Genomic DNA, 142,943 nt, shown 5'->3' with positions numbered 1-142,943 from the left:
CAAATTGTGGGTCAGGTTAAGTAAAATAATTTGTTCTTTAAAAAGAATCATTTTATATAATTCATCACATTTCAGCATTTAATAAGCATTTGCACGCTATGGTTCACCTGTAGTAGTGTTAGAAATGGAAATAGTAACCGGGATTGTTGGGGCAGAAGATGTTGATTGCACCTCAACCTACCAGTAAACACATCAGGTCAAACAGCAGCAGTGTTTTTACTGCATCAGTTCTCTGATAAAGTCTTCTATGCTGCAGAGCCGACAGAAAGCAGAAAGTGCTACTACCATCATCATCAGAGATATTAGAGAACTGTGTTTAAGACGAGGTGAATGCAGGAGGGATGAGAAGCCAGGCAGCTCCATTTACAGTCTCATTACTGGGAGTGAGTGTTAGGCTTCTCAGAGATGGCTGGGAAATGGCTCCCAGCCTCTCTGCACTCACTATGCACTGGAGCACGACGGAGCAGCCGACTTGCCAGCGCCGGGATGCGTTGACGCAGACAAATCACGCCGCGCGTGTGAAGTTTTTGTGCCACACAACTAGAGGGAAGAGGAGGGAGTTTATGAGAGCTAAAGGGGCTTACAAAGCAAAGCTGAGGCTGGGCCAGGTTGTTTCCTGCGCTGTTAATGATCAGTAACGGTATTGTGCTGCTGAAAGAAAAGAGGAGTAGAAGGGGGGAGGAAAGGGGAGGAAGGGGGTGAGACAGCCACCACAAATCAATGAGAAAAGCAGATGAATAGATTTCCAGTTCAAACACACTCCCACGGTAGCTCGGCTAATGACCTGGAGGGCTGTAATCCAAGGTGTCGGACATGGGAATGCACTCACAGGGGCGGGCGCCATGATCAAATCATAGCCCAGATGTCCTCCTCTCTCACTCCGCTCACATTCTTCAGAAACATTTTAAACAGCCATTAATCTCCATCTCCACTCCTTATATGCCTGTTTCTTCTTTACCCTCACTCCCTCTGCTTATAGCAATAACTGCCTTTGTTTTACAAACTATGTTTCTTTTTGTTTTTGTTTTTTTTTGTTTTTTTTTTTTAATCCTCTGCATAAGGTTATATCCATGAAAAGGAAACAAATGTTTCTCTGAGGAAGCTATGTCTCAACCGCCCGACCCAGAATGTCACACTTAATGCTTCGGAACAAAACACCGCGGTGAATTTAATCAAGGAAGCAATTCATTAAAACATGTACCAGGTAATGCAATTGTGCAAACTTGTAGCTCTGTTGTAGTGTCCATTGAGAAAAAATATATCTGGTTCTTTAGCTGCTTAATGTTCCATTTTAGTCACCAGCTAGTGGCTAACTGTGTCTGTCTGCTTGTTTGGTGTTGAGCAGGTAGAGCACATTAGGTCTATCAGAGCTTTATCAGTGAAAACAGCTGCCTGCTGCTGCTGCTGCTGCTGGAAAAGAACCAAAGACTGAACCAAACAGTGGTTTGGAAAATCGAAACCGTCAGCTAAAACCGTAGCTCCGTAAAGCCGAGAGCGACGGCAAAACGTGTGATCATTCTGGGTGGGTTCATCACTGCAAGCCACACCTTTCACATTACACAGTCTCCTGAGACACTGAAAGTACTGATTGGTGCAGCTTTGACATAATAAAAATAGGGGCTACTAGACAGAAAAAGAGCTTGCGGCTCAGGTTGATGCCATCCACCACCATTTCCCAGCTGCCTTGCCTGTTACTCCAGTAAGCTGGGAGCATATCTGAGTTGAGGAAGGTATCCAACAACAATTCTCTAGTGAAAGAGGTGCTGTGGAGCTTACTGATTCAGTAACAAGTGGTGGACTGAATGATCCAGAGGAGCTCCAGAGGAACCTCTGCCTGTACTTCTTGAAACCTGTTCAATAAAAGTTGTGGCTCACCAGTAACTGGACTGGTGTTAGTGAGCCAAACCCTCAACGCCTTCACAGTGTCCCATCCTCTGCAGGATGGATTTAGGCCTATAGTTAAACATCCTCGAACAACCAAGGTTGAATACAGATCTATAGGAGAGAAGCAGTCTAAAGATAAATCAGATGTTCCAGTCAATTCTGAGGTTACTCTACTGGACAATACATCTGTGCCAGTTATGGGAAGGACTCTAACAGTTACAGTTTTATTTGTAAAGAAGCTTATGAAGTTGTGGCTGCAGTGCTGGCTGCAGTGCTGAAGAGGAAAATGATCTCATTGTCTTCTATTAATCATTAATACCAGGAGGTTCTGGTTTCACAGAAGTCTTTTTCAGAGGGGCAACAGTCATCAACAAGACTGTCAACTTGTGTGGGACTAAACTTGAGGAAACTGTCCTCCATTGTATTGAATTTCCATGAAATTGGTTACAGCATTTTCCGATGTAATAAACCTACAGTCATGGAATTTTCCCCCAAATGCCGTTTAGTCCATTATTGTCAATGGTGAGACAAAAGAGAGCTTTAAGGAAACATTATTAAATGTTCAGTGTCTCAGCCATATGTCAGCACAAGATGGAGGGTGTGATTAAAACAGTGAGTGGGTTCATTTACATTTTCAGAAAAGCCAGTTGAGTCTAATTGCAACAGGGCTAAGGCTGTCGCTGTCAACATCTATGTGAATGTTGAAATCACCCACTGTAATGACTTTATCTGCACCGAGCACTATGTCACATAAAAATGAAGAAAGTAAGGTGCAGGTGGACGATGTAACTTGAAAAACTGTTTCTTTTTTGTGTGTGTTTTCTAACTTGGGTGTGAGAGAATAAGAATGAAGCTTTCAAATGAGTTCTAACTAAGTTTGGGTCTGGGGTTGATTAATAAGCTGGAGTGAAAAATCACTGTGACCCCTCCTCCTCCTCCTCCTCGGCCTGTGCTTCGAGGAGTGGGAGAATCAATACGGGGGGGGCTGCAGATTCCTGTTGTAACCAGGTTTCAGTAAGACACAGTAACTCAGCACAATGATCAGTTATCCTATCTTTTTTTATCTGAAACAACCCATCATGTGTAATTCCTCTGTAGTTTTACAGTGCTCCCTGCACACAGTAGCTTTCATAGAAACAGAATGAGAGCCGGTTGATTTTCCATCTTGCTAAGCCTCCTTTGCAACCCTGGAGTCTGAGAAAAGATGCTGCGGAGAAGAAAGCCACGGCAGCCAGCTCCTCCTGTCTCTCAGCACGATTCCACAATACCTTCTACCCCCTTTTTTTGTTCCCTCACTCGATCCTCTCCTGACTTTCTTTCTTTTTTTTTGCCATCTGTCTGCCGTTGCTCCTGGCCAGCCTTCTCAGACAGACTCCTCTACCTGGTTATCAGCCCTCTGCTCTCCAGACCATTGCATTGTTCAGAACAAGCAGAGAGCAAGGAGCTCAAGATGTGTGTGTGCGTGTGTGTGGGAACAGGGAAACTGAATTATCTAGAGTCTGTAGTCTCTGCACACAGCACTCTTTATAGTTTATTAATGAAGAGGAAACACACAAGCTCAAAAGGAGGAAAAAAAAAATACAGAGGTTCTTTTTCTGCATAAATGAGCTTTGCTGGTGCGTTTCGGTTTTTATTGTTCTCGACTTTTTAAAAATGACGTTCGATAAAACCTTTAATAATTCATCTGAGCGGTTTGAGTTTTTCCACATGCTTTGGGTGTGATTGGTGTTAGTTTGACTTGTAAAAGCGTCAACATCATCAAATCATCAAAGGAGGACAGAGTTAATTATTAAGACCATATTTTGTTGTGAAATTTTTAAATGCTGTTGTTTATATGTGACTGTCCCGATGTAACTTCCTTGCACGGCAACCAAGACACCTAGATGTCTTCTGACTCATTTGAAATGACCAAACCTGTGCTTCAGTGTAGTTTAACAGTACTGTGTAGATAAAGATTTGTTGTCTCACAATAAAATATTTTTATGGTTTATTACAATTTGGATTTTGTTTTCATCAATTTAGCCGTCGTTTCTATTGGTTAACATAGAAACACCAAGTGCACAAAGTTAACTGAAACACTCTAAGTTTGAAATAGGCCTGAAAGAGGCAGGTGCTCAGCCCTGTGCTCTTAAGTAACACAAGCTGAGGACCTCTGAGGTCTCTGTGAATACATGAGGAGACCGTGGGCTGTACTTCTATCAGTTTGACTTCCAGAGGCCTGCTGTGGCAGAACGAGTCCTCCGGGCCAGTGTTATATTTCATTCATGCATTCTATCAATCCATGAAAGGTTGGCTGGTACTCGTACATAATCCACAGGCCCCTGCATCTATGCAGCCAAGTTCAAGAGAAACAGGAGCAGTCAGATGGTCAGACAGGTCGCAAAGAAGAATGGAGTGCAGTAAAGGTGGTGTCACATCTTGCACTTGAGTCAGGTCATGCTTTTTTGTTTCCCCTCGTTTCATTTTATCTTATGTTCCTATTTTATTTTGAAAGCTCTAACCTCCTGTTTCTGTCCAGAGTCGCTTCCTGCGCTCCTGTGTTTCCCGCCTGTGTGATTACCTGCCCTGCCCTAATGTGTTGCACCTGTGCCCAATTGTCTTTGCACATTGAAGACAGTGAGTAATAAAAAGTAGTGGATAGCAGTGCTGAAAGCAAAAATGACTCTTAAACTTTTATATTTTTAACTTTACATTTGAGAATAGTGATTTAAGCTTGACTTTATGAAAAGCTACTTTGATGATGCACAGGTAATCATGCAGCTAAAACTTTTAATATTAATAGGTTAGTATGTCACATTTCTGGCAAGCAAAGGTTTACTGTTGATTTAGCACACCTGCACATAGTGTGACATTTACTATTTATGCAGAATACAATCATTGTTTGCCAAGAAGCAATCCCTTGAGTATTATTAAATTGGCCCTGGGTAGCATGGCATATTTATTCCCTCAGAGGTGGTGAAGGCTGTCACAGGTAGGGGTAATTTAGGTTAGGATTTAAAGGTGTCCCAGGCTCATTGCCACTGACAGCGCTGAACGTGTGAAAAGCCCCACCACTGACGCAAAAGCACAAGGAAACAAAGCATCAAAAACAGGTGAAGCGTCCTGCTCCGTTTGGCAAAGGATGAAACACCGGTGCTCTGGCAACCTTGACCTTTTTACTGACACCCTTCTAATTTGGCCTGAAAGGTAATTGGGTGGATGATGGATGTCTTGCTCTTTTATTATGTTGATTCATTCACCGGATTGCAAACTTGTCCAGATTTCTTTTTATAAGACTCCATCATGGGCGCTTCCAGCAGTAACAAACTTTCTTAATGGTTTTAATCGATGACTGGGAGAAGCTGCCGAAGTCGTATTGTTGTAGACATCGTACGTCCTGTGATATTTATCACTGGACTGTGACTATACAGTGCCTTTAAAAGGAATTCATCGCTCTTGGAAGCTTTTGTGTTTTATTGTTTCACAAAGTAGAATCAAAGGACTATTTGATATGTATTTTCCACACTGATGAACAGACTTTGCCATATTCAGCCCCTTTAATAGGGCACACCTTAATCACGATTGGTGCAGCCAGCTGGTATTAGCAGTCACATAATTAGTTAAATGGAGATCACCTGTGTGTCATTTTTGAGTTGGTATCGTAACAAAGCCTACACCATAAAGACAAAGGGCCCATTTACACTGTCATTTCAAACATCTCGTATCCAGATTCAGCTGAGGTTTAAGACATTTACACTTAGCCACATATGTATGTCTCTGTTGGGCAGATCACAAATCTGATCACAGCTTGTCTTTTGGTCTCACAGCTATATGTTGCTCACATGCTCATATTCCCACACTATTCCCTCATCCATTCAGATCAATGCTCTCACACCCACGCAGGTCATTCAGCGGCTGAACTGATCAGGGACTGGAAAAATGCTACAACAGCAGATCAGAAATCTCTCTTTACAGCTGAATCAATGTCTTTTAAGGCCGTCCTTAAAAAACCTGAGCGAGCGAGCGAACCTGAACAAGAAATGAAGGGTCAGTAATGAAGGCCACCAAGACCCATGACAGCTCTGAAGGATTTCTAAGCTTGAGAGGCTCAGACTGGAGAGACCTTGAAGGCAGCAACACTTGGACAGGTGCTTCACCATTTAGCAGCTTTATGGGAGAGTGGCAAAGAGAATACAGAGACTCTAAGGTCAGATGGAAGGTGGTTCTGTGGTCTGATCAGACCAAACTGAGTCCAGATCTCAATACAACTGAGAATTTGTGACTGGACTTGAAAAGGGTTGTTTGCTTACTGTCCTCAAGCAGCCTGACAGAGCTCCAGCAGCTTTGTAAAGCAAATGGAGAATGTGCAATCAGGCGGCCTATAGAGGTCTATCAACACAGGCTCCAAGTTGTAACATACTCGGACAGGGTAAACGCCACATTAATTCAACTTTGATTTACTGTTGTAAGATAATAACACATGAAAACCTTGGGTGGGTTGAGTTAGTTGTTACAGGCAATTTGCATCGAAATAACGCGTGGAATCAAAACGGATGAATGAGAGGTTTCATTTGCTAGCAGCACATCTTCGGGTGTGGCTCACTGACCCATCTCAGGCCACTGTAATCCTGACAAGCACTGCATTCAATTACATACAGAGATAGGCTCTGCAGCCCTGAAGCTCAGTAACAGATGACAGTGTCCAGTTTCCAGCAGTGTGGAAAATGGAGGATGCCTGTGGAAGTGAGAGAAATCGGCTGGTTGTCCCCTGACCATGCTGAGCCGGGCGGGGAGGTTAGTGTCGCTGTGGCAATCTGATAGCCACGGCTGCATTAGCATAGCAACAGGTTCCTCTCAGGGTCTGCCTTTCTGTCCGTCTCCTCTGCGTTTGTCAGTCTGTCCTCTGGGACAGCAGGTCCAGGCCTTCCCACGAGGCTGGACATGAGAAGATGGAACTGACAGACATGACTCCACTGGAGGGGCGGAAGTTTTTTTTTTCTTTTTTTTTTTTTTTTCCCAGGTTCCTGAAATGTCACCAAGATGCATGGTCCTGTCAGCTGCTATGATTGAGGGTGGAACCCATCTCTGCCTTTCTGTGTAAATGAGCTGAATTTATTTCTTTCCCAGTCTGACTTGTGTGTCATTTCAAAGATGGACAGGCAAGTGACCCCCTGCATAAACTCTCCAAAGAGGAGGGAGGGCAGTGTCACTTGAGGGGAGGGAGAGCACAGTCAAGGTCAAACACTCCCTTTCATCTTGTCTGGCAGAGTTCAGGCGCATTATGTTTTTTTTTCTACCCTAATAGGTCTGGAATGGCTCGAGTGTCCTTCTTGCATGGTGGGCTCAAAGACTCACATGAGCAGGAGGAGGACTAATAGGTGGCTGTTTAGTGTAAGTACAGTGACACTGCTTGCAGTGTGCTTCTTCCTCCCTGACATATAACTCAACAGGACAGCAGATAGGAAGGATTGATCGTGGCACCAGAGGCCCAGGTGGTCTGGGGGCTCCTGGGCCAGGGTGTCTTTTTTGAAGTGACTGTCAACATTTCTTGTTGGAAAGTTGGGGGCTGTTTACATGTCTCATAATCTGTCCATGGGATGAATTGCGCATAAAGAATCCTCGTTGTTGCCTCAGCATATGATGCTCGGACTTCTTTCATAATCAGTGACAATGGAACCGGACGGGAACAGATCGGTGAATCTACCCTCCACCCATCTGCCACTTCCACTTGCCTGGCCCCTGCAGTACACTCCCCACTGGTTCCACTGTGTCAATCAAACCCAAATGTGAAGTCAGAGAATCTAGCTTTCCATATACTTACAAACCCAACCCTGTCCCCCAGATGCCTAATTACAACAGTTTTCATTAACATATGGCTCTGTCAGGATGGAGTTTCTCCAATATCTGTTCTCCACTTGTACTAGTGCAGAACAGTGTTTCTCTGCCAGACCAGATGCCCACATTGCATCTTTATGCAGGTGTGAACCAGGCTTTTCCCGATACTGAAGAGAAACTCTCTCATTTTCATGGAATCCAGCCAAGTCTCAGCACTGTAAGGTGAAAGCAAGGTCAGGTGGGTCAGTTATTCAGTCACTGACACGTACAACATGTAGTTCATTTGTTAGCAGTGCTCTGTCCCTTTGCAACCCGCTCTCCAGCAATTTATGTTCATCTACTAGTTTTCAGCACCAGCACTTTGGAGCAATGTTTTTTTTAGAAGTGGCTGCCTTTTTTTGTTTTGTTTGTGTCATGCATCCTCAATTCACATCCCGCCGTCAGTTTCCCTCCATTCCACTGTCTGACAATCGGTGGTGGTAACGCACCAACAAACATAGCAACGCGCCAAGAGAGGCAGTAAAGAAGAACACGGCAAGCTAGTTAACATGGATGTAAACCACACTCAGTACACCAAAGTTTAGTAGCAATCCATGCTGTAGTTGTTGAGGTGTTAACTTCAGTCTGGAGCAGTGGTCCTCACTGTTTTTTTCATGAGGGGCCACACTGGCAGGCAGGCAGTCAGTAGCACCAAAAATCACACAGTTCTGGGTGTGTGGTTTGGAAATGGCTCCAAGTTATTCCAACTCTTTGCTTTTCTCACTTACCACACTGCTTTGCAACTTTGTTTGATTAGAAATCAATCCAGTTTTATTGTTTGCAAACTACATGTGAGCTAGCATATTAGCTGAAATAATAAGGAGAGGACCACGTCCTTTTTTTAAAATGCTTTTATCTGATTACAGGTCACAGACTTATAAATCGAGCTTAGAAGGCTTTGGTAAGATTCTTGTTACAGGCCACAGAACGGAATCACTCTGATTGATCATTTAATGCCACAGGGAAGGTGCCTTTGATTAGACCATTGTCCTCAGTCTGGGCAGGAATAAATCAAACATTTCCTGTCATGAGCAATAAATATTCCAACAAAACAAAAACAAAAAGTGAGTGAAAGGCAGGGTTAAGGGAAAAAAAACAAGCACACATCTAAAATTCAGGGATAAGGGGCTGTATTTGAGCTTGAAGACAGACGTACCAGAGACACTTCACTTTCCACACCGTCAGTTTAGCCTCATAATATCTTTAAAAATTGAATTAACACCTCTATATGCATTCATCCTGCCAGCCAGTTCTGAATGGACAAAGTATCCTGCTTGGCATTTACATCAGAATATGAAGAAGTGAAGTCAGTACGTCTTATCGACTCTTCAGGCCTGTGCCAAATGGACCATCAGTTGTAGTGGCAGCAGCCCAGCGCTCTCAGACACCCCAGCCTGTTCACTGTCCACACACACACACACACTTCCTGCTAAAGATATTGCACACTTCAGCTGGCTGACTAATGAGGGAGCACTCTGACTGGCTTGGCCAGCAGAGATGTGCGGAGTGTGAGACAGGAGGAGGTCTGATATTTGAGGGTTTCGCTGTAGTTTTTCCAGCCAGACACAATGGGCCTGCAAACCCATTTGTTCAGTCGTTTAAGGCGACATGGTGCATTCACTGGTTTTCTCTTATTTGGAGTCTTTCACTTCAGCATGAACAAAATTTTCAAGTAGTCTGGAGCTGTGGTATCAGTTATGTACAAATAGTCTTCCTTCTTTCCTTCCTTCCCTCCTTTCTTCCTTCCTTCCTTCCTTCCTCCTCTTGATTTAAAGCTGCATTTATCAGTATTTTCACATAAACAATCAAATGACTGGGGGGTTATTTGAAACCGGTTGCTCATCTTGATAAACCCACAGAGAATGAATGCACAACTCTATTGTTTTTGATTTAATCTCACTGCTCTCATCACCCCTACACTCTTCCACAGCAGACAGCTCTTTCTCAGCCAAAAGAAAAACCCTGATAAACCCACCATAAGCCAGGCTACCTGCCCAGCACCAAACAGCAGAGAAAATGAGTGACTTAGTGGTGAACACAGTGGAGCATTTTGCAGCTAAAGAGCCAGATCATTTTCTCAGGAGCTGGTGAAGAATGAGACGGAGTTTAAAAAGCAGAGGAAATACTGGATTTAGATTTGTCAGCTAACAGGGAACATGACTCCAAATGAATGCTAATGATGCTCTGTGTCTGCTGGATGTGCATTTTTAAGCACTGTGCAAGGCACACATTAGCCTTAGCAACTTGTGTGGTAATATTTCAGATGATGTGTTTGCAGCTTGGTCTGCTACGTAAAAAAATACAGCTTTAATAATGATGACATTAATAATAAGCATTATTTATGTAGCTTTTAGATGCCAGAGAGGGATGTGTGTGGTGGTGTTGGTGGTGGGGGGGCTTCAGACAGTGTATTTGAAGCATACTGATACCATCGTAAGTAATACAAATGCCCCTGCATGAGGCCCAGCACCTTACTATTGTAGACATCGCCACAAATCCAAGCAATGCCCAGTCCTGTTGTTTCTCTATGTGGATGCCCCACAGCCAGCCCTCTTCATTCTGTTCCCCCCTCTTTATCTCAGCTGAAGAGCTGCATTGGCATGAATATTCCACAAACACTTCTAAAGCACTGAGATCTTTACATTTAGATCCCTTTCCTTCTTCCACCTCTCAGGCACAGTATCAGTGTCAGAGATGCCACCCCCTCCTCCTCCTCTTCCTCCTCCTCCTCTTCTTCTTCCTCTCTATTAGTGGTGTTAATGGCATGTTGTCTGCTGCTACTTGGGCAGTCTCATTCCGTAGACAATCAACACTTGACCAGATGGACATGAGGAGTGGCCACTTCATCACTACAGATTGGACACATAATGGACCACGGCAAAGGGTGAAATGAAGAACTCCGCTGTCATCTTATTTGTATTCAGATGCCGTCGCTGCTTTCTATATACATTTCATTTGCTACCTGTGGGAAATACAGCCTCCTGACATGTTGTGATCATTAGTCTTACTGATGTGTAAAGAAAGACAAAGGTGGAAAGAATCCAGCTTGACGGCACTTCCGTGGCAGTTTGCCGTATTGAAGTAAATAAGAGTACCTTGCAGGCAATTTGCATTCCACTCTTCGAGTAATGAATCATACCCCGAAAGATTCTTCTTCTTCTTTTTTTTTTTTTGTCAATAGCCTTTGAGATATGACTATAGGGTGTGAGAATGTTATTTATTCCTGTGGTATTGTCAGTGTCTCTCCTCTCCACTGATCTCCAGCTGAATGGGGCTTGTAAGAAAAGCTTTTTCAGGCAGAACAAAGCGGGGCATTAATCATTCAGAAACGGCTTGTGCTGTCCTCGGGGATCTGACGGGGCTCAATGCAAAATCTGTTAAAAGAAATAGTTTTGGAGACTCCGCCAAAGGTCAAGTAGATGGATTAAGTGATAAAAGTCTGATGAGATAGAAGTCAACTACACAAAAGCAATATACCTGGGGTGGAGGCCCCGTCTCCTCGCGACCTTTTCGGAATCCCTCAAGAGGACAGACAGGCGCCCAAAATGAGCGCAATCCAGAGTGACCTTAACCAAAGTATTCTGCTACTCTGAGCTTATCAGTGGCAAACTAGATAATCTCATAGGTCAACTGATAAGACATTTGATTCTGTGAGGAGGTTGAAAGCATCGACGAATAACAATCGTCTTCATGGTGTCCTCCGTGAAGGACCGAGTGAGGCTGCAGGGGAGGAGCAGGAACACTGTGAACTGTGATTCTGAAGATCTGGCCTCTTACCGCTGAGATCAAGAGTTTGTTAAAAGCTTCATCTGTCAAGAGTGCACGTAAAGCATGTCAAGTTGCCAATTAGAACATATTTTTACTTGGTGGAGCCAGTTTTTTTTTTTTTTTTTTGGTGAAAGTGGTTTTGCTGGTTCTAAATGTGGCACAAAATGTGCAGCACACAGGGGTCATGGAAAAATGTCATCTCTTTATTTGCTGCGCAAAGATCATCAGTCTCCTAAAGAGTCTTCATTTTGGAGCTTTACCCAAGCGACAAAAAGTAAACTAAAGAAGAAACTAACCCTTTTAACCAACTCATAGTCATTTTACTTTGTATATAAAACAAGCTTCCACTAATTTTTAAAATTTGGATTATGTTTTTGTAGTTTTGGGTGTCATTCCTATCAGTAATTACACTGATAGTAGCTACTAGGATCTGAGGATGGAGCGATATTGCCAACATGAAGTCAGACAAGATAAAAAACACATAAGAGCCAACTTATTTGAGAGAGTAAACCAAGATGAATGGCAAAATGATTACCGAAACTGATAAACTGAAAGCCTCCTAGTTTACTTTGTTGTGCACACACACTGTTCCTGTGCAATGGAGCATTATTAGCAAGAGTTCAAGTGTTCGCACTTTCAGTTTTGTTTTCAAAGAGAATGTTTTAGCTGTCCTCTGCATGGCAATTGTTGGAATCATCGGTTAAGGAGCACTCAAGCAGTGTTTGGAACTGTATCAATTTTGCATCCACCCTGCACTGCAGTAGAGACTGGGTCCAGACAGGCTGGCTTTGTGTAGGGGCTGGACGTGTGTTGAGGCAGGTAGTTTCTGCAAAATTGAAGAAATACAGCTGTTGTGTTCTTACTCACTGTGAGGACTTGAACCTCTGGAGTGCTGCGTCCAGTCATCGTGGCTAAGCTAGCTAAGCTGTTGATGGTCAGTCATATATATAATAGATCCGAATCATCTCGGTGGCTATCTGCTTTACAAACTTCATTGTCTTTCTATTTCCATGTGATGTTAGAGAGTTTGGAGTTTAAGGCACCTTCGACGGAGGTGGTCTAAGTAACAAAAAGTAATTTAACAAGTAACTAATTAGCTTTTTGCTGATGTGCAGTTAATAATGCAATTACTTTCTCAAAGAGTGATAAGTAAGTAATTAGAGATTGATTACATTTTTCGGGAAACTTGCCCAACACTGCAAACAAGTCAAACTTTAGGTTGTCAGTCAAAGATATTCTTCTGCTGCATCACTGCACAAAACCAAAGCTTCTAAATGTTGTTGAAAATAAGACGCAAGTTGCAATAAAACATTTTTTTAAAAAAAAGAATCTTTTAATGGAGGGAACGCCAGAAATCATGCTGCGTTTTGTTTTTTTTTTGTCCCACTTTTGTTGACTTGTTGTGATTTATTGGCTCAATACAACAAGTTGAGGCACATTTTCTGTGAAAAAAAACAAACACAGTTATCAAGGCAATCCTCCAGTGACCTGCCCTACATGTTTCCTTGCCTTTCAACCAGTGCATGCTGGGAGAAGCTCTACGCAGATCTTACAGAATCCATAGCACAGATATTTCTCCTTATATCACCTTTGAATCTTACTGTTTGTAGCAGGATTATAGATCTGAATTCTACACAACACTCCCAGGCTCATTTTCAGTGTGCATGTACCAGCGTGCACGAGTGTGTGGGCGTGGACGTGTGCACGTTCTCTCCCTCAGCGTTTCCTCTGTCCCACTCTCGTCTGCTAATGAATATCGGTGGAATGCGAGGCGCTAATGGAATTACACTTTAATGATGTTTGCTGTTTTTAACGATAGTAATTAATTAGATCAACGTAATCTCCTCCCAAAAATCTTCCCACACACAAAAAACCGCGAGTGCTGAGCGGCAACCCGCTGCCCTCCAGCACCATCATCAACAGCAGTAATGGCGTACTCCCTGGACAAAGCTCTCTTTCTAAAGGCAGAGCAGAATATCTGACCGGCTGCTCGCAGACCAATTACCTGATGTCTACATATGCATTTTAATTCCAATCCTCTACCCAGAGCTGCTCTTGAGTTTGGGCAATACACACAAATCCACATTCAAATGATGTCTCATTAAGCTTTAATTGCAGCTACATGTCGTATATTGTTCACAGCTATAAACCTTCTATGAAAGACCCCTGAATTTATTATTTATTTAAAAATGCATGGATAGTAGTGGGAAAGGAAGCAGCGGTTGACTTACTGGATATCTGCAGATTAAAAGGAGGGTTAGATGACAGGTAACAAGGTCTGTAAGCTGTGACAATATTAATAAAGTGCGTTGGAGTGTGAAATCAGGCCTAACGGTCGAAAATTCTCAATAACACATATTTGGACAAACCTTAAGGCAGTGGTTCTTTAAACTTTTTTTTTCCCGGCATGTTCCTCTTCAAAAGCCAAAATGGGAATAAGTTTAAAATTATTTGAAGAAAATGTAGATTTCTAACAATGATGATGCTGATTTTCCAAGTAACTATAAGTAACTATGGCCGTCCAATAACTTTAATGGGAGAAAAACAATATTTCCCTCAGAAATGTCGTGAAAATACATAAATTGGAAATACTCACAAGATGAATTTGACTTGTTCTGAATGGTCGCCTCATCTGATAGCACAGAATAAATATGATAAAAGGATTGACATAGCAGCTTTCTTGGCACTGACACAGATAGCGACTGCAGTCGTCCATACAGCGTGAATATATATGCATACTGATTCACCCTCTCCTGTTTTCAATTTGCATTTACAATGCAGCCGTTGAGTAGATGGTCACCCCGTGAAAGTGAAATATCTGCCCCCCCCCTCGTTGGTGCAGCTGACATTGCGAGCACAGCGCCAAGGCTAGTGGAAACAAACACCAGCAAATGAGTCGGTCACGTGGTAAGAACGACCTTGCTTTATGACTTAAGTGCTTCCCACCTTTTCCTGTCTGATCTGCCACTTCCATCTATCAATCTAATGATGTGGCAAAGGGCCAGGTTAATCAAGCACAATTACTTTTGCTTTCATTTATGACTGACAGCGATGCAGCAGCGTCCCAGCTGCAGGCAGGTTCAGGTTTGGACGAGCCTCGGTGCGGAGATGTTGGGCAAACGTGTGCGACAGACAGAAATGTTTGTAGGGTTACTTCTCTCTTCCGGAGGGTTTTCTTTGTTCTGCCCATGAAAACAAATGGCTGCACCGTACCAAAAGATAGGCTAGTTGAAAGGATTGTTTTCCTATTATCTGGTTTCTGAAGCCCTTCAGCTGTCATCACTCATCTGCTGTGGGAGAACTTTTCATGTTACCGTGCTTATTTTTTTTACTCCACTACATTTATCTGACAGGTGAAATTACCAGTTACTTTTCAAATTATTATTTTCTTTACATTTGACACATGATAAACGTTTAAAGTGCAAAACACCTTAGAAAAAGTGGGAACCCCTTGGGGCCCATTGTCTCAGCTTTCAGATGTCTATGAGTTGTTATCTGTTATGTTATGGGGTTTGTGTTGTGCATATGGGGGTTTAGCTGTTTGTTGTGCTTGTGCTTTGGTGTTTGTTCCCTCTGCCTTCTGTGGGAGGTTCCTTCCTATTAGAGTGGAGAGGCATGGTGTCCTGCTGGCTGGAGATGGCACACCTGCACCTCATTTTCTGGTCTTCACTCCTTTTAAGCCGGAGCTGGGCTTCACTTCGATGCTGGATCGTCCTACCCTCAGTGGTAACTCTCTCGCTGCCGAGTAAACTATTTATTTATTTATTATTATTATTTTTTTTTTTAAATATCCTCTCCCATTATTCACCTCACGGCCTCTCAGATTTATCTTGTGACCTTTTGGACCAAATGACCTAAATGTGTATGAAGAGGTTAAATCCAGCTGCACCTGGAGCAGCTACAACACTTAAATGCTGCTTATGCATTGATGCATTAATACTAATACCTTTACTTTTACTTTTGATAGTTTAAATACATTTTCAACACTTCCATACATTGTCTCAAGTAAGTGTCTAAAGTCAGCACTGTACTGTTAAATAAACAGTCCTGTGGACAGCTCTCAGTTAACAAACTTTAATAAGGACCAGGTTGTTCCGGGCTAATAGCACTACAAGAGGTCTAAAACTCCACAGGCAAGTAGTAAACATTTTAAAACTCACAAACTCATGATTCTTTTTCCGTCACATCATTTTACAATATTTTTCTTGAGAGCAGTTCCCAGCCTTTTTCAAATCTAACAAGGTGATTAAGGCAGCCGTCCCTAAAGAACCTGACAGCAGCTCATTTCACTGGTGGAGATTCACTTCCATGATCTTCTTCCGTCTTTGTCAGCTCCTTGCTGAAGATCCCAGACATTTTGCTAGTTTAAAATAACTTCCCTTCTTTTACATTACAACGGTGGTTGCAGCTGTATTTTTTAAATAAATCAAGACCAGTGTGATTGATTGGTTACCTTGGTTATCTATTCTTCTTATTCTTTTTCAATCACCTAACACCCAACGCTTCCTCTGATGTCTTTATTCTTCTGCTTTCACCTTTTCATCCGTCCTCTCTCTTTTGTTCTCCTTCCATTGTCCCCGGCCTCATTAGCTAACTCGTGACCCTCCTAATTTGCGATTGGCTGCTACAGTCTGCAAGGAGAGCGCACCCTGAGGCCCCTATCATTTGGCCAGATCATTAGTGAGAGACTCCTGCCTTCCTGCCCGTACACATCAAAACATCTCTGCCTCTGTCCTTGAGCAAGGTGAGACAAGGGGAACATAAGGCTCAATAAATATTGCATTGCACTCTGGACCTACCTTGGAACAGAAACACATTGAGCTGTGAGCACCAGTGGGGGTTAACAGATGTTAAAGTTGTACTTCCGGCACAGGAAACACGAGTGGTTCTTATTGTATTTATTTGTCTATTATCCCCTTTATTTTGGGGATTGGGGGGGAGTCTTCATCTTTTTCAAACCACTTTTGTTGCTAGAAACATAAAATCCATCATTTCTGTTTTGGATTTTAAATTTAGCAGAGCAGACAGGAGATTTATACCAGACTTCTTTCCCCATCCAGTCCTGGATTCGGACAGGACATAGGACGGATCAAGTTCAACCAAAGGCAGTTTATTTTAAAAGAAAGAACAGCCTTTGACATTGGAGCAGCAACGCAGGTAGCCCAGAACTGGGTCAGTTTACAGAACCAGGAAGACTGGAAGAGAGACAGAGAGCAGGCTGGATGAGTAAATCTGCAGGAGAAGGAGGCACAGAGCAAAGTGAGGAAATTGGCTCCAGCTACACTTTTACTGGAAGCAAATGAGAGTATCAATCCTCTAATTTCACTCTCAGGGAAAAAAGAAGAACACTTACATTTCTTGAAATTGTGGCCACACTGTCCTAAAAACGAGCATATAGGCTGAAACAAATGGAGGCACAAAGTAAAATGACATTACTTCCATTCTCTAAAAAGTTCGGCCTTAACCTAAAAGAAACTTGTGTTTAACTACAGCCAATTAACTGTTCATAAAGTGTCAGAAAGGTCTCAAAGTGGCAGAGCACCACATCCATCAGGCTGCAGAGGTTAGAAGATTGTTGCTTCCAAAGCCATTAGCATCGGCTGAGGTACTCGGTGCTCCTCCCATTCTACTGGCTGCATATTTCTGCTAATTAGCATTAATGAAGTGACCCACGGATCCACCACCTGCACCACCAACATTTAACAAATAAACCACATGACATGTGCTTGAGAGTTTTTGTTTGTTTTTTTTCGTGGAAAGAAAAAGTGTTGTTGTAACTTTCAGTTTGATCAGGTCTCTGGTTCTATCTTTCATTCCCAACCTTTTGGCTTCTGTCTGGTTACATTACTGTGTAGTTTTCCCTCTTTAAATTCTAAATGTGATGTGGGTGATTTTATGCCCTGCATGGTTAGATGCCATTGAAAACACAGGTGTAAGTATAACCACAGATTTGTTGTTGTGTTCACTGGGGGAAACGTCTTCATTACAGTGCTGCCTGCCTGTGCCTCATTTCCGGGATGGGGTCAGAAATGATTTCATGCTTATTTTGGCTAAGCCCCTGTTCCCACAATTATTTGAAATCCATCAAGCTAAGCCTCTTCCAATAGGAAAAAAAAAACAAAAACACGGCTGTTGAAATGTTTAAGCGGTTGTAACAAAAATAAATGATGTTCATTAAAAATGGAAAGCGTGCAGAGGATTAGCGAGGTAGAGCTGCTCGGCGCTGGTGGGACTTCTCCGCGCAAAACCCTGCTGCTCAGGATCAACACACAAAATGGTGTCAATGCTGTTAATTGCCCTCAAGTCTCTGTCCCCACAGCGTGGCTCTCAGCTGCCTCTCAGCTCTCTGACTAATCTGCACACGCTGTTAATCAATGCCGCTGCGTTTTCCATAACAAGGCAAACTGCTCTGTAACTATGTTTACAAAGAGGATTTTACATTCCCCCCTAATTTCTTCATTCACTGGCTGAAAGCCTGCTGATGCATATTTGCTGTAGCTTTAGAGGAACAGTTGTTCTATCTTGTCAGTAAGAAACCTAAATGAAGTAAATCCAGAGTTGTTTTGGGACCACAGTTGGTGAAAATATACCCTTCCAAGAGAGAAACAGGCCTGTAATCCACTCCAGGTTCGGGATAATCTTTTTTTTTTTTTAAAGAAGCGATTCTATATTTTGGGGAAATGTACTTGTTTCTGGATCTTACATAAAATCAGATGAGAAGATTGGTATCAGTTTCATGCCATGCCTGTGCATCTAATGCAGGGATAGATCTGGGATGCGTTAACCTAAACACTGGAATCAGAGGGAATCTACAGCCTTAGCTTCATAAAAAGGAGAATATATCTTCCAACAACTCTACAGCTGCCGAAAGCTATACATTACAGCCAGTGCTGTTCAGCTCATTTTCAAATGAAGAAATCCTGCTGTGTGCTGCATGTGTGAAAGGTCAACTGTAGACATTGTCCAGAGAATCAGGTCTGGGAGTGAGTTCACGTGTGACAGTGTGTGATTGTATGAATGGAGACAGGTGTGCTGCAGACCAGAGCAGATCTCCACCAGCTGCATCTCATCCTGCAATCAGGACTTCTACGGATACCCAGCTCTGCCTCTGTCCCCCTTTCACAACCATTGTACCTGCTCAGTCAAGCTGTGTTCACACAGTTTAAAGACATACAGGCTTGTTGCTTGTTAGTACTTGACTAACCTGTTCACCTTACATTGCCTTTTCACAGCAGGGAGCCACAGCCCCACGGTGGTGACCTGCTTATACAGGCAGGGAGACGTGAGGTCCTTCAGCCTCGGCAGGAATCCTGACATAGGAGTTTAGGAAAGTTCTGAATGTTCTCATCTCGGTGACGATCAATAAACTTAATCACAATCACAAAGTGTTAATGTTAAGATCAGATCAGTTGAATAGATACTGCATTAATGGCTTGGCCTGCATCCAGCAGCTGCCTCAGACCGAAAACAAACATCCTGTATGATTCAAAAATATCAGTGCGTTACATTCATGAATCATATTAAAGATAACAAGGCACATTCTGAACATTCGGAACATCACAAAAATAACTTCTCTCTGTACTGGACTCGAAGTTATGAAACTCATATAAATCCAATTTGTTTGTGGAGCAGAAAGTTCCATACACACACTGATCTTAATTTATAGATTTCTTTAAATTAGTAACGAATAAATCCAAAGAGTTTATTGTAGCACTGTTCCTTGTACTCTTAAAATCAGCCTGTGGGTTTGCTCATCATTTGCTCCGGCTCGGTACCACGGGGGCCAGAGGAGAACAGATGCGCTTGTCATCATATTATCAAGCAGGAGAAAAGGCATGACGAGGCCGCCCGTCGGAAAAGGGAAAGCTGCTGCAATATTCCAAAAGTCAAATGATTCATCCGATGTGGCCCGAGCCCATTTGTCTGTGTCAGAGTTTATGCGATGCTTCCAAACACTTTGCCTGGCCCCCCAACTTTCCTGTCTCCCATCCTTGAAAGCCAAATCAATCAAGCTTCCCCATGCAGGAAAGTGCTGAAATAAAGAGACAATGAAGTGGAATGAGCGAAAGCAGGATTGATAGCATTAAGAGGATTTGGGACAGCTTGTGAGGAATTTTCTGGCCTGCAGTTTTTTTTGTTTTTTTTTTTTTTAGAGAGGAGCATACTCCAATCCACACTGCTGAATAGGAGCTATGCAGATAAATGGAGTCAAAGCAATGTAATCATATATTCAGGCCCTGGGAAGCAGTCGCTGGCACTGCTCTGATGGATGATTGCCTATCTTCATTTCTAGAAGCTAGAAAGACAAAGGTCTGCTGCATAACATAATCGATCATTTTTCCTCTGTGTGCTTTCAGGGCAGGATGGAGGCCCTGACAAACTCAGAATACAGATCGTCCAACATTTATTTATTTTTTTAATCACACTCGGGGTGAAGATTACTTGAACTGACTTGTTCAATCTCTTCATTTGCGGACAGAGAAATATTGGATGGGATGTTGTCATAAACTGGCTTTCATCTTGGCCATACCTTGTTATATCTCACTAAAAAGCCAAACAAAGATACAATATTTGATTTGATATGATTTTTGATGGGGTCAGCTCGTGCCCTCACAGCACTCGCACAATGAGGAACATGCTGCTGCTGCCGCTGCTGCTGGTATTTTATTCAAGCTAACTACAGATGCCTCCCCCCTCCACACACACTTCTGACAAATGACATGTTCTGCTCATTCGAGCAGAAGAAAAAAGAGAGGACATCCACCTTGAAGGGCACGCTCTTTTTTATTCACAGAGAGCCGCGGCGCATTAGAAAATCCGAGTGCTTTCTTGGCCAGCTTTGTCAATGGTCGCGGCAGTCCTTGAACACCATTTGATAGACTTGGACATCTGGACCAATGTCAAAGAGTACTTGGCAAAGCAGATACTTTATCGCCCAGAGGTGAAAAGGGACATTTCTGGCTGTTGTTCAGGCTTTTAATTTCCAGGAGAAACACAAGCATCTGTTGTCAAGTTCATTTTTCAAATTGGTAGAAGCTGATAAGCACTTTTTTTTTTTTTTACAGAGAGCTGGTGCAGGCAAAGCTCCGTGGGGGATGCAGGGATGCTCTGTCAGGCTTTGAGATTTTGGCCAAGATTTGTTTCAGTAATGTTAATAATTACTTTTGATGCTAATCAGAAAGGAGGGAGCAACCTGACTTTGAAGTAGAAGGCGGGTGAGAAATCAAACCATTCACACCGTTTTCTCCACTTTAATGCACAATCTGGGTTTCCGACAAAATCAAAGCTCCGCCGTCGTCTGTCTCCTTCCCTGCACTAATCGACTTTTATCTGCAGGACTTTTGCCTTTGATCTCAGACAGTTAGCAGCAGACTGCTCCTCAACGTGAGCCTCTGACAAAATGGGTGAAGCATATGGCAACGCAGTGGGATTCTGGGTAATTTAGCCCCCTTCACAACGATCGCTCTGCATGAGGATGAAGCCTTGACAGAAGAGGTGAGGGAACAGGGCTGAATATAAACTGTTACTCAAACATGGCCGTCACTGACGGACACTGTGGCCTCTGACAAAGCCAGCTTGAGTCCTACAACACTGAGGACATCTGTAAACTCATTACTCTGTGCTAATAAAATCATTATCATCTCATGTGGGTATATTAATTCTATAGTATAGTCTAATTCTAGATTATGTCATAAACAATAATATTCTGTTCATTCACAGTCCATGAAATTAAATGAATTGGTCCAGATGTTCATGTTCCCCACAGGATGAACTGCAGTAACTTTAATGATCCCTTAACTTTCTATTCAGCGCCATCATCAGGTCAAAGGACAGTGTATTTTAGGTTCTCCCCCATGCTGCAGTACAAGGGTCGGCTGTGCTCATACCCTGAATTTTGGATTTGTACGGATGATTACAGATGAAATTTCAGCAATGTTAGAAATTACAATTCACTGCTTCTCATTAGCGGTCACAAACAAAAACACTGAGCAGAGACAAGGAACGCCCAGGAGATAGTGAATCTGAACACAGTCGGCCTGTGGATGTTCAGTGGCCTGTGAATGGAGCAGGTGGGCACTGTCACACACTGAGCGGACAGCTTGACTCAGTTCTCAGTACTGGGCAAGTGTCACCAGGTCTGCACCAAAAAAAAAAAAAAAAAACAACTTTCCCAATGTCATCGGCCCCATTTAACCAGAGAGCCATCTGGAGACATTCACACGGTGATGAATCCTGCTTTCAATAATGGATCAAACTCCAGTGACACAAGGAAATAAATGGGCTAAATGTGATTCCAGTCAAAATGCATAGATTTTGATCTTTAACTAAGGACATGAGTGAAAAGACCTGATAGTCTAAATGTTTAAATGGGGAGATTCTGCAAAACTCAGGCTTTTACTGATGAATCCACATTCATCAATCAAAGCATGAGTCTTTGAAGCTTTAAAATACAAAGCACGATGCTGCAGCAACAATCGCAGAGGGAGAGTGACAGTATTCAGAACTAACTACATGAGAAACTCAGTCAGTTCCTCTGTGGAGTAACTCAGTTTGAGATACTTGTACTATTTGAAATATTGTACTTTTTCATCCACTGCTTATAAAATGTTCTGACTGAGCCATTAGCCTTATATGAAAGTACAGGACATCAGAGCATAGATACCAAACAGTCTTCATTTCCACCTTTGATCATACCAGGCCCTGCCCTGTCCTGTGTTCCTGGTTTGGCCTTAACTAAATGCAGCACAAGCTTTAGCTGGTCCTGCTCCCCTACAGAGTGCAGATAATTAAATATGGAGGTACTAATGTCAGGTCAGGGCTACTGTGGCTTTGCTAATGAATGTCAAGCTTCTGCTGGAGAGGATCCCGCTCTTTTTTTCCAAGCTCATCTTACAGCAACCACAGCGAGGCATTTATCGCCACTGCCAATCGATGGGTGATGAAGATGTGATGGTCCAGCCAGGCTCTGAAAGAAGGTGCTCAGGACTCCAGGTACAGGTCATTCATCTCTGAGAAGATGCTCCCATACTGGCCCTCTCCCTGGGCCATTAGAGTTTGAGGGATCAATGTGAGCAGCCTGGGAGGAGTCCATCCATCATGTCACCCACACGGCGCCATGCTCCAACCCCAGCGGAGCTGGCTTCCTGAACCTCACCCAACCCCACACCACAAAGATAATTACACTCACTGTTACACTGTTCCAGCCTCCTTAAACTAAACTGACCCCGAGGACGTCCTCATCTCTCAGCCGACAGAGCTCAGAGCGTGTTCACAGGTTGCATCCACAAGGACAAATGAAGGAGAGATGAAATCAAATGTGTTCATTTGAATTGATTTTAAATTGGATGTAACTTTTAGCTAACAATTTCAACAATGCATCCAGTAGCTTTCTATATCACTGGGTGGGACCACCAGCGTGTGTGTAGATACACTCACTGAGCACTAGGAGCTCCATTAATATGCTCCTTTTTTTTTTTACAAAAGCAAATATGTTTTACAGAAACCATGTTGGCACCCAGATTTTCCTTTTATTCAGCATAATGAGGAACATACTCAAGCATGACAAAACTTTGTTTGTGGTTGTTTAGGCCTCAAAACACTGAGGTTAGAGAAAGATTGTGACTTAAGATTTCAGTCCTGGTTGACACACAGTCAACACACGTGGTTAGTGGTGTTAACAGGTGCTGATTAATTCTAAAGAAAACATTAAGCAGCTATTTTGTCAGAAATATTAGAGCGAAGCAGCTGGTGCATCGGTTTATAGTTGCAACAAATTCAGGTTATTTAAGAAGTCAGTCAGTGGTAACTGCAACTGTGATTTGATTTCATGCTGCACACGGTGAGAGTAGTTTCCCCACACAACAGTACAAGCACAATGTGTTTCCTATGACTGTTTCACAGTAAGAAGTGATTTAAATGATTTAACTGATGCTGCAATCCTCAGTTCCAGAGCAGAGGGACCCTGACTGCAAAGGCTAGAAGGGTCCTGTCTAAAGATCTGAGGCTTTGCTCCAACTAATAATTTAATCAGACATTCATTTCATGAAAATTTTAAGGATTTTAACTTATTAAGTATGGCACAGGATATATTCACTTCATAACCAAACCCACAACCTTTCCCAGACCTGTGCCAAAGTGCTTTTGTTGCCTCAACCTAACCACACACCTGCAAAGTCCTGCATTTTCTTTGCCCACCAGCCCCCATGACTCCTCTATGAACTGCATGTGTTAGAGAAATCTAGTCTTTCTTGAACTGAGAAAATGTTGCTGCTGTCACAACTGAATAAGGATTGAACCTAAATGCATGACTTGAGGACAGAGCTCCAAAAAGAACAGTCTTTATTCCAAAGTGCAAAATGAAAATCACTCTGAGCGAGGCAAAATACTACTCTATGAAACAAAAACAAAGTAGCAACAAATCTAAAAAAAAAGATTCAATGAGAATTCAGTGTGCAAAACCTGACAAGACGAGAATGGTGCTGGTTCTGCTGACATGAGACAGGACTAACTGGCAAAGAACAAAGGGAGACTCAGACAATGTACACACACTAGGTAATAGGGAACAGGTGGAAACAATCAGGGCGGGGAAGACAATCAGACTGGCAGGAATACAAGAGGAAGGGCAAGCTACCTGAAACACAAAGGGAGAACAGATTACAAAATAAAAGCTGAAATCACAAGACAAAATAAGCACAGGACAAAACATAAGGCACTATTTACTCACTGTGACAGCTGAACATAATAATTGCTTCACAATCACAATCCACATTCTTCCAGTGGTCTCAACAAATGCAGCAGGATCAGCAGTACCAGCTCAGTACTACGAATCTGACATGGTTGAAATGGTTAGGACTTCCTGATTGTGTATACAGAGGAGTTGTATGTCATTCTAATGGCTTTAGAGTGGGTGAAGAAAAGTGTATAATATATGAAATAATGGTAACACATTGACAGGTAGTAAGGCAGCGACCTGAAGTGACATTCATGAGGGTTCCAGATCATACAGGCATTGTAGGCTGTGGGAGGGTAGATATGGGTATTGAACTCTCTAAGTCAGACATATGTTCTATTCAGATAAAAACAGGTACAGGTCAAATGTATGGGAAGCAATAGAAGGGAGGAGGTTGTTATGGCAAGGCTAAGAATAGGTCACAGTTACCTGAACAGCACAGTGTGTGATGTGTGTCACCAAACAGTCTGGGCTTGGCTGTCACACACCAACCAGACGACTAGACCACTTAACTATTTGGTCTAAGGACTTCCTCTGTTTTAAAGTTGTCTGACTGTACCACGACAATAAAGACATTTTTGTAGTGAGAACTGATCTGTCAAGGAGAATCTGAGGACTTTCAGATGTCGTTCAATCCAGTAGGTGGCAGTAATGCAACTCAAAGTGAAGTTAAAATGTTACTAAAACACACTTTTATGAGAAAATGTCCTTTGACTTGAAGGCATCAGTTACAGAATGATGCATAGCTTGTGTTGTGTATGGAAAAATAACCTGTGAGTGCAGAGTGAGTTGAATAAAATGGAAATACAAGTACCTCTAAAAAGTATTTAAGTGCAGGACTTGAGTAAATGTTGCTTTGCACTCCTGTTTGGTGGTTGCCGGGTTGCCTGTGCAGAGATGTAAATGAAGTAGTAGTGGCTTCAAATGTCAGCAGCTCTTTTAAAATGGCAAACAAACAAACAAGCAATTCGTTATGTTGATGGCACAGAAACACCGCGGATCTCAACATCAGGACAGTTTCACTGTCTCTCACAGAGCTTTTAAGATACACAGGTGTGTTTGGTACAGTTTTGAATTAAAGCTTGTATTCGACATTGCTCCAAACGCGCTCCGGCATTCTCCATATACACTGGGATTTAATCACAGTCAATCATCCAACAGTCAATCCGCCGACGTGAGGAGGAGAAGCGCGTCCTGAGTCTTGACATGTCTCTGTGAATGAGAGAATTAACTCTGTGCTCATAAATGTGTTGGCTGCGAAAGGAATTACCAAACCCGTTCTAGGAAGCCTGTCTTTTCAATATCCCTCTTTTCTCTATGCAAACAAGAGCAATTCATTTGAATAATTCTCACTAAACCTGTCTCATCCACTTGTTTTTCCCTCTGAGAGGCAATCACCCGTTGTCTGCTTGTAATTTATGGCCATGGGCAAATTTGCCGTGGTTTTACAGGGTTGCATTAGAACACTCTCTTGTTATTGGGAAGCGTTATGGCAAATGGGGAAAAATACGCTTTTTAATGGAAAAAGACAGGTGCTTTCCGAGGTGGAGCCTCAGCCTTATGTGTATCTGAGACACTAAAAGGAAGATGGATTATTTTGCACTGCTACTTATTCATTATCCAAATTATGCAAATAGTTTATCTCTGTGAAATGTTTTTTTTTTTTTTTTTTTTTTAAAGCTTTTGAACGTTGTAGTGCAGCCTCTCCACGGAATTAAGATGTGTCAGGGCTCGTGTTTGTTCTACGGTGGCTTTATGAACAACTCGATTATCAGCGTGTGAGCTCACAGTGCTGCATGTGGTGAGCTGTGTAACATAATGAGGCCTACAGCAACAATCACTTTCAGCATGTCTGAATAAGTACCAGGCCTGAATTATTACTGAGTAGTGTCTGCCATCGCGTATGGAGAGAGAGCAGCTTCCTGCCACTCGAGTGTAGAAAAGGAGGCAGTTTTATTTTGAAAGGAACATTTTCTTACAGCTTTATTTGCAGACAGGCTTAAAACAGAGACACCTCTGTAGAGGAATTCACCATTAATAAAGACATACATGGGTATTAAATCTCATTTAAATCCAATTCTATTTTCTGGGTGTAGCACAGGCTACGAGGCTGTGATGGATCTATTCACTGATATCTCTCTCTGAAATGTACTCGATAGATAAATCTTAACCTGACTCTTCTAACTATCATAATAGTATATATAATGTCTGCTCTGTATGTGACTGGACATTACTATTCAGTTGGCATGAATGAGCCACTCATTTCCCATTCGCTTCCACTGAAACGCACAAATTTCCTTCAACTTCCAGGTTGGATTTATGACTGGAAAAGTATTTTTTTGCTATAATCTGGAATATATCCAACTTAATCTGCTCTTAGTAATATGAAAGTGCCTGGAAACCAAATAAACATGGACGCCAGACATCAGCAATGTAACTAAACCTAAAATTTAATGGATACTCATATCCTCACTGCACTTCATCTTCAAAAAACCAGTTATGTAATCTCACAACTGACATGATGACATGAACATGCGCAGGTTCACAAGCTGTTATCAGGGAAGCTTCCCATCTCAACTGTCAGTCCCACATGATATGGATGGCGGCATCGGCCCTGACCCCTGTGAGACCTTACATCACCTGTGACATCACCATAACACTGGCCTGACTTGGTTATCACATTCTGCTTAATGCTTAAAGGTCTACTGTCTCTGAGACAATAACAGCAAAATCATTTGGAACAGTTTATTATGTTTCTACAGTGCACAGTCAAATTGTCTCCATCTGTTGGACTGAACTGGTGGAGCTGGAAACGGTACAGCCAGATGTCAAAAGGAAGAAGATAAATAAAGTTAGAGCTACCACAATGTGTCCCCTGTTGTATTTATAACACAAATATTAGACCAGATTTATTGCCTTTTTAAAGAGAGTTTTTTTTAAATAAAGCTACTAAAAATCTGTGCTCCTCTATTAATAAGCTACAGTTACTGACAGAAATAGTCTTGACCAGCTCCCTAGCCAGTCACTCATGAATCTCCTTGTTTTTTTGTTTTTTTTTATTAATCTTGCTGCCAAGTTTTCCTTACACATTTCTTTTGGTTTGCAGAAACTACTTTTACTATATAAAAAAATACCAGGGACTGAATGGAAGGTCTGTTTTTGCATACAAATTTTTCACTTTGCATCAAGAGGACAAAAAAACAAACAAACAAAAAAAAAAAAAAAAAAAAAAAAAAAAGAAAAGAAAGCCTCAGATACTTTCTGAATGTTCGCATTCAGAAACTGTTTTGGTGCAGTGTGTGGCCTTTGCTCCTCAGCTCATCTGCTAACATCTTAGACAGTGCAAGTCTAGACATGTGGTGTTTGAACGCTGCTGGACTATCTCTGCAGATCACAGAGGAACTGGAAATAGATGACTTTTCTTTGATGCACACCTTCTTTTTCCGGAGATCCAGGAGATCAGTTCTGACGGCCTGTTTGGGAACTTCCTCAGACATAAAAGTCTATAAAAGCAGACATAGAGGTTCACTTATGTCTCTTATAATAACAACTCTGCAACTCTACAACACTCAGCTTACGAACTGAAAGCTATCATGAGAATTATCCTTTGGGTCACAGCTTCCTGTTACCACTCTCAGGTTTCACCTGACTCATACTCCTCTCTGACAGAGACAGAGGCAGAGGAAATGCTCATGAAGAATTTTATTTGCAGATACACACACACAAAAAACAAAAAACAAAAAAACATTTCACCATAAAACGTTAAACTGTCTCTGACTCCAGGTGAGTTTTCTGGCTTCCAGGAGGAGGACATGAGATATGGGAGTCAGCAGGAGAGTGTCAGCACCACTGTGTGGCCAAGTTGGGAAGTTGAGACAGTCTGACAAACTTGTCTGTGACTACAGGTACAGTTAGTTTTTCAAGAAAATTGCGATGACACAATTATATTTTTTTTTGTCACAAATCATGCATTTGTCTCAGGGGGCCTTAAAATCTGTAAGCTATACAACAACAACAAAAAAAAAAAAATAATGAGAAAAAAATAGAAATCTAGGGAAGAGCAACAGGATAGGAATCTGTCTTCCAGGACAGATGGACATGCAATAGATGTCCTATACATGGAATAGACAGAGATAACACAGGGACAAGAGGTGGTGAGAGGAATAAACAGTTAAACAACACATAATGTGAAAATGCTGGAGTGTCAGAGAAGACAGAGAGAGAAACACACAGCTCAGTCTAACAAAGGGTTAGGACTGATCATGACATACCTCTCAAAACACAGGTTTTAAGAACCGCAGCTAAAATAAAATGACACAACACAGACCATACTAAATATAATTCATTTAATTACGTTACAAATAAAAAGGATAATTATGTTAAAATACAGTATGATTACATATAAACACTGGCTTGGTTATAATGTACAATTAACAGGATTTTTGTTCGTGACACTAAAAACCATCATACAAAAATCACAGGAGTGAGAGATTTCCATCCACCTGCTTCAACCATTTCAGTAAACCTGTCAGGTGTCTGATAAGATGTGCTGAGGGCAGTTCTAACAGAATCCTGTACAAAAAAACAAAAACAAGAGGAGGGATTAAGTTCAGTCATCGAGTCATTACACTGCAGGTCCCCATGTGAGTAAGACTAACAAGAAGAATGCATTTAACTAAATGTACTCTATCACAAAGGCAGACAGGTGTGACTGCATTGTGGCTTAGCTGCCATGAGCAGACTAGATGATTTAGGAAAAAAAAAAGAAAAAGAAAAATTCTGTGCACTTAAAATAGTAACTTGTGCTACATCTGAACAGAACATAATGTTAAACAGAGTTCAAAGTATGTTGAAGGGATGTCAAAGATAATACAACTATGTTTAATGGGGAAAAAATCTGAAGCATGTCCCTGTATCTCCAACCTAAATCAAAGCTGAACTGCATTAGTCTGCATCACACTGACATCAGGCCACACAGTGGTGAGCATGCAGCTAACTGATAAAGTGTTAAAGGTGAATATACTAAATGCCATAACCTGACACTATTAATAGATAAGGAATGAAGTTAGTGTTTGTATGCATCTTCTAACACACTGCTAACACTTTGGCCGCGGCTCCCACTCTGACCAGAGAAGGTCAGCTAGAAGAAGAGAAAATCTACTGTGCTTTTGTTTTGATTTTGGATGGAGTGTATTTTTCTTAATTTTTAAAAATAATCTTTGATATCCCTTGAAGTTTCTTTAATCCATATTTCATATTAACAATGGAAAAATGTGGAATTACTGCACGTAATGAGAAGAGGGTCACTTATGGAGATGAACTCGTGGAGAGTTATGGACTTTAGGACTCTATGACAGACTTTAGCTCATTTTCTTTTTTTTATGGCCCGCACAGGTAGTGACAAAGTGGTGAAAAAAGAACAACATTTAGCAGTTATAGGAGTTGGGTAATTCTCTCAGGAGTTGGTGGAGCCAAAACAAAGCAGCAAAGGACACAAACTGCACTCCAAATGATTGCTAATGTTTGATGGATGTGAAAATAAGCTGCTGTATACTAATGCGTAGGCCACATCACCTTCACAGGGTAAAAAAAAAAAAAAAAAATCTAATAAAGCTATTCTCTGGTTATTTGTGTGCATTCATTTGTGATTATTTTTTTGATACACCTGCAGGGCTCCATACAAACCTGACCATGTGAGCTGAGATGACAGCACCTGCCGCTCACTCGGTCTCGCCCCTCGAAGACACAAACCAAAAACAGACCGAGCTCGTAGGTGAACATTGCTCACATCCTGTCTGTGATAGCTCCCGGTAATAGCTCGGCATGTCGCCTTTGGAAACAATGCGTGCTATGCTGCGTGCAAAAAGAACTGGTTCGTCCAGATGGACAGACTCCGGCTTTTCATCTGGGCTGAAAGAGTGCGCTCTACGAGTTAGGCTGAACTCGCATATATGCCTGTCTGAAAGTGCATTCAGTTGTCACACAAGGCAGGACCAGCTCGTGTCGCAAACCAGCTGCTGCTGCGTTGAAAAGCTTCCTCGCTGTGTGTCAGCTACAGTCATATCAAACGTTTTACATCCTTCATTCGACTGCAGGGAGTGGGATTTTAAATTAGGTTCGAATCTGTGAATCCAGAAAATCATCTGTGTCAGTTTGTGTTTATATTCAAGTGAGTTTGATTTTGTTTCGGTGCTTAGAGTTTTTCTTCTTTCCATTCCCTTCTTTCCACATGTCACAGCCCGGTCAGTGTGTGCTAATAACGGCTGGCGTCGTCATACGAGGTCACATCCAGGTCAAAGTAGTCCTCCAGCTTCCACTGCAGGGTCTCGAACGTGGGCCGTTCCTGTTCATTCTCCTTCCAGCATTCTATCATAATGTCATACATGACTTTGGGGCAGTTGGGGGGGCACGGCATCCGGTAACCAGTGGGAACTCTCTGGACCACCTGGAAGTTGGTCATGGCTGGAACAATCACAGAGGGACATGATCACAGATTTGACAGGAGAGATTTCTGCACTCAAATCATCACACTTTTGGCGGAACATATATTTATATATATTTTTTTTTTAATCTCTGTGTTCAGACAATCATTTATGACAGCGTTGGTTAAGGTGTTACCTGGATAAGGCATCTGGCCAAATGTCATGATTTCATACAGCAAAATCCCAAAGGACCAAACATCAGATTTAATGGTGAACTTGTTGTCATGGATGGCCTCTGGGGCGGTCCATTTCACAGGAAACTTGGTGCCTTCTTTGGCTTCGTACACATTTTCATTCTCTTTCTGATAACAAAGCAAAAAAAGACAGGGTACAGGTTGTTCCTTTCATTTTGGAGGGACATGTGATACAGCTGGGAGTCACTGCTGTTGGTGCTGCTGATGTGATAATACCTAAAGTGAAGCAAACTTTGTGGCCTGGGTTGTGGAGTTTTTAAATCAGGCTGCGTAATGCATGCAAGTAAATGTACATTTAGATTTTTTTGTGATGAGTGAGAGCAACCCGTGGAACCCACCATGAAGACCCTGGCGAGGCCGAAGTCGGCGACCTTGCAGATGTTGTTCTCCCCGACCAGGACGTTCCTGGCTGCCAGGTCTCTGTGGATGTAGTTCTGTAACTCCAGGAAAGCCATGCCTGACGCCACCTGCGCTGCCATCTCAATCTGGTCAGAGATCCCCAGCGTGGCACCCTTATCCTCTGTTATCAAGGCAGAGAGCCACGAAATGTGTCACAGTCCTTCCATGAATCAAGTATCACTTTGAATTATCCAACCTATTTATTTTACTCTGGAGACATTTAACTGTGAAACAATATATTTGTATAAATTATTGGCTTAGAAAAACATGTACCAAAGATTGATTTCAAGTTTTTACTATAGGTGAAAACTGAAGGCAGCCACCGTTTGCTCCAACATGCACATATGACAAATCAACACTTCACCGTGTTAAATAAGAATCAGATTAAAACAATACAATTCCAATGAAAATAAAGTTTTTAATTAAGCTATAACTCACATTATAACCTTAACAAAATAAAAGCAGTGAAATAATACATGTCATGGCAGGAATAGCACTGATTTTCAACTGTACTTAATGTTTTTAACTTTATACTTGTGTGACTTTGAACATGTCCTCGCCATGATATGCTCCACTCCCAGGGTGGGTGTGGGGTGAATTATGGCTGATGTGGGTCACCACACAGACTGTCTCAGGGGCTTCACAACCATCAGTTCCACATGAGCGCTCCTCAGAGTGACCGACACTCTGAATGGAAGTGACACTACATCTCTCACACTACGGCTTCAGCTCGCCCAGCTACGAGGTGAACGCAACGCACACCACAGCGAGTGCTAAAGGTCACATGTGAAGGAAATGAACGGTCTTTAGTCGAAGTGCACATTTGGGCTCCACATTAGCTAAGCCACAAAACAGACCTGAGCAGGACCAGGCCAGCCTGGAGGGATACGTCTCCATGGTAACTGTAGGTCAGACTTGTTTAACCTCCTTTATCACACAAAGTTTCCTGATTAATTGAATTAACTCTGACCTAATGGGTACAAATGATTTATCAAACAGCTGAGACCCAACACAGCTGGAAACTCTACCATGTCCATTGAGTGACACCTGTAACATCATCTCCTCACCCTGTTTCTCTACATCGTGGCAAATTAGCACCAGTAACATTATGCTGAATTAGCTATTAACAGCTCCTTTTAGCAACGTACCCCCGGCTGTACAGACAGCTCTCACTGCATTACCCTGATACTGAAGAAAACTTAAAAATGTGACGAATCTCAGGCAAGGTCTGGAGTTAAGTGTTTTTTTTTTTCCTGTGAGGTCTTGGTGGATTTATGAACCTTTATTCACAATCTACTGCAAGTCACACTATAAAAACCTGTGTTCAGACCTGACTGACTCCTCGCTTACAGTTTGAAAACCTCTGATCTTTGTTGCCAAAACTGTCCAATTAAAGCAGAGGTATCCAAACTGTTCCACAAAGGGCCGTGTGGCTGCTGGTTTTTGTTCCAACCAAGCAGCAGCACACCAGACTTGACTCATGTAATCGACTGATCTCAGTCTTCAGACAGCTGATTGGTGCTTTACACACCTTGGTTTGGACAGTTTATTTTGTTCTTCCTGGCAGATTCTCTCAATCTTGGTGAGATTGGATGGAAAGTGATTGGTTTTTGTCTTGAGACACAGGTGTGTCCTCTGTACATTATGTCCATTTTCCAATTCAGTTTGCCACATGTGGACTCCAGTCAAGTTCTAGACACTTCTCAAGGATAATTAGAGCAAACAGGATGCACCTGACCACAGAGTGGAGTGACACAGCAGATAGTCTGAACACAGAGATACTGAGAGATCTCAGTTTTTCATTTTTAAAACACATTTTCAAAAAGTTCTAAAAACATGTTTTCACCTTGTCATTATGGATTACTGAGGTTAGATTCATGGGCAATTTTATCCATGTAAAACTAAATCTACAACACAGTGAAGTATGTAGGGGTCACTCATACTAGTCAGCTGTAAATGAAAGCAAGTGAAGTCACTCTCTTCCTCAGTATGATCTCAGTGTCATACCATGTTGGCTCGTTGCTGAGAGATAAAGTGAGGGAAGTGTTAGTACATGTCCTTATCTTTTTTTTTTTTTTTTTTTTACATCAGAGCAGAACCAGCCAACCCTGGACTCCTGCAGTCAGCAGTAAGATCTCAGTCAGGCTCAGAGTTTAATCTGTCGTACTCTTTCTTTAACACTTATTTAAGCGGAGCAGAATTAAAGTCTGTTTTCCACTGGTCTGCTCTGCACTGCAGTCTGACCTTTGCCACAGACAGGGAGAGCAGTAACACTGGACTCTGACCCTCGATCATAATGAAGCAGTGTCTCATAATGAAAACAAAGCCGTCTTACTCTGCAGGTACTCCAGCAGGCTGCCGTTCTTCATCAGCTCTGTGATGATGTAGATGGGCTCCTCCATGGTGCAGACGGCGTACAGCTGGATCAGTTTGGCGTGCCGCAGCCTCTTCATGATCTGAGCCTCTCTCAGGAAGTCCTCAGGATCCATGGTACCTGAGGAAGGTGTTCAGGGAGTTTGAGGTCTGTCAGACTTGTGCCTGTTACTGCAACTCTACTGCAATTGATGAGGACTGTGAGATGTGGTAGAAAGCTCTGGCAAGCTACAGAAGCAGAATAAATGTGATTATTTTGGTGTACCAGGTTTGAGGGTCTTCACCGCGACCGCTGTGGTATCGTTCCACAGGCCCTCGAAGACTTCGCCGAACTGACCGGCTCCCAGCTTCTTCAGCAGCTTGATGGAGTTGCGGTCGATCTCCCATTGGTCCACTGTGTTATAGGACAGACCAAAAGTCTGTGGGGCCTCCATCTACAAGCACAGGAAGAGTCACTGCTTAATGAACGGCAAGAATGGAATTTAGAAGGATAAGCCAGGTGTGTTTAGTTCATGTTGTACTATATTGTGTGTTTTACCTTCTTGCATGGTTCACCCAGACGCACACAGAGGCCATCAGCCTGCCTGGAGTAATGTTCCACCAACTGCTTCAGCGTTGGGAAGGATCTCGTCCTTGACACAAAGTACTGACCGTTATCTGTTTTCTTCAGCTTGTAGTGCTTCACCCTCCCACAGTCCAGCACTGAAAGACAAGTCGGAGTCTGGTGACTGACTCATGAATCTTTTTTTTTTTTTTTTGTTGAACAGCCAAACAGCTATCTGAGCTACAGCTAGAAACTAGACTGAAGCGAGTGGTGAGACTGAGCCAAAAAGCTGTGGTTGAACGTAAAACCAAAACCTGACGGGGAAAGTTGTTTAACTTAGCAACTTTAGGCATTTTTACCTAAAGTTAAAATATGAATATGAGGTATTTTACAATTGTGTTGTTGTGATAGAACATGTCTTCTCATCCCTCTTTTCCAGATCAACTCGTGTTGACCTGATTCACGCACAAAATCAGCAAATTAACCCTCGTTTTGGTGGCTGTGAAATGAACTGTTAGCGACTGGCTGTAATGAACTAGAATGGAAAGAATCCAGCTGTAATGGAAAGAGCAAGGCCGGTGAAAAGACAGATTAGAACCAGGAGAGATAAAGTTATCACACTTGCTTTTATGGGAGTGGAGATCTTTATTTATTTAACTTGATGACCTTCACACCATCAATCATTTGAGTGAACCGAGGAAACAAATGAATCACCGAACAATGCTCGGGCATGAAATGTGGGTTCTGTGGCAGAGAATATGCTGACCCACACGATTTCATGTGAGAAAGATACGATAAGAGGATATTAGGCCTATTAAAAGGTTGTAAAGGAATATGTTGCATCAAAGGTATTGACAGAAAGACTGAAACTTGTTGGCAATGTGATGCACTTCTTCAGTCATAAAATTATTGACATAGTGACACGATCCCGCTTTAACGTTCATATCAACGATGTCACTTCTTATCTGAGCTCACCTGAGAGGGAGAGCTCTCCCTTCTGACTTTCACAGTTTCTGATGAGGAAGGCACCGTCCTGGTTCCCTTCGGCCAGCAGCATCTTCTCCGCATCCAGCCGTTTGGTGTCGAGGAAATACCATCTAGAAAAATCAGAATTTAAGCAAAAAACAAAACAATTTAATAATAAATAAAGCATCAGCTGTCAGCTAGAGCAAAGGTTCGGTTTTTATAATTATCCAATCAAATATGTTTTAACATCTTGTGTTAAAGGAGGAGTCAAAAAAATCCCCTGAAAACCCCAAAACAACCATGAATGTATCTCACTATCAAGCATTGTGTGCGTATCCACAGCCGGATAAACCTTGCTCCTCTGAGCTCCATTAATGTCCATAAACTATTAACAACACATCAGTAAGCCACAGTGTTGCACTGTGAGACACGTTCCTTTATTACCATGGAAACACACACTGTAGTTTTATTTTGACTTCGTCCCATATAAACCGTCCTGTTGCTGGAAAAAGGCCTAAATGGGAATTAATCCGCTACAGAAAATAGTCCCGAACAAATGAAGTATTTCCCTGTGTTTCTGTAGGATTTGCTTTAAACTGCAGTGCACAGCTGTTTTAAGAGATGATTTCTTTTTTGTTTTTAAATGAAAGTATATACTCATGACTCATTTTTACAGATTGACACCTTCAGTGAGAACCAGTGGGAACCAGTGAGCTTGGGGCTGAGAGCCACAGATGGGCTTGGAAAGTTGGACGGAAAATATCCCTTAAAGCCTTTCTCATTTCCTTCTATATTGATCTTACATGTTGCATTACTCTAAACAATTTCATGCTTAATCAAATGACCACAAACAACACATCTATACCCACATTAGGAGGGGGGTCAATAAGGGGCCCCTGGCAGGTTAATCTGGCACAGAAACCTATGACATCTAACCTGAAACTAATTCCACAAGCCCAGAGTATTTACCTGGTAATTACTTATGCCTAACTACCTGTCAGACATGAGTCAACACAAGTATGGAAACATGATGCACTGATGTGTCAGGAAATAACCAGTGTTACATTCTCACTGGAGGTAAAATGGAAAGGTAAAGCCCTAACGCTGACCCGACCTTTAACGTTACAGTCGTCTCTGACTGATAAAGCCAGTTGTCAGATCTGTATGTGATATGCACGCACAGTATCACACTGTGTCAGTGTGTTATGAAACAAATTCCTCTCTTTATAGTTTCATATCGTGTCCATCAAGTTCATGACTCAATGAAACTACGACATAGGTGATGCCCGAATGAATCATGGGAATAAAAACTATTCATCCTTGTAAACAAAAACAGGAAAAATCAGAACAGAAACAGGTTTTGCTGGGATGCCAAGTAGGCGGAGAAGGCACCGCAAATATGGAACTTTTCCATGACACTGCTTTTTCCAAGCAGATCAGCTACACATGACATTAAGATTTTTATTACATATATATTTACACACACACATATATATGTATATATAGTGAATACAATGTCTGGGAAGGTAACAGTAATTGTTATTGAATTAATTCCAATTATACATGCTTTTTACAGACTGTACCTGCTACCTGCGGCTGAATTGAGTTTTGTTGCAAAACCGGTTTGTTTCTCTGTTTACAGAGATGCAGTCATAGTCATTAAATAGCCCAGAGCCTGCAACTGTCCAAGAAATGCCACCAAAGGCATTTTAGTGCTCTGTTTATGAACTTGTGTTTTTTTTTTTTTTTTTTTTTTTTTTTTGAGCCCCACCTTCCTGGAATGATTAACCTGTAATCTTAGACTTCCTGGTCAGAGAGAATTATTAACTAGTTTAACCCAAAACTGAATCCATTTTCCAGCACTGTAGATGGAAATATGAGGTTTAATATATCTGTGAAATGACATCATAATGATGGTTCTTAAATGATTTTTGTATTTGTATATATATGAATAAAATACAACACATTGTAAAAATGATCATAATCAAAAATGCTTACGGTTCTGCATCAATACTCTCCACAGGGGCCACATAATTGGCAGGGATGTACCCCTGTTTGGAGGCTGAACGGCCGGTGAGGGCTTTGGCATACCACCAATCACCGGTACTTTTGTCCAGAGCCTCTAAAGTGTCCCCAGCGTTGAAGCCCAGGTCCTGCTCGGTGCGGGCGGAGTAGTCATACAGGGCGATGTAATAGTCCCCCGCTTTCTCCACTGGCAGCGGGGGTAAAGACCGTGACACATTAAAGCCCGGCTCTGTGATTTTATCAGCACTACGGTTTTCGAAAACGGTTCCCTGGTTATCATCGCGCTTGGTGACACCTCCGGACTGGCTCGGTTTTTTAAAACATGCCCGAAAACTCTCCCAACACGCGGAAAACCTCTTCTGGATCTCCATGGCGCGTCCGCGTCAATCACGGCGAGTCATTCTGTGGCAGGGATCAGGACAGGAAACAGTCTGAGGGAATCCCTTCACCTCGCCCAGGACCCGCATCTCGTCAAATGAGGACTCATGTCAAATAATCCCAGAGTCAGACAGCGAGCGGCTGCTCTTTGACCTCAGCACACACCCAGCTCACCGAACAACCTGCGGGAAGTGACGGACACCCGCATGTCAAGTTTCCGGGAGGAGAACTGGGTCCGATACTCCTGATCACCCGCACCTGTTCAGGAATGGGAGGAAGGCGACCCACGTGAGATGACGTCATGTGCCCTCTGGCGGCGTTATTGGGCAACAGGACCTGTGAGCTACAGCCAACAGGTGGGAGAACATCTGATTACTGCCCCGGGATGGGTTGGGTTTGGGAGAAATGAGTCATAATTTTCTGTTATGATTTTATTTTTAGTTTTTTATTATCTTTTTTTTCTGGTTACTTTGAGATCATTATGGAAGCCAGCAACAAAACAAGATATATAAAATAATAAAATAATGGCAATAATGGTAAGTCACAGTTATGAGATAATTAATTAAAGTTATGACTTATTAAGTGAAAATCATGGCTTGATTCAGGTACTGTAAAGCCCTAGAGCCAAACATAGGGGCCACAGAATATGATAGACTAACAAGGCATGACCTGTTGTGGTGGATGTTTCATGCAAATACTCCAACACATATGTGATTACTCAAATGACAAAAAAAAAAAGAAAAAAAAAAGAAAAAAAAAGAAAAAAAAAAGAAAAAAAAAAAGAAAACGAAAAGAAAAAGTGATAGTGATAACCAAGGGGGGGGGGGGGGTTATAGGTTTCAGCAGTGAGGACCACTTCCGCGTTCAAAAAGCTGCAGTTCCTCGGCTGCCGCTGGGGGCTGGCTCTGGAAGTGAGCAATTCTCCATTGAGCCCCATGTTAAAATTGCCAACTTTACAACCTAAAAAAAAACATATTTACAGCCATTTTTTGTTTTTTTATCTCTATTGATAGTTTCCACCTCCGTGAACACTGTGGGGGGTTAGGGCGTGGTTACGTTGAGTGACAGCCCCATGGACAGACACAGGCAGTTAGCTCTTTGCTAAAGCATCTGCTGGGCTAGGCGGCTACATCCAGAGGCCTCCGGCTACCTCCAGAGGTTGACAGGGGCTGCTGTCCGTGTTTGTTTGCCAACGTTCGGATAAGTTTTTGTGACAATATGGCTTGTTGTAGTGTAGACTGTACTAACCGACCGTCGAAGGACGTTTTTTCGGTAAGTAAATTTCTCACTATTTTACCTGGATGTTTGCAGTAATTAGCATGTATTAGCATGTTTTGCCGCTGGCTTATGTCTTAACTGCCGATTTATGGTCGCTGCTGATACATATAGAGGATGTTAGGAACGCTGTTGCGGTGTGTTCCGTGCTCTCAGAGTCCGTTTATTGGGGGAATACTAGGCTACAATTTTATTTCATCTCATTTTTCTGTTTAAAAAGTCCGACATTGCATGGACAGGGCAGCTCCGTCAGTAAGCGGCTGCTGTTGTTTGTGCACTGCTGTAACTATAACTGTAACTGTAAGTGGATAGTGGGTGGAGGCACCGGTGAAAGCCGGTATGGTGGATGTAGCTGCGTGTAACTGCCTCTTACCTTGTTAGCCTAGCTGATTAGCCTTAGGCTAGCTCGTTGCTCCGAGCTAAGTGGCCGGGTTCTCGGCCAGCTGAGGGAGGAAATCTCCACATTTGAGAAAGTGGAACAAGGAAACTGCATGAAACTTGTGTTTTGAATACTAATGCTATTCCAGGCCAATTCACTGCTGTGGAGCTATTTGTAAAGAAAGAAAAGACAGGAAGTGTTGCAGTGTGTAGAGACTGTGACGTGCAAGCACACAGTAAAATAACATGAAAAGTTCTCCTGTGTCCAGTGCTTCTTTTAAGTGACTTATTACAAATGGACCTGCAATCAGTTTTCTGTCGGTCAACCAATCAATTAATCGCCCAGTTTCAGTTGTACTTGTTTATACTGTTGGGCCTTTCAAATTATAATGTAGATTGATAGACACTGCCTGTGATTAATTGGTGTAAAAGCACTGAGTTACTAAAGCTGACTTTCCAAAATTAAACGCGCTTTCCAAACTGCTTCTGCGCACGTAGACCGTGGATTACGGTTTCCTCCCACACCCGGAAGCTTTGCACGCTCGAGTCTCGCACTCGCCTGCCGCCTCTCTGTCGCCTTCTTCTGGCTCTCTGGAGTTTAGCCTCTGCCTCCATTTAGGCAACTTATTGGTGGTATTAACCGACCAGCGCTTATCGAGTCTGGTTTTGAGGAAAGCGGTCTCGGAGAATTCGTTTCCGTGAGCGAGAACTGAGAAGAGTGTCTACGGAGCGCAGCCCCATCTCCGCCGTCACTCAGTGACATTGACACATTGTTGTGCTGCCGCGCACAAGTTCATGTGTGTACACTAACGCTGAGCTCCGGAGCGCTTTCCCCCGCATTTCCCTTAGCTTCAGCTACAATGAGCGAATACTTCAGCCTGTCGGACTGTGATGTGATCGGCTTCGACCTGGACCACACGCTCTGCCGCTACCATCTGAAGGAGACCTCCAGGGTGAGTGTCTGTGTGTCTGTGTGTGTAGCGCGGGCAGCTAGCTCATATAAGCGTACGCTGACCGTGACGCTTCGGTCCGCAACACATCTGGATTATAAATAGCTCGGAGGTGTCAGTACGGTGACCCGTCAGTCCGGAACTAGTCCAGTATGAATAAAGACCGGTGAAAATGCGCGTTAGCGGTGTCGGTGGCGTGAAGGATGATGGTCCTGATGCTGCAGTCACTCTGCGTGACTCACAGGTTGAACGTCGGCGGTGATGCTCATACATGACTTTAAATCCCCCCTCCCCTCTCTGAGGCCTATTGGCAGCCAGCAGTTTCTTCATATCATCAAGCATTTGCTATTATTAGGAGCCACATTCGCCACAGACTCACAGGGCACAGCTGGATTATGTGACATTGAGTGATAATGAAATGACTGAATTCCATCTAATCATTATGGTCTGTTTCTATCAGACCTGGAGTTCATTTATGCTCTCATATGTCCCATGTATGTCACCTTTATGTCTACTAACCCTGTCAATGCTTCAGCACGGGGTAGGGAACCCCAAAATAATTGCCCAATAGAGACATTCTTAGCTAACTACTGCTGATACCATTTATTTGATTGATTGATTGATTGATGTAACTGAAAAAAAGGTCACTGTGCAGACACACCCACTTGTCTTTACTGACATGTAGCTTAGTATGACAATTCATCTCACATCCTAGGTGCAGCTAATGCAAACCAAATCACCTCCACACATTAGTATCTGAGGATCAGCTGCTGTGCCAGAACACTGGCAACCTTTGTCTTCCAACGAGAGAACTTTGTACTGCACTAACAACAGGTGGCATCACAACATGAACCACTGTTGTCTTTAATTTGTTTACAGTATTTAGCACAACACATTCCATTACAACAACAGCAGCAACAACAAAACCCTGCATTTCTTTACTGCATGAATCGCTAACTTTCGGTAGTTGTCACAAAAATGAACTGCAACATGAATCCATGCATATTCACTACACATATACATACTCGTAGAGGGTAGCTGCAGATATAAAGATGTACAACAGTGCTGGTCAACCCTGTCTTCTGCATTTGGCCTCAGGTTCGCATCCACATCATCACGTCACACCTTCTGTCCTCTCTTCAATACATGTGAGAAAGAATCTTTCAGCAGCCTGATCCATCATTCAGTGCATCCAGCAGAGATCTGATTGTGTGGATGGCGGTCATAAACCTTCCACCTCCACGAGCCAAAGAATTTCCCTCTAATTCCCTGCATTTCCTCCAGAGCTGTTATATTCTACATTCTTGGCATTCAGCAGGATGTGGCTGCATTCCGTTGCTGGCGTTGTTTGTGTTGTGACTGTGAGTGAGTGATGTTGTTTTCTCCTTTGTTTTTTTTGCAGCTCATCTACGAGAGCTTTGCCAGGTATCTGGTGGAACATAAAGGCTATGACAAGGACCTGCTGAACCTAACCCCTGCCACCTGGGATTTCTGGTGAGTCAGCAGCAGCAGTTTCACCAGCCTAGAGGTTCGCTATAACATAAACAGCTATGGTGAATACTTGTTTCACTTTCGGGCATATTAAGACTATACTCGCCTTATACCTATGGCTAAAACAACACAATCCTTTGATTATGTTGCACTCCCATCACAGAGCTTTGTTGTAAAGCTTTTATTGTTATTACTGAGCAGATTGGATATAGGCTGTATGCACACATAAAACGCACCATACACATCCTCAGGACCACGATAAACAGATCGAAGTCTCTCTTTTTTTTTTGTAGGTATAAGGAAACGAGAAAATAAAGAAATAATGAGGGAACAAGGACGAATCGTCAAACAAGTATAATAGAAAAACTGGTCGTGACTCAGTGGGTCTAATATACAAAAATACATACAACAGTATAAGAAGAGTGAAACATTTCCCCTTTGAGGTTTTCATTTTAATCAGACTTAATGTTATTATTATAGCCAGTGCTGGTGCTGCTATTTGGGAGTTTAAAGCTGTGTTGTGTCTTGTTTTTTTTTTCTTTCATGGTGAGAATAATATACACTGAACAGGACTACAGACTAAAAATGAACTTGTACTGTTTCTAAATCACCTAAAACCTGCTTTCAGTTCTGTATTTTCTTGTCACTTATACACCAGTTGATACATATACACTGACACAGATATATAAAAGAACTTTGAGTTGTTTTGGAGGCTTTTTCCCCACTTGCTTTTTCCCCCCAGCTGCATGTTCACTTGCTGTTTCCCTATGCTTTCAGTTTCAGCTAGGCTGCATACATATATAACTTGCTTTTATGGTCCAGTGGTTCCTGACCTTTTTGCCTTGTGACCCTTTAAAGTTCAACCAAAGACCAATTTGTTCTTCTTAGGTTGTTTAATTTGAATGATTTTTAAAGGCAAAGGGGTGAAGGTATAAAAACTTTGTGTCACTTGACTACTGTTGAGGATCCTTTTTTGTATGTGTACATTTGATTTGGACATAGCTGTCAAGGCTCATCATCATCATCTGTAATGATTGTTGTCCTTGCTGAGTGCAGGACAGTTGTGATGATCTGGGCTCTTGCCTTTATTCTGTATTTTATAACATGCTGAATTTTGTGTCCAGTTTTAAAGGACTAGTGGTGGATCTGGAGGATGGAAACCTCCTGAAGCTGGCTGAAGATGGAACTGTCCTGCGGTACGCTTTGATCTGCCTCCCAGAGCACCTCTCCGGTCTTTTTGTTAATACCTTTGAAGTGGGATAACAGCAAAGTTTTATTTCTTGTTTGATTAGAGCGACACATGGAACCAATGACCTCAGCACAGAAGAGATCATCAAACATTATGGTCCTAAAAGGGAGTGGAAGCACTTCAACAGCCTCAATACCTCCTTCACAAGATCTGGTATGATATTCATATCCATCTTTAATACCTGTAGATGTATGCTGTTGGCTCTTACCTTGGCTAATGTGCATCATCTGGGACTTTTTTCTTTTTACTTCGCCTGTCAGTAGATTTCATTGATTTACTGATCTTTTGTTCTGGTCTTTACAGCAAATTACTATTTCTATGACAACTACTTTGATCTACCCGGGGCTCTGCTCTGTGGAAGAGTTGTGGATATGTTGCATAAGGTACTATTTGATGAGAGATTTAATATGTAGCTTCATATTAATGCTCAATATTTTCACCTGAAAAAAAAACACTGAAATGTAACTTTCTGTTTGTGTGAACAGCGAGGAAATGAGGTCAATTCTGACTTTTGGAAAGACATGCTTGCCGCCATCGACCACAATTACAACACATCTGCATTCAAAGGTATGTTTTTCATCTCAAAGCTGCATGCAGTTTAGGCTATCGCTCATTTCTGATGTCTTCTTGTCAAGGACCAATACCGTAAGGAAGAACAACACACAGCACACAGAGGCTATTTTTCTTTTTCAGACTAGAACTTTTATTCTGTGTTTTGGTCAGTAAGTGGTACATAACTTAACACATCCAATGGGACATAGTTGTTTTGAAAAAAAAAAGCAGTTTGAATTTCTCATTCTGTGTTTCGTTTTGCTGGTCACAGTGCTTGTGAGAATGTGCTGATCTCTAATAACATATAGTACAACAGTTTTGCGTGTCTTTTGTATGTATATTACAGGAAAATTCTTAAACAACAGACATTAATAAAAACAAACACAAATAAAAGACGTGCTGTAAATGTTACAGGCAGTTGTAGAGCACCACTTAAAAGAACTTCCAATGTTGTTTCGTGTTTCTTAAAATTGCCAAGGCACACACAAGACAAAGAAGGGGGACGGGATCAGTTTGAACCAAATATCTGAACATTTTAATCCGCCTTAATACAAAGAATTCGTTAACGATTTGAAGAGCTCTGAATGAGGCAGTTAAACTTGTAAAAATTACAGCCATATTTTTCTTTAATCTCCAATCTCAATTTTGGAATTTTGTAAACGCATATGTTTCTCTGAGTAGTTCAATGTTTGTAAGGTTTTGAGGTTTTTTTTGGATTTGTGAAATCACGTTGAGGCAATCAGGAACCCAGAGAAAACGCAGTGAACATTATCTGCTGCAAATATACCATTACTCTCCTCATCAGGGACCTGGACAAAGACTCTGTCACCGGCTTGCAGCATAAGCACGGCACTGCCTGACATCTGATCCAGGAAGCCCTTGTTGTACTCATCATAGGTGAAAAGAACTGGTTCCTCGTTTCTGTAGAGGGCAACCAAAGCATTGGCACCATTGACATGAAAATGATAGCTGAAATAGTAGAGGCCTGGGATCTGGCAGGTGAAAACACCACTGTGGATGTCGTAATGATGTTCCCCATTGTACAGAACCTGGTTAAAGTGAATAGGAGTTCCAGCTGGGGGGTAGGCCGTGGTCAGCACAGCACTGAAGGCAGACATGGGGGCCTTCATCATCTCATGGGACATCAGAACCTCGTGGGATTTGATTGGCATACTCTTCTCATGGTGGTGGTAGACCATCTCTCCTGGTGGGCCAGGTGGACCAGGAGGACCGGCAGGGCCTGGGAGACCGTCATGACCTCTTGCACCTGGAATTCCAGGTGGACCCATGGGACCAGTAATACCTTTAGCTGTTAAGCCAGCTGGGCCTGGTGGGCCTGGAAGACCTGGGTGGCCTTTAAGTCCAGCAGGACCTGATGGACCAGGGGGCCCAACTGGTCCCATGGGTCCTGGCCTTCCGCTCTCACCACTTTTTCCTGGTGCTCCTGGGGAACCTGTGTGTCCTTTTAGTCCTGGGGCGCCATTCGCACCTGGGAGTCCTGGTGAACCAGCATGGCCTTGTGTACCCTTTGGACCCTGAGCGCCGTTATGACCTGGAATTCCTGGAGGACCTACTGCCCCAGGGGTACCTGGTTTTCCACTGAAACCTTGAGCTCCTTGTTCACCTTTGGTTCCCCTTGGGCCTGGTGCACCCACCATACCTATGTCACCTTTGGGTCCTGCTGGGCCTGCCTCACCCTGGAATCCCCTTGCACCCTGTGGGCCAGCTGGGCCTATAGGACCAGGAGCACCTGGCTGACCAGTAAAACCAGTTGGGCCTGGCTCTCCTTTCTGACCAGTGGTTCCTGGAGTACCAGGAGCTCCTCTGCCGCCTGGTATACCAGGTTCACCTGTTTTGCCAACACCTGGCATGCCAGGGGAACCTGGCTGACCAGCTGGACCCTGTGGACCTTTAGCCCCCATAGGTCCAGGCATACCTGGGGTACCATTCTGGCCTGGTTTTCCTGGTGCTCCTGTACCTGGAGCCCCAGTGTGACCCTTTGCCCCTGTTGGACCCATTGGCCCAGGAGTACCATCTCTTCCTGGAATGCCAGCCTTGCCAGGTTCTCCAGGATAGCCAGGAGCACCTGGTTTACCAACTCCAGGTTTGCCAGGCATACCAGTTGGACCCATTGGTCCAACAGCACCTGGTGATCCTTGAACCCCAGGAACTCCAATACCTCTCTCTCCTTTGATACCAGGAATACCAGGAACACCAGGATGTCCCTTCAGACCGGGCTCTCCTCTTGGCCCCATTGCTCCAGGAATGCCAGATGGTCCAGGTTTTCCAACAGAGGAAAGTCCAGCAGGTCCAGGTGTTCCAGGTGTACCAGGTGCACCTCTGGGACCCATTGCTCCAGATGGGCCAGGTGCACCTCTATCACCAGGGATGCCAGGGGCACCTGGTTTTCCTGGGGCACCTGGGGTACCAGGTTTACCTGCGTGAGAGAAGCCAGGGGCTCCGGGAGCTCCTGGTGGGCCTGGTGGTCCAGTATGTCCAACACCGCTCTTTCCAGGAGGTCCAGGTGGTCCCATTGGTCCTGGTTCACCTGGAGGACCTTGAGCACCTGGCTGGCCTGCAACAGCTAGAGAACACAGAAACACAGATACATGTGATAATTATTCAGATGGCATGATTTGCAGATTTTAAAGGCACAGGTGTCTTTTAGATGTTAGATCAGTTTGGTTCAGTCTGTTTCACTGAATCATGGGCATTGATGTAAAAAGTGTACTGCGCAGTGTACCACACAGTGCTGTACATAAATATGGAATATATACATACAAGAATACAAGAACTGATAAGACATAGATATGCACTTAGTCCTCCCCAAGGAAACGGAGTGTTTATGATCCAGAAATGGCCTCATTTTGAAACCTTTCTCTCCTTATTCTTTGACTTTTTGTGCCTTTTCAATGCATTAAGCCTCCATGACCCTTGAATAACTCAAAATTTTGTACTTTACTCCATAAGGCTGACGTAAAGGACTACTCCCTATGATTGTGGGGTGGGTTGTGGGGTCAGCACTTTTCCAGAATATTCTTCGCGGCACCACTGGTCTGAGGTGATGTTCTCACCAAGCTCATGTGTGCTGGCGTGAGACCCAGTACACCAGCTTCTGTGGATTTCAGTTTAATTTGCCCGCATTATACTGCACCCTTTAATTTCCTGCACTGCCCACGGCTGTGGATGTATAGTTAGCGGTCTGCAAGTTGTCAACATCACCTTGATGCGTTTCCTGCCACAAAGAAGGTCAGATGAGTGCATGTATGTACACTAAACTGGCAATATATTGTCAATTTGTGTTCTTTACTGGAGGTAATTGCTCACTAATCTATAGGTATTGCTAAAGTCAACATAAGGATAACCCTGTCTTATGAACCAATGTTTGGTAGTGAAGAGCTCATAGGAAATGAAGGGTCAAAGAGACTGGAAATGACATGCAACAGGTTCCTGGCTGGACTTAGACTGTTTCATTGTCATTGCCTTAACAATTTGAACTTTGGTATTAAAAAAAAAACTGAAAATGAATCTGCCAGGGCTTTAACATTAAAAAGGAATATAGAATAGAGTCTAGGATCTGGTCGAATTTTTGAACTGTACACGAACAGCATGTGTGATAACACTGCTATCACACTGCATTCCTTTATGCTCTATAATTCTGGATGCATCGTCTCCAGAAGAGAAGTATGACCTGTCAGAGGAAACAAATCCAGGAGTGTTGGCCTCTCTTTTGAAATGGTGTTTTGAGAAGTGAATGCTGTGACAGGGCTGTCATTGTCAGACCACATGAGGCTGTGCCTGAAACCCCACAGGGGATATTTGTGCCAGAACCCAAACCTTTTGGCAGCCAGAAACACCACAAACTGGAGGTGATGATACTGGCCACAGGAGCTGACCCAGGAGCTGAACCATGTGTGACCTTCAAAGACCTTCAATAGCTCCTTTATCCAGTCATAGTTTGTTTTTTCTCAGAGTGATTGTTCTCTAATTCTTTTGTTGCTTTTATTTTCAAAAAAAAAAAAAAATCAAAACCTAGCTTTATTATCTCCACTGCAGAGAGAAGTCACAGTAAATTTGCTGTGGTTTGTTTGTTAGATTTACTGTTAGAACTTGGGAGAGCGTTCCCCCACAGTCTGTGTTGTTTCTTCTTTTCTTTCTTTTTTTTTCAATCTCATTGTGTGGTGTGATTTTAATACCACAGAGCAGTTTGTGAGGGTGTGCCTGCAACGTGGTAACAACATCTGTTTTGGAGATTTATCAAATTTGAGCCCTCGTTGTCGACTTTCGGTCCTATTTTTACGTCCGTGGCACGCAGGCAAACCACATCAGAGCCTCTTCACGAACAAAAGTGGAGAAATAAATTCTCAACTGTTGAATGCTAAAATTTAAATCATTGTTTAGTTACGTTGTAAAATACAGTGTTATACATCATGCTGGCAGTTACCACTGCTGACCACTGCTTTGGGTTTTTCTTATTACACATGCAAAAGTGACAGTTTCCTTCTTGAACTATTATTTAGCTAGAGCACAAGTGCTCTTTTACAGCCGTACCCCACCTCACAGTTATATACAAATCTACACATTCAGCAGCAGTTCAGCAGTTCAACCACAGCCTTCTGCTCTCAGCCGGTGAGAGACGCTGCGCTGGGACCTGCTGGGTGTGCACCTTGATGATAGTTAATGAAGGAGGGTGGCGTTTATGCCAAAGTCACATAAGAGTGAATTTTAAGGTCAAAGGAGTGGTGATGATAACTGAATAGGATAACGACATGAATTTGCAGTTAATTAAGAAATTTATTTCATTTTTACTGTTTGATGAAATAGGCTCCTTTTTTGCAGTTAAATGTACTTGTGGACTCTATATCTTTGGTGGGTGCCTGCTATCCTATTTTTTTGGCATCACGAGTTGTAATTAAAACTCTCTGAGCATATGTCCTATAAACTCCACCATAAGTGGAACTTTAAGTGTCATCTGGTGCTATTTTGCAGTTTCATTTGTCAAGATTTGTTTTCATTTTTAAACAATAACTGATGGAGTACGGAGCTGATGTACTTTGAAAGCAGTTTTTCTGTGCAGCCTGCAGTGTTTTGTAAATGAACAATGGTCTTGGCAGGAGTTTAGTCATTATACTAAAAATAAATAGATGCAGGATTAATTATTTTCCCCCGTTCTTGCTTATTTACCCCGGTTGAATTTGAACCATCTTTATTTGTATTAATTGCAGTGTCTGCCTTGTTCCCAGAGTATTAGAGTTGTTATTATTTGTTTTTACGTGAACAATTCTTGCGTGAAAAGACACATGTGACTCACCATGACTCTTGGTGGGGTAGGGAGTCTTGGTTACTTTGGGCACATGGTAGTACCTCTCAGGGGTTGCCTCAGCCAGAGCTAGGAGGACGAGGAGAAGGCTTGTTACCCTCAGGTCCATCTTGTGAAGCTAAACCTGCAAAGACAAAACCCGTTTATGAGAAGAATCAGTGTTGCTCTTTGTCTCTAATGACAGTCAGCAATCGAAGGACCATGCACGATAAAGCCACATGTGGCATAACACATGCACTGCTGCAACTTCTCCGACATCTGAGAGTGGGGCAGTGTGCAGCTGTACAGTGTGGTCAGTGCATCAGTTAATCTAACCGTCAGAATGAGGAGATAGCTGCCACAGAAATGTGTAAAGCTTTCATGTGTAAACAGGCCAGGTTGTACTCATCAGCAGTGAGTGAAGTTAAAGTAGAACGTATCTAAAAAGCACCTCTGTCAAATATTTTTTTTTCTCATCCAACATTCTCACACAATAAAAAATTCTGTCCCAGTGTAAGCCCAGCCAAAGCACATGGCTCATTAGACTTGTAACACCAGCATCCAGCAGGGTCGGCTTCCCCACCGACCCTCCCCTCAGGGAGAGCCAGGCTGCAGCTGGGAGTCCCCCCCTCTATTGCACTAACCTGAAAACAGAAGAAAAAAAAAAAAAAAGCCACCTTACCGGGAAGGTTTACGCTCCAAAGAAACAGTGGGGGGTCGGGAGGCTGCTGTCCCGGTGCGTTGCTGTTATATCCTTAGTCTGTGGAGTCTGTCTGTCTGAGTGGCAGCTCCTGCTTCCCAGGGCACTGGGCTCAAGGCATTTATACCAAGCCACTCTCCAGCATCGTGAAGGATCTACCTCGTGTGGACGGCCCTCTCTGCTCTGATGTCATGTTTAATGATGGGTGCCATGTCCTCAGGAGGCATGTCACTTCAGGGTGATGGTCCTCCCTTCTCCTCCCTGTCCCCCCTCTCTTGGTCTCCCTCTCTCTCTCTCTCTTCATCTGGTCCTCTCTGGCTGCACACAGCAGCAGTGAGGGGATTCTTGTCAGTTTCCCTTTGCTTGATATTTTCATAAGTTAGTTTCTTGATTTATGTCATTTGGGTGAGCTGTAGTTGACTTTGTGGCAGGCGGTTGTGCAGACCTTAAAGTGTACATCATTTATTCAGCCTTTCATCTGACACTTTAATCGCTGTTTGTACTTTTTGACAGATGAGTCGGAATTGTAAAACTGCCTCTGTCTCACTGTCATTTTTTTTTTAGCTATTCAAACACAGGTGTTTTTTTCTTGTTTTAGTCTAAGCAACTGACCAAGTGGCTTGTGACAGGGTGTTTTTTCTGGAAAAGTAAAGACTGAGTGTGTCTGACAATATTTTCCTCCGGTCTGGAGTCTGTGTAGCAGCGAGGCTGTGGTAGACTACCCGATGGCTATTTTCACTCAATTTTTGGTTAATTCTGAAATTACACACAGTTTTTAATAGATGCTGGAAAGTTGTACAATGTCTCTTTTTTTCCAATCTGTAAATTCTGGGATTTGGTAGACAGCAGAGGCAGTGTTCACTCATTTAGATGCATCTCTAAACTCACCACCACCTTGATTTGTGTTCATACTTGAATTTTAGGCAGTAAAGCCTTTCATGATGATGGCAGGTTTATGTCTGTGTATTGTCTTTTGTAAACTGGCATGTGGTTGGCTGCATTGATCCACAGTGCAGCTTTAAGACACCAGGAGGCAGAAGTGAGGTTATGTTGGAAGTTGCTAACTGCTTCCTCCTGTGAGGAGCCTGTGGTCTGCAGTTTAGATTCACAGAGTAGGAACAGTGGAGGAACTTGGAACTTAGATATAGTTCTGCTCACAGCTGTGAATGTGCGTGTACAAGCCATCTTCTGATTTCCAACATTTTCATACAGTAAAATATCTAATAATGGTGGAGATATTAATAGAGATATTGATATCTATTTAATAAAAAAAGGAAAAATGGCCAATCTTTTTTTTTTTTTTTTACCAAAAATACTTAACATAACATAACATAGCCAAATGTACAAAACATTTTTGAAGATGAGATTTCAAAGATTCAGTACATAGTGGCCTTTATAACGGCAAAGTATTGTTTCTAAATTGAGTTACTTAATGCCCAATACAGATGTATGTACAGTTGACTAATATAGTCAAAAAATAATTTGTTTTCTCTGTAAAACAAAATAATTTTTGACGACTCGTCTCGAACTCAGTGGCGGTTACAGAAATGTATCCAATCAAATGTGATCTGGGCTGCTAGCTAACCCCCCATCCATCATATAAAACTGAACCTGACCATTGCCTAGTGTGAGAGGCTGGCAGATCAGCATCATAGTAGAAGGTGAATATTTGGACGTTCTTCTATGTAAACGCTGACAGACGCGTTCAGTTCATTTGCCCACTGATAAAACTTTGGCAGAGCTTATTTTCGGAAGAATTTGAAACCTCAGCTATTTATATCCATAGTTCCTTTCTAGCAGTCTGCCTGTGTTGTGTGTGCATTTCTTGGTATTTAGGAATAACATGAAACCATCGACAGGACTGTACACTGCATCACCCACGTATGCGCGCGTGTACGTAGCTATCCTCGTGACAAAACATTTCTCCAGTGTGTCCCTAGTGGTGTCTCTGCAGGGTGGCCTTAAAAGAATAGTTTATATAGTTTATAATAGACATATTGGGAAATATGTTTACTTGCTTTCTCGCCCAGAGTTAGATTGATACCACTCTCATGTCAGCACGATAAATTTAAATCTACAACAACAAACAATGAATTTGTTTATATCTCGCTGTAAATTTACTGTCATGAATGTTTCTGATGTTCAGCCCAAAAAGTAACACAAACACAAATACATAGCTACTCTACTAAAAAGGATGTAACAAATCTCCTGCTCAGTCTTTTATTTTATTAGTCAAAAATCCTTTATACGAGAGGAAACAAATCTACCAATTAGATGAGAGTACTCTACATGTTGTTTCAAAGGAAGACTTCACTGATCTCCAGAAAGGAAACAAGAAACAGGAAACAGATAGAACCACTGAAACAAATAAGACGAAAATAAAAACTAATAAAGTTAGAAATGAAATCAGTGACGTTGGAAAGTGGTTAAAACCTTGGTTGAATGTGAGCTCAAATGTTGTTTGCTTCGCTGATCTTCATCACCCTTACATCCATAGTATATAAAGGTACTGATTGGTCCAGCCACTGTGTAATAGATCTCTGGTTTTGGAAAAGCTTTTCCTTCCCTTTGCCCGTATCATTTATAATGCCAGCGTCTCAGCGGCCGCAGATGAGTGCTCAGTGTGCCGTTGGCATCTTTGGTAAACTCTTTGAATTAAATGACAGAGTAGTGTGGGGGGTGGAGTCAACATTTAACAACTTTGTAAGCTGCAGATATGCCACTGCATCTCACCATGAAAGTGGCTGCAACCACAGTGAGGCATGGCTGCCTTTTATTTCATTTGGTTCTTTTTTTTTTTTTCTTTTTTGGTGTGTTAGAATTAATGCCTCTCTATCTAAATCTGGCCACGGTGAGGTTTAATGTAAACGGTTACTTAGATTCACATGCTGTTTATGGGTATGCTCATACTGCGTATGGCAAAAGATAGTCACACAGCATAAACATGTAATTAGGAGGGAGGAAGGACTGTATGGAAAGCAACTACTACTAACAGAGTATGATATGGAGTCATCCTGAGTGTCTTTTCACACACCTCCTGATGGCAGGGTGGGTGGTATTTTTGGAAGGGGTCTGTTATAACCATTGTTTTGCCCCTCCAAACATCTTAACGTGCTACTGCTGCACTCCAGACGTGACTTAATGCTCCTTCAGTGGCTTTAATTAACTCTGGTGATGACAGGGGTTGTCCCCCAACACACTCAGCCCCTGTTTTCCACATTATCTTGATATAATGTGTATGCTGAAGTCACATCTGTGTGCCCAGATGAAGAAATATACTTTGCAGCCTGGTCATTGATGGAGAGAAAATAGTACATGACCGTTTGTTAATCCTCTTACAGGTTTATGTATTTGTAATTTACAGTCATATAGTGTGTTTGGTGCCAGGTAATGCACTGTGGGTTTTTTGAGCTGCCTACTGATGCTGAAAATAAACACTGATGAGAACTGTGAGAGTGAACCCGGACAGTAAAGATGCAGACTGTAAAACCAAAATAATAAGCTGAAAGATGCTAAAACGCTCCACAGAGCTGAGGGGAACTATAGAGTCAGGCAGAAGTTTTCTGTGAGTTTATCACTACAATCAATCACCTTCACGTTATATTGGATCATTTTTAATATAAAGATATTCATGAATGCAACTTTAACATACGAGGTCCTGCTTCTCAAATGTTGAATGTAGATACTGAATTTTTGAGCCAGATATTGGTGTTGACAGTTTAAAAAAAAATGTGATAATAACGTATTTGCCAATATAAATTTTTATCTTTTATATATGGGATAAACATGAGAGATGAGATGAGAGTGTTAACGAGTGGCACATTTAACAACTGCGGAAAAAAAAAACTCGACAGTGCTCTCTGGTAACAGATGTAACAGTGACACTGTTTCCAAATCACTGCAAACACTGAAGATCTTTGGCCTTTCTGTTCTGCAACGTCTTGTTACTTACTGGCAGACATACTGTTTACATAGATACAGATACATATTTGTTGAGCGTTTATCGGTGGATAATATCAGGTTGGTCAGTTTATTGAGCTGTAGTCAAATGTTGAGTTTGTTCTTGATATCGGAAACTCATTTAGTAGCTGTTCTGGAGCTTGATATTACTTGATCCTCGTGAGCAGGTGGAGTTGCACAGTTGTCATGGGATTAGACAGTAGATGTTCAGTGTACTCTACTCTTCTATGTTAGCTTAAAAATCGAGGTTCGAAGTTCATTCTTGCCTTTGGAAACAGCAGTTTAGGAAACCACAAGAACCTTGTAGTGACTGTTCTTCTTATGTAGTTGGTAAATATATATTTAAATATAATAAAAATAAATAAACAGGACTACTGATCTGCCCAGACACTCCATGCCAGCTTTTGGCATTTGACAGTTTTAAACACATTTTGGTCAGTACCAAAACAGTGTTCTGGTTTGGAACCCAGCCTTATGCATAAATCTGATTTGTGTATCTAATTGGTTGCTAAAATGTATTTTGCACTCTGGCCATCCTCTGTTTTACTTAGTATTTTTGTTGTCAAATGTATTCATGTAGTGTTTTTCACTTTGTTGGGAATTAATAATTGTGGCTATTCCCGTTCTTGCCTGACCAATAGGCTTTCACATGATGAAAACTATATATGAGTATATCTTATCTTATGAGCTCCTGGTCTAAAAAGCAGGTAATTCTTTGGTCACTGGTTTTGTTTCTGGCAGGGATGAACAATATAGATTTTGTTATCTTGGTATTTTTATGCCTTGTCTTTGTATTTTTCTGTTTATGGAGTGTCTTGTCTTCTTTTGGCCCCAGAGATTGGAGGATATCGTGGTGTCTGAGAGAAAGGAGAAAATAATTGCAGGTTGATGTACCTAAGCCAGCAGTGAGGAGTGGAAAGCAGGAGCTAAAGATAGAGTGTTTGAGCTGGGAAGCAACGGTGGCTCAGATTCAACGTTTTAATAAACCAAATATGCCACTAAGAGGCACGTAGAGCTTTATGAATGGAAGGACTGAAGCTGGACCTCCTGGCTGAGTGTTGGCTGCAATTACAGGGACCCAAAGACAAAAATCATGGTTGGAAGCTTGACCAACCTGAGGCCAGCTGTAATTCAGAATAGCAACCAAAATCCTTCACTGCATCCTTTTGGATTTTCTTTCCTTTTTTTCAGCTTGACAACATCTCGCCCAAGTCATTATAAAATTATGGAAAAGCTGGTCTCATGAGAAGAGGAATTAAAGCCAGAGACACTGAATTTTTTGGTTAGCAAATCAGATTTTGCTCTCATTTCAGGATTTATTTTAGGAGCAGGTAATGGGGTACTTTAAAGCCAATTACCTTAATCAAAGCCAAGTAACTGCTATAACGACCAGTACTTTTCATTTTTACTGTACCTCCCACACCAGCTTATAATCAGCAGCTTTTATGGGGGTAATACTGCAATCTGTCTATCCAAGCAGCTCAAGACGATCTTTAATGCTCTTACGCACTCACATATCTTGATCTATGAGATGTTAAGATATGCTGCGCAGAGTTTTCAGCCTGCCTGGGGTGGAAACCCAGGAGGCCCAGTAAAGGCAGTAAAAGATTACTAGAAAAGTCCAAAATATAACTGACTGCTTTGGTAAATTAGACTGTTAGTTCTAAAAACAAACAAAAGCCTTTATACTTTTCCTTTAACCTGCAACCGGTTGGACAAAAAGGAGAAAATCTTAACTTAGCTTCACTAGATTTTTTTAATTGATGAGCTAGTGAATCTCTTGTAACAGCAGAGGTGTTAGGTGTCAATTTACAAGTTCTTTTTTTTTTTTTTTTTGCATTCCTGGCATCCACTGACACAACAAGACTTTTACTTTTCTTCATGATTACAGGGATCTGGCCCATTTCCCTTCATTTGTTTCTGCTCTTTATCTGCCGCAATGCACACTCAGCTGCAGTGACGTTACCATGACGTCCACTCCAAAGTGGTCTATTTGTGTTCTACATTATGAGAACTGAGACATTAAGTAATACAGCTACAAAATGTCAAGGATACACAGTAAAGTCCAAGACTTATTTCCATTGTGGTCCTTGATAAAGACAAGGACATATATTCAAGGATGAAAATAATTTTAATGAAGATAGAAACATGGTGTCTTAGCGTTGCCTAGCAAACTTTGTCAACGTTTGCTTGCTGGCTAAAATTCTTTAGCTGTTGCAACAGTACTTTGTACTGTACAGTGACACTATAGCAGGACATAGCACAGTATATGGATGATTAACCTGTTCAAATTCAAAATGTACCCTTCTATACGAGTAACACACCATTAGAAGTAGTTTTCCTTGTGGTGACCTATAACTGCCTCTTTGACACATCATTAAATTAAACAGCCGTGAGCAAAGCCAAGCTAATCAGGAAATCACGACGCCAAAACATAGGAGAAGCAGTGAGAGGAAGTATTTTGGGCTCTACAGTGAGGATGGAAAAGCTCCCAGCAGAGATAAAGACTGTTTGCAGGCTTTGTTCTCCGCCTCTAATCACAATCTATATATCTACGACGTTTCTTCTGTGATATTCTTGGAGTTTTACCAGGCGTGACGTGTTTGCAAAAATGTCTGCTGACCGCTGTGCTGTGTCGGCTCACTCACAGATCGGAAACAAGTCTGTGTTACAGTGTGTTTCTGACATGCTTTATGTTAAAGATCCCACACCTTTCGTTAACGGTCCCCATAAAGCTTTTACCAGCTGCTCCTAAGGTTTTCTACGCCGGGACCTAATCCAAGGTGCAGGATTTCGTAGTCCCATTCATCGTGCATGTCCCTCCTTACATTCAGTCCCCCTGGTCCTCCGGTGTCACAGGGAAGCACGGCAGACTCAGGCGTGTTGCTGACTGACTGTGGAGGTGGTGTTAGTGGTGAGAAAAGGTGTCGGAGGCCAAACCCAACGTCTTCAACAGCTCCAACGCTATTATGTTTATGTTTTTCTGGAAGGAGCGCTGGTGTTTACCAAATTACGCAGAGCTCAAAATAATTATGGTGCACAGAGACAAAAATGGAATGAACGACGCTGGCAGCTCCTGCAGACATACTAGGCAAACATGTTTAAGAGTCATCTGTACACTTTGTTATTGATTTGGAGACACTATGGAAACTTAAAGCGAGGCACTGAGGAGAAAAATGTGATGGAATTGCATCTGTGGCCGACGGATGTGGCGGAGCTACACTGACCTGTCATGTGACGTGTGTCATGTGACGGTGTTGATGCGTTATGAAAAACTCCTCCTTGATTCTGTCAATTAAATCTAAGGTGACAACTCTAAAACATGTTTGTCAACCCTCTCCCTCTCTCTCTCTCTCTCTCTCTCTCTCTCTCTCTCTCTCCCTCGCTCCCTAGCTTTACATAAACTTGACTTCACATGTATTTGGATCAGCAGCTGCTTTCACTGACATTAACAATCGGTTTATCTTTGGTGTTTGTGCTTGTGTTTGGTCCGTTGCTGGGGTCTCACCGGCTCAGAGGTCAGATCGATTCCATTCAGCCTCGACTGCTTTTCCGTGTTGTCCCGGATGTTCAGATCTGAGTTTGACTGTATGAGCAATTTTGAGTTTTTGACTTGACTTGACGTTTTAAATCTGAATTGAGCTCATGAAATACAGCGATAAATTTTTTTTGGATTTGCACAATTTGAAATTAAGTATTGAGAATTTCGCAAAGTGAAACCACAGAAGTTCAGAAAGATGTGTTTCAAAGTCAAATTGTGATAATTCAAATTATTATGGTAACAGTTTGTTTCCATAGTTATTGCCCCTTTTATTTACTTTGATAAATCCAAATTCATTTGTTTCATTGATGTAGAGATTTGTTCACATTGTCACTGGGGTGAAAATGGTTTGCGTTACCTGGTTTCTTCTATGTTTTCTTTACGTTGTGGTTTGCTAAAGCTAACATTATTCCCTGCTTCCAACTTAACACCCCGTCTATGTTTGATGATGCGTTTCAGTCATGTTTTTTAGTCGTCCATCTCACATGCGTGTCATGGTACTGATACACTATAGTACACTCTTGGAAGAAACAGATTTATGGACTATATTCATTAAGAATCCACTGAGAATGAACTCAGTAACGTAACAGTGTCAGGGGCTCTGGATGAAAGATTAACTTTACTTTCAGTCAGCTGTCTCTCGTGTCTCCTAACTGAATGAACATTCTGTGATTGTCGACAGCCAAATATCTAAATCAGGACAGTTAACGGTATCGTAGTGAACAAGTGCATGAATCCAGCTTATGGATGATTCACTGCTCTGCAGCAGACGGCGGACAAAGAACAGGCAACTGTAGTAGTGTTGCAGTAGATGAGCAGTAATGTTAGGACAGTGGGTGATCCAGTAAATCCTAACAGGATTTACTGTTGTATAACTATGGAGCGATAAATAACACTTGTAACCGTGGTAACTGTACTACCAAAGATGGCGACTGCTGTAGCCCTAACACGAGTAGAAGAAGAATTACACTGACAGAAACTAGACCTAAATGTCTTTAGTTTTTTTTGACTGAAACAAAAGTGTGAGTAAAACTAATGAATATTTTGATCAGAAGACTGAGACCAAACTCAAAACTGTTTTGTATTAAGGACTGTCAAAACGTGTCTTAATTTATGTGTGAACTACAGCTGCTGTATTTGTTCTGCTGATGTGCTGTTTTCCTTCTTACTGTTGTAGAGAAGAAGCACTAAGATGTCAAAACATAGCACTCACATCTGCCTAGAAATTATGTGTAAATATCCAGTTCTTTCTTACTTGAATAGAGGATCTAATGTTGTCGTATACTGTTCGGATTGTGGACTTGACTTCACATTCATTGTGGCAGCAAAGAATCCTTTTAATATAGGTCTGAACCTTCTCATCGCCAGAAATAGTCCCACTCAAACTCTTCACCTGTTGGATGTTTATTTTTAATGAACATACTATGAATGAACTTAGGTCTTGATGTACAAATTTGTCCTTTACGAGGTCTTTATGGTATTTTGTACCCAGTGCTTATCAGCCCCGGTGGCCTCTGTCCTAAATATACTGGAATCTGTGTGGATTTCCCTCGCCGGGCTGCTCTCCTGGCTCAGGTCTGTTGTTGTTTTTGTCGGTTTAGATTTTATTTTAGGTGTCGGGCTGGGAAAGATCCCTGAGAACCATTCTTAGTTTGGTGGGAAGAATGCGTAAGGAACTTAAGAGGCCGTTGGTTCTTTTTTTCCCCCTCCAATCCAAAGAAACCCAACATCACTCAGTGAAAATGAATAAGGAGCAAGTCATGAATAGTATTTATCTCGCAAGCGGTATAAATATCTTTGTTTTGTTTCCTACCACAGCTGATGAATAGATAGTACAAATGAACATGAATTTGGATGTAATAAAAATGATTATATCCATTAGAGTGGCTTAAATAAGACTTAAAATGCATTCCCCGAGTAAATATGAATAGTGCAAATTTGGCTAAATAGTGTTTTTTTTTAATTTTTTTAATTTAGGATTCTGCATCAAAAGGCAACATCTGGTTTCAGTACCTAAGCATAGATCTCTATCTGTTTTATCTGCATTGCTGTGAAATATTTCACATTGTTCCATACTCCTTCTGTAGCTTTTGGCTGCAGTCAGTTAAACTGCTGAAAGAAAAAACAACAAAAAAAAAAACAAAACATCAAAGTATGTGTTGTTTTCATGGGTACATGAGAAGGAGCACAGTGAGGTCGCAGTCTTTCAGCTGTGCTAAGACATATAAACACAGTCTGAAGGTTCCTGCTCTTCCCAAAATGGGGGCTTCATGTTCCCAAAAGTTACTGCTGGACAGTTTTATGGCCTTGAATCTTATGCTGCTGACACCAACACTGAGTGGTATAATTTACAGGGTGTTGTGTCTAAATCCACTTATTCTGTGCTGTGCTTTTGTGGACAACAGTGGAAGTGGAACAACTATCAAAGAGACAACAATAGATGGATTAAGAAAAAAAAAAACAACAAAAAAAAACGCTTAACACTAAAACACTTTTTAAGCTGTAGAATTCAGACAGGAGCTGAAAACTCAAAGGTTCAGTAGGCTTTAAACGAACTAGGTTTATACGAGGTGTTTTGCAACCGTATCTGAACCGAGGGCTATTAAACCTCTTCTGAATGGATACTTTTCAAGGCGGGGCAAAAAGCCTGACTTCTCATGGCCTCCTCCTGGCTCCACTTCCTGCCTGATCTCGCTTCCAGAACGCAATGTCTTCAACTAGCCTCAATGAATTTTGCAGACGGTGATAAGGACGCACACTTTCAGGCTCCGTTCAGAAGCATCCACGGCTTTGCGCTTGGTTTTTGGTTAGTTGAAAAGTGATGGAAGTGGTTATGTAAAGGAAGAAAAAAAGTTCACTTCCGTACACTCCATTGTAAACTTACTGGGGCCTTGAGGGGCCCAGTTACACCGTCGATTATAAAAGCAAATTTTCACTTGGAATTGTGAAGTATCTTGCAGTACAGAGTCCACAGCATTATTACATGTTTTTTTATGGTTATGTTTAGTCACTGGAAACACTTGATTATGGTTTGGGAAACACCATGGCCTGGTTTAAAACAGAAAACGTTCCCAGTGACTTCACCTGTTTGCATTTATTTACATTTAGCAAAAACCACAGTCTTTTCCTAACCTTAAACTGCTTTGTTGCCCTAAGCTAACCACAGACCAGACTGTGGATACAAGTCCTGGTCCCTGATGTGACAGTCATGGGCTTTGTACACCCGCCATCAATCCCAGCCACCCCATAGCAATTCACCTGCTGGTAATACATATAGCTCTTCATTCATTCAGAAAATATGCTGCCTCTGAACATAATTCAGCAACCAATAATGTTTCTTACAAGCATCTTTACTGTATAGAAACGTTATTTTTAGGAGACAGGGCAAACGACTTTCAAACAAATGGTCAAAAGGTTGTTCAGTTGCCTCCTAATCTGAATCAATCCCATGTACCCCCCTGCCCCCAAATACAATTACTGGGAGGACATTAAAGGCACATTCGCTTAGATGTCTGAGGAAGCAAAATAAAACAAATCCTTTGGGCCATTGGCTTTGTGTATATGTGGACAACGCACATTTGTTGTGTTGCATGCTTGAAGGAAAAAGACTAAGTAGCAGCTGCTGAGAGTGATAGGGAGCAGTAAAAGGAGCTGATTTTTCTATTTAACACTTTTTTTTCCAAACCACCAAATTTAGCTTTGTTGGAAACAAATCTGTAAGAGCATTTTATTAGCGACATACTCGTGTGTGACTCAGCTGTCACAAGTCTGAAAGTCAGTGAATATCTCCGAGGAAAGGTGGAGCAAGTGAAGAAAAGTAATGCCTAATTTTCTCAGTAAAATAGGGGGCAGCCGTGGTCCAGGGACATGTGCGCTGGTTTTATGGTAATCCAGCAAATCCAAAATAAGACAGCTTTAAAGTCAGTAGTTTCATTTCAAACATGGTATTAAGCTGCAAAAATACCAAAATGCTCTCATCAAATCCACCACGTCTCCGACCACTCATTCACCTCAGTGTCCACTGCTAAATTGACTGCTGAATTTGTGTAGCTCCACTCAGGGAAATTGTTTTGAGCCTCCGATGTCTGATAGGCTTGCCTGGCTGCTTTCTGGATGCAGTGGAGCCTACTTCAACCATAAAACTGTGGTTTGTTGTGTGATTCTCTTCCTGCACAGTAAAACCCTTAGCAATTTTGGAGCATTTTTCCCCAAATTCCTTTCATATAGGTTTCTAGCTTTTCTACTGAAAACTTACAAGTCAGCAGTCTGCTCTGTTACTTACCCTTGCGACCTTCTTACTGTAACCAGTTGCAGTATGTTAAACTGACTTGGATCTCCATGCTGATACCAGTTTCATCACATCAGACACATGCTGTTGGGTTAAATGACCTTGTCGAGAAGTGAGCATATACATGTGCCACTCGTATGTTGACGTAGCAACTGTATCCATGTTTTTACAGCTTCATAAAGATTTAAGTTAGATGGTGATGTCATCCGTGCCACAAGTCTTTGGCCTAAATTAGTCTGGAAAGTGGCAAGTCGTGTTCATTTGATGTCTTTGTTTACATTTAAAGCAGGCACACACCACTGGTTTCTTTATGAGGTGCATGTATAGAGGGATGACAGGCAGGTGGACTTAAGGACTAGTAAAGGTTTGGTTTTCTGAAATTACAAATAAAGAACACCGCACTGGTGCCTGTTCATGGAGGTAGTTATCATTTTATTTTCTCATATTTTAAGACTCACTGAGCTCTTTATAAAGATGTACTAATACTGGGTCGTTCCTCCCTTTGCTCTTAAATCAGCCTCAGTTCTTCGTGTCATTGATTCCACAAGATGTTGGAAACTTTCCTCTAAGCTTCTGCTCCATGTTGACATGATTCATCACATCATTCAAGCTGCCAATCTCCTGTTCTACCACATCCCAAAGGTGTTCTACTGGATTCAGGTCTGGAGACTGGGGGAGGCCACTGAAGTTCACTGAACTCACTGTCATGTTCATGAAACCAGTTTGAGACTTTAGCTTTGTGACATTATCCTGCTGGAAGTAGCCATTAGAAGATGGTGAACTGTGGTTATGAAGGGATGAACATGGTCAGCAACAATCCTCTGATAGATTTTCAAATGGTCATTGATTGATATTTAGGAGCTTAGAGTGCGTCAAGAAAACATTCCCCACACCATCACACCGCCACCACCAGCCTGGATTGTCGACATGAGGCAGGCTGGGTCCATGGATTCATGCTGTTGATGGCAAAGTGAGTGTATCTCCTGATTTCTAGTCAAAGTCTACCAGCACAGCTTTGCTTTACGCTTGAGGTAACTTATCATTCAAGACTGTGTACTACCACTACTACTATGTGTGTGTGTGAGAGCTTTTTCTGGCTATAAAATAAAAACAACAACATAATTTTGGCTCCACCTGCCAGATATAATATAGTGTCTGCTTGAGACACAGTCTTGCTACTTATTGTCTCTTCCAGCTTTAGTGTATTCTGCCTCTGAAACCCTTTTAGTTTACATTCAGCCTTGTCATCATCCTGTCAGCTCTCCAAACTTTTCAACAGTTTCGCTGCCTCCAAGCTTGACTCAGCCTTTAGACAATGGGGTTTGATTGGTCTTATGTGCGTTAAGGATTTATACATCGACAATATATCTGATGTTGGAGATCTGGCCTCCCACATAATCATTTCGTTAAATGATATGTGTGAGGGTCCTGAAGGGGGATGGGATGTGAGTGTTTTCACTACGGTGGGGCTGGAAGCGGTACAAACAGTGCATTGCCCAGGTGGGTGGGATCTGTTGCAATGCGTCTGGCCCTTTTCTGGACTTTTCTGGAGCAGTGTAAACCGAGTCCAGATCTGGTAGCCGACAGCCTACAATCCCCTGTGCTGTCCTTACCACCCGGGTTAAGTCCTTCCTGTCCTGTGCTGTGCAGCTGCCACACCACACTGTCACACTGAGGCACAGGACGCTTTCGTTTGTGGCCCTGTAAAAGTTTGCGAGCAGCTGAGAAGAGAGTCCCGTCCGCTTCAACTTCCTGAGAAAGAAGAGCCGTTGTTGGGCCTTTTTCACCAGGTGTGAAGTGTTCACAGTCCAGGAGAGGTCAGAGGAAATGTGGATGCCCAGGAAGATGGGAAGATGATCTTGGTATGGATCTGAAAATTGGACAGAAGCACTGAAGAACATCCATTCCTTATCATCATCTTCCGTACTGGGTCTCATACAGTTTAATGTTTTGCCAAAGTCAGGCTTGCTGACGTCCAGCCAATCTTGCACATGCATTCTGGTCTTGCCATCAGCTTAACAACTACTGGCCAGTGGTTTTTAAAACCATCAGTGAGGTTCTTGAGATGACATTAAGACCTTGCCAGCTTAAGCTATCTATCACTACAAAATCCAAAAATAGCACCACAGAAATGAAATTCCAAAAGGTGAGGACATGACTCATAAATATGTGTTTCCAAATTAAACTACAGCTGTCTGCGTGGTTAGATATCATCAGAGGCGAGTGAGAATTTTTAACACAAGGCAGATATTTTAAAGAAAAGCTGTTTTCTTAATATCAGGACGGTTTTGCAGGCCATCCATCGGTTTTATGATGGCTGAGACATGATAAAGAGTTTTTTTTTTCTGTTTACATTTTGCTGCTGCCAGTGTACTCAATGTGTGTGTTCAGGAAGGGCAACATTTACCTTCACCCCTCCTGTCTCTGTCTCTGAGGACACGACTACATGTAAACACCACAAATCCACAATTGAGATTTAAATACCAGTTCTCCTCTGTTAGAATCAGGGTCAGTCTATTCTCATGTATGAAATGTTCCGTCTCTTTATCATTATCTTGCTGCATTGTAACAAATGTATACATATGTCACATATCAGGGTGGGGATGTACACTGTTATGTCTGAGTTGCTAAATGATGTTGAAGCGATCCTTGCGCTTTGATCTGGCCTGTTTGCTCTCAGATAAGCTAAATTTGTGTTTGCATGCAACACTAACAGTCGAGGCACGTTCACGTAAATAATACACTCCTAATGAACTGGAAGGTCGGCTCAGATCAGGAACTGTAGCAGTAACGCTTGGAGCCTGGTGAAGGCTGGTAACACCAGAGACCTTTTTTTTTAATGTGCTTATATTCTGAGGAGACAATAGCTGCAGTCGGCTTAATAAGCCTTTAACAGCCTGACTCGCTCTTATTGTGGTTGTGGGCAGCACAATGAATTTGTGAGGTGGTTGCCATGTCGAGCTACAGCGTGGCAACATGGAAAACATTGTATTACCCTGTAAGGATACACGTGGATTCAGGCGAACGGTGTAGGCGAAGACAAGTGAATCATCTCATACAGTAGAGTACAGTCAAGTACAGTCCTGTGGCCCTTGTTCAGGAGCATGGCAGTATTCTCCTTTTTTTTTTTTTACCATTTCCACTTGTGACTGCTCCTACAAAATCAGAGGATGGCTTGCAAAGAGACCTCAACTATGACTTTGACAGCTTGCGTCATTGACCAATTGCAATTTGTCTTGACCTCTGAGGGACTACAGACCCATAGAGTCCAAAACAAGTGAAGCCTTCGTATTAGATTTATCACTGCTTTGCTGTTGTGTTAACTTCTCCACACAACAGATTGTTTGCAATCAGTCATGAAATGGCTAAAATGCCTTGTTTGACCGTTTTCTCCACAAACAAACGCAGTAACATAAGTTTTTCCAGAGTTTCTATAAGTAACTCCACACGCTGCGAGTGAGAGCGCTCCCTCCACTTCATCACATGTCCTACAGTAACCTCAGCCTGCAGCAATAAGCTACGTCACACTGAGAGACGTGGTCACTGTGACCATGAGAGGGCTATACACTGTACGTCTGGACTGGAAATGGATGTGTTTGTTGGGTTATTTTGCACAGGCAGTCAGAAAGCCACTCAAAAAATATGTTTGACTCAAGCAACAGAAAAGAAGACAGAAAAAAAGAAGAAAAAGGCAAGATAGTTTTTTAAATAAAATATAGAAATGATTCAAACTATGTATAAAGATTATGCACGTAGATTATATACTTATGAATTAGCTTAAACGGCTTCAGTAAAGCCAACAAAACAGGACTGTCGGGAAGTAGAGATTTGAAATTCCTTGCTTCCCACATATATTGTCTCTTAAGAGTCTTGTAGGAAGATGACTCCCAGCATGCTCCTGGTGGCCTGATGGTAAGCTATTGTTTATGGAGATTGCACCTTGAGTTGGGAGGATCATTCACGTCTGCGAGTACCATAATTAAAACTATGATTAAAACAAACCTGGCTGGACTTGCACAGGGCTTTACACGTTTTGCTTTCTGTGCTTTTCTTTGTTGTTCTTGTGGGAGTGAGCAGGATTCAGCCAAGATGGATAGATTTAAATATATTTAAGTTATAGGGCAATTTAACCTCCGTGTTTAGCTTTTGTTTATATTATGCAGGAATATGTTTTGAATCAGCGATTTTTGTCTGTATATTTTGGATACCCCTGCTGCTGGCCATTAAGGCACCTATTTAAGCTGCAGAAGTGAATGTAGAGCTTTGATCTGAGTCGTTTCACCCTCTTTGGGGAATTCAAGATATGATCCTCCCGAGATCAAACCTTGAAGTATGAATCCTCACAGTTTTCTTAAGATAGCTCTGGCTAAATATAGCTCTGGTTTGGTATAATGACAGATTGCAGTGTCCCTCACGTTTGCTTTGAGGGGAGAGTGACTGTGCAACTGGCGTCACTGTCCCCCACAGTGATCTGCACACGAGTGTCCAAAAACCACCGTATCTTTTTCTTTTTCTTTTTTTCTTTTCAGCTGCCATTGTTCTTTCTGTCGCCTCTTCTTTCCACTTCAGTGACATTTCTTCACAAAGTAGGAAATCTTTTAGATAAGAATCCTTTATACGAAAATTGCCCTTCTGGTGAGCTAATGAAAGTTTTCCTGCCTCTTCTAAGTGTCTCCTAGTATCGTGTTCATCAAGATGAGATACCCCACTTGTAGTACAGCAGCTCAAAGTGAGACCACATGGGTCTATTTCAGTGCTTTGGCGAAGGTATATGGTATTTCAGCATGGTTCCAACCCTCTGGTACTTTGATTTTTATAGATTCAAATAGGCCTGGTGCTGTGCTCACTGACAGCTGTTTCCCCATGTTGTAGAGACAACTGAGCCAATTAGAGCTCTGTAAGCGGGATTAAAAACAGGGTTGTAATATTCCTGTGCCAGAGCCAAAAAAAATAGCTTCAGAAAAACAACCTCATAAATTAAACGATTGGTAACTGTTCCTAGAAATCGGCCACTGCAGCTTAATACGGACTGTGACGTATTTGGATGAATGTCTGTGAAACCGACGATTCAAATCGAGATGAACTGTGAGAATTCAGTTACTGATCCCAGTAACTCTCTGTTACTTCAGCGTTTTGAGAAGTCGGCCTGTCTTTCCAGAGATTAGATTAGTGACAGATATCTGCATTGTATATAACCGCCGAGGAATACATCCTTTGGGAACGTCTGAATCTTCTTATCTGCCTAGCTAGCCTCTCTGGTGAGCTTTCAGGAATTCCCTTGGTTTTTCTCTAAGATGGGAGGGTGCATGAAGCTGCAGATGTTGTGTTTTTTCCAACCTTAAAGTGAGTTTTCCTTCACCTTAACCTGAAGCCAGCCTTGGCTTCAACCTCAAGCCAGTCATCTGAGGCTCAATTCAACCCTAACCCCAACCAGTTATATCCACTGTGCCCAATCGTAGCCTCATGTGTTTGAAGGGGAAAGAAGTTCCACAACAGAGTAGCAGTGGCTAGTGAATGCCTCCAAACTAATGACCAACTGCTTGTTACACCACAGTCATTGTTAGAGGACACCCTTGACAAAGCAAGGCCGTGTGACGAGGGAAACAAAGCATCGCTATGAAGCTGTCGTGCTGAAAATGATTTGTTGTGTGGAAGCATTTGATACACTCAATATGGTGACATCTGCTGGCCAAATACTCAGAATTGCATGAGACAGTATTTATTATGGTATTAGTATAGCATTTTATATATTCTATAGCTCTGCTATTGATTGGCATATCTGTTATTCAAAACCAGTGCATCACCGCTCTGATACAGGTATGACACAACAAGGACTCACAAGAACCCTGAGATTTTAGTCATGTTTTGTCCGTTATTTTAGCTTGGGAGACAGCTCTTAATACTACAATACCCTTGAGTCACCTTTGCCACAGAGAAGCAAAACACAACTTTATGTTTCTTGCAAAACCTCTTGCACCGTGGCTGCAGTTCTCTTCTCCCTGAAAAGGTTTTTACCTTTGACCTTTAACCAAGAAACCAGATATTTTGTAACACAGCTGTTCATATTTTGAATTGATGATTAAACCAGTAGACTTTTCTGTCAGTGTCTGTGGGGAAACTCTGTAAAGAACAAATGAACAAAATTGTCTAGGCATATGTTATTTCCCTGCAGCATTTGTGTGAACACATTTCCAAACATTTGTCAGGTATTTTACTTTTCCACGGTCTTTCTACCTATGTACTATCAAAGAAAGTAGCAAATCTTACCTACTATATATATATATATCACTACAGATGAGAGAGATTATACGTAGAACAGTCTTTATAGATGTCAGACTGAGAACGTTCTGTTTTGACGGGGTGTTTATTGAGTTTTTTCTTTTTTTTTTGCATTTTTGTTGTCACGGGTAACATTTCAAGATTCTCCTCCTCTGTCACCAACTAAACACATAAAAAAAAAACCTGTGTGCACCATGAGGGACATGATGCAGCAATTTGTGGTCTGTCTGCTAAAAATGGAAAGTCCACAGACAAAATGGCCCGGCCAGTGTTTTCCACGTGGTTCTAACAGGTGCTGGAAAACAGCGTTTGTCTGGATGCCTTTGAAAGAGGAAACACTTGAGATTATAGCTTCCCTATAGAGATCCTCTCCATATGCTCTATATATGCAGAGCTTGGTGCTCCTTCTCTAAAATGAGAAAATGGACAAATGCATCTTTCTTTCATATTTGTTATGATAGCCATTATCTTCCCCGCTGATTAACTGGGCGATAAAGAAAACGAATGTGTCTCCAGGTTCTGCCCCCTCATCACTTTTGGTGTGGCTGTTTGTAAAACGCTCCCGTGCTCGGCCCTCATTTGAACTGCAACTGTTGATTTGTGTATCCTGTCAGGCGGCTTTGATGTGTGAGAGAGATTGAGCTGCTGCTGGTCGTGGTTCTCTCTCTTGACGCTGGGGCCTGGCCGGCTGGAGAGCTGCCCAGCGTCAAGAGAGCGCGGCACGGTGCCCAGCCACAGGCCTGCAGGCCCTTGGGGCACTTCAGGCCTACATTCACAGCCAGATCCTGCAGAGGCACAGTTTACTCCACCGCACACACACACATTGTAGTAAACTGGCACTGGTGATGGCCCAAGCAGCGTTTGGAGCTTATGGATTGATCACATGTTGCTCTGTCCCCAAAACGCACGACTGTATTAATCTGGCCTCTCTACTCAGCCTGATGCCAGACAGAGGAATAAAGAGATCACACAGGATGGGACGGTATTTATGAAAACAGGAAGAAGTCTTTTGGAGTTTCTAAGCGTTTCACCTCTCACTCGAAAGGCTTCTTCAGTTCTGACTGGTGGGGAGTCCGAAGCATTGTCTTTAAGAGGTCACACTGAGGCCATGTCAGGGATGGCGTCACCCAAACCTAACAAACTGAAGCTGTTTACAAGAAGTTAAACATGGTTAACATCCGGTTTTCATGCCATGAGCAAGAACTTCTTGGTATATTCATTTTTCATAGATGTTGGACAGTTACACAGGAAAAAAATGTCCTGATGCCACTTTATGTCTGGTCGCTGTGCAGGATCCCACTGAGAGTTTCATACACTGACCTTTGAGGAAAAAGTGGCATCTGTTCCTGCAGTTTTCTGTCTATAGTATCTATAGTATTACAACACATGCTACTGCTATTTACTTCTAGATTTTGAGCTTTATCAGTGATTCATTTGATAGCACGAGCAACAAAACAGTTACACTACTGTCAGTATCCATTGTCACCTATTTAGAATGAAAGCAAATGCTCGCCAAAATCATAACTTGTCATAAATTGTGTTTTACCACTAAGCTATAAAAAGTACAAGAAATCCAGATGAAGGGAGACTGATCTTTGAAGACTAATCACTAATCCAAGAGGCAGAACTGATGATGAACTGAAGTCTTATTCAAATAAACAATGGACACACTAAAAAGAAATCGCCTGGATCGACCATTGCAGGGGTTTAGTTTGGTGGGACCACCTATTCCTTTATTCTTCATGTGTTTTTCTTGGACATGTGTAGACCCATCCCCTGGCCCTTTGGTCCACTGTGTGCTTGCGTGGTAAATTTCAGGTCCTGGTGGAATAAAGCTTTGATTTGATTGATAGTATTTGATTTTTGTTGTTGAGCTTTGCACAAAGAATGATGGCGAGCTCGGTTCTTTGTCCTCTCTCACACATTACGGCGACATGGGATTTTGCTTGCAGGGGAGCTCTCTTAACCTCCCTCAGCTGACCTCCCTGGTCGTGGGTAATGAGGCAGGGTGGGCTTTGTACTTCAGGGTCCCAGAGGAGGATCCCACCTCAAATTCGGGGCCAAACACTGGTCGGCACAACCTACTTTTTCTGTTTAACTGAATGTGAAATGGTCTGTGGACACAATTAAAACTTCAAAACAAATTTGTGTACATCCAGGCTGAGACGTTTACATGTGGAACATTTTCAAATGTGTGAACTGTAGTGCTTCTGATTGGGATCTAAGCCTTTAGTTGTTTGTGTTTGTCGTCCTCTTCTGGTTAGAACCCTGTGCTGCTTCCTGAGAACCTCCAGGAGCTTTTTCCTTCCTCAAGCTAATCCTGTCTTCTGCCACAGGAGGGCAGCATGTCCACACTTTTCAAACTCTTGCTTCAGGATTTTCATGAGCTTCTTGAATCCATCATCCACATTTTAGGCTCATGCACAAGAACTGGGTTGTTGTTATTTCGCTGTTTCAAAGAAGACAAGAGTCTGTGCCAGAAAGGAAAGTAGGAAGAAGACAGTCAGCCAAACATGGTTTCTCTAAGGGGATTTTAAGAATTAAAGGGAAATGTGTTTGGGACACAATGTACTCGATTGGCAGGGTTTGAAAAGTGAAAAGTTGGGATTCAGAGAGAGAGAGAGAGAGAGAGAGAGAGAGAGAGAGAGAGAGAGAGAGAGAGAGAGAGAGAGAGAGAGAGAGAGAGAGAGAGAGAGAGAGAGAGAGAGAAGATGATGACATCTAACAGAAGTCCTTGGTTGGATTCATTTTCAGATCAGTTTTCCCTTCACACTGTCAGTGAATTGAAGCTTCTGCCCAAACAGAGATCAAACCTTTCATTTTACCTTCCGTTGCTGAGCCGCCCTCTGCCGAGCTGCCGTGGTGGTGATTATGGCGCAATAACGTATCTTAGGTTTAATTATTGTCATGAGAACGCCAACCAGTTCCAATTTTAATGCCATGTCTACTGAATGGGAAGAATGGAAAGACGCCCCATTCTTATGACTTGGAATGGAATGTTGCTTAGACTAGAAGACGGACTTTGTGAGACAGCCCTTCTGACAGTTGGGCCTAAGGCCATGTCAGATCCCACCTTTTTGCAGCAATGAGGTAATGTGGCGTCATCTGGCAACATGCTGCGTTCAGGAGCACAGTCTGTGCAACCTGCTTTGTAACGTCAGCACTGTGTTTCTGCTGTTTACCTTATGACAGTGGTGGCAAAAGATAAAAGATTCACCCCTGTGATAACTGTCCACACTGCAGTGTTTTGGGCATCTGTTAAGCCTTCAGATTCACAGATATGTCACTCAAACTGAGCTTCACTAGCAACAGTACCACTTTTTTTTTAGATTTGAAAATTTTCTAATGTGGGATAAAATGAATACTACAGCTTTGATAGAAAAAAAAAAAAAGTTTGACTGTGTCTGTGTTTCTGTGAGGACCCAGTGATGCTCCTGAGAGGCCGGCTGCTTGCTGCCAGGGTAAACACCTAAGCTCATGAATACACACCACTCACCCACACCCTGCCCTGTTTTTCTAAGCCCCTCTTTTCTCTTACTTGTGAAAGAAGCAACACCACCTCTCTCCTATTGGTCGCCTCGTTCAGCTTGAGAGCAAACACCGTGCGTAGGTTCATTTTTCTGTTTTGATAAGGTGGCACGTCTCAGGTTTGAATCACAGTTTTCTTCGGAGCTTTACATCATTAGATCGTAACACTTTAGAAGTAGTCGCAGAGCAGAGGAGAGAGTAGTGCTTTTCTGTAGAACTCAAGGAGAACAAAGAAGACTTGTTTCTTGGAACCCTCTAGACACCGTTTTGTCACATTTCCTCTCAGCACCAAGAGAAATTGCACTATTTGGTAACCTAGTACTCACACATGGATGTGCCATTATATATTGCCAATCAGTGTCAAGTGCCTGTATTTCCTTATAGGCTATGTTTTATTCATGAATTTCTGCATTCAGCTCAGAACACAAGGTCGAGAGTTATATTCTGTGATGGACTGGGATTGTGTAACAGAGTGCAGAGTATCAGAGCACTGCCATATTTAGCTCCGTACAGTGTGCTGACAGGATGTACTGCAGAGCAGCTGGGGGTGGGGGCTTCAAAGCGAGGAGAGCCCTCTGGTGGTGCCTCAGACGTGGGGGGAACATGACCGAGGCCCCCCCTTTTACCCCGCGAATACAAATTTGGAGAATTAAGCAGGACACAACCAAAACATAACGAAAAACACTGGCTACACACCAGTTCCTGAGGTTGTAGAGCGACAAAGAGAGACGTTTCAATTTTACTGAGCGCACAGTTGTTTGCCATTCTCACAATTCAAACACTCAACAGTAAACACAGTGCCCTATATGGTAAACACAGAGTGATTTGACACACAGGCCCATTTGTACCATCGGCTGCTGTCTCATTCATAGCTGTGTGCAAACCGTGCTTCTTTTGTGCAGCCGTGCATGGTGCGACACCCCTAATGAGCTATGATAGCTTCCTCTTTTTTTGGACTTTCTGTTCTGTTGGACTTTCTTTCTGTGTTTCTGAGGGGACTTTCTGTTCCCTCAAAGGGGCGCACTGTCAAGGTCGTTTGCAGTTGATCAGTTGTTCACTAGACAGATTCATTTTACGTCTGTTTGGGGGAAATAAAGAATATGAAAGCTGAACTCTCTTGTTGCTGGTGGTTTTTGGAGTGGCTTTTTTTTTTCATGCTTGATTTTACTGCAAAACAGAGTAGCACCCATTTTCTTTCTTTGTAAATATGATATAGTTAAATCAGTATCAGTATTATGGTGTTGGACCACAGTGATTCTCCAGAACAGCTTCAGTGTTCTGTGTCATAGATTGTCCTAGTGTGTGAACTCCACTGGAGGGATAAACAGAATTCTTTTGAAAGATATTGCCTAATTTGGTGTTTTGATGTTAGTGGCAGAGACACATTGTTCCAAAGTCTCCCGTTAGTGTTCAACTGGGCCGAGAGCCTGTGACTGTGAAGGTCATAGCTAATGGTCATTGTCACAGAGCGTGATGGTCACCTCTGTGTAACCTTAAATGCATCTCTAAGATCAAATGCTGTTTGTCTGTGTCTCCGTACAGAGGATGCAGGGACTTACTTCCCCAGTGTGAAGAGGGACCCAGGCCGGTACCTGCAGCCCTGCTCTGACTCGGTCAAGACCTGGCTGCACAGCATGAAGAATGCAGGGAAGGTCCTCCTCCTCATCACCAGCTCCCACAGTGACTACTGCAGGCTCATCTGTGAGCACATTCTGGGGTAAGACTGCCCACACTGGGACCACAGACTGGGCCCCCCCTTCTTAATAAGACCAGGACCTGGTCTGCAGTGTTTGCCATAACTACTCCCATGGGATTTATAACCTAGCCCAGGTTGGGGGGGGGGGGGGGGGGGGGGTTTGCCTTTTTCCCTCAACTCACAACATTCCTTACAGCTCTCACATGCCATCAGTCATTCCTTTAGTCAACGGTGGCTCACGTGTGCGCCTCGAGTTACCATCACACATATGTGCTACACACATATACAAAGGCTTCAGAAAGTATGGAGACTTAACATTATTTTTTATTACTTATTTTCACCAGCTCTGCAGACATCTATGGAGAGTTCTGAGCCCCGTTTATCTCATTGTTTTGGTTTTCTTCTCATCAAGACCATTTCCAGGGAGTAGTGAACCCAGTGTTTACCAGCTGCCCAGCAAGAGGTTTAGCTCCAGTTCCAAGTTCTAGAAGTAGCTACTACATGGGCCCTGAGCTAAGATTCCCAGCACCCAGCAGCTGGCTGTCCAGAACCAGAACCAATGGTTATGGTTAGCCATAACAGCTTTATAAGGTGATAATGTTAGATGTTGTGTTTGTAGCTTGTTCTGCCGCCAACATGTTGCCAAAAAAAAAACAATTGATGCAAGTTTAAAAGCTAAATATAAAGAGAACAGCCAACATCCTGTGGGTCCGCCAGTTAAATACATGACTCGAATTTACTTATTTGGCAAAGTGAGAAAGATATATGATAAAGATTGTTTCTAGAAGTAACTCTCAGTACTTCACTTTATAGCTGTAGGTGTGCAGCACAGGGGATTATTCTCTCAGGCGGCTTTTTGTAGTTTCACACTGGGGTTGTGCATCACTGGGCTGTTCTCTGTTAGCACTGCACACTGTGTGGTTTAGGCTTATTTTTGCAGCCTAAGCCCTTTTATACACTCGATCAAGCAGCAAGCGAGCCTTGAAAAAACACAATGTCCGTGTTGCTGCTGTGATTTCACTAACATAAGCCTCTCCCATTCTGAGTGAGGGGTTGTTATCTTACACCTCGGCCGCCCCGGTGAGGTGGTCTGCTTTTTCACTTTTCTTGGTGTGAGCTGATTTTTCTCTGCTCTCCAAAATACAGGTTGAGTCGCCCCCCCCCCCTCCCTCTGGATCACAGTTTGTCTCACGTGGCCTCTGCTGGCCCCGTCCTCCTCAACCCACCCCTGCCCCCACCCTCACAGCTTCCTGTTGAGCAGTGAGCAGCCTGGTCATTGCTGTTGTTCCTCACCCCTTTCCCCCCTGCTCCCCTGCTGTTTCATTAGCTGTCCCCTCCCCTCATGTGTCCATGACCTCCAGCACCACAGCATGCATCACCTCCCAAGGAGAGCCCCAGCTGTATATAACTATGTATGCTAGTACTCAAATCATACTCACTATCACTACTTGACAAGGTCAGGGGATGCAGCTTTATGTTGTCATAACTACAAGAGGAAATTGGACTGGCTTCATCTTACCAGATGTGGTTTTATCTACACTCGTCTTTAAAGAAGAACAAATTCAGCCACCAGAGGATCAAAATCTCTTCGCACTGCGTTGCGAAAGACAGCCCCTCCTGCCTCACTACGCAGTACGTCCTCTTCCAGAGAAAAGCCTTCCTTGCCCACTGCCGCTCCAGTGTGATGAGCCCGGCTCCAGGCCAATGACAGCCAGCTGTCAGATGTAGCACAACAAGGCCAGAGTTGTATGACAGGAGACTACTGACCGACACCTAACTTCTACTCCCGAGGAGCCGCTGTTATTTGGCCTGGCCAGACGAAGGCGTTTACTGCTGGAGTGCTGCGTAGTTTATTGATTTGTTAGTTGTTGATATGTTGAACTTCTCTTCTCGCTGAATTGATAACAGTCCAGACAGAGCCAGACGAGCTTCTCCAGCTGTGTGAAACTTGGCTCCTGATAAAATCTCAGAAGTAAGACTTATGATTCAAGGCAAGTGCATTAACCCTGTAAAACCTGACACATCAAAAAGAAAATAGCCAGAAAATTCTAATTTTTTGGAAATGAGATGTTTATTAAACCATTTAATAAAATAAAATAAACTAAAAAACAAATTGCCATATCATTTTGTTTCTGAGATTTTGGGCGATTATGGCAACTTTTTGCTCACAACAATGTTAACAAAAACAAATTTTGGCCATAACATTTAGACAATATAGAACATGTCAGGAAACTTTTTATTTCTTTTTGTGGTAGGCTGTGGAACCTGTGGGTTCACGTTTCCCACATGTTCAATGCCAACAAAAGAGGAAATCAGGTTCACTGCTTTGTTGTCATACCATCTTACAATGTTGTGGTTCACTCTGATGGCAGAACACATGTATCAGGTCGTATATACAACAGGTTTTTACGGAAAGTATTAATCATTTTGATAAAATAGAGGTCTCAGAAACCCCTCGTATCAAATATGATACAAATGGCTTTATAGGGTTAAGTTGGAACCTCCAGTCCTTCACTAGCAGCATAACTGACAGTCCCAGTCATCCAATTGGAGGGCAGCAGCTGCTCAACCCAGTCGTTTTAGGGGCTGTAAAGCTACTGCTGCATGAGATCCATAAAGAAGGTCAGATGACCCACTGGTGTCTAATGTTGCCTTCCTTCCACCACAGCAGCAGCACAAACACCTGACTTTTACAGTCCCTGCAGCCTGAAGAGAAAAAGACATTGACATAAAGTGTTGATAGCAGCAAGAATTCCCAGCCAGACACAGAGCAGGGACATTGCTTTTTGGCCGTCAGGGTGCTTTACAAGTACTGCTCATCTTGTTTTTATACATATCTAGCATTAGATGAAATTTAGATTTAAACTTAACACCCAGTTTTAGCTCAAACGCACCTAAATTTGGAGATGGAGAGCTTCAGCGCACGGTTTAGATATTTCACAGATTTTTCTGGGGAATAGAGGAGAGGATTACTGAGCGTCACTTCTGTTATAATAAATGTGATAGCAGCGGTTGGTTTAGTAAAATGTGAGTAAAATGAGCGAAGATTACATGCGTGCATTCTTCAACTGATTATATTCAAGCTCCAAACTGTAAACAGCCGTTGTCAGCGTGTTTAAATAAAAGGTCCCCCGAAAACCCATTTGCTCGGTCGGCTCCTGACTCTGGCCATGAGGCCCTGAGTAAACACCCTGTGTTCAGCCAAAGTCTGAACACTTTTGGTTATTTCAAAAGAGAGATTTCCATATTTGTCTCTTTGTGAATTCTGTTTTCACAGATTTTAAGTGGGCGGCGTTTTCTTTGGAAAAACTCGATGTCGTGCATCTCTGTGCACCAGTCGGAGTTAAACAACATTTAAATCCAAATATGCTGGCGGCTGTGGAGTCGTGTGCTCGCGTGGTCGGCACTGTCAATCAAATCTGATAAAATCACACCCGTACAGTCCTGAAAGTGCAGATTAGATTAGATTTTTTGATCATAAAAAAAAAACTCAGAAATATTTTTTCTAATCAAGATTTGCACGTTTTCATGGGCTTTAAATTCGTGCATCAACAGAACAAGTTGTAAACGTGTGATGCTAGGCTTTTATTTAACCCTACTGTACCGTAGTTCTGCTCCCTGCTGTGATGCAGGAGAAGTGAAAGTGGGAGCTGACCAATCATGGACTTTCCCAGTATACACACATGTTTTCATACATCATTCTGACCAGTTTACATGTTTAAGCTCCCAGTGAGATCTCCTTCCTGTTTAATAAGACTGCTGTTTGCCTCTCACCTTATATGGAAGATTGTATAGAGGATCTTCATACTGTATATATACATATACTGTACTGTAGGTCTGCTTGAAGGCACCATCCAGCTCTCATGAGGCTCACTGTAACTTGTCTTCATGTCTGTAGCCCGGTGGGAGTGTATACTGTCCTCTCAAAGTGTTTATTTGATCAGTCTAAGTATTCCCCCCACAGTGCTGTATGTGTACACTGTTTACTGCACCGTGCTTTCCATCATCTTGGCTTGATGGAGCTATTTGCGCTTGTGTAACTCAGTGTGTTTGGATGCTGTCCAGGCATTGTCGTTCACACAGCAGCCAGGCGCCTGTCACAGAGGTTAACGTTGTTCCTCTGGCTGTCAACAGGAAGGATTTCGAGGAGCTTTTTGACGTCATCATCACAAACGCCCTGAAGCCTGGTTTCTTCTCTCTGGTGCCCCACCAGAGGCCCTTCAGGACCCTGGGTGAGTACTTTAAACCCTAAACAGCTAACTTAAAATGCCCATCTCAGTTTCACAGAACCCAAGCAGACATGTTCAAATCACTGTTTGTGTCATGAGTATGCTAATTCATCCAGCAACATTTAGTGACATTTTGAGCAGACAGATACCTTAAAACAAGGACAATTTGATATGTGGTATGGAATCAGAGGTCAGTTCAGATGTGATCTCAAAGTTTAAATTTAATATGAAGATTCCCAGCAGCTGTTAGTTGTGTTGTGATCTGTCAGGCATTTCATTGGCTCGCCATCAGCAGTCCACAGAACCTCTGTTACCTTCTAGTGCTGCGTCCACTCTCTCATTAGCCCAGGCATCCGATCCTGGACACTCATGTCAAAAGGTGTGTACTGACACAGAGGGGGGCAGCCTGCTGGAACGCTCCCCCCCCCCTCATCTGGATTGTCTTCCTGCCAGCAATAACACAGGGGATGCATTATGTGTGAAGACAGGATGATCTAGTTACCAAAATATTCTCCGCTCTCTCTCTCTCTCCTCCCTCGCTCTTCCTGAGTTTTGCCACGTTGGCAGAAAAAAAGCATCAGCATCTGCTCTTCCCCTGGCCTCCGCACACACTGGCCACTCCTATTTCAGTTGGAAAATCACTTGTTCTTCTGCATGCTTGAAATTTTTCTTCTTTTTTTTTTTTTTTAATTTATTAGCCAATAAAATTTATTTATAAGAATTCTACACTGTTTATTACTTTCGACGTGATGATTCAATGCTTTCCCAACACGATCAGTTGCGTGTCGTGATGTATTTGTACAGAGTGTATACAGCTGATTATCACCTCATAAATTATTTAGGAGAACTTCCACTTCTCATATTAACTGAATCACTAACTGGGGTCTTTCAGCGTTTAGTTCACATGTTCTGCCCGTGTTTCAAGATAGATGGATGGCCTGTCCGGGTGTTCCCAGTGCATGCTGGGATAGAATCCAGCACTTTGCAATGCTGAACAAGAAAGGTAGCCAAAGCAGATAAACGTCTGGATTGACTTCTACGTGGGAAACTCAAACTCTGGAAGCTCATCAGGAATAAAACTCATAACCCAGGGCTTAAAGTGCTGTTAGCACTGGGCTTACAGTCATTTTGTAAATACAACTTCAGAACGGAGCATGTCAGCAGTAATGTGGGCGTTCACTGCAGTGTCGTGATGAAGAGGGAGCAGAATCAGAAGACAGATTTTTTTGATTTTACCAGTCAGTCTAGGTTTGACCCATCACCTGTGGTCATGAACTTTGGTTAGTGGCCTAAAGAATGAGATTACAGAAACACTGTGGTGGCTGGACTCGCTTGTAGAGACAGGATGAGGAGCTCAGAGTGGAGCTGCTGCTCCTTCTCAGTGAAAGGAGACAGCTGGTGGTGTGGGGCCTCCTGGGGGGGCTACCTTTGGAGGTTTACCGGTATGTCCAGCTGGTAGGAGACCCTCGGGTAGACCCCTTCTTTATTACTGTGTTTGCTTTCACTCAAGAGACTAGGTTACTCAGAGAAATCAGGTTTTGCAGGTAAGCGGCGAACATGTTTACCTGAACAGTTGTAATCTGTCTACAGTGAATCTTTGTACTCTTGCAGCAGCCTAGTAATCAGATGTCTCCCCTACATGTGTGTCTATGTGCAGCGTGTGTGTGTGTGTATACACACAGAAATCAGTGTTGTCCAGGAAAAACCTACCTGGGGAAATCAGGGTTCTCTAATCCCCCTACCCTGGTTATGGAAACCAAGTTTCTCATTTATAATAGTCAAGAAATCAGCTTACTGGAAAAAGCCATTTTAAACTTAGTTATTTAAGGACATTGAAATGATCTGTGTGATCTGTGGACTTTCCGGTTAGAACAGGAATAATTTATCTTTTTATTTATCTTTAGCTGTGCACCATGTTCCTTGTTTCCTCCAAGGTTACAGTCAGTACCTCAGCTCCACCTGCTGTGAGTTGGTTGGTGCCCCAGTGTTCATCAGTAACTCAGGTGCATCTGTAGAGAGCCCCCCCCCCCAATATCTAACATGTAACACTAAGTGCATGTAGGTGCAGTATGTGTGCAGTGAATTACATGGTTGTGCTGATTGATTGTATTCCTGTGGTGTGTTGGTAAACCTGTCATACCTGAGACACTGTAGGTTCCATGTGGCGTAACATAGCTTACTTGTCTAATGTCAATAGGAGCAGTAAAGAGTAGTCACAGTACAGTTACCGTGGCCATGTCCATAGCACCGCTGATTCAACCACATGTAGCCATAGACCAAGCAATAACCACATCCACAGCCTCAGCACAGCCAGGCAGAGCAGCTGTGCTCACAGCCAGTGGCTGCGAACCGTCGGGGCTTGAAAGGAGGAAGCAAAAAAAAAAAAAACATGTGAAGTGTCTCATCATTTCTCCTCTCTGTAGTGTCTGCTGAGCGTAGAAATGGACCGGACCAGCACACTCACTTTTCCCAGGCATCAGTGGGGTAAATTCTGTTGTCAGGCAACACAAATGTGATTGTGAGGGAACACAGAAGTATTTCAGAAAAAAAAAAAAGAATAACCCTTGAGGGTTCTGTATTCATTTGTATGTTAGGAGGATAAATAGAGAGAGAGCGACCATGTCAGGAGCAAAACACACTGGAGACACTGTGTTTCCAGTGACCACTCCGGTGTGTGTTTAGAAGAAGTGTAAAGAGGCAGATTCACTTGTTAAATGGGCAACAGTATTTCAGCAGACTGTCAAATGTCATGTGCGGTGAAAAGCCTTGAGGACTATCATTTAAAATGTGTTGTAATCAGTTGAACGAGCTGGTCAGTTTTGTGCAGGTAATGTTCACAGTACGCAGTATAATGAAACATAAGAAACCTGCATCATAGTAATTCAAAACAGATGTAATCCAAGATACAGGTGTTACACAAATAGTTTCATAACCTCAGGCTCCAGCAGGGTTTTGTACATCATCATCATCTTTATCTTTATCTTTCATTTCTGTGAAAATGCCACAGGACATCTTCAAAGCTGCTGCTCATCCTAGCTGCTCAGTTTGTGCTTCTGTGAGCTCCAGACCACATACCACTCATTCCTCTTTCTCTCAAAGTCCAGTGTCCTCACAGCTGTTACACACCGCGTGTGTGTGTGTATACACACTCCGACATGTGCAGGTGCTCATCACTGTTCATTCACTCTCTCCTGTCACAATATTTGTAGCATATTTAACCTCAGTTTGAACCTGCGGGGCGTGTGAGGGTGAGGGTCTTCTTTTATCCTGCTGCTGCTGCTGCTGCTGCTGGTCTTAAATATCAGTCAATCAACTGAAAGACCACTGCCTGTCCAGAGAAGCAATTACCTACTTCAAAGAAGGTGGTCTATTGATTCTTAGGTAATGGCCACAGACAGCATCATACCACAGTTAAAAGTCTTTTTTTTTTAGTATAATTAAAGATGCTTCCCTGCTCTTAGTGCCATTGTAAATAAATCATATTTCCTTGTATTTGTGTGTGTGCGTTAATTTGACTGTATGCCTATTTCCCTGTTGCTTTTCCAGTTTCACTACAGATTTTGGCCTATTTAAGAATGTGATTGATAATGGTCCAGTTTTTCTGGACAAAAACAAAACCTCGAACGAAAACCTCTATTTAGAGAGAGTCCTGGCTGATATGGAAGCAAAACAGAGGTACACAAAAATACAAGGAAATTAAAGGGCTACACCAGCAATTTAGAATTGCACTTGTATAAAGTTGGGAGACTCACAAGAGACAGGTTTAAAAAAAAAAAAAAAATCCTGACTTTTATTAAGGGTCAAGCTCCAAAAATGCTGTATGCTGCATATTACCCATGCTGCAGTAAAGCTCCACACACTTTAAACTCCATGCCACCCGTTTGTCACCCAGGCTTTCTGCTATAAATCTATCGTCTCCCGTGGAGAGTCCCTGTAAAATGCAGCATTTCCTACAAAAAAAGAGAGAGACACATAAAGACATTTAAATAATTTTATATGTAATGAAACACATTTTTCCCCTTTGCCAGATTTGGCAGCGAAGAGCATAGAGCTACTGTTTCGGAAGTGATGCTTCAGCAGTTTCCATTGTAATTACAGTCATTACATGTGCAATGGTGATACAGATCCTTTATAATTCTTCTGTTCTTTGACAAGCCCTTTGAAACGAGCTGTAGTTACTGCTGAAAGAAGCACCACAAAACCAGACCATTCCAATCCAGATAATAGAGAACACCTGCGTCGTGTCTGCTTCAGTCTCATATATAACTCATTCATGTTCCTGGGTGTCATCCTCTCCACTGACTCCAAGTAAGAAGAGAACAGCCAGTAACTAACCATAAAGTATCAGGACGGAATGTTTCAGCAGTTGGTGGAATTCCAGAAAAAAAGTGCAGCCACAAGTGAATAATAGTGCCATGGTAATTATCTGACTAGAGTTAAATACCTGTTTTGAAATTGATGATACACTTTAATTGAATACAGACATTTCTTTGCCATCAGAAATTTGAGATTGCACCACTCAGCGATTTTATTTTGAAGTCAGACAATGATTTCATAAAGTATTTAGAGGCATTGTTCTGCACAGCCATGACTGAATACAGTCTTGACTGTATAACTCTGGTTTAGATGTCCCTCAACAGTGACCTGCAGGCTCCACATTCAGTCTCTTGCCCTACAGTACACCGTGTTTAGATAATATGCAGCTCTCCTGACTTGTTCTGCACATTGTGGTGTTGCTACATGAAGCCATGTAATGAAGCTGTGAATATATCTTTGTTAATTTATAGAAAATGATAAGTCGAGACATTTTTTTTTCATTTTGTAATTTGGAATCTTTGAGTAAATTGTCATATAAATCAGTTTTGAATAAGGCTGCTGAGTTTTATTATGCTTTGTCATTACTACTGTTCATTGCGCACTCATTTTTCTCTTGTTAATTGCATAAACAAAAAAGAACAGAAGAAGCTGCTCTCCACACAATTGGACTTTTTTGGACTCTTTTCACCGACTCACATCTTCTTCTACACAAACATAAAACATGTAGCTAATGAGGGGAAAATCCTCAGTCATCATTCATCAGCTCAGTGATTTCGCTATGGGTAAATGTGAGGTTTTGGAAACACTCCTGCCTTACACGTGGTGTGTAGTGGGGTTGGACTGAGATGAGAGGGACACGGCTGGGTCTGAACGGGCCTGTCACCACCGCTCTCTGTGTTCGCTCACAGTCAGGTTTTCCCCCTACGCTGCTGAGCTGAGGTAATGGCGGCTGAAGTGCTGTACGCAGCAACAACAACTTAGATGTCTTCACAGGGAGAATTAATACCCCCAAATCAAGTAAACACTCTGAATTAAAGAAACTTCAATTACACCTTTTCCTTGTTCTTTTCCAGTTGAATTATATAAATTTGCTTGAACATTAAAGTAACAGAAAAGCTTTTCCCACAACCCCTGAGATGTAACCTGTTGATCCTGGAGGGGTCCTAACCTGTAGCTTAGGAGCAGCTACTTTAGTCTCTCTGTCCATATTATTCACACTCTGGCTCTGCTCTTCTGTTTCCCTGTGAGCCTGCATGCTGAGTGCTGTGGTGAGGTTTGGTGCTGGACGAACTTGACGCCAGTGTGGTCATGTAGCTGGGTGCTGGCTGTTTGGTCAGGCTGAGGCGACCGCGTAGTCTGATTTCATTTTTCTTTCCTCCCAGTGAACGACGTGGAGGAGGGGGAGGGGCTACCTTCGCTGGACAAACCGGGCTGGTACTCCCAGGGAAACTGGCCGCACCTCCACGAGCTGCTCAAGACCATGACGGGGAAACCAGAGCCCAAGGTAGGCCGGCCACCTCGTATATTACAGGAGCAAGCAGACAGACTGGCTTCTGGCTGAAGGACGTCTCCGGCTCACTTTGAGGTTTTGGTTTTGGCAGAGGCTGAAAGAGATTAGGGCTTCACGATAAATCAGCTCAGGGAGATTCACACTAGTGTGATGGAGAGCAGGAACATGGCCCTTGGCATGACTGTGGACAAGGCTTCTGTGTGCCAGCATGCTGAGACTTCACTGATAAAATAAGCCAGGTACTGCAGCCAACTCCCCTCATACCAGCTTCTTACATACAATGAAGCCCATTCTTAGGGACAGTTCTTACACACATAAAATACACCAACAAGCTAAAAGCATGGTTGGCTTTTTCTTGTTTATTAAAGGTAATTCCTAGGAATCTGATATAATGTACTATAACAAAACATTAAAAAAAAAAACCCCATTAATCTAAGAACAGGGCACAGGATAATACCCTGAAGCACAGATACAAAGACAAAAAAAGGCACAACACAATAAAGAAAGAAGAAAATGCTGATTCATGCGAGTCTTCAGCAGTCTAAACCTGAGCCAGCTACAGAAACCTACATCAGACAGTCCACTGAAAGACACTTGGCGTGTGGGTGTTGTTTTTTTTTTTTTTTTTTTTGTGGGGAGCGGAAGCTGCTATAGCCGTCCCACACTGGAATGCTTCATCATTCAATAGCTGCAGTGGTCCCAGAGACAGCTCCAAAATTCACTGTGAAGTTTGGGAACCACTGGTATAAACCACTCATTTTGAAATGGAAATTCACAATTGTGCCTGTCAGGTCAGACAAATACTAGAATTTCACGTGACACCCCTCTCTCTAAAAGTGACTCCTGATTTTTTTCAAACTTATTTATTCCCAACCACAGCCTTCTCCTTAACCCCAAAGGAGGACATCATGCATGACTAATGGCAATTAATCACTAATAATCATTTATTTTAAAGAGACAGTGTCTTTTTTAATTAAAACACACAAATGAAAAACTGAGATAGGACTTAAATCAGAACTGTCAAAGTCAAAAATGGATGTTGTTTTGATCACTGACCATGTTAACCAGCTTGTTAACATGGTCAGTTAGCAAGCCAGCTAGCTTGGTGGGCCATTTGCAGACTACTGCCAGCATATTGCTGGCTAGCAAACATGTTGCCATTGGCTTGATGACCATAATAGCTTAGATCACTAATAAGCAGCAGTCATTTTTCAGTCAAAAATTCTATCCATTTTCTGGTTGTACTTTCTCCAGTGGAAGGATTTGTTGCTTTTTTTCTGTTTTATAATGTTGTAAACTTCTTCTTTTGGGTTTTAGAGTTCTGGTTGACAAAGATAAAGCTTGTGAATATTGTAGTATCTCACAGTATTAGCCTAAATAATAATAATAATAAAAAAAATAATCTGACAGATCATGCACACGTGGAGCTGCATCAGCCGACCCAGAGCCCACCCAGCAGTACTCGTCATCATCTACATCCACAACTCCCTCTCCCTCTCCCCCCTCCCTCCCCTCTGCTCAATGCCTCCTCTGTTCCTTAGCCACGTGGAGAAAGCTGTCGTGGAATTCAACCTGCACTTCTAGCTGTTTTAAACGCTCCTCCGGGCTGACCTGAGGCGCTCTGTGTTTTCACTTTTCTCCACTTTCACCTGATAAGACTTAATGCAAGTGGTGCTGAATAAGCGGCATTGAGGGAAGATTACAGTTCCCGCTCAGCACAGTGCTGAAACTGATGGGGTCACGGCCGGGCTGATGGGACACGATCATACAGACTCAGGGTATGTCTAGCTGTGGTGATCCTACAGTAGAACCTGTTTTTTATCAGCAACAGAAGAGTTTGGATTCAGTATTTTTAATAACTCAGAAACATAAATAACTTTCCTGATTGATTTTCTTCAAACTCGTACGGAGGTCTTTCTTACTGGGCTCAGCCCCAACTGAGCTGGGTGCAATGATTTCATACAGCTGGCAGAATTTTCACAACTTAAGAGGGAAAACAGCATTTTATGACTGAATATGAGACAAAGTGGGGTTTAGTCCTGCTGTCCTGTTGGACAGGTCCCACACAGTGTGCTGTACAATGGGCTCATTAAGACCCCTTTGCATGCTTGCGGCTCTGTACACCAGGGGCCTAGCTTGGCTTTAACTGCTCCGCTGAGTGATGGGTTGATAAGAGATGGAGGGGGTCCACAGGCCCAGAGGAATGAATAAAGATATACAGTGTTTTATACAGTGTAGCTGAGGCCAAGACCTTTCAATGCATAGGCCTAATAAAAAAACAAGACATTAAGATAGGACATAGTTAAATCCTGTCTCATTAAGGATAAATGAGAACAACTGTGAGGTGATCTGGACCTGAGCTAACAGAGAGGGGTGTGCCCAGCGGATTTAACTGTAGCCCACAGTCTGATCCACATTCATGGTGCTTTGACTCATGCAGAGCTCAGTCTGGTTCAGTCAGGTTCATGTAACTGTATCCATCCACAGTGAGTCTCTTTTATGATACGCTGTCTCTGCGCTGGAATCCTCGGCCTCTGTAAATATTTATTATAATGATCCAGCAGCTCTGGCAGCAGCACTGCTGAGCAATGAGAGGTGCGGAGGTTTTTTGGGGGGTACGAGGGGCCCGGCCGCGAGCAGTTTCCGGGAAAAGTCTGGTGGAAATATGATTCCCGCTGCCCCCTCCCCTTTGGCCCGGCCCCACTGCCGCCGCGATTAGCCCGACTGTTTGTTTACATGCGGCGCAGTCGGCCTGAGACACAGCTCAGCTCTGTGAGGGGGGGGGGGGGGACGCACAGGCAGCTACTGGAATGCCTTACATCCTCTTTATGGCCTTCTTACTCCTGCTGGGAGATGTGATTTATCTCACACTCACATCCAAACAGAAATGGAAGTCATCCCTGTATGTGATCTCTAGAAAGAGTTTACATGATGCAGCTTACACACAACTTCATCTCCACAGTGGATGTGGAGTTACTCCTTTTCGTGTGGCTCATGGGGGACAAAGTCCACAGTCCTCATTTTGTGTACGGATGCATTCTGATGTTAATCTGAGGCTAATCTCTGAGGCTTTCACAGGTTGAGTTAGCCAAATCAAACGGGGATCAACCCAAGTTACAGTCACGGTGTGTCTGTGATCTGTCACAGTCAGACTAAACATGTCTGCTCTGAAAAGTAAAATTATTACACTAAGCAAATTCTTCAGTCCACAAATTGCATGCAAGTATTGTATTAAGACAGACAGGAGGGGAAAAAAATCACAGCCTTGAGTAAACACTATGGCCTTCTAACACCACTGCACGTGTTGTACTGTGTTTCATTGATTCATCTCAATAGGGAACTTGTTTATTGATCGCTTAAATGTGATCAATCTCCTCCTATTTTAGAAACAGCCCTGTGAAAAGCGCTCAGCTTTGTGACAGCAGACGTCCGTGTCTTTTCATTTTAATCTCCACTCCTCTCTCCATTTCCTCTCCCACTTGAAGGGAAGAGAAAGACATGGTTGTTGAAATGGGATTTAAAGCTTTGAGCGGTGTGCGCCTGCTTCTGCGTTTTTGGAATGCGTCTCAGTCAGGCCTGCCTCGACTTGCTTTCCTTTCCAGACGTGGAGGACAAAAGAGAAGGGGACGGTCAGAGGGATCGTAATGAGTTTTGCAGACTCATCGTGTCTGGTCTAGTTCACCCTGTGGAGGGGGGGGGGGGGTGCCGACCATAAAACATATGCCAGCTTTAATGACTTTGACTGACTTTGCCGTCCTTCCGGGTCATCTTCTGCTCTTCACCCTGCAGGTGGTGTATTTTGGAGATAGCATGAGGTCAGACATGTTCCCTGCCAGCAGCTTTGGGAAGTGGGAAACAGTGATGATAGTGGAGGAAATGGAGGGGGAGGGTATCCCGAAGAGCGACGCAGCAATGTCCAATGAGGCCCAAGTGGAGCCGCTGGAGAAAAAGGGAAAGTTTGAGGTAAGTTCACCGAAGCAGCTGTTTCCCCTCAACACCACCTCTGTGACCCTTTGGGTGAGTGAGTGCGTGACCTGTGATCTTCTTTTGCATCATTATTCTGTGTGTTTGTATGCGTATGTGGGGGTGTTGTGCGATGTTAAGTCAGTGGAGGACGCTGCCCTCTCCCTCGCAGAGCAGGCGAGGATATTAACCAGGAGGATGCTGTTATTGTGACAGGCAGGAAGTGAGGAGTCAGCATATCTTTTGGCAAGAAACACCAAGCACAGTCACATGTACCCTACACCCTCTTATCCAGCTAACTGAATATTATGCCTTTACCAAAACCAGAGTCCAAATTCCAGTATTTGTTTTTCTACATACAGTAATGGCCCATGGTTAGTTATAGTCCAACTGGTCCAGTGCAGGGGGCATATAGTACTTGACAACTGAAGCGCAATTCTAATTCCAGTTTATCACAACCTGGGTTTCATTGTTATAGTTCTGACTATGATTCCTATCACTTACACCAAAATAGCTGCTGAGATTTAGGAACACAGCCATGGCCAGATTAGCTGGTTAAGAGGCCCTCGAGCATAAATTAGCTACCGGGCCTCTATTGAGCTCCAACAACAACTACTGGCCTCTGTGCAATGTATGTGTGTGTAACCCCAAGCTCCCATTCAGTCCAATGCAAACAGTACTCCTACACTAACCCTAACCCCCTGTAAGGCAGGTGTGTTCAGGCTCAGAGGTCAGGGAAAGAGCTCAGACATGTGGAGGGAGTTCGGAGTATGCATCCTGGGTGCCTGCCTTTGGAGCTCCACTGCTCTAGGATGCTTGGATCACAGAGGAAAAGCTAGAAAGATGCTGCTGGGTGAAGGGGACATCTGGATGATTTTAAATCCAAAGCCCTCCCTCTGCTAGCTGAGTCACGCTGTCAGTGCGAATATTTATGGAGATACTGCATGTTCAATCTGTCCATGCTGCATCCTGATACTGTTTCGGTGCTGTGGGACATTTCTAACACCGGCATGACAGCTGGCGTAGTATTAACCAAGCCGGTTTAACTCTGGTCCTACACATCAGCCCACTGTATACAGTTGTTATGTTAATTAGCAGGTAGAGCCTGTTGACAACAACATTACTGATACAGATAAAATCTCGATGATGATAAGAAAGATGAATGTTGTTATAGACTTCCTCTTCCTGTGGCTTACACATGTTTCAGAATCATCTTAAATACTCTGCAGCTGTTTAGTTACCGTGCAGCAGAGAACGTACCATAAACAGGCAGACAAAAAAAAACAAAAAACAAGCTGTATGTTTTGCTTAAGGGCTGTTGAGTGTCTTCTGTGATGAGTTGGATCAGTGTTGTAATGTAGGTCAGAGGTTTGTGCTTCAGCTTGGTTCCCCTTTAAATAATATTTATAGAAATATTTATATATATTCTCCATAACATAACACGACATCTACCTTTTTAGATTTTTTTTTTTTTTTTAATCCTCTCACAGTGTCAATATTATGCAACAGTTCCCGACGCCATTCGCTGAGAATGTGCAAAGCGCTCATTTATCTTCAAGGCCTGTGAGGTTTGTATCTTATTATCTTAACACGTTCTTCTTTCCACATCCTGTTCTTGCAGCTCTCACAGCAGATCTTTCTGCCTATAAAATGTATTGATGTGGTGTGAGTGATTAGAAATAACTGAAGGGGGGGGAATAACCATTCTCTGCACTTCTGGAAATAACCCTCAAAGCTGCTCGGGTGAAAGCCAGCCTGAAGTATTCCCCCATGCTCAGGGTAGAATTCCCACTTCCTTTAATCAGGTCTGCACTTGCCCCAAAATGAATCCTAACACACACAGTTTCACTGTTTGGTTTGTTTGTGTGTGTGTGTGTCGATTGTCTCCACAGGAGCAGGGCATGAAGTCACCCTCTGCCGTGTCCAACCAGTGGGGCTCTTACTTTGTGGACGTACATAGAGGTGGAGGAGGGGACGAGGAGAGCCAGAAACTGACCTGGTGCTGCCACTGCATTCACAAATACAGCACCATGGCCATCCCCAGTGTGGAGCACATAGCAGGTACGGGGCAGGGGGAGGAAACTCAGGATGGAAGTGTTTTACATCTTTAAAGAAAATCAAGCAAAAAGAGACGACAGAGCTTAAAAATAAGTCAAAGTTTAAATCAGCATACGATATAAGATAGAAGTATGATCTGAGAGGTGATCTGAAAGAAGAAGACTCTTCCCTGGCAGATCCCTCCTGAGTTTCAAGGGCCCTGACAGAAAAGGCGTGGTCTCCTGATCCTTAGCCTCGACTCTTTGGTAGCTCAGAGGCCACAGATCAAAGGTGTGCAGTGTAGCTCTGTGTCAGATCATCCGCCTCTTTAAAAGTGAGCCATAACATTTTGAAATGTAAATATCTAAAACGAAACAGGCAATAAACTTTACACAGGCTGAAGCTGAGGGATCCCATCTTTTTGTACAGTCTGTAGCCTACGGCTTTTTGATTGATGCGTCTGCCCTGTTACCTTTGCTTTCATCCACACAGAGAAGTTTCACTGACGGTGTCTTAACATCGAATCACAGTAAAGACAGAGCAGGTGCAAACAGGATTTTTGCTAACGTGAGAAACGAGAGCAGAGCCAGAAGTTTGCCACGACTCTGTTTATGGAGAAATAGCAGAAAGAAAAGACCAAAAGACCCAGTTTTCTGTGCAGTTCAGATGCATGAAGTAGATTTTAGGACATATTTTTACGAGTGACCATGCTAAGCCACTTTGCTTATTAGCGTTGTGGCAAAAGCAGAAAGTCACAAGGCATGGATGAAAGGCGTTTCGTTTAAATACACCCATATGGGATGCAGAACATGCACGAGAAATCGAATTCATGGCGTAAAAACACAGGAAAAAAACAACCTGATGTGGAACTTTAAGCGGTTAAATATCTGTAATCCCACATCAAACATTCTCCCTCATCTTTATGTTTCAGCACAAAAAAAAAAAAAAAAACACTCACAAAGAGTCAAAAACATGGACTCAACCAGACACAGATGTGGAGCCAAATTTGGGAATTTATCCCCAGCCACCGCCTGAGTGCCAGAGCACTTCCCGGGGAAAACGATGAGCTCAGGGCCGTTTTCACACTGGCATCGTTGATGAAACTAACCTTGTTGGTGTGCTTTCACCTTTCGTCTGCTGTTCAGCAGCAGCAGCAGCGGCTCAGCAAACACACAGGTAGCCAGTACATGTTCTGCATAGCTTGCCGTTGACTTTCCTGTTTGATCTTGCACTTTCCAGATCTCCCTCTGGATTACAAGTTCCCCAGGTTTTCTCCCGACAAGCCCTGCACCACCGGCTACTACCCCAGGCCCCCGGATTCTTTGTTGAAGAGGTGTGAGAGTCTGTCATAAAAAAAAAAAAAATATATGAATAAAAAAAATAAATTAAAAAAAAAAGGGAAAAAGTCTGATTAAAAAGAAAAGTTTAAAAAAAAAAAAGGAGTTGTCCCTTACCCCTCTGCCTCAGGAGAGGAATGTGCCTCCATTTTTGCCTGTAGTTTCCCACCTGACACCCCCAACCCCCAGTCCCAGCCGCCATCTGTGGAGCACAGGAAGCATCCACTCCTCATCCATCCAGAGAAACCATGTGAATGTAAGCCACAGTATCTCTCTGTAATAACGCCTACATCTGAACGTTGTTTCGTGGTTTAGTGTACCGTATACGTGGACTAAAGACAAAAATAAGTGTGCGTGTCTGCATACCGTAAGAATAATAACAATAATAATAAAGAGCTGTAGTGTTTTTTTTTTTGTTTTATTGGTTAATGTGTGAAGCCCCCTGTTATTCTCCCTTCGGTGGGTTGTTTTCAAAATCCGAATTCTTCAGAACTTTTCCCGAAATAACGTGAACAGTTTACCACCTTCTTCTTCTCCCTGAAGTGATTACCTCAAGAGCGTCGTCTACTGTAAGAACCGGCAGAACCCCGATGGTCACAGTGCGTTTGTCCCTAAAAATCCTTTGGAATCATCGTGGCAGTATTTCTGTATAACACTGTTATTGTGAAGTCTTCTTCTTCTTTTTTTAAAAATAAATATATATAGTTTAACACTGTATGCATTTTAGAAACCTTAAAATGAAGTTTAAGGTCTAATGTTTCTCCCTCCCTCCCTCCCTCCGTGTCAGTTTCGTGGAAGGTGTTTAATCTTCAGGTCGTTGTTGCTAAAGAACTGGAGCAATGCTGTCCTCTGTGTTGGCTGTTTCAAAAAAAACACTACTTTGGGAAACAACAACAACACCAATAATAATAATGATAATAATTATAATAATGGTTGATAAAGACTATGCTAGATGTTCTCTGTATTATTTTGGTGCAACAGTGACATGTGCTCTTTGAGTGATTGTGTAAAAAAAAACGTGGACTACTTGTGCTTCATTTATATGCAGTACCAGACTGAGGTATGCTTTAACCGACTTCTGAATGGTTAGTTAGTCGGTGTGCATTAGACAAGCTGTGCCATGATGTTTAAGGAACACTCAGTTTGGGACAAATCTGTGGAAGTTTGCTTGTTTTGCGTCTCAGAGGTCTGATGTCGGGGTTTTTATCTCGGTGTTTAGCGTGACTTTAGCACGGAGACTGGAAGCACGGTAAAGCTGTTAGCTCCTGTCCACAGCAGGAAATTACAACACTTACCTAAAGGTTTCGTCCTGATAGCTAGCAGGTTTGTCACTACTTCAGGAGTCACCTCCGTGAGTTACCGGGGTTTATTTGATAACTGAGTCAGGATTGTGGTTGGTACTAACTGAGAACCAACCTGGGAACCCAGTCGCCACCAGTCTACCTGCACCCCAGGTGTTGTCCCATTCCATTTCAGGGTCTTACTCACTGTTAGTTCTTGGTTCAGTTCAGGTTTGGATTTGAAGCTTAGATTTTCTACACGTCTGTTTCGGGTTCAGATTCTGGTGTAAAAACCTGGTAAAGGGACAAGGAGAGGACAGCAACTGATAAACAACACATAGCAAATGGCTAACAGCTTTACAGCCGTCCACGTCTTTTTTTTTTTTCCAAATTCTTCCATTTTTACTTCTCCGATGTTTTGGTGTCATCGGTTCAGCATGGTTTGCTACTTTACTGCATTTTGCATCAGCAAACAGGAGACACAAATAGCCTAGCCTTGCTAAGCGATCAGGTCCTACGGCCAGACATCCTCGACCTCTCTCTGTGCTGAGCACGCAGAGATGATCCTGTGTCAGTCTCTGAGCAACTCATCAAACAAGAGGATTTCCCAAATTACTGACGTGTTCCTGTAAGATGACCATCATCTCACAAACGAAGAGAGACAATGAGAAGTGTCCAGCCGTCAGTGAGATTGGCCATCCAAAGTGAATTATTATTTGTGCTGTGTGTGCAAGTGTTTTATGCATAACAGCTGTAGTGATTGTACTCTTCTTTTCATCATCCGACCTGGAAAAATTTTGACATGCACATCTGCCTTATGTTGGATTAATTTGTGGTCTTAAGTCTTTGAAAACACAGGGAAAGTTCACATCTGTGTTCAAGTGTTGAAGTACTGTCGATGAAATAAAAATGTTCTACAATTTTCTTATACAAGTTTGTCTGTTCTTGGGTTTTCGTTGAGAACTTCAGAAAACAAAGACCTTGTACTCCCAGAAGGTTTGGATCACAGGCATCTGGACTGGAGTTAGACTCTTTAAGGTGTTTCGCTCCTGAAGAACCCTCTTGGATGAGAGGGTTCAGAACTGAAATCCAGTTCCTCTAATAACACAGTGGAATAAAGAGTGTTTTAAATGATAAAAAAAAACACTTGTGTTTGATTGAAACTCTGTTTGGCCAGAGTCTCCCTCCACACCTCGATTCACTGAAGTATAAACAATAGTCAACAAATGTCTGATGTATCTTTGATTTATTGCATATTTCTCAAAGCAGCAGACAGTAAACTGAGCCGGTGCCAGGGAGCGACTGAAGGCATTTTTGAGGGACGTCTGCTTTAACTCCTCCTAATAGTCCTGAAAACAACAGTGTATTTTCTTCTCTACGTAGTAGAGAATAAAATACACTGATGGTGGAAACTTTATCAAACTAAGATTTCTTTTTTCATTTTGGTTTTTTTGTCACAATAATCATCAATGCACAACTTTCATATATGAAAAAAAACGGGAAACAACCTAGAATTACACACTGGATTCAACCTACTTGTCTGTGTAGACTGATATTAATGCTGTTTTATTTATTTTTTGTTTTGTTTTTTATTAATTAGACTCCAGGACTATACTGTGTTCCCTTTCAGTATTCGTTTTTATTATTATTATTATCATCATCATCATCATCATCATTATTATTTTCTTCAGTGCCAGTGGGCTGAGCAGGGTGGGAGGAGGGCATGCACTTAATTCATTAGGTCTCCTTTAAGCCTCTCTCCCCCGCTGCCCTTCCTCATTCGCCAGCATGACGCTCCCTCCGCTCTCACACATTCCTTCCCTCCGCTCTCAAACTTTGCTTCGTCCATAGAAAGAAAAATAAATAAAAATTAAAAACTTTTCAACCACATTCTAAGAAAAATAAAAACCCCTGCTGTGACGGGAAGAAATGATCGCAGGGAGGACGGGAATACGGATTCGTGAGCACCGCTTCTGACAGCAGGTAACGTAAAACGTCTTCTTCTTCGCCTCCCGGGTGTTATTAATTGATTGATTTTTTTTTTCGTGGTCGCCAAGAAACCAGATTTGGATAATCGATGCCATCGATAAGCTGTCGATTGCCGTTTTAAAAGCAAATCACTTCACTTTCACCGTTGCGGTTGGAGGAGCGACTGTTAAAAGTAAAATGGGACGCGGCCACATGAGGCTCCTTGGCGAAAAACCCGAGACCTGAAGGAAAACCTGGCGTTAAACGTTTGAAACGGTAAATTTCGGATCTTATTCCCATGAAGCAGCAGAGGGAGGAGAACCTGTCTGTTCGTGGAACCGTTCTAAGGCAGCCTCTGCTGCCTGGCAGGGGAACATCTGCTGTTCTACCTTCTTAAAGCCGTGGAACAGCGTCGGATGACTTTACAAATCAATCCTAACTTTTATTTTTTACTTTTTTTTTTTTTAAGTACAGGAAGTCAGACATGGAAGAAGTTGAGGCCCAGGGGTAGGTACAGATCTGGTTCTCAATTTGTAATGTGTTAGGCTTTTTATTTTTACGACGACAACACAATTGTTGACATTTTACTATAATAATCCCATAATTAGTGAAAGTAAAACAGCTTTCATGCAAAAGCGGAGGGAAAAAAAAAATTAGAGGGCACCACAGTAATGTCACAATTCTGAACAATGACTGTGCCCTGACACCAGGAGCATGAGGTGAGTGAAGAGAATCGTGGGTGGGTGAGCGGGTGCACCACAGTGCAGTGGTTAGCAGTATCGCCTCACAGCAAGAGGGTACCAGGTTCGAACCCCGGTCTGGGCTCCCTCTCTGCATGCTCTTCCTGTGTACTCCAGCTTCCTCCCACTACACATCTCTGACTTGGTAGGTGTGTGTGGTTGACCAGTTCATGGTGTACCCCACCTCTGGGATAGGCTACCAGGAAGTGTGTATCTTGATCTTGGTAAACAAGATCAAGAATCTGACTGGATCTGACATAAGACATGTTTCAGGCTTACTAATCCGTTGAATATTTATTTCTAATATCAGAGCTGACTGTGATGCTGCAGCAGGTTGAGTTGCTCAGCCTTAACAATGAGTCGCTGCCTTAATCCGATCCATTGGATGTAGTTTAAAGCAGGTCAGTGAGCCTGCTGTGAGCAGCAGTGAGGGGCTGTCCTGACGGTTTGTTCTTGGCTTGGAGTCCCACCGTCGTCATGTTCACCACAGAGGAATGTGACGCCTTGCGAGGTCAAAGTTAACTTCAGAGGAACCTTTTTTTTTTTTTTTTTTTTACGTAACTTTCCTTGTTTATCAAACACAAACTACATTCACACCCCCGGACAGCACACACACACACACACACACACACACACACAGACGAGCATGGACTCCAGTCTAGACGTCGTTTAAATCACTACCAAATGGTTTTCCACCAGGCCTCTGCCAGAAGCCTCGGCTAAGGTCGTGGAATTTACCCTCATTCAGAGCACGGACTCTGGGCCAGCTCTTGTCTTTCTGTGTGTGGAGCACAGCACTTTGGTTTAGAGCTGGTTTCAGTCGACCAGAGTCATGTTACTGCAGTGACGGGGGGGGGCTATTGATGACCCCCCCCCCCCCCCCCCCGGACTCTGCTCGTCTGGACATCTGTACGTGGCCAGACCTGCCATCACAATAGCTACTCAGAAATAAATCTCGGGGTGTGAACATGAGGTAACGCAGCGTTCAGAGGGGCTAACACAAACTCTGGGTTTGTAACATGTATGTGGTCAGTGGCAGAGGATTATCACTGAATTCTTGGAAATCCTAAAGAAATGAGACTTCTGAGAAAATATAAACCTGTGTAGGTTTTTAAAACAGTGACTCCTTCATTGTCTGAGAGTGCTGTGATTACTTCTGAGGCGTGCTGCTCAGTGAATGGCCTACATCAGTATGGAAAGCCTGCATCATCAGAGCTGCAGCTGTATCTAATTATTGGAGGAATGCAGGGCTTTTGTAGGGAAGGCTGTGCAGAATATGGCCTGGCTTTCTCAAATCCTTTTCTTCCCCCACTCTCCTCTCTCAGCTGAGCTCCTTCGGCCTCCTCTCTGATGAGACGATGAGAACCTACACCCGTGGGGCCCCCACAGTCTTCTTCATAAGTCTGCTGTGGCCCCTGCTCGCCCCGGCGGTGGCGACGACGACGACGGAAGTGGACCCCAGCGCAGGAATCCCCTTCATGGGAGGCAACTATGAAGGGCATCCCATGTTGTACTTCACTCGGGGGGACGTGGAGGAGCTGCAGTACGCAGCTGCGGGGACTCATCGGGACATGGCGAGGAGGATCCGTGAGGCTGGGGAGACCATGCTGGAGCACCCGGAAGAGTACCTGCCCCCCTGGAGCCCCGCAGAGTTCAGCGCCCGCTGGAACGAGGTGTACGGAAACAACCTGGGTGTGCTGTCCATGTTCTGCCTGCTGTACCCGCACAGGGCCGGGGCTCTGGACCTGGCCAAGGACTACATGGAGAGGATGGCGGCTCAGCCTAGTTGGTAGATTTTCTATCTTTTTATTATTTCAACTATTTAATGTGACACAGTGAGATTTGAGGCCATGTTCAGCTGTCTCAGCTGAGTTTTACAGATGGTGCCTAATACCCCCCCCCAACTCAGAGGCTTTCTGAGTCAGCCCCCCCATTTCCAGAGTGTTCTCATATTTTCTCTGTGGGCAGAGCTCTGGTAGAGATGCATTGTGGTCCGATAGGTCTGTGGTCCGGGAAATATGTTTAGCAGCTGTCTGCTGAACATGCACCCCCGATGAAAGGAAATGAAATGTTCAGATGTGAGCTGAATACCAGACAGGGACTGAATGCACTCTCCTCTAATTGTTGGCATTATCTAAGCCAGAGTTCCTGCAGGTCATGTTTTTCTTAATTAATTAATATATTTGTTACTGATTGATCTGTCAGTCATGATCATTCACAATATATTTTATATCCCTCAGGGGCCATTTTTATCTGTATACCTAACCTCCCAGAGAGCTCTGGGGGCAAAAAAAAAAAATGCTTCCCCTTTTCCTCTTGGATGGTTCCTGACCCTGAGGTGGGAACCACAGGTTTACAGTTTTCCTGTGCTGTAAAGTCAAATAGCCTCAAGACTTGCTGTGCAGTAATCTGATCAAACAGGATTTAATTCAGAAATGTGCTCCGCAGAAGCACGACTTTATCTAAAATCTGAAATTCTACATCGAGTTAGATTTTGACACAGGGTTTCATGTTTAGGACCTGTCTTCAGACGCTTACAATATCAGTTAGTATTACACCGTAGTTGTGATGTTGTTCGGAAACACACAATTAATAACTCCACCACAAACCCACTGCTGCAATGTGCTGCACTGATTTCAACACGCACGACGGAATCACTCAGTGATTCTTAGCGAGTGCGAACATTTGCTGCCTTCATATGGAACCTGTTTGTGTTTTTGACATAGAGAAGCACGTGTTAGGTCTGGTGTCGAAGTGGTTGAACACAGCTGTAAAACAACTGACAGGAAAATGTCAGTGTGCCACGAGTTTTACGGTCTTGTTATTAATGGAGCACGTGATTCGGTTTTGTGTTGCGTTTCTGGTGGGAAACCAGTAGAGTAGATGAAGACCAGTTTCTTGTACAGACTCTGATACTTTTAGTGCATTTGAAAAGAGTCAAACAGGATGTATGTAAATACCCCACATCCTGCCTGAACTGACTGCAGAGATAACAGGGCAGTGCTCGTCGTAGATTTAGAGTACACACTTAGAACTCTCGGCTGCAGCCGCAGCTTTGATATGAAGATTTGAATTACAGATATTGAAAAATAAAATCGGTAGGGTGAAAAAAAAAAAATCCACCAGGTCAGCTGACTCCATCCATTCAGCCCACGTCTGGACGAGCCTCAGGCTTTTCATCGCCAGCTTTATGCTAACATCAGCCGTCAAGCAGCAGTTTCCCTAACAATGTGATTAAGTTCAGTGAGCGTCAGGTCTGGCTGGCAAGTGCAAAGTGGATTAAAGCCATTCACTGTTTCCAAGTTCTCCACAGCTTTTATTTAAAAGACTGAAGGAGTGAAGGTCTCAGAAATGATGCTTAGAGCATGGCTGCATCCGGTGCCGGGATCCATGGTAACCCGTCTGCTGCTCATTTACATACATTCACTTGATTCGCTCTCAGTCTCTGGCTGTGGAGACTGAGTTTGACACACCGTGTATTTCACCAGTTCCTGGGTCCGAACACTGAAGGTCCTGGATCAAAACTAGTGAAGTTGATCAGCTGGAATTACTAATATGAAATAAATGAAAGTTAAACTAAAGTCAGACTATGTAACTTCCTCTTTCACATTAAAAGTAGAATGAAAAATGAAAAATAAAACACACCTTTGCTGCTACAGCTTTACAATCTCTGGAATGACCATTAGCTTATATATGGAGTAGCAGCCACCATTATTCTGTAATTGTCTCTTGGTATTTTGAATATCTTCACTAACCAGTGCAATAATTTTGCAATAATATCTCAGATATCATTTATTTATAGATGTGTATAATATTTTTTTTCTCCGTAAATCCTGAGGATTTTTTTTGATGCTATACACAGATGTAACTCAGACTGTGTGTGTTCCAGTGGTCTGCTTAGACTAAGCATACACACACACACACACACACATTTTGTGTTTGACTGAAGGCAGAGAGACAGATAAACTGATCTGAATGTCAGGTAGCACATTAACTGGTTGAACTGTGGGGACAATCCCCTCTCTTACAGGTACACCCTCCCCCTTCACGTGGAGAGGGAGGGGGAGTCTAGCGGCTTAATCCTTCTCTTTTTTGCTGAATGGCTGCTGTGTTCCCTCCAGCCGTCGAAACACAGGGAAGGGGATTTTCCAGCGGCTCGTTCCCGGGGGGTGGGGGGGGCCGTATTATACATTTTTCACCATATCAGCGTGCGCGCCACAGCTCAGAGGCGAGAAGCCACCGAGCATGTGTTTTCACGTCTTAAGAACACGCTGAGCTTTCTCCTCGGCCGCACTTTTATTATGGTCACTGAACCTCTGACGGCTTCTGCCGAGTGGCTCCAGGAATCAGTCAGCTGTGGGATTCGTGACCTTCAATTATGTCCGCAACAACTCCACGATCCATGTTCCGAAGGGGGAACTTCTACTTTGTGGCATCCTGGTGCCTGCTTCTTTTTTAACGCAGTCTGCAAACACACAGGAACGAGACTGTGTGTCCTTGTGTGGCATATTTCAGCATACAGTGACTTGGCAGTAATCTTGTTACAGTTTTCCTGTTTCCTAAGTGGTCAAACTGCAACGTGAAGAAGTGTCATGAAGATCCAGAAAAAAAAAAAAATTCAGATACTAATTCAACCCACAATACAGAGAGTAAACCACGAGACCATGATTCACTTTTTCACAAGAATCTTTGAAAGAAAGTCTCACCGAGCGGCGGCTCGACTGGAGATGACGCCATCAGTTCGTCATCAGTGGTCACAGAATCGTTGTGCATGTATCAGCATGAATCGGTGGGTGGATTCGAGGCAGCTGAACACACAGTGCCTGGCTTCGACGCCACATCTGAGCTCCATCTCTCTTTAATTAAAGCAACCAGCATGATTTTATAGCACTAGCACTTAGCGCTCCTAAAACTCACAGAAGTCAGCACTCTGAGAGCCCAGTACCTGTTAACCTGGAGAGAGCTTTGCACACGCCAAACTCTTTATGTTCCTTCATGCATCTCTTTATTGGTGCAGCTGTATTTGTGGTGTAAAAATGCTACTTAGCATCTTTATTTTTGCTTTCAAAGTGAATAGATGTTTTACAGCTGCGTTTCGGCTCATTAAAAGGCTTTGTACAGGAAAGGTTTCTGGTTCATGACATAGCATTTTGGTTTTATTTAATGAGTGAGAACTTCACACCTGCTTACCATGGCATGTTTTCTTTTTTTTTTTAAGATCCACGTGTGTCTGCATTGCCTTCAGTCTTGTGTTACTGTCTGTGTTGCAGGCTGGTCAAAGACGCCCCATGGGATGAAGTTCCCTTGGCGCACTCTTTGGTTGGGTTCGCCACCGCTTACGACTTCCTGTATGAGTACTTGAACAAGGGTCAACAGGAGCGCTTCCTCCAGGTGATCGGCAACGCGTCGCGACTGATGTACGAGAAGTCCTACGTCCGAGGCTGGGGGTTCCAGTACCTGCACAACCACCAGCCCACCAACTGCGTGGCTCTGCTCACAGGAAGCCTGGTTTACATGACCCAAGGTTAGTGATTCCTGTCTTCATAAGGCAGTTTTGTTTTTGCCCGGGCTGCATGGACATTTTACTGTGTGCACTGGACGTTTCACCCCTTTCATTGTGTAACGCTGTTGTAACCAGATGAAGGGCCACTGCACTACAATATTGACAGGAATCAGACAGTTTAATCAACTCTGAATGTTTGTTCTTTTCTTTTTTTCCATTTCTTCAGTTATGGTTCAGATATTTTGAATGAAGTTTTCTTTCATCTCTATAGTCAGGGTGAGACCTGACAGCTTGACAGCAGTTTGCTTATGAGAGGCACTGACTGGTATTTCAGTGCTGTCAGCCTGAGGTTACCTGTCATAGCTGCTCTTAATCCTCTGTAATTGTTCTCCGTATGAGGTTCTCCACAAAACTGTCACGTTCTTCTTCTTCTTCTTCTTCTTTAAGACTATTCTCTCCAGTGCTTCCTTTGTGGGGACGTGATTCCCTGCTTATTCTTTCCTTTTCTGCCTGTACTTAATATTGCATGTAGCAGCAGAGATCGGCCATCGAAAGGTGAATTCATGCAGCGCAGCTTGTTTTGCTTACAGGGATTTGATTTCTGGTACAAAAGATCCAGTCCTGATGTGAACCAAATGACAGCTGGCTTACTGAGAACCGCTGTGGTCACAGTGGTTTTCTTTCTTTTTTTTTTGTTTTTTTTGTAGAGGGCAGCAACAGGCACAAAGCACTGCGAACACTCAGGAGAGTTACAGCCTGACCTCTTTTTGCTTCATTTCACTTTGTGTCGGGCCCAGGAAAAAGTGAGTTCGCTCCAGTTCGGCCTGTACGTGTTACCTGGGGAAGGGATTCTGTTTAGCTGCCGTTATTTGTTGAAGCGTGCTTTACAGGAGAACCTCATGCAGAGATGATGGTTTCATACCTAGCAGGGGTGAGAAAATAGCTGCTTCATAGATTGCTAACACATTATGTATTTGAGATGATCATAAAAACAAAACAAAAAAAAAGAACTCTTATTTCAGCTTCATTTTTCATATATGTATCATTCATCTCTCATTCAGAGGCAGGGCCTTACATTCAAATATTAGTCAAAATGACTTTGAACGAGTGGACATTTTCCAGTAAGAACTGCCAGAAATGAAGAACAATCTCTGGTTTCTTCTTCTTTGTTATTGGTTATTTGACACTGCTGACATTTTAGACAAAGTTATGGTTTTTCCATTATTTTGGGCCCTAAAATAACATCTTCGTACAGTTTACTTGCCACTCACTGTATTGAAAAGTGTTTGTGCTGTCACGGGTGTGTGGATCTTTTGAAGCTCTGACAGACTTGTCTCGTTTAGATAACCAGACAAGAATGCAGCCATGGCTTCGAGGAGATGTGCATTCCAGACGCAGGTGTTTGCTTGTTGGTGCCTTGAAGCGTCAGATCAGTGCACAGTTTAAATACAGTTCATCTGTAGTGAACCCCGACTCCCCCCCGTTCTGTCACATCCTTCGCACTGACCACCCACACCGTCATGTCTGCCAGAGGACCGCATAAGCTACTATCAAGTGTACATGTGGGCTTTGGTGTTTATCATAAAACAGCTTGACATCCTGTTAGGAAATTTAAAAAATTGAGAAAAGTCGTTACAATATACTGCTCCCTTATGCTAACGCTAAAGCTAATGACACGACCAGTTAAACTGCATTTCCTGGCAGCACTGAAGTAGCATAGCAAAATTATGTAATTATGTGTCCAGTATCTAGCTGTTTTTTTTTCCCAGTAAGTAGCAGGGTAGTGTGACCAAACGCTGCGTCACTATATGTTAGCTAGTAACTAGCTAAGACTGTAGAGCTAGCCAAAAAGTATAGCCGTACATTGCATAATGCACGTGCAATTAAATCCCATAAATTAAATGAATGATATTGGGGTTTCAAAGTTATTTTAATTGATTCAGGCAAGATATGGGAGAAGCAGTCTGTCCACAGACAAAGAAAAACGTCTTTATTTGGCAATTGCTGAATTAACCAGTTCTTTCTTCAAGCGTTTCTAGTTTCACTGAATTTTCTGAGGCAGTTGAGATAAAAATGATGTGTAAGATGACAGTCTGGAAAATCTGAGACAAACAACAAGATACAAACAACAGCATATAGCCTGCATGTGTGCTATCAATTGAAAAAAAGTAACAAACTAGTAAAATGCTAAACTGGCTTAAAGCCCTGCAAAGTCTTGATGTAAAAGAAACACCCTCAGCCTCAGTGTTGCAGCAGTAAATACAAATACATTTCCTACCACTCAAGAGGTTGTGTTCTTTTTGTATTTATTATTTTTCAAAAGTCAAAGGAACATATATGAAACTGTCAATGAACAGGTGTTATAGCCGTACGTCGTCTGGTGTCATCAGTGGCTCAGCAAACTTTGGATAAATCCTGCTTAGTCAGTTCACCAGCTGTGGCTCTTTGCTATTTTTTTTAGCATATACCAATATCCCATAATTGTTTGTGAATTTGGTGGATTTTTGCAATAAAGGGCCAAAAGCACAGAAGGACAGTTGACAAAACCAGTGACCCCAAGACCCTCACAACTGAGCTGTCAGCCTGTGGGAAACGTATTTCAATACTCAGTCCCACCCCTCATTTAAAACAGATTGGAAAATAATTACTTGCTCCCCCCGGGTCAAATTTACGCAAGATCCTTACAATTGCCCTCCGCAAACAGTGTGTGACATTCTGACAGCCCGAAAAGCGTTGGTGGGCAATTTTCATTTCAACTGACTGGGCACCATCTTTGAGTGAGTTATCCAGCTCCTTTAATGCATCGATGACTGTTGTGTAATTACCAGTACAGCACTGTGTCATCTTTTTCCTTGGGATTTTCTGTTAATGGCATTTGAGTTTCGTTACACGGTGCCTGTATCCTTTGTTCCATCATGGTTCTATCATTACTCATGCTGACTTCTCAGTTTCTCTTCTGTTTTCTGCTAACGTTGAAACTGGTGAGTCTTCTCCTCCTGGAAAAAGAAAACACATTATTTCCCATTTGTTGGAGGAAAGGCATACTTGACGCCAATGGTTTGGTTGAGCTGGCCATAAACTGCTCCCCACTAATCAATATTTTGGTCTGAACAACAGATTAAATGACGATGTGTAGTGTGAAAGTTGTTGGTCATATTAATAAAGCCACAAGGACTTGTTGGAAATTTCCCTTGGCTCTGCTAAGCTTTTTAGCAGAGGTAAAAAGGAAGGTATTTTTCTTAGGACCTGGTGAAGACCAAAACAAAGCTGAAAACAGAGCTAATTATGGCACAACAGTCACCATGTGGATTGAAATGGCTTCTCCAGCACTGCTGTTTGCTAACAGAAGTAGAAATCAACTAAAATATGACAAGTGGCCAAAATACTGAATTAACACATCTTTAGATGAATGAATGGTTAAACGTTTACGTGATTATTGAGCAACATGAAGTCACACTAGTCTACTGACAGATTCTGTTGTTTATGCAACAAATCAGCATAACTGTCATAAAACTGGACTTAATTGGTCTACGCAGCTCTGAAGTGTGGCCCTGGACTGTGTGCACGCTGGTGAAGCTTTTGTTTGTGTAAATGTGGTCTTTGTGTGTGCCAAGAGTTCCTGTTTGATGGTAAATACCTGCTCTGTGGCCCCCCGAGCCCAATCCAAACACTGCTGGGGGGGATGGCTCCAGAGGGCGGACCCGGGGCCAGCACCCACCCCAGCCAGTTACTGCCGATGGGATTCCTCAAAGAGCTGTGGCTGGAGTGTTTATGCGGTCGCTTGTTCTCATAGTAAACTCTGTGTGTGTGTGTGTGTGTGTGTGTGTGAGAGAGTATACATGGTGTACCATAGCGGTGTCATGCTTTCCAAAGCCACAGCTAAATGCCGTGTATGGAAGGTTTCTCTAAGTAACAGACTGAGAAGACGTTGTTTGCTGTAATGCTGTTTTAATTCCACTGGTGACATAACACACATACACTCATATGCGCTACAACACGAGGCCCTGCTCACTTTGTAATGCACAGCCTCTCACTTCAAGTCCTGCTGCGAACATGTTCTCAATAATCTGAGCACTTTCTTGTAAAGAGGATAACTTTTCACCCCGCAAAAGAGTGGAAATCTGTTATTGGCTATATATGTTGTGTAATACTTGTCAGAAGCTTTTCAGTGGCGATAAGCATAAAATACATATGTGGAAATATGTTCCCAGTGGTTTTCTACTTCTCACATTCAAACGAGAGATAACAAGCTCTGCTATGTGGCCAGTTATCTCAACTAACTCTTGTACAACTCGTACGGGAAAGATTGTTTTTTAATAGATTCTTTAGATAATGGCTGTATCTGCTGCCATAGGTCATGTGTATTCGCATCTAGCTGGATTGTCCTTAATTTAATATATTTTTCAGTTTTGAATTTGATAGACATCCCCCTAAAATTTTCTTATTGATCTGGACGGATTTAACTCATACTTCCATAACTCTTGAAGACTCAAAGCGATTCCCACCAAATCTGACTTTCTGACCCTTTTGAAATATTTGACATTTCGTCCTTGCACTCTACCTGAATAATCCCTGACAAGATCAATTATCTGACTCTGACCGCATTTCACCTGTGACACCATCTCAACTCCCTGTGCTCTAGGTTACCTTCAGGAGGCCTACCTGTGGACCAAGCAGGCCCTGTCCATCATGGAGAAGTCCATGGTCCTTCTGCAGGACGTGACGGATGGCTCCCTGTATGAAGGCGTGGCCTATGGGACTTATACCACCCGCTCTCTGTTCCAGTACATGTTCCTGGTGCAGCGCCACTTTGCCATCAGCCACTTTGACCACCCCTGGCTCCTTAAACACTTTGCCTTCCTCTACAGGACTATCCTACCCGGTAACTGTCACATCACCTGCTTGCTATGACCAGCACATTTGTTTACATTTTTAAAAAGCTGAGAAATGCATGTGATACACTTTTCACCTAAATAGATTCATTTTGGCTGCTGAAGAACAAGTCAGCAATCCGTGACTAAGTGGTTACTTAGCTATGAGTGGCAGAAACACCCTGCTAGACCCTACCAGCATGAGTACATGCCAAAAGCTGGATATATTAGATTAGGCATGAAAATGACCCTAGGCTGCCACACTGGAGAGTAGCTTCTCCTCTCAGCTGATATGGGGTATGCATGCGTGCAGTGATTACCTTCCTGGATGCCTTTCAAAGCTGAGCCGAGACCTGCAGGGATCTGTGGTGTCCTGGAAGTTTCATCTGAAGGTCATGAGGAGGGCAGCCGCAGAGGAGAGGCCCCTAGGTCAGGCTCAGACATTTCACAGCCCCCCGCCAACAGTTTCTGTATTGTGTCCGAAACGGCACTGCTGCACTCAGACAGCACCTCTAATTACACCAGCCAGGAGAGCCTCAGACCCAGAGCCACAATAGCAGCCTTCTCCCTCCATCAGACTGGAAGACAAGCCCAGATTATCCTCAACTGCCCCCTTAGCAGCCTGGATGGTTGCTGTCCCCTCGACTGACTGTGTGCGATCTTGGGAATGTGTTTGCACACAGTTGACAGAAAGCAAATGGCTATCAGACTGTAACTAATACTAGAAAAGAGAAACGATGTGTGTTGCCAAAACAGCTTAAATATATAGAAATGTATATGTACATTGAATTATTAGCTCAAATTCAAGCACTTAATGAAATTGAACTTGAAGCTGAAGTTGAAGCAATGTAAGAAGTTGAAGTGTCAGCTGTATGGTTGCTCTCCTCTCTCTTCCTGTGTGTATATGTGCCTATGTATTTGTGTGTTGCCATACAGATGACAGGAAGCACATGGTAATAAGCATGGTACTAATATAGTTCAAGGGCACTGAAAGGAACTAAAATGTTAGTTGATATGCAAGTGGTGAAAGGAGTTGGAAGTGTTAGAGGAAGTGCAAGTGCTGGACGTGAGTTTCTGTCAAAGAAGGAGTTTGAAATGTGAGCACAGGAAGGAGTTGAAGTGTCAGTTGGACGATTCCTGTTTTCTCACTGCAGCGGTTGTGTGTTTACTCACAGCTGACTGGAAGCAAATGCTAAAACATGCAGCTAACATCATAGCTCCAAAGCCAGTATGGCCAGAACGTGAGCAACACTGCTCATTTCACCTTAGTCACTGAAAATAAATCCATGCTTAACCTGCAACAGCCTTTTGTCAAATCCTGTAATAAATATCATGTAGAATTTGTTCATTGTTTAGCCAAGATCATAGCAACAGAGCAAGAGACTTTGCTTACTGGAGTTTTTCTGTTGCAGTTTTTCTTTACAGTTGTTTTTATGTGACAGATTATTGACTGTGATTACATACTGTAGTTGCTATAGTTGGTTTCTAAGAACCCTGTCATCAGCAGAGTATGTGGTTTTCCCCCCACATATTTACAGAGAATAACAATACAAACTTAAAAGAAATCACTCAGTACATCAGCATTTCATTTATAATAGAACATAACCTCTGCATGACACCACTGAAGTTGTCCACTCTGTGTTTTCACTGTCTCACCAGGATTTCAGCGGACTGTAGCTATTGCAGATTCCAACTACAACTGGTTCTATGGGCCGGAAAGCCAGCTGGTCTTCTTGGACCGCTACGTGTTGCGTAATGGCAGTGGAAACTGGCTGGCAGATCTGATTCATCAAAACAGGGTGATGGAAGGGCCAGGGCAGGCTGGAAAGGGCCAACGATGGTGTACTCTCCACACAGAGTTCATCTGGTAAGCTGCTGAGTTTAGTTTAATAATGGGAAATATCTTACAGCAGTTTGTCTATGGGGAAAAAAGGGGAAATCCACCCAAAAGCACATTACCATTGATTGGTGATATACCTTACACCTCTACATGAATACCTTCAAAATGATGAGAATATCTGTCAGTGGATTTTGCTTTTGAATCTAATGCACATGCAAGTATTTTTATTCATCTGATACAGGGTTTCTCATTGTATTCTTCAGGTATGATCCGAGCCTGATCCCCAAGCCCCCTTCGGATTTTGGAACATCCAAACTCCACTACTTTGAGGACTGGGGTGTAGTCACATACGGCAGTGCTTTGCCTGCAGATACCAACCGTACCTTTGTCTCCTTCAAGTCAGGGAAGCTGGGAGGACGCGCCATCTTTGACATTGTTCACAAGAACAAGTACAAAGAGTGGATCAAAGGGTGGAGGAACTTTAACGCTGGCCACGAGCACCCAGATCAGAACACTTTCACCTTTGCACCCAATGGTGTCCCATTCATCACAGAGGCACTGTACGGACCGAAGTACACTTTGTTGAACAATGCCGTTTTGTTTGGCTCGGCTGTCTCAGGGAGTTGCTTTAAGCCATGGGCTGGACAGGTTACAGAGGCCTGTGACTCTAAGTGGTTGAAATACAAGGTGGGACTGGCGGCTGATGCCCAGGGCAGAGTAGAAGCTGCTATGGAGAGACAGGGAATGGTCTTTATCCGTGGCGAGGGACGTTCTGCTTATAATCCAGAGCTGAAGATCAGGAACTTTCAGAGGAACCTGCTCCTCCTTCACCCACAGCTCCTACTCCTGGTGGACCACATCCACCTGGATCCTGACAGCCCAACCAGGGCCATGAGTGCCTTCTTTCACAACACAGAGTTGCCATTCCAAAGCACAAAAGTAGATGGTGTTCACGGAGCATTTGTATTACACGGTGATGTCAAGTATAAAATGTTCTGGATGGACGACACCGGCTACAGTAACAAAGGAGTGATCGGTTACTGGAATTACCCTCGTGGGTACCCGTATAACGGCTCTAACTACGTGAATGTCACAATGCCATTGAGGTATCCTCACACAAGGGGCGCCTACATTTTTTTTGGACCAGGGGTGGACGTGCAGAGCTTCAGCCTCCGTGGTGACGACCAGAGAGTGGATATTTACCTGGCCACCAAGGAGCACACTTACACCATCTACCTGCTGACCGGAGAGGTCACCAGTAAGCCTCTGTACTCCATGGTACTGCTGGACCACAAGAAGATCGTATTCGAGAAGTCGTCAGTTGCCGTGGACAACTCACCGGAGGAGGTAGAGGAGTACGTCAATTTGATGGAAGACAACCTCCAGCATGTCAAGCCGGTCTTCCAGCAGATGGAGAGACACATCCTCGGACGGGTCCTCAACACTGCCAGCTTCCGTAAGACTGCAGAGCGTCTCCTCCAGTTCTCTGACAAAAAGAAGACAGAAGAGGTCATTGAGAAAATGTTTGCGATGTCCAAGAAGCAGGGCAAAGGTAAAGGGGGGAAGAAAGTGAACCTCGGGGAGAAGCTTTCTGAGAGTCTACCTGACATTTTTGCACAGATTGAAGTGAACGAGAAGAAGGAGAGACAGAAAACTTCAAAGCGTACGTACGAGGACAGTCCAGAGGAGGGAGACGCAGACTCACGGGCCTTTATGGATTACACAGACGGTCGCAGAAACAGAAAGGGCGGCTTTGTTAAGGGCCGCAAATTCAAAGAAGTTCACATGGTGGCCACAGCAGGGAGCGAGGGTCTCCCCAGCACAGCCTCCTACATTAGACTCTTCCTCCTCCTGAACACTGCCACCTTCTTTTTACTGCTGGCTGTGCTACTGACTCGCTTTCAGAGGGGTCGAAGCTTGCACACGCAGAGGTGTTTCTACACCATCCTTCTGATCGACTGCTTCATCTTATTGTACCTCTACTCCTCCTGCTCTCACACACAGTGTTAACATCATGAGCAGGTGAGGGGTCGTCCAGAATGACCTGTTGTTCATGGTGAATTAAATGCACCCTACACCTCAGTCTGAGCCAGATCTTTGCGACAGGATATTAGGACCACTGGTAGAAAAAAAACTAATCTTTCAGGATTTCAAGAAAAAGAAGGGGAAATATTTTAACAAAAAAAAAAAAGAAGTTGTAATTTTGTTAGAATAAAGTCATAATTTTACAAGAAAAAGTTCATAAGAACATAAAATTCATAAGAATAATTGTCAGTGTGATTATACAAGAACAAAGTATTGCGATCATAAATCAATTCAAATCAAATCAATCAATTCAAACAGGATAGTAAAATGAAATTAAACCACTTGCATTATATGACAGGATGTGGCATTTTTTTCTCATTACCTTAATATTATGACCTTTAGGTTTGTAACCCTACCCCTTATGACATCTTATTTTCATGATGTCCATTTTAGTCCTGCAATATTATAACTTTTACTCTCTTTTTTTATTGTAATTTTATGGCATTTCAGTTCTTAATTTTGACTTTTTGTATAAGAGTATGGCTTTATTAAAATTACAACTTTATACTCAAAATAATGTGACTTTTATTCTCAGTATATAACCTTTATTCTCCTAGTATTATGACTTTTTCTTTTATTTATATAGCACAAAATCACAAATTTGCCTGAGGATAGCAATCTAAAAATGATGACATTATTCTCGTAATATTAGGACTTCTATTTTCATACAATTATGACTTTTATTCTCATAATATCATGATTTCTTCTAGAAATAACTTTGAGATTTTCCCCTGTATCTTCTGGTTTTATTCTTGAAATCTCAGGTTTTCTTTTTCTAACTGTGGGCCTAATACTTGTAAGATCTACCTAATGGGTGTTCAGGAAAAACAACTGATTCCAAATAGGAATTGATGAATTGCCGGGATGAAACCAGATCACCTCTGATGTAATAAGCTTCTGTGGAGCTTTGGAACTGACACTGTGTGAAGTTTGTCCTTTGTACATTTCAGAGGGTCCTGCCTTGTGTCAAAGATCTCAAGGTTAGCCACTATAAAGCAGTTTGCCACAGCTGTACTTGAGATTTGTCCTGTCTGCATAGTTCATAGGAATACATTTAAATGTATATATGTGAAAGCAAGATATATTTTTATGGTCTCCTTTTTTTTTTTTTTTACCATTTGTGAATAAAACTACCACATGCGTAGGTGTGCGTTCATTGTGTCTTGCATCTTGTGAATATGTGACCTAAAAAATACATCTAGATTATGCTAAAAGAAGCAAGTGAAGATCTGCAATATTGATCTTGAATGGTATAAACAGTGCATCATCATGATAATGTTAACTGCAGGCATTAAGGTGACCCATATCTCAGCCTAAGATTTTGGGCTATGAGCTGCATGAACTATTCAGCTGGGAACATCATCAACAATAACAACAGCCAAAATTTCCTTTTTAACACCAGTATGAAACAAGATTGGAAAAACATGCTGGCTGAGACGAGTATTTGCATGTCAATATGTCAAAATGTGCCGTCTGAAGGCATAGAAAATCTACCTGGTAACACACATTTTACTATGGAATGCCATTTGTGCACATAATACAAATAATAACAGGTAGTCTGGGCTAAATATATATATATATATATATATATATATATATATATATATATATATATATATATATATATATATATATATATATATATATATATATATCATTCATTAAGTGCGATGAATTGACGATGCTGAGCTGCATCTGTTGTAACTCTCCGAATCAACACAGTCTAGACACTCGACTCCTCACCCCTCTTGCCTCACATGCAACGTTGTGTCTCAGAGCTGTCTTAGTTAAGTGTTGCTAAAATCCACAGGGTCCACACTGTGGAAAAAAATTACTGGTGAGACATTATAAACTGTAATCAGAAATACTATCGTGCCAATAAGCCAATCAGAGATCAGCACTTTAATGTTTTGGGGTTTTTTTTTTTTTTTTTTTTAATTACAGTAACTACTATTATTTTGATTAGAAACAAAAGTTCTTATCGGTCCGCCTCTGATTTGTGTTGTTCATCAGTTTTTGGAGAGAGTGGATCCAGCTGTGCGCAGAGCTGTGATGTAACAAAGCTTCTGGCCTTTCAGTGACTTTCATCAGCTCCTAACTCCTCTAAGTGAGTGAAATGAAAAGAATATCTTTCCATTCCTCTCCTCACAAAAATGCTGCGGGTTGTTTTGTTATGATTGAGCAGATAATCACTTCCAGATGTGCTCCATACTGCTTCCTTTATAATGAAAAGTGACCTCCGCTGTCGGGCCTGGTCTAAACACTTGAGTGTGGAAGGGATAGCTGATTTATTTACTTTGTTTCACTAGGAAATGAAACCTTATTGTGACAAAAAAGGCGGAGGCCTTGTTTGTGTTTGAAACCTGCACTGATAACGGAAAACACCAACCCCATGGGAAAAAAGAGGCCAGGAGTTTCTTTCCTTTTTTTTTTTTTTTTGGATCTTGAGCCTCTTCGAATGTGTTCAAATACTGCCACCTGCTGGCCATGCAACATGCAACAACTATATACCTTCTGTCTTAATTTTCTGCTACTTTCCTCCTGCTCCACCACATTTCAGAGGGAAAGTATAGTGTTTACCAGACTTTCAAATTAATATTTCTAATTAAAACATATTAGAAGAATTAATCAAGAGCACACGGTGTGACCAATCAGCTGTCGGAAGACTGAGATCAGTTGTTTAAATGAGTCAAATCTGGTGTGCTGCTGCTTGGCTGGAACAAAAACCTGCAGCCACACGGCCCTTTGTGGAACAGTTTGAACACCTCTGCACTACACAGTTTTGTTTTGTTTTTTTTACTAGGGCCTACTGCATCAATGTTATAATTATTTTCAATTACGTGCCTTGAAAATACTTTCCAAAATACTTTCCAAAAAAAGTCCAAATATTTTTATTATCTCATATTTGTGACTTTGAAATTCAAAATATTGAGCAATGAAAATACGGACTACTTTCCTCATGAATTTTTTGTCATTTGTATTATTGCTAACATTTGCTTATTTAGCCGCATGGTGTCGCTGCGAATTTCCGTGTTCGCCTTTTCACAGTGAAATGAACCTTCTCGGTCTCCGTTGATGGTTTGAACAAACTTTATCGACAGCGGTCGTCGGTAGTCTTGTCAAACATGGGGGCACGCGTTGTGCGTATGTTCCGAAATTTTAACCTAGAAAACCGGGCGCTCAGAGAAATATCCAAAGAAAAGCCGCGGGCAGCGCCTCGACACGCCGCCAGCCACCCTCCCTCCGCCGGCAGCTCTGAAGGTGAGTGTCCGACAGCTCCGCTTTAACTTGTGTAACTGTCTCCTCGGGGGTCATGGCAGGTTGATTCTCAGGGCAGACGCGATAATCTCGCCGGTGAATCTTTCCAGTGAAGCCTCGGTTGTATGTGTGTGTGTTTCAGCGGCGGAGACAGTGGATCCACTGAACCAGAAGAACGACCCTCTGCTGAAGCTCCTCAAGTCCGTGTATGTGGAGTCCAAAGATCCAGCAGCAGCAGAGGTCAGACTGGGTCCACTTGAATTAGTGGCGTTGACGAGTGTTGGTGCTTTATTTGAATCATAAGGTTATTTAATTATTATGCAACAGTGACAATATGAACATTTCCATCACACAGTGAAACAGGATTTGGTAGCTAACCCACACTGAGTCTGTGACTGCACATAGAAACTGCACCTCTGATTTGAAGTGTATGCATGTAAGCCAAATATTCACCCTGATTTATTTATTTATTTATTTTAGCTCCATGTTGGTCTGTACCAACTCCTGAGAAAAATATCTGGGTCTTTAGCTGTTAAATGCTCCACTAACCTGGTTGATAACTAGGGTTGCCATTTGATACTATGTGTAGTGTAGAGAGGTAGTTTCCTGCTTCAGCTGAGAAACTAGGTTGATGAGTGCGTTGCGAGTGTAGCTAAACAGTAGTGTTGTGGGCCAGGAAACCAAAACAGTGTCCTGAAAGAGGCTAAAGCGCTCCATAAAGCATGAAATGAATAGGGAGATGATTCTTTTCCCATAAAAATATTGGTTAGTGCAGCTTTTGTTGTTTAAAGCTTTTCACATTGAAGTGTGCATTTAACAAAACAGTAAATAAGTATTCTACTCTGATTTCCTCATCCTTCACTCTCCCACAGACATCAAAGGAAGTGATACAGAGTACAAATGCAGAGCGCCGGCCGCTCAGGTTCAGTTTACCGGGGGAGCCGTACGGCCTGGTGGAGCTCTCAGACGTTCCTAAAGGCAAACTGACCATCGCTGAGGCTCTGAAGGCGCTCAGCAGCCACCAGCGTGAGCCTCAGACGTGGACGCCGGAAAAGGTCGCTCAGGAGTATTCTCTGGAGTTGAAAGACACTAAGGCTCTCCTGGAGTTCTTCATCCCCTTCCAGGTTCAGATCATACCGCCCAAGACTCGAGATGCCAAGCAGATAAAGGCGTCTTAGGACTGAACTGTTGGTGAAAGGTAGATGAAGAGACAGATGTACCTCAATATGTTAGGCTTTGGGAGAGAGTGGGAGATTGAAACTGATAAGGCAGAGTTTCTCAGGCTTGGGGTTTGGACCCAGGGGTGCCTGATAATATAGATGGAACCATGGGAGATTTCTAAGGTCAGTTTATTGGTAATTGGTAATTTATTGGTAATTGTGAAACAAAGAAAAACAGAAATAATAAAATGAATAAAGAACCAAATTGAACAAATGTAATCTTAAAATTGAATAATATATGTAATATTATATTTTCCTTGCATCAATCAAGATAATATCTATTACAAAAGTATATTTTAGAGGTTCAGGAAAGATTGAGAAACCCTAATTGTAAAGAAGTTCTTCAACATTTTGGGAAATACACTTACTAGCTTTCCTTCCTATAGTGAGATGAACAGATGGATGTTATTCACATATCTGAACATTAAGTACAGAGCTGGAGTCGGGACGTAGTTAGCCTAGCTAGCGCATAAAGACTGGCAGTAGAGGGAACCAGTGAGCGTAGCTTTGTCTAAGGTTGGAAAATATGCCTACCAACACCTCTGAAGCTCAGTAAGTAACTCCTTACCTGGTTCGTTTAATCTACACACATGCCTGTTACATGTAGTGTTGCAGTGAGGTTGCCAGGTTTGGCACCTTGATGCCTGAACAGTAACCAAAACATGTGCCTCCCAATGAATGTGGCAACCTGGCTGGAGGTATTGCACAGAAGGGATGAATGGATGGATACACTGTTGTTGGTCAAGAATAGTTGGTTCCAGTTTATGCTAAGCTATTGGCTAACCACAGCCAGACTCCCTGATGTGAAGTAACTAAGTACATTTACTGAAGTACCATACTTCAGTGGCATTTTGAGGTATTTGTACTTTGCTTGAGTATTTTCATTTCATGCTACTTTATATGTATATTCCACTACATTTAACTTTGCAGAGTAAGAGCTCACATACATACATTTATGTGGATTAAAGCCAAAATAACAGGATATAAACTAGTAAAATGGCCAGCTATAACACCTCATCAACAGTAATAATTGAATGCAGGACTATCTTTACATTGTAAATGTAAAACATTACATTGTAGCTCTGCTTTTACCTCTAATGTCAGTAATTCTGTCAAACGTCATGCACAGACAAAAGATAGATATCGACTCTCTCATCTCACTCTTGGAAAGAAAGGGGGAAAAAAAAGCTTAATTCCAAAATGTTGAACTGTTCCTTTACTCTGTTTAAGACTGCAAACTGTTGTGTGTGAATCTGTCCAGCGAGAACCTTTATGTAGTCATTTAATTCTCAGTGATAAATGACAGACATCAGTAAGATTTTCAGTCATTAATTCAAATGAGCAGTCACACACATATATATATTATGCATGTATGTGTGTGTGGTGTATTTATGTCTGTTAGCCTGCAAACTGTCCATGTGTTACATATAAGGCAGCACTGATGCTTATGGATCCTAACACAGATGTTACAGTGGCTCCACGGTTTTAATACATATGCTGCACTGGTTTTGTGATAAAGGAAGTAAATAACGATCTCTGTGGTAAACACAGACTGTTTACTATCCCACTAATCTAAATAGCTATCACAAATTGAAGCGGCTGGCAAATAATGGCTCCCGGGCCAAATCCGGCCTGCTAGCAAAATTATTTGGTCCCCTGACGAAAGTTTTAACTTTGGTAGTTTACCTCAAAATGTGAATACAAGGCTTGTGTAAAACCACAATCCATGTGACCTGGTAACATCTAATACTGCCCCCTGTGTGAAGTGAGCATGCACACTGCGGCTTGTTTGTCCACTGTGACATCTCAGAATGTCTTCTGGGACAAAGGACCTTGCAGCTAGTGATCAGCCAATCATCATTCAGTTTTTACTTGGAATTTAAATTTAAATATCATTTCTTTCAAATATTGGGAGCTGCCTTTTATTTTCAAACACCTGGCAGTTCATATCAGTGGACTTATGTTGTTTGTGTTTTAATGCCGTCAGTGTGGATTTTGGGAAATGTGTTCATTGTTTCAAGAAGCAGTCAGTGAATTTTGACAGTGCTGTCAGAGCCAGAGCTCTTTAAGTGTCTAAACAACCTGACCTACACTTATACATGATAAGAATGACCTTGTGGCACTTGCACCAACTCGCTGCACATACGCACACTTTTTGAAAATAAAGTTATTTTGTCATCTCCAGGTGTTGTTGAGTCCACCAAGAGACCCTGCAAATAAGTATTTATGCACTGTAACTACTGTTATCAGTGTTGTGTTGAAATGATATTAAAATAATTGCCATATCTTAAAAACACAGTGAATAATATTTTGATTACTAAGAGCTAACTTTTGCAATAACAAGCTCCATTTGTCATTTTTACCACCGACAACAAAGACACGTGCCCAAAAAAGTACTTCCTCCAATCAGGCCACGCCTCCTTCGCCCAGTATTCCCAGTCTGTCAATTGGACGACGATGGAAACGGGGCGTATCCTGACAGAGAGAGACCAGTGTGGCCCATGTAACTGGCCTCGTTGGGTGTCAGTTATCACTGAACACAAATCTACGTCAATGTAGCCAGAGAGAGGTCGAATGCTGCCGGAAGCTGCGCTGTTTAGCTTTCAGAATAAAGTTGACATTTCATACAAGAAAGCAGAAACCATGCAGAAAGCCAGAATGGAAAATACTGTGAAATTTGAGCGTTAATTTGAATGAATGAAATTAACTAACCAACGAACTAACTAACTTAGCTTCTAGCTAGACTATATACACATATTTAAAGAAATATGCATGATTGAATTTGTGCAAAGTTTGGGCAATTATATTCATCAGGTACATTAAGTTATTTATTATATTTTTTACAGTAATGATTAAAATAAATAAATTAAATTGTATCACATCATTGTATCACAATTGTATCACTGAATTGTATCACACATAGGTGTTTTATGTAATTACACTTTTAAGCCAAAGTGTGATGCACAGTCTTCTGTCTTTACACATGCTTCTTCTATGGTGCACAATAATTTCACAATAATGGATGCATCTCGTACACTGGCCCTTCATGTCAACGATGTGCTCTGTATTTATAACTACACATACTTTTGTATATTTTAGAAATTTGTCACTTTTATCCACATACAGACTTCTGCTTTCTTCAAACTAAGTAATTCGTTAATTCATCTTGACGCTACCCTTGACTAAAAGTACACAGGTGGCCATTCATTTTATTATACCCATTCAGACAGCAGTCTCTTAGTCTCTGGAAGAATTTCATGATTTGTCATTTTATTTTGAAGGTCATACAGGAAGTGGTATTTGTTGCTGTCGTTGCATTGCCGCAGGTAGCCGACAGTGAGTGCAGATTGCCACAGTGTGGTGATAATTTGGGCTCCTCGCGGTGGATGGACTGGTACACTGGGTGCCGGAGGATGCGCCGCTTACATGTCACATCTGAATGAAGCGGGAGCAAAACGAGCCCGGGGTGCACGAGCGCATCGTTTACTCAGTCCGTGAAAACGTGGACGGTCAGTGCCGCCCCTCTCTCGTGCTCATCTGGAAACAAAGCGAGAGCAACCAAATGCGGATTTCACTTTTCCCACGGCTTCGTTTGTGTAGGTGGAGGCGTCACCGGCTGTCGCGCTGTTGATAAAACACACAGCCACAGGTCTGCATTTGGAAAAATCAACAACCACTTTTTTTTTCTTTGGTTAGAACAACTGTTTCTGTCTTGACAACGACGAGGAGGAGAAAGCGCTGTGAGTGGGGAGATGAACCGTTTGGAAGACTGAGCTTCAGCACTTCGCCCGCCCCTGAGCTTCAAACATGGGAGAATGAAGCAGGTAATATCAGTGGAAACCGTTCCAACCCAACCAGGAGCAGCCGATAACACACAAATACAATGTTATTTCTGATCATTGTTAGCTAAAACCCTACTGTAAGCCATCATTACAGGGCTTTTGGTCGCAAACAGCCGCTGCTCTCGTCGTCCACAGAGATGTAAACTCTCCATGGACTCTCCGCGAACGCTTGTCGTCTCAACCATTTTGGTGGCTGAACAGCGGAAGCGGTCGAGGCTTTGTTTTCAAATCGTCCCCGAAACGAGCTGTTATTTACACTATTTACACCATTGTGGTGGGCGGCACAGTGGTGCAGTGGTTAGCACTGTCGCCTCGCAACAAGAGGGCTCCAGGTTCGAATCCTGGTCTGAGCCTGCATGGTTCCCCCTGTGCCTCCGTGGGTCCTGTGTACTCCCAGAAACCCCCAAAACCTGCACACGACCCTGACGGACACACTACTCTTGCCCTGTGATTGACTGGCGACGAGTCCGCCCACAGTCCCCAGCTGACGGACTAAGCGGCATAGAAAATGGATGGATGCAAAGGGGGCTAGCTGGAGGTCGATGAAGCCTGAATGATGTGTGAATTCCGTTTAGCATTGATTTTTCCAAACGTCTGGGGTCAATTGTCACAACACCACTGAGCTTATCTCACACATTTATCGGTCAGCTGTTGAAACGCTGGGCTGTGATTTGCTCTGTGAACGCAGTCTGAGTCTCTTTCTTTTCATCATGTGTCTAACATATGGCCACCACAGTGTCCCGTGTCCCTAAATATACCATGTAGTCCACTTACTCCAGTTTTTGTGGATAATTTATAGTGGAAAACTCTAGTTGCTGATAGTGGATTTATTAAAAATTATGATTTCAAATCATTCAATGGCAGTTGCATGTTAGAAAGTCTGCAAACAGCCTTTACCCACACGTTATTATTATTATTTGAATCCAAAGGCCTCCTCTCATTACTTCTCAGGTGGTTTGAGGTTATAATTATCTGCTCAGCACCGTTTTCTATTTTAGTCCATTTTGCGTTAGCAAAGAGAATAACAATAGGCTCGTTTGCTGATAAGGAACCAGGCCATGCAGTAGGGTCAGACACAGTGTGTTTTACAAACACTTCTCACTGGAGAAGCGACCGTGTCGTGTTACACTCACACACTGAGAACTTTGAATTCAAACACTTTCATTCAACACCTTTATGAATCAGTGATGTTTATCAAATAAACAAGACACACTCTGACGGGTTGTTTCTGACATAATTACATTTTGTTTATGTAGAACACACCATCAGTGCCATGCTCAGACAGGAACCTTTTGTTTCCTAAGTACTCTTTCTAGCAATTCAAGGTCACAAGATGTGGCTGAAAAGCTCTCAGCATATTCTCCCTACAATTCTCCGTTGCATAATTGCGTTGCCACACACAGAGTATTTGAACAATTCCCAGCCTTTCAGAACGCCAAGTACCCGATCATCCATTTTTACTGCAGGTTTACTTGATTGCTTGGAGGCTTAAGAGGCTATTTTAACTTTTTAGGTCACGCCGCCCCTAAAGCAAGGGAAATAGATGTGGTATTACCTTCCCTGTTATGGCAGACTGCTGCACAAGTGGGATCCAGAAAGCCTGCATCCTCAGAAAATGAGCTGTGTATGTATGTGAAGTGAATAGAATAGGAAGTAGGCCAAAATTAAACCAGTTTCTTATTTGCTTATTCAGTGGGTCTACATTGTGATGAAGCAGTGGCTAATTGTGGCAGACAGTGCCGCTGTCATCACCATATGAATAAAGCAAAGTCTTCCAGGCTTCGCTGTTTATCTTCTTACGACAGCCTCTCTCTCTTTTGACTGTAGTGGTGACATGTGATAACACTATCAGCTGAATAGCTACATATCCAGGTATCAAGGCAGCAGCTAACCTGTGTTTTATAGCATGGCTGCAAATACGGCTGAGATGCACTGTTCTCACAAAAACGGCTTTTTTTTTTTTTTTTTTTAGTGAATTAATGAAATCGTTTATGTGGAAATGTAATTTATTTTAGGAATGGCCTCTTTTGTACAGCACATTTATTATTTGGCGTTTGCTGCTTAGTCATTGTAAATGATAACCAGGCAGTCTGACATAAACAGTGTCCCGTGTTTATACAAGTGATAAGGCTTTTTATTGCAGTATTTGACTTGTTCCCCAGTTGAACACTGGCTGTTGGATACTGGCAGCAGGGTAAGAAAAGCACTTTAACATGATTTCTTTTCACTTTTCAGGCAAACAGAAGATTTTTTTTTTTTTTGACAAATGTTTTTATTTTCTACTTTTGTTTATATTCAATTTCAACATTTTGAGCAACAGACGTTCTGTTCAACAGACAACAGAAAAAAGTTCCAGTGCACAACTCCTTCTCCTTCTACAAATGAGTAATGAAGTGTTTATAAGTCAGCTTTACAGTGCGCTTGTGTCCATGTACACACATCTCTGATTGTATTATGGACACGCGGACACACACATGCATGCTTCCCAAAGTGCTGAAGTGTGTCAGTACTAATAATTTCTCTCGTTCTGGAAGGCTCTGCAGGTTAGAGAGAGATCATGGTGGTGTGAATTAACTGGGGAGATACAGCTCACTGTCATTACAGCTCAGAGGGGAATGTTGATGGAAGTAATGCTGGTTTAATCTGCTTTCATAATACCCTCTCTCATACTTAAATCTTCTCTGCATTTCCTACATTTTTGTGTACATCTTAGGGTCTCGCAGCCATGGAGACGCCGCCTCCACGTTGCATTGAGCTGGGAATACCTGCGTCTGCAGCATCATGTTCAGAGTGAGCTCACCGGGAACAATGCCTGCTCACCCTGGGGAAGAATGGTTCACTCCACTACTGGTCCCCTTCCAGAGGCGAGGGACATTAACGCCAGTTTCTGCTGCCTCTTTACGGGGCTGCTGAACCTTTCTGAGAGGCCGGCGACGGAGATCATCTCCATGGCGAACGTGTCCCTCGGCTCCCATTCCCCCCCGGAGCCGGTCACGCCTACAGCGGAGGCCCCGGAGACTCTGCAGGGCGTCAGCCTCCCTCTGCAGATCTTCTTTTGCTTCGTCATGGTTGTCATCCTGCTGGTGGCCCTGTTGGGAAACGTGGTCGTGTGCCTGATGGTGTACCAGAGATCTGCCATGCGCTCGGCCATCAACATCCTCCTGGCAAGCCTGGCGTTTGCAGACATGATGCTGGCCATCCTGAACATGCCCTTTGCTCTGGTGACTGTCGTGACCACCAACTGGATTTTCGGAGACCGTTTCTGCCGAGTGTCAGCCATGCTCTTTTGGTTCTTCGTGATGGAAGGCGTGGCCGTACTGCTTATAATAAGCATAGATCGTTTTCTTATTATAGTCCAGAAGCAAGATAAGCTGAGTCCACAGAGAGCTAAAGTGCTCATAGTGGTCACATGGGGGCTGTCTTTCATTTTCTCTTTCCCTCTGGCTGTTGGTTCCCCTCCCTTACAGACCCCACCTCGGGCCCCTCAGTGTGTGTTTGGGTACAGCATTGAGCCTGGCTATCATGCCTATGTGCTGATCCTAATGCTAGTCTTCTTCTTCATGCCTTTCATGGTCATGCTGTACACATTCATGGGGATCCTGAACACCATCCGCCACAACGCCATCCGCATCCACAGCCACCCAGACAGCATCTGTCTGAGCCAGGCCAGCAAACTGGGCCTGCTGAGTCTCCAGAGGCCCTTCCAAATGAACATAGACATGAGCTTCAAGACCCGTGCCTTCACCACCATCCTCATCCTCTTCTCTGTGTTTACAGTGTGCTGGGCACCTTTCACTGCCTACAGTCTGGTGACGACCTTCAGCGATGGGTTCTACCGTAAAGACAGCTTTTTTCAAATCAGCACGTGGGTCCTGTGGTTGTGCTACCTCAAGTCAGCCCTCAACCCTCTCATCTACTACTGGCGGATCAAGAAATTCCGCGACGCCTGCCTTGACCTGATGCCCAAGTACTTCAAGTTTCTTCCTCAGCTGCCGGGAAACACGAAGAGGCGCATACAGCCGAGCGCGGTGTACGTGTGCGGGGAGCATCGCTCGGTGGTTTAAAGGATAAAATTCCACCCCTCAAACACTGTTAAAACAAAAACACATCTTTATATAATGTACTCTGCAGTTGTGGGCCCGTTTGCTGTTTGGTGATATGCTTCTCTTAGCAGGTGGTCAGACTGAAAGTAGCACTGCATTGGGATGTGGGTGTGTTGCTGTAGCTTAAAGATGAAATACAATCCAGAAAGTGCAGTTTGTGTCAAACATCCACGAGTTCTAAGGCTCATCAGATGCCCTAACGCTGCACAGTGGTTTTTATGACGGTGAGCTTGTGACCGGGAGGTCATCGGTTCAATCCCCGGAGCTGCAGGGTAAATTTGGGTGTGGAGATCAGACTGTGGTTGTACTGGGCAGTGTGTAACTGAGTTTAAATCAGGAACTAATATATATTCCAAGCTACTTACTAGCCTTTTCTGGAACTACAGACATCTTCAGTGAATGAAACATGCTCAAGTGTAATCACATGACCCATGATCTGGTTTTCTGTAACTAGTAGTAGTATATGGCAGAGAGACTGTGACCCCTGTCTCTGCTCAGGCTCTGGGATGGAAAGTGAAGTTCGAGGTTAGAATATTTCATTCAGCGTAGGAGCCCCCACAGTGTTTAATGCAGTGCTAATGTCAGTCTGAGGTTCAGAGGCTATCAGAGTGCGTGTGAAGATTTGACAGGTCAAAGGCAACAGGACTCACTGTGTAGAAGATGTTTCTGCTTCCAATCAGAGAGGCTTCACCACCACCATCACCAGCTGTGATGATGACCCGGTGAAACCAACAGTTCTCTCATCGTGGCCTGGTTTGGTTTAGTCCACGCTGGCTGAAATTATGCTACATTTTCTATAATATTTTACAAAAGGCAGAGAGTCATGTAGAATCACTCAGTTATCTGATTGGTCTGCTGCGTATCTCCTGGATCCAACACAGTGGACGTCGTGTTGCCTTCGAGTCCTGTGAAGATCCTCAGTCGGTTCAGGTCAACATGTATCAAGAGGTGTTAACTCAAAGGCAATTGTTTTGTCTCAAGCAAGAACATTTGTCTTTGATTTAGTACTCGGAGACATAAACAACTGTACAGGGCAAAACGCAGAGACACTCACCTCCACCAACAGCATCAGTAATCCACAGTTAATCTTCAGTAATAGGGCTGGGTAAGGGTTTTGATACTAACGCCAATACAATACCTGAGTCTTGGTATCAATACCAGAATCATTTTTTTCTTAAGTCCTGCTTGTAAACGTCTAAATACAAGCAACCTTACAAGAGTCTTTCCTGTTTCAAATTGGTAAAATGATTATTGACATCAGGAACTGTCTGATCAAAGAGCGATTATTACTTATTAACAGTGCTTGACTGTTTTTTTTTAATACTTCGCTCAGCCAGCATATTTCTTTTAGTACAAACTGTATTTAAAATTGGAATCGGCCCAGTCCTATGCTCAGCGGACCAGAATGCAGTGCAGCAACATGACGTTTAATGCCAAGAATCCAAGCATGGATAAACTTGCTCTCTTGCTCTTGTGCTATCACTCTAACAATGGCTCTGTTTCCACAGGCACAGCATCATTCTAGGTAACAAGAGAAACCTTTTTAGCGAAGCTGTCAATTGAAGGAAGATCATAAAGTAAATTAAAACACTTTATAACTGCTGTAATGCACTGAATGGCACATACCACGGGTGAATTTGTTTCTTTACTGTCGTGTGAAGGAGCCGGGCGCTGCTGGGTGTGACTTGACCACACGTCTTTTCTTGCCACTGGAACGGTGAGCTGTGGGGGACGGGGGACAGTTCCTTTTAGCTGTGTAGAAGCTGTTTTTACGAGGCGTGTAAATTATCGGCTTAAATGAAAAATCTGAATGTGGTCAGAAAGTGGCCATGACACATATGAACATGTGTGTTTCAATCTAAATGTTTTGGATGTGCCTATTGATTAGTCCATTTGCCGGTCAGAATGCTGCTATATCTGGTGAAAATGTGCAATTTCGGTGTACTGTACTGTTGAATGTAATAAAGAAATAGACATTTCTTACCTTGGTAACCTGTCTGATGTGGGCTTTTTTGTTTGTTTGTGTGTGTGTGTTGCTGTGGATTTATCAGCCAAGTTTAGATTTTTAAATTTTGGATCAATCTTTGAAATATCAAATTCTGTGAGCGTCATAAAAGAAGTTCCACTCACCTCCACTGTGTTAGGTCAAATAGAGTATGATGGAAAAATGGACCAACAGAAACATTTGCACCAGCTGATCAGACATTCTCATATGGTTATTTTACCTGCAGTATCAAAGTATCTTCATATAATAAACCTTCCTCACAGCAGACATTTTGTCTTGTTGAGGCCTTGACATTTAAAATGGTGAAATATTCAGTTCATTCTAACCATGATCGGAGGATCCACTAAAGGAGGCTAAAATAATCTGTGTGAATGTGTCCCAATAAGCTGTGACAGTGTGGTACCGAGCCAGCATGGATGATACCAGAACCTTAGCCAGCAGCTAAATGGAATTCAGCCAATCATTCATCTGATAATTCACACCTGTGCTTTTCCTACTGAGGCATATGAAAATGCCTCCTGGGAAAAATGGCTGGTTTCTAGGAATAATAAACATACCATATCATCACACTGTGTACGCACAAGTAAATCACTGTGATAGAAGGATTTTTACCCAGAGTTCATGCTGTTAAAGAGACTTTTTTCTACCTTCTTTTCAGAGCTTACAGAGAACACAGTGTGGGCTGTTCAGGTGAATAATACAGCTCAAACAGCTTCTCAAGGCCGGGACAAAGACTGTTAACTTGCAGCTTCTATTATAACCTGTATCTATTGCATGTGCTTCCATTCAACACTGGATATGTTTACGTGTACATTATTATCTCAGTATAATATACATTGATACCTAAACATTATAGAATATTTCCTGTTTCTTGTTATTATTTTTTTTTCCAAAGAAACCTTGAAGAGATTCAGTGCTCTAATGGAAATCATCAGCCACAAATCTAATTTCTGATTCATTCTGGTTTTCGCTGTAGTAACATATGGAAATGCCCTGTGCATGTGAAAGCATCATTGTGTATGTAAGGCTTTTACGTTTGGGAGCCCAGTGTTTATGCGGTGCCTCCGTGCAAGCTCTGCGTTAATTATCCTCCTCCCAATGCGTCACCTGTGTCTCCTCTTTCCACTCAGGGACTCCACTTCCTGTCATCGTCTCTGCCAAACGCTTCCGCGAGGGCGACAGGCTGTGCATTTATGCGTTCCTCCTCCATACGACACCCCCCCCCCCCCACACACACACATACACACACACACACACACCTCCAGAGCCTGCTTTCACTTTGACCAGGCCTGCCAGTCATACTCCTCAGTCACATCAGCAGCGTGTTGTGCAATACAGCTGATAATAGAAATGTCAGGGAGCAGTATTAGCTGCCTGACAATCAGCCTCAAGTCTATTTACAGCCTCACAGATTTTTTTTTTTTTTTTTTTATTCAGGATGTGTTAGCTCACATCTCTGCTTACAATGTCTTGCATTACTTTTTTTTTTTTTTTTTTTATCAGTTTGAATGTTCATCCCATATTTTCTGGGCTGGATTACCAGCTGGCCAAAGTGTGCAACAACCCCCAGAAGACCCAAGTTCGTGAGTGGGATTCTGTATGTGGTGCAGAACTGACACAGTGTGGATCAGCATAACCCACAGACTCATGAGCTACAATCCATTTCAAAGGGTTTAAGTCTGAGCTCTTCAGTCTGCATTGGTGACTGTTGAAGCACTGAGCCTGACTCTGGAACACGCTGTTAACCTTGAACATTCACACAAAAAGCCTCTTGAGTAAACACCACCCCCAGAAGCTCTTTGTGGAAATTAGACCACGGTCTAATTTTAATAAATGAGAAAAGCAATCTTCATTAGCAAACAACACAGTTACTCAAATCTGTTCAAGAAATGAGGCAAATGTGATAACTTTTATCCACTGATGGAATAAAAGAACACTGTTGCAGTATGTTAAAGTATACTTTTCATGTCATGGCAACAAGTTGGATGTCTAATTTGTCTTCTTCGGTGTTGTGTAGCTCAGAATTTTCACAATGTTGCACTGGGATCCACGAGGATCAACATTTGGTTTGTCATGTTCGTCATACTGCACACGCACAGGCATGCAGGTAATGTCATACACGCTCCCGCCCACTTAATTTCACATCATTAATCACACAGTATGTTCATGTTACCTTATATCATGTCGGGGGCAGACGTGTGTCAGACAACAACTGAAAACACGGGGGCCAATAAATCTGGCCCTGTCGGCACTACTCTGCAGTGAGCTGGGGATATGATTCATCCATTCCTAATCCTGCCTACAAAGCTCTAATTGGTCCACTGTTTCTCCTCCTATCTGAAATAACATTTAATGGGCGCAGACTTATTAGAGTCTCTGAACAGATTCTAGATTTGGCTGATGTGGTTTTTGCAAATGTGTTAGAACCAGTTTATGTAAAGATGTTTGTTTACCTTTAAATACACATTTTAATACTGAAGCAAAATTAAATTTTAACACTTTGTCTGTTGTTTAAAACACAAATTTACATTTACCAAAGTCTAAAATGACACTGGCCAGCACAACTACACAACCTGCCCACGTTATGTAGTGTGTGTAATGAATACGATGGTAAGTCAGTGTTTAATCTGAGATGTGCATTTGAAAGCTGCCCGAAAGACACATCAAAGAGAAGTTAATCCGTGAGGACGACATGAAAGCAGAGCGAATGAGGCTGCTGGCAGCTCGTAGCATCATATGGAGAACACCGCCCGTCCAGGAAAGATCAGCTGCTTGTTTTTTTCTGAGCAGATATCAAGACTGGCTACACCTTCAGTGACCTCAGTGACCTGCTGCTGCAGATGGGTCAAGCACAGATGCTTCCAGTGAGTACGGAGACTGAGCTGAGTTTGATTTGCTTCAGACTTGTGATTATAAAAGATGGTGTTCTTAATCAGCCTCCTCCCTGGGATTCATTATGCAGCCAGCAGTGAGTAATGAGCATGCCCAGAGCTTTGAAGCTCACTTTAATCATAGCACTGAAGACTATTACTAAGCAACAGGAACTTGCAGATGTCTCGGGAGGACGTGGTGATGGTGGATGAAGTGATGTTCACCTAAGGAGATAAGTCAAAGAGGCACTTGTGCTTGTATTACTGTGCGGAGCACTTTAGCATTGTTACTGTATCGTTCATTATCCCTCGATTTCATGTTCCCTGATCGTTGTTCATTGGTTTGCCGGGGTGAACAAATCCACCAAAACCAGAAAGCAGAGAACAAATGACTCAAACCAGCAGGTGGGAAATTCACAGCTGCAGCACAGACAGTAAATTGGTAACAGTTGTGTGTTTTGTGTTTCCCAAAAATAAAGCCCCAGTGTTCCCATAGTCAGTTTTGCCCCTAGACTATTCTTTAGGGAGGCTAAGATAACAGCCATATAAAATATTAGTATTAAATCTTCATGTTTTTATTTAATGTACAGACATTGGAAAGACACCAATGTTTATCAGTTACCTTATATAAAATGTAGGAGGTGCATTTTGGAGCCTGACCCATACATTTCCTTCAACAGTGAAAACAGAATAATATGCTGGCAGTACAGTCGGCTCACTAAAACAACATCCTTTTACATCCAGAATAGGAAGACTTATGCAAAATATGTTCACTTTCCTTCTGGCATAATCAACAGTGAATTCAAATTGGTGGCACTGGAATTACACTGAGTGGGTTAACTGGAGTGGGCTCAGCACTGTGCGCCGTCGACAATCTGAAATTTACAGCCATGTTTATATCTTTCCCTCGTTTCACAGCCAGTTTGACCGCTTTAGCACCAGATATTCTGCAGTCTCCTGATGCACATTTCTGCATTCACACCTGCCGTGTTGTTGTGAAACTGATGTTCTAAGAAACCCACGGCGGGGAACGAGCGCTGGGATTTCCGGGCGACCTCGAACATGTCTTTTGAGAATCTTAAATCCTCCGTGTGAGTTTATGTCCTTGCTCTAAGAAATGTAGATGCGGCGGAATATATTTTCAGTTTATAGAGGATCAAGGCATCGTCTTGTTGCCCGTAGTGACGGTCATGCAGCACTCAAATTATCTTGCAAGGGCAGAACTAAAAAGGTCAAGAAAATGTAAGATTGCACTGCTTGAACAATGGTCTATTAGCTCCTGAATCAATATAAGTACTGTGACTGCTCAGGCTAACACAGGATTTTAGAAATGCTTTCATACACCATGCCGTTGCTATGCACTGCCAGGAGAACCAGAGTCACCCGGTGTCCCTATAATCATTAGTACATGGTGTACAGAGATGAATTTATGAGGGGCTTTTAGGGTTTTATATAAACAACATCAATTATTGACTGGATAAACATGGATTACATCGACTGTACGAGCCACTTACACTGTCCTGTATAATTTAATTTGGAGAGTGTGTCCAGGACTGACTGCTGTCATTACTGCTGGATTCTCACTGGGGTCAAATGTCATTGATATGGATCCATTTATGGTTTCCTGACATGTTTTCACTACAAATAATCACTCAAGTAGTGAACTGAGGGGTGTTTTTCAATGCTTTTCCATCTCGGGATACTTAAAGGATAAACACAGCCAGTAGAACTGCAGTGATTAGTCAATTCATTGATTAGTTAATCAACAGAAAACCAGTTTTGATTGATGGTTTTGAGTTTTTGGGTGAGAACAGTCAGAATTCTCGGGTTTCTTCTGTTTTCTAGCACTGTGAACTCAGTATCTTTGCAACCTTGGAAACTGTGATGAAGATTTTTTTTTTTTTGGATTCATTACTTAATATCAGTGTCAAATAGTCATGTGCAGCAGTGTGGAGTCCTTGACTTTATCTGGAAATGAAGCAGCATTCAGGTTTACCCATGTAATCCAGATTGCAGCCAGTGTACGTGATACACACCCAGCAGAACCTTTGAATACTTAAGTGTAGGATCTTCAATGGGTATGAACTTTATTGAGAGCATATGGAGCGTTTCTCTTTTTAAATTACAGATGAAGTGAGGATCATAATACTTTTTCCGGCACTGCATGCAGAGGTGTGCGTTACCCATGAGCCTATGTTTCTGTAGTCTGAAGGGATTAGCGTGGTTTTAATTTTGCCTCGGTGTTTTTTGTGTTGGTATGAATCATATTCAGAGAGTAGGAGGCTCTGTTTCTGAATCTCTCATTTTAGAATGAAATTCCTCATTTGACATCTCTCGCTTGCCAAAGCCCCCGGAGGCCTCGGTGGAAAACAGAAAGCGAAAAGAAAAGAAAAAGAATCCGGCCTCCGAGAGGAGATGCCTGTTTCCATGGCGATGTGGAGCACGTGCTCGTGTGTGTATGATGACCTCACGCACGCACATCCTCCTCGCCAGCCTCTCCTTCTTGCCAGGATGCAGACAGTGTGTGTGTCTGCCTCCACACGGCGCACATGCTGCAGTCACATGTCAGCGAGGATCCACTTTAAAGGAGGACTTTATGTTCAGAACGTGAGGAAGTCACAAGCTCGAGTTTAACATTTAGTGGGGATATTGATCCGTCTGACTACCAGTAGCTCAGGATTCCTGCGGTCTTTAAACAGCGTTCGCAGTGCAGGTCAAAGGATTTCAGTTTTCTTTCTTTTCTTTTGTTTTTTGAGCTTTTCTGCAGACAGAAGAAAAATCTCTCAAGGGAAATTATAACAAATAGCTCAGTGTATACAACATATTACATTCTACATGTACACAACATTGTTTTTAATCTCATATGATCTACACCCAGATTGTTTCACTCTTTTCTGTCTTTGCTGGGAGGAAAAACATTTAAAAAAAAGCCTATAGTGGCTAATGTTAGCAAACTTTCTGTCTTCACTGCACTAAAACATGCATTAACGGATCTTTCTGGCCAACTGAGGGCAACTGACCATGCTGTAAACACAACATTAACATATTATCACCATATGTGTAGAGTCAGTATGATACAATAGTTGTCTATTTAAACAAACATTAGCATTTACTTGTGGTTCTGTCCACTCAATGAATGCAAGTCTAATGGTTATTCTCCTTTTAGCTCTGGTTTGGTCTCCACACTTGTCTCCTTAGCTGCTAAATGCTCCACTATGTTCACCAGCTAGTTGCTAACTTTGTGTATAAGCCTTTTGATAAACACAGGCTATGTTATATCCTCCCCTACTCTAGGTGGAGCTGCTGAGTGCAGCCTTGAGCCAGTCCCTCCTAACTCCTCCTAATGAGGAACAAGTTATATAAGACACCTGTGATCGTTTGTCTCCCTCTTTGCCTCCTGCTCTGTCCTTGCTGTGGCTGTCCAGGTGCTGCATTGCTTGTGAGGGGTTTGATAATAGTTTTTAACATCCTGTGGTGAGTTGGCCTGTGACTGTTCTTTTTTTTTAATACTTTTTAAATAAGCAACTTGGTTAATGGTGTGTCTTCCCCTTTCTTTTAGGTTTACCTGCACTATTGCTGTTTTGCCCCTTCGTTTGCCCCTTCGTTTGCCCCTTCGTTTGCCCCCTTAGTCGTCTTTAGTTGCCCCTTTGTTTGCCCCTTAGTTTGCCCTTAGTCTGCCTTTGTTGGATCTTAGTTTAACCTTTGTCTACTTGTTTAGATTTATCTTTTACATTTAGTTTTGGCTGGTAGATTTAGTTTGACCTTTTGTTTTTGACTTTGCCTTGAGTTTAGGCTTCAGTTCCTTTTGTTATTTTCTTATTGATTTCTTTTGTTTGAATTTGCTCCTGGCCAACTGGGTTATTTTGTATTTTTGCTTGGCTGACTATTGTTTATCGGTATATTTGCTTTACCATCATTGTTCATTTGCTTGTGGCTTAATTTTGTTTTGAGATTCTTTTCTTTCTAGGCGGACTGTGCTACTGTGGCTAGGCACCTGTGGTGAGGGCCCTTCACTGAATTGCATGTTTGTTAATACACAGGGACACTGTAGACTGCACCATTTGCTGTGAGGTTGCTGTGAGTTTGATTTGCTGCACCAAGGGTGAGTAGTGGTAGCACTCCTGGCACTCCTTTGTGTAGTCTGCCTCTCTGCATGTGGCCTCTGCCTGGTTTTTTTTAACTTGAATTTTAAAATCTTAAATATATTGTTCTTTTAACTCCATTGTTGAGGCCTTCCTCCTTTTTTAGTATATAAAATATAATAAAATACATTTTAACTATTTTATTCAGTTGCTGGTATTCTTTTCACCTTTCCTTTTTTCTTTTTCAGCAGTTCTCATCAGTTCCAGTCTTTGTTTGTTTTTTTTTGTGATTATTAAATACATTTATAAATCTTTTAACTCACGTCTCTGCCTCAGTAACATACCTGTGTGTCTTGTACATTTCCTAAGAAGTTTATGCTAGGAATTTCCTGGGGTGTGAGATTCTGTGGGTTCCTCATTATGAGCGACCCCTCCTTCACATTACAAGTAGCCATTTGAGCCATTGTTAATATAAAAATACTGACCAGAGCAGCTTTAACTGCTCTGCTTATGCTGGTATTAAAATATGTTCCAACACATCCACAGCTGTCACTGTTCAGTAAAGTTACATCATTTTAAAATGTAGCATAATAGTTTGTACTGGAGGAACCTTTTTACCAGACACAGCCAAAGTTCTCGTGCCCTTTCGGGGGCTTTGTTGATGAAGGTTTTAATCAAAGACAATTGTGGTGGAGGGAGAGAGAACAGGTGGACACAGAAGATCAAGAGTGTGGGAACATTTCCACCTGTTATCCCCCAGCTAGGGAAATAAAATTGCCTTGGTCTGAAGTGGATCTTTTTTAGCCTTTTTTTTTATTCCACAGTCCTTTATTCAAACACTGGAGCACTTTATCATTCACTACAGTGTGAAGAAGTTCCCTCACTCAGCAGCTCACAGAGCTGAGGCTGAGGATACTGTGATGGCACAGTGGAGACTTGAAGGCAAAGTGAGGAGCCTGGTAACAGATTGTGCAGCAAATATAATGATATCATGTGCAAACATACTAAAGCTGTCACACATCACCTGCTTTACCCATGTCCTCAGCCGAGTGGTTAACAGATCCTTTGGTCAAACAGCAGAGCCTGATGACGTCCACTTTTGGGAAACAAAAAGAAACTGGGGCATTTTAAATCAAACACCACAGCAAAGGAAAAACTCACAGGAACACAAATCCATATGGGAAAACCTGCAGCTACCCTGCCATTGTCCACACTGCTAGACGAAAGGTTCAAGGACCTGGGGTTCTGTAGTGTCAGATGTTGTCAGTTGCAGTCATCTCTGGGTTCACAACAGCTGTCAAATGTAACAGCTGGTGCCACTGCACAAGTCCAGAGGTACCGCTAACATTTGTCATCTATTATTAAGACAAGAAATACATCTAATTAAAGTATCTTTAATAAATGTTGTGTTTGTCTCCGTGTCTTAAAGACTCACATTTGGCAAAGTCAGAGGACCCACAACAGGACTGGGTGACTCACAGGCCTCTGTATACCCACTAGCTCACCAGCATCCTCAGTACCAGGTGAAAGGTTGGGGAAGTAGTCAGCCAGCAAAGAAACGTGTTTACATGATATTGTACATGTGTGCACTTAGAACTGATCATGGTCAGAACATCCAAAACAACACCCTTGTTTTTTAACATCACATTCATCCTCAGGCTTTTATAACACACATAGACAGTGGATGAACAGGTAATGCTCTGACTGCACTCTCCTTAATGGCTGCTATCATTTCTGTACATCACTAGATGTTGCTGTGCTTTGTTTCATCAAAGCTACAAAGCTTCAGGAACATCATCAGGCTTCGTCTGTCCATCCCCACCTAGGACAGTGTCCACAGTGAGCGGTCCTGTCCTCAGTGGCAGTGTCAGGCTACATGCTTCTGCTGTATGAATGAGGAGAGCTGCAAACATGGCACACGATGAGGAGCGAGAGTGTGAAGCTACAAAGCTAACGAGGTGTTTAAATATCTCTGGGCCTGATTGTAAGGAAAGGAGGAGCTAGTGAACCTGCAAGGGCTACGTTCAAGAGCAGTGAAGGGGAAGTGTTTCCCACAGTTTCCTACTACACAGTCCTGTGCTTCCAACACCAGTTATACCTGTTTATACACACGAACAAAGACAGGTCCATATAGACATGGTTTGGTATGGATGACTGTCCCTCACAGACCCCTGACCTCAACGCCGTCCAACACCTTTGGCATAAACTGGAATGGGAATTGTTAGCAAATCCTTCCAGACAGGTCTCAGAATCTGATGCAAAGCCTGAATCCAAAAGGTCGAGAACCTCGAGACTGAGAATCCAGAGGAGCAGAGGCTGCTGTAGAGGCTACATCATTATTGTAGGAAGTTAAGGACATATGAGTGTAATGTTAGGATGTCCACACACTTTTGACCTTTTGATGTAGTGTATCTTCAGTACTGTTAGCATGATTGTGGTTTAATCTAAATTCAGTTGGAGTTCATGTGCAGAAACATGTCAGACAGAGCATCTTTTCCTGGCTCTGTTTATTGTTGGGATATTTTAGTTGGCTGCTGTCGCCCCCCGGTGTTAGAAAGGAGAACTTGCACACTGAATTTCATTTACCATTGAAACCATCGGTTTTAACTGTAGATGGAATTCCACAAGTTGCCACGAGAGGGAGACTCATGTTTTCCAATCTCCTGTTTCTCTCACAGGAATAACTACAGCAATGTGACACAGCTCTGACCCCATGTTAAATTATAGCATGCTCCCAATATTAAATATGTATCAGCTTTTCCATTAAGTCTTTCCACGAGAGGCAGAAATGATCAAATCCATTTTAATACTTCAAACTCAACTCACTTTTGAACTTTCAACTGCATCAGCAGGAACCATTTGATCAAGGACGGTAGATGCTGAACTTTTCATTACTTTGAAGTTGAGTTTGACAAGTTCAGTCTCAATTCAAGGTCGGGCTTACTCACTTCTTCTGAAGCTTCTGGAGACTCGGTTTTCTGTTACCAGAAAGACAAGCAAGTTGGTTTGTCCACTGCAGTTTCCAAGCCTAAAGGATAAAGTTTCCCAGGTGTGTGTAGAAACATGGGTTCTGCTCCTGAGACATGAGTCAGCACCGTAATCACAGGACTGAATGACTCCACGACCTCTGACAGGGAATAAATCGAGGGACCATACGAGGGAGGAAGAAGTGAGCTTTTAATGAATGCATGAAAATCAGGACCTCATTGAGGATGTTCATGTTTAGTTGGGTTTACAGTGAGACATCCCGCACAGGAATTTACTTTAATAGTTTAGAATTATGTCCACGTGGATAAATCACAAAAATACAGTCTTAAAAGCTGCTTTTATCTCAACATGTAAGACCATAGAAAAAAAAATCATCAGTCACAGATCAGTTCCAACATTCACTCCTCTAATGTTTGAAATGTTCAGTCCTCGTTCACGGATGTCTTCCTCTGGGACAGCACCAGCTCCTTCACCTGAGGTGTCAGGGCTATGAGCTGCGTGCGGACGCTCCTGGCCTCCTCGTCCTGCTCCTCCGCCTTGCCGGCCTCGCCCTCAGCCTCCTCCTTCTCCTCCTCCTCCTTCTTCTCCTCCTTCTTGCCCTGACTCTGGCTCACCAGCTGCTTCACCACCAGGCCCTGGTAGGCAGACAGCAGCTGCTGCTGCTCCTGCAACAACACACGGACACATGAAAAACATTTCAGCTCTTTAACTCACCAAACAAACGCTCTGTTACACTGACACTGCGGCAGATGGAGATTACCGACAGCTGTCGGGTCTGAAAAACCGGATGTAAACAATCTGAAGACGGAGCAGTGTGTTGCCAACATTTGCCGATGCATTTAGACCACAGAGTTTAACTGCAGCCAATATAAAGCTTCATCACTGTGTTACAGTTCTGTTAAAGCACTAAATTCCCTCTGTCTGTCTTTGTTTCCACATGATGAGACAGATACTTGCTGGTGTTGGATGTAAGCTCAGGCTGGTCAAGCTCCATATGAGCTTGAAGCTGCTTCACAAAAGATCTGTTCACAGCCAATATGGACACGAGGAATGAAAACAGCAACCAATAACTCATTCAACACACAGTCCAGACAGTTACACAGCTGTTGTTCTTTGGACTGAGCTTCAGCAAATTTTTAATGTGAGATAAAATAATGGATGCTACACTGAAGTGCCAAGGTTTAGATCACTACAGAAAGAACTGTGTGTGAGAGAAACATAGCCTTTTAAACACATACAAGCCCACATTGGACTCTTAGCGACTAAATGTTTCTCATGCAGCTGTTTGTCGTTTTCCTCGTTAGCTCACACGCAAAGCAGCTCACACGTGGCTCAGAGGTGACTGAGAGTTGAGATTTAGACTGAGGTGGAGTAAAGAGGTGCCCCCGTGTAAGGGGCAGCTGGTTTTCCAGAGATCAACGGTTTGGTACACTTATTTTATAAAAAGCAGATGCACAGGAAACCTAGAGAATGGCAAACGACCTGGTAAACCGAGAAGAACAAGTATTGTGGGTGAGTGGAAAATCCTTTGCATAGGTGGAAAAACCTCTTTATGACTGCACAGTATGTTGAGAATGCTTGCAACATTAAACCGGTATGATACAGCCTCATACTGGTATTACTGGTGGAGTTTTTAGTGAGTGAGTCAGGCATACTGTAGGTATTCGGCCCGTGAGCGTGCCGATGATCTGAGGCACGCAGCGTCCTGGGGCGTGCAGCATGCAGTGGGTGCTGGCCTGAAACAGCAGCACGCTGGTCAGGTGGAGAACCAGAGCTGGGTCCTCCGTCTCCTTGAGCTGATCGGTGAGAGCCTGACGGTGCAGGAACAGGGCCTGTCTGCAAACAAACAAACATACATGCAAGTCGGTCACTCAGAACTCAAAGTCCAAAAAAACCAAAACCACAAATCCAGTGTTTTGGCTACCTCTCCTTCTTCTTGTCTCCCTTCTTCAGCATGAATCCACACACTTCAGCACAGATCTCTATGTTGGTCAGAAAGTCTTCAATGTTCTGCAAATGAGTACAAGTATTTACATTTTTATCCTGCAGGGCAAAGCCACCACCTGATGATGCAACTGACAGGAAACGTACTTACTTTTCCATTCAGGCAGTTGTGCAGCTTCATGAGAGGCCCTTTGGTCTCCTCGGACAGTTTGCCCAGAATCTTCACTCTGACCTGAGGCAACACATCAGAGACATTCAAGGTAAAACGAGTCCAAGCTAACAAGGTCCCACAGAGCTTTTCAAACAATGACACACACCGGCTTAATCAACTCTTTTGTCCCCTTCTTATAACGTCTGGGACACACTGGGAGTGTTCTCTGACCTCGTTGGTGATGGAGCTGGGGTTCTCCACAGACATCATCAGGTCAGCAGCCAGGAAGTTCACCAGGATGTTGGCGACGTCGGTGCACACCGTCTTCAGGACGTGCTTGGCAATGTGGACCTGGGTTTCATCTGCACGGACAACATATGTCTGTGGGGTTAACCTTTGAACCTTGGGCTGTTTCTGCAGCTTTGTGATAGATCAGAGCTCAGAGTATGAAGTGTGTTCTGAAATGAGCCCCCCATGAAAGGTGTGCAGGATCAAACAGTGCTCGTCTATGTGACCTTTACCTGATGAAAGCCTGAGGACCAAATACTAAAGTGCTGTTCAACTGTGATGTTTCGTTCCCACGTTAGTGCAGGATTTACCCGAGAAGAACTTGGTGCTTTTTTCAAAGAGTCGGATGTTGTTGTACAGGTTGGTGATCTCCTCCTGCAGCTCCTTCATGCTCCTCTTCTTGTTGGCCCCCGATGGAGAGCTGGTGGAGGACATGAACACCGTCCGCAGCACCTCCTGATAGGCTTTCGTCAGAGGCCTGCGGAGACATTAACGCTGAGAGTCTGGACTAAGTGCTCTCTTTGAAGTAGCTCTGGCAGGGAAAGCAAACGGACAGAAACCTGTGCATTACCTTACTAAATGCTCCGCCAGCTCAGAGAGGATTTCTTCAGGGCAGTCGCTCACTCTCGCCTCTAAAACAGCCACGATCTCCTCCTGGGCCATAAAGGGGGCTTCAGTCTGTTTGCCGCGATCTTGGCAAAGGTGATACACATGCTAATTAGTCTCACAGGGATGATACTGCATTTAACTTTGTCTTTTATTTCTAGCCAACCAGCCATTACGCTCTTGTTGCAGTAAAATGCCTCACTGAACAGGCTCAATGTGCATATAGAGACATTATGTCCCTGTGAAGATAAAATGGCTTCGTGGCCCTCAGCGTTACTTTGCTGCGAAGGTCCGGTTTCCTCATCGCTGTCCTCGTCTTTTCTGCCTTTCTTCTTGGTTTTGCGAATCCGGATTTCCCTGGCGTTGCCTCCTCCGCCTGCTCTCACACTGCCACTTCCCTCTGGACAAGACAAGACAGTTAACACGTGACACATCGTTCCGAGATAAACAGCACGCGCGTTCTGTCTCAAAGGGAGGTGGGGGCTGTTTCTCAACACACCTGTAGCCTTCTTCCTGCGCTCAGCTTCTCTCTTTTCCTTTTTCGAGAGTGACGAGCTGTCTGTCAGCGCGGACGCCTGCTTCAAATCATCTTCAGTGATCAGAAACACGGGATTGTTCTTCACTTCCTGAAAACCGCATCACAGAAAAGCACAGACGCTGTAATTTTCACTGTGTGTTTTTGTAACTGTGTTTTCTACAGAGACGTGTGAGTGTGAAAAAACCTTCTGGGCTTTCTGCTGCATGGCCTCATCAAACAACGACAGGCAGCTGCTGATGAACTTCTCACTGACGACGACTGTGCCTCCCAGCAGCCTGGCCGAGGACTGGACGCCAGTGTTCCTCATCGCCTGGTTGATCAACATCCCAACGTCCTCCATCGACAGGCAGCTGGGCAGAATCGGCTGAAGCAGCCAGGGTCAGAATGAGAGCGAGAAACTTAAGAAACTTTATTTTTTATTAAGATAAATGATTAATAATGATTCATGTAATAACAGCTAACTCCAGCACTGTGTGAGCACCTGTATGTCAGTCCATGTGGCGGAGTTGACAGCCTCCTCCACAGAGGCCTCCACCTGGTCCACCAGCGCCTGACCCACGCAGGCTGCTCTGAGGAACAGCAGCTTGTTGGATTTAAAGCGTTTCCTTATGTAGCTGGGGGGGTCGGGGATCCCCAGCCTGACCAACGCATCGAACTCTGCAGGAGGAAAACCTCATCAGTTACACTAAGGTAGACACTTCACACTGCTGCTGTAAAGCTGGATTTATATGTGATACAAGGGGTTCACTTAACAGACTAAATAAAGTATAAAAATACAAAATAAATAGAGGAAAAAAACTTCTTCCATCTTGTCTTCACTCTCAACAGGCTGACCAATCACAGCTCCCGGAGTGTCCAAGCTGCCGTATCTGTTGGCTCATTTCCACATGAAGACTGAAACACTTAAAGAGCAACCCTAACCCTGGAGTCTGCACCACGGAGAAGGTGAGAAAGCTTCAGCTTTTATTTCTCTAACAGGAAATGTGGGGAAAAAGGCTTCCTCATTCTGAAGGATATCACTCTGACAAGGTACCAGGACAAACAAAAATGATGTGTGGGGAAAATACACTGATCATCACTGATGTGATCAACACTGTTCACTGGTCCCAAACATTAAAAATACATCAATCAAAATCTGAAGCTGAGGTTTGTCCTCATGGTTCTCCGCTGGTTTTATAAATCAGGAAAACTCAGTGCATGATCACGAGGATGGCAGCACTATCCCGCCCCTCCCCATGACTGAATTAGAAGATTTGCTGTGTGTTTTAATACTCTGTGGTTATGGTTATTTACTGCACGTGTGCTGAAATGATGAAAAATCACTTTTCACTTGTGCTCATTCATCAAACCTAACAAAGTGCAACAAGGGCTCAGAAAAGCATAAAGCCAGTAAAATGAAAAGTAGAATAATGTTAATGTAAGATGCAGCTGTCCTGGGTTTTGTGCACTTGTGTAACTTTTTCTCAGTATGTTTTTTTTTTTTTCTTTATTGTCTTGCGTATTATTTGGTGTCTTTGAATTGTACCTTGCAATTTATTCTTTGTGGAAGACAAGTTTCCCTGTGGGGGGCATTCAGGTATATTTTATTCACATGATAATTAAATTAATTAATTAAGAGAGTAAAAGCAAGCTTACAAAAATCAATGTGTAAACGCAGCCTGAGAAAGACCACTCTAAGGGGACAGAGTGTTTTAAACATTAATGCAGTTTGGTTTGTTGATGCTTGATGTAACTTGACTTGGTCTTGTCAAAGTTTTTCGGGAGGAATTTTAAAACAGAAAAACTGGATAAAACAAAACATACCTAAATACCCATTCTGCTGGAGGAAAGAGTCCACCCAGGAGTTCTGTGTTTTGGAGTAAATATCGGGGATGTACACTGCTTTGTCCTGTCGCCCTCCGACCACACTTCCTTTGAGGCGTCCAGTGTTCACCAGCTCCTCCAGGACAGCTGTGCAACGACAAAACCAATCTGATGAAAAACACTGTGGGACAACCGCAGTCGAACAAATGACCATCGATCATCAGAGAAGTCTCTCCTTACAATACAGAAGATGTTCCTGAAATCCAAAAGCTCCGATCATGCTGCTGACAGGTGTTGGCCTGCAGAACAAAGACAAACAGGAGGGCGTTTAGTACAAAATACAAAACGTCTCACGTATGAAATATCTTATCGTTTACCTTGTGATGGCGCTGAAAAGGCCTCGTATTCTGGCTTTGTGTCGAGCAACGAAAGCTGGAGTAAATATGACTCCCCTGTTGTACTGGTCCATTTCTCCTTGGATAAGCTTCCCAAGACGCTTCGACAACTCCTGTGAAAGCACACACTCATCATGTTTTTGCTCAACAGTGATAAAAAAAAAAATGTCCTGCCTAATGTATGATGAGATTTCCTCTCTGATGAACCCATGCAGGTAAAGACTGGCTGCAGTGTGTCTCGCCTCAGTTAAGAAATCTCCTGGGAGGTCGTAGCTTTTGCACAGCTCTGCGATACTGATCAGACCGGCCTCCTGCAGTTTGTCATTCACCTCCTCGGCTAAACGGTCCAGGTACGTGCTGCAGACAACACAAGATAATCAAGTTTAGATTTAATCACTTAGTTTCCCAGCAAAGGACTGACCCTTTCAGACCTTAGTTTTTTTTTATACTCTTCTCTCATGCTGAAATTGGGCTACATTAAATACTTTTCACAGTGAGGTATGCAGGTGTATAAATTCATATTTATATGAAACAAACTCAAAACAATTGATGTTTTGTGGAGCACTAGTGTGGTAAAAGCGTCACACTCACTCATCAATAAGTTGTCCCAGTACCAGCTGAACGCCTTTATCAGACTTTGCAATGTCACTTGCTCTGTTTTCAACATGGACCCAGTCCACATTGATAATCTGTAGAGGAGAGGATCATGACAACATGTTTACAATGTTTTAATAACAGACTACTGATAACATGAAAACTCCAGATGTCAGCTTGCTATAAGCACATGGTACAGGACACAGCTTGTAACACACAGCAATATTTAAAGCAATATTTAATACACACCTGCTGGAGGTCCACGATGTTGATTCGACCTGTGAAATAAAATGACAGGACTCATTCACTCACCATACTGTAGCTGCTCAGTGGGTGACAGTAACATTTCTGGACCCTGCCTGTCATTACAAGTGTTTGGCTGTCAACACTGACCTCCATGCACGTAGAGCTCATCTTGGATCTCCCTCCTGATCTGTGCTGGGGTGATATACTCCTTTCCATCAAGTGTGTGCACCACATCCAGCTTCTTGTCCTGAACCAGTTTTGCAATGATTTCAATGCAGTTTCTCTCCGACAGCCTGTGGAAAGGTTCCCATAAGTGTCATTAGGAGCGTTATCCTGCCAGTTAGACATTTGTTGTTGTTGTTTTTTAAAAAAAAAAAAAAATCTTGTTATTGCTAACGACAGCTGCTGACAGAAATGAAACACTTCACAGCTTATAGGTTTAGCGTTACTTTTGAATGAGAGTTTAAAGTTAGCCAACATTAGCTTCGCTGCTAACAGCTGCATATAGCGGTAGGTGCGGTTACCTTTGCACTGTGTCAGTAAACTGCGCTCTCTGGAAGTCAGCGGCAAGCCGACGAATTTCCTCCCAGTCAGCCGCCATTATTAAAGGTTTATAATCTGTTTATAACACGATCAGCTGTCAGGGCTTCCGTTAACCACTTCACTTTCAAGAAGTATTAGCTAGCTATAGCTGGCTGAGAAGACAGCAGCTCTCTACAAGAGCCACACGTCAACATACAGTGACGTAGAACAGTAAGCCACAAGGACCAAATCTCCTCCTTCCACCGTTTCGCGCACAGACTTTAGTTGCAGTTGCAGTACCAGTATGTGTTCAGTACACCTGTTCTGTCACTCCTAAATTAAATTCCTCTAACAGAATCCACATTAGGAGAGTACAGGTAGACTGGAGCTGGAGATCTACAGCCGAGATATATATAAACAAAGAAATATTAGATTAGTGAGGACAAAGGAGCATTTAAATTAACATAAATGTATTTATTGTCTGAAAAATAAGAGCATTAATAGCAGATATGAGTATAATAAGAGAGGCATACAAAAACATAATCAAATATCTTTTAAATATGTGACTGAACAATGCAACAAGTGGAGTCAGTATTAATGTAACCAAGTGCTTCTCAAACTTTCTCTGGCATAGCCCCATTCTGAAAAGGTAAACAACTATAACAGGGGAAACAACAAATTGAATTTTAGTGAAATAATGGTTAGCACCATTGCATCAGCAAATTCTGGGTTGTTTGTTTTCCTTACATAAATCATATTAATGCAACCTTCCAAATGTAGTGGCTCTGTGCCCCCTCCAGGGTTGCCCACCCCACAGGTTGCAGTTTGAGAACCACTGATGTAATCAGGCATGTTTTTACTTTAATATACTCTCTTTTATTGTATGTTGAATGACCTGACCATTTAACATTAACCTACTGCGCCTGTATTCTGGACCAATCCGAGCTAATAACCAAAATGAATAATAGTAATGACACAAACAGTAATATTTTTTAATTTTCCAGCTGATGAAAACTGGTACAAGTCACTGTCTTAAACTGTCCATTCTGCTGTAGCTGCTCATTGAGACATGATATCAAAAGTAATGCAACCAACACAAGCTGCAGTTCAAATCTTTAACCTCTGGGGAGCAGTATTCTACAGGCCATTAAATTCCTTCCAGGGAGGCTAACAGATGGTGCTGTGGTGGATGAAGCACTCCATCATGCCAGCAAAGACCTGGTAGGAGTGAAATACTGTAATTATATGTCATATGCATATTCACTGCAGGCCTATATGTAATTAATTGCAAGTTAATTTTTAAAAAAGCACAATCTCAATGAGAAAACTGTCCCTCTGTGTCTGGCGGAAGTGAACTATGTCTCAGAGCCATGTATGCTCTAATAGCTCGCTGTGATGAGGAACTTCTTGAAATAACCTCTCCATAACCAGATTCCATATCAGTATACAGTGCAGCTATAGCCTGGTCTGCCAGTGTGATGAAATACACACTTTCCATGAGAGTAAAGAAGAAACTAATCAGTGGCCTCAAGCTAAGGTTTAGAATCAGGAGAAAAGTTGTAAATGGATTTGTTCAAACTTTAGGATGTATTATATGATTCTCTCTTCATATAATACCTGCCTTCAAGCTCTGATTTAAATGACCACTCAAGGTAAAGGAAAATTAGGAGATGAAAGCATGCTGTGGATGGGGTTTCAGCTGGTATGAAAGGAGTGTGTGCGTGGGATATACCTTCCCTGGGAAGGGAATGGAGAAGATGGATCAGAGGAATGTCCCACTCCAACTCATTTGAATATTAGATCATCTGTAAAATGAAAAATAAAAAAATTAAAAAAAAGGAAGATGATTGTAAAATTCCCCTCTGTGGAATTTTATAAACAGAAATGAGTGTGTTGGATGCAGTGTGGACAGTAAGCATCTCCTTCCAGTGCCTCAGTGCAGCCGGTGTATTTAAACCTGCTCTTTTCTTCATATAACTGAGGAAAGATGAGGATTATTCAGTTAATAATCATCCCAGTGCTGCTGTGTTTAGAGGTTTGTTCCAGTGTGTAACATTATGTGTTTGTGCCTGAGTGGATGTACAGTCAGAGTGAATGTAGACTGGAGAGTTTTATAGTAATATAAAGGTAAAAATAAAAACAACTACCTGAAAGTAGTCACGTCTTTTTGGAGCCCCATTCAATTTTTTTTTTTTTGAGAAACCTGTAAATGAATATCCCTGCTGTGATTATGCACGGACATGGATCGTAGAGTATGAGGAAGAAATCCATGTCCAAAAATACACTTTTATACACCACTGGAGCTGAGAAGTGACTGAGAGCGAATCAGAAGTAAGCAAAAGTCCAGAAGTATTAAACTGTTGAAAGTACATATACGTGTGCAGAATAATACCCCCTGTTCATGTTATATTATTATATATTATGTAATTTGGTTATCGCTGACGATGCATTATGTATCAGAAGTTTACTACAACAAACAGTAAATCAAGCTGGTAACTCATTTAGCACAGTTTCATTAAAATACACGACTAAAACTTTACAAAAACATGAGCTAATTTAAAATGAACAGAGGACTTCACACTTCATTAAGCCATTAAGTCATGTCATTATTTGCACAGATAATATTCATGACTTTAACAGTGGCTCTTTTGCATCTCTCTCTCTCGTGTGTCTCATAAAGCCTGTATCTCTCTCTCTGTCATGCTGGTTTGCAGCAGTGTAACCAGAGCGCTCTCTTTAACAGATTGCAGTCAGATTGGATTCATGCACACCCCAACAACCAGATGCTCCATGGTTTATGTTGCTGTGTGATGGCCCCGGGAATCCTGAGTGATGTCACTGGCAGAGCGGTAATGCTTTACAACTCTCTCTGTTTCTGAAATACGCTGCGAGACAGGGGCCAGAAACAACTCTAATAGCCCGTCTATGTCACAGGGCCCGTCTACTACTACTCTGCTTTCTATGACCCATAAGCAGCTTTATGACAAGACCAGAGATGTGGCTAATTGAGTTTCTAAAAGCTTTAA

The 142,943-nt window shown here is 42.7% G+C and overlaps 7 protein-coding genes across 11 annotated transcripts; 4 read left to right on the top strand and 3 right to left on the bottom strand.

Moving 5' to 3' along the window:
• Window positions 1-28,567: 28,567 nt before the first annotated feature.
• On the bottom strand, window positions 28,568-37,788 carry frk (fyn-related Src family tyrosine kinase). Of its 2 annotated transcripts, XR_005896461.1 has the most exons (9): window positions 37,192-37,788; window positions 35,203-35,324; window positions 34,222-34,385; window positions 33,949-34,117; window positions 33,646-33,804; window positions 31,250-31,431; window positions 30,854-31,019; window positions 29,921-30,697; window positions 28,568-28,807 (listed from the first exon to the last, which is right to left on the bottom strand). XR_005896461.1 is itself a non-coding variant. In XM_041064671.1 (8 exons), the coding sequence occupies exons 1-8, from the start codon at window positions 37,587-37,589 to the stop codon at window positions 30,489-30,491; spliced, it is 1,569 nt and encodes a 522-aa protein (XP_040920605.1). In that variant the 5' UTR covers window positions 37,590-37,788; the 3' UTR covers window positions 28,568-30,488. The 2 variants fall into 2 exon arrangements, 1 of the variants encoding a protein (XP_040920605.1); XM_041064671.1 differs by having other exon boundaries at window positions 28,568-30,697.
• A 46-nt stretch (window positions 37,789-37,834) lies between these two features.
• nt5dc1 (5'-nucleotidase domain containing 1) lies at window positions 37,835-90,858 on the top strand. 2 transcript variants are annotated; one of them, XM_041064673.1, is made up of 12 exons: window positions 37,835-37,952; window positions 41,602-41,693; window positions 42,815-42,886; window positions 42,983-43,092; window positions 43,243-43,322; window positions 43,425-43,506; window positions 72,629-72,803; window positions 76,917-77,014; window positions 82,711-82,832; window positions 86,628-86,801; window positions 88,694-88,862; window positions 90,078-90,858. In XM_041064673.1, the coding sequence occupies exons 1-12, from the start codon at window positions 37,890-37,892 to the stop codon at window positions 90,188-90,190; spliced, it is 1,350 nt and encodes a 449-aa protein (XP_040920607.1). In that variant the 5' UTR covers window positions 37,835-37,889; the 3' UTR covers window positions 90,191-90,858. The 2 variants fall into 2 exon arrangements, with proteins under 2 accessions (XP_040920607.1, XP_040920606.1); XM_041064672.1 differs by lacking the exon at window positions 37,835-37,952 and adding an exon at window positions 39,804-40,202.
• On the bottom strand, window positions 43,619-49,626 carry col10a1b (collagen, type X, alpha 1b). The gene is made up of 3 exons (XM_041064670.1): window positions 49,473-49,626; window positions 48,803-48,935; window positions 43,619-46,075 (listed from the first exon to the last, which is right to left on the bottom strand). The coding sequence occupies exons 2-3, from the start codon at window positions 48,918-48,920 to the stop codon at window positions 44,217-44,219; spliced, it is 1,977 nt and encodes a 658-aa protein (XP_040920604.1). The 5' UTR covers window positions 48,921-48,935; window positions 49,473-49,626; the 3' UTR covers window positions 43,619-44,216.
• A 2,377-nt stretch (window positions 90,859-93,235) lies between the features above and the next one.
• dse (dermatan sulfate epimerase) lies at window positions 93,236-109,604 on the top strand. Of its 3 annotated transcripts, none has more exons than XM_041064096.1 (6): window positions 93,236-93,438; window positions 95,489-95,952; window positions 99,434-99,687; window positions 104,309-104,548; window positions 106,197-106,404; window positions 106,641-109,604. In XM_041064096.1, exons 2-6 carry the CDS (start codon window positions 95,522-95,524, stop codon window positions 108,385-108,387), a joined length of 2,880 nt encoding a protein of 959 aa, XP_040920030.1. In that variant the 5' UTR covers window positions 93,236-93,438; window positions 95,489-95,521; the 3' UTR covers window positions 108,388-109,604. The 3 variants fall into 3 exon arrangements, with proteins under 3 accessions (XP_040920030.1, XP_040920031.1, XP_040920032.1); XM_041064097.1 differs by lacking the exon at window positions 93,236-93,438 and adding an exon at window positions 93,758-93,930; XM_041064098.1 differs by lacking the exon at window positions 93,236-93,438 and having other exon boundaries at window positions 95,818-95,948.
• Window positions 109,605-111,557: 1,953 nt separating this feature from the next.
• ndufaf4 (NADH:ubiquinone oxidoreductase complex assembly factor 4) lies at window positions 111,558-114,883 on the top strand. The gene is made up of 3 exons (XM_041064099.1): window positions 111,558-111,723; window positions 111,863-111,960; window positions 112,593-114,883. The coding sequence occupies exons 1-3, from the start codon at window positions 111,588-111,590 to the stop codon at window positions 112,896-112,898; spliced, it is 540 nt and encodes a 179-aa protein (XP_040920033.1). The 5' UTR covers window positions 111,558-111,587; the 3' UTR covers window positions 112,899-114,883.
• Window positions 114,884-116,295: 1,412 nt separating this feature from the next.
• On the top strand, window positions 116,296-122,838 carry gpr63 (G protein-coupled receptor 63). The gene is made up of 2 exons (XM_041063765.1): window positions 116,296-116,764; window positions 119,496-122,838. Exon 2 carries the CDS (start codon window positions 119,614-119,616, stop codon window positions 120,844-120,846), a length of 1,233 nt encoding a protein of 410 aa, XP_040919699.1. The 5' UTR covers window positions 116,296-116,764; window positions 119,496-119,613; the 3' UTR covers window positions 120,847-122,838.
• Window positions 122,839-133,002: 10,164 nt separating this feature from the next.
• On the bottom strand, window positions 133,003-140,105 carry ufl1 (UFM1-specific ligase 1). Its single transcript, XM_041065140.1, has 19 exons — window positions 139,920-140,105; window positions 139,543-139,688; window positions 139,399-139,427; window positions 139,147-139,244; window positions 138,798-138,912; window positions 138,538-138,668; window positions 138,401-138,459; window positions 138,161-138,307; window positions 136,839-137,014; window positions 136,542-136,721; window positions 136,319-136,445; window positions 136,097-136,219; window positions 135,785-135,905; window positions 135,525-135,691; window positions 135,157-135,287; window positions 134,926-135,006; window positions 134,755-134,840; window positions 134,486-134,666; window positions 133,003-133,495 (listed from the first exon to the last, which is right to left on the bottom strand). Exons 1-19 carry the CDS (start codon window positions 139,994-139,996, stop codon window positions 133,253-133,255), a joined length of 2,418 nt encoding a protein of 805 aa, XP_040921074.1. The 5' UTR covers window positions 139,997-140,105; the 3' UTR covers window positions 133,003-133,252.
• Window positions 140,106-142,943: the final 2,838 nt, after the last annotated feature.

This window comes from Toxotes jaculatrix, chromosome 19 (genome assembly GCF_017976425.1).
Source record: "Toxotes jaculatrix isolate fToxJac2 chromosome 19, fToxJac2.pri, whole genome shotgun sequence".
Classification (NCBI taxonomy): Eukaryota; Metazoa; Chordata; class Actinopteri; family Toxotidae; genus Toxotes; species Toxotes jaculatrix.
The sequence above is the reverse complement of the archived record's forward strand: the minus strand, read 5'-3'. Positions and strand labels throughout refer to the sequence as shown.

Excerpts from the sequence above, each read along its gene's own strand:
- frk (XM_041064671.1), bottom strand. The coding sequence starts at position 37,589 with ATGGAGATCCAGAAGAGGTTTTCCGCGTGTTGGGAGAGTTTTCGGGCA. Across the intron at positions 34,118-34,221 it reads TGGGTGAACCATGCAAGAAG|ATGGAGGCCCCACAGACTTT; the intron begins GTAAAACACACA and ends CTGTGCTTGTAG. Across the intron at positions 31,432-33,645 it reads CCTGCTGGAGTACCTGCAGA|AGGATAAGGGTGCCACGCTG; the intron begins GTAAGACGGCTT and ends CCTTGATAACAG.
- nt5dc1 (XM_041064672.1), top strand. The coding sequence starts at position 40,110 with ATGAGCGAATACTTCAGCCTGTCGGACTGTGATGTGATCGGCTTCGAC. Across the intron at positions 72,804-76,916 it reads ATCTGTGAGCACATTCTGGG|GAAGGATTTCGAGGAGCTTT; the intron begins GTAAGACTGCCC and ends GGCTGTCAACAG. Across the intron at positions 88,863-90,077 it reads CAGTGTGGAGCACATAGCAG|ATCTCCCTCTGGATTACAAG; the intron begins GTACGGGGCAGG and ends TGCACTTTCCAG.
- col10a1b (XM_041064670.1), bottom strand. The coding sequence starts at position 48,920 with ATGGACCTGAGGGTAACAAGCCTTCTCCTCGTCCTCCTAGCTCTGGCT. Across the intron at positions 46,076-48,802 it reads CTACCCCACCAAGAGTCATG|CTGTTGCAGGCCAGCCAGGT; the intron begins GTGAGTCACATG and ends TGTGTTCTCTAG.
- dse (XM_041064096.1), top strand. The coding sequence starts at position 95,522 with ATGAGAACCTACACCCGTGGGGCCCCCACAGTCTTCTTCATAAGTCTG. Across the intron at positions 104,549-106,196 it reads CTACAGGACTATCCTACCCG|GATTTCAGCGGACTGTAGCT; the intron begins GTAACTGTCACA and ends CTGTCTCACCAG. Across the intron at positions 106,405-106,640 it reads CTCCACACAGAGTTCATCTG|GTATGATCCGAGCCTGATCC; the intron begins GTAAGCTGCTGA and ends TGTATTCTTCAG.
- ndufaf4 (XM_041064099.1), top strand. The coding sequence starts at position 111,588 with ATGGGGGCACGCGTTGTGCGTATGTTCCGAAATTTTAACCTAGAAAAC. Across the intron at positions 111,724-111,862 it reads CTCCGCCGGCAGCTCTGAAG|CGGCGGAGACAGTGGATCCA; the intron begins GTGAGTGTCCGA and ends TGTGTGTTTCAG. Across the intron at positions 111,961-112,592 it reads AAGATCCAGCAGCAGCAGAG|ACATCAAAGGAAGTGATACA; the intron begins GTCAGACTGGGT and ends ACTCTCCCACAG.
- gpr63 (XM_041063765.1), top strand. The coding sequence starts at position 119,614 with ATGGTTCACTCCACTACTGGTCCCCTTCCAGAGGCGAGGGACATTAAC.
- ufl1 (XM_041065140.1), bottom strand. The coding sequence starts at position 139,996 with ATGGCGGCTGACTGGGAGGAAATTCGTCGGCTTGCCGCTGACTTCCAG. Across the intron at positions 135,906-136,096 it reads AACCGGACCTTCGCAGCAAA|ATCGCGGCAAACAGACTGAA; the intron begins GTAACGCTGAGG and ends ACCTTTGCCAAG. Across the intron at positions 135,692-135,784 it reads CTGGCGGAGCATTTAGTAAG|GCCTCTGACGAAAGCCTATC; the intron begins GTAATGCACAGG and ends ATGTCTCCGCAG.